The 144,179-nt window shown below is 42.5% G+C and overlaps 6 protein-coding genes across 9 annotated transcripts in view; 1 reads left to right on the top strand and 5 right to left on the bottom strand.

Annotated features, from left to right (window-relative positions):
* The window catches only part of LOC128762648 (UDP-glucuronosyltransferase 2A2-like), a 6,605-nt gene extending 2,177 nt beyond the window's left edge, over positions 1-4,428 (bottom strand). The window contains exons 1-5 of the mRNA XM_053871057.1: positions 3,702-4,428; positions 3,489-3,637; positions 1,942-2,073; positions 1,625-1,712; positions 550-769 (exon numbers count right to left, since the gene is read on the bottom strand). Of these exons, the coding sequence (XP_053727032.1) occupies positions 550-769; positions 1,625-1,712; positions 1,942-2,073; positions 3,489-3,637; positions 3,702-4,422 (1,310 nt within the window). The 5' untranslated portion in view covers positions 4,423-4,428. The remainder of the gene's footprint in view (positions 1-549; positions 770-1,624; positions 1,713-1,941; positions 2,074-3,488; positions 3,638-3,701) is intronic.
* An 8,634-nt stretch (positions 4,429-13,062) lies between these two features.
* On the bottom strand, positions 13,063-16,385 carry tal2 (T-cell acute lymphocytic leukemia 2). The gene is made up of 2 exons (XM_053871086.1): positions 16,079-16,385; positions 13,063-14,301 (listed from the first exon to the last, which is right to left on the bottom strand). The coding sequence occupies exons 1-2, from the start codon at positions 16,230-16,232 to the stop codon at positions 13,961-13,963; spliced, it is 495 nt and encodes a 164-aa protein (XP_053727061.1). The 5' UTR covers positions 16,233-16,385; the 3' UTR covers positions 13,063-13,960.
* A 1,077-nt stretch (positions 16,386-17,462) lies between these two features.
* LOC128762639 (protein shortage in chiasmata 1 ortholog) lies at positions 17,463-34,950 on the bottom strand. The gene is made up of 28 exons (XM_053871018.1): positions 34,817-34,950; positions 34,515-34,587; positions 34,317-34,440; positions 32,778-32,859; positions 32,529-32,699; positions 32,272-32,430; positions 32,099-32,192; positions 31,469-31,610; positions 31,318-31,407; positions 30,913-31,030; positions 30,333-30,427; positions 28,558-28,770; positions 28,154-28,477; positions 27,172-27,375; positions 26,908-27,090; positions 26,748-26,840; positions 25,540-25,709; positions 25,389-25,461; positions 25,230-25,293; positions 22,655-22,830; positions 22,494-22,596; positions 22,303-22,414; positions 20,915-21,036; positions 20,752-20,839; positions 20,437-20,568; positions 20,217-20,366; positions 19,180-19,702; positions 17,463-17,851 (listed from the first exon to the last, which is right to left on the bottom strand). The coding sequence occupies exons 1-28, from the start codon at positions 34,819-34,821 to the stop codon at positions 17,766-17,768; spliced, it is 3,969 nt and encodes a 1,322-aa protein (XP_053726993.1). The 5' UTR covers positions 34,822-34,950; the 3' UTR covers positions 17,463-17,765.
* Positions 34,951-44,845: 9,895 nt separating this feature from the next.
* LOC128762655 (keratin, type I cytoskeletal 18-like) lies at positions 44,846-53,696 on the bottom strand. Of its 3 annotated transcripts, none has more exons than XM_053871066.1 (9): positions 53,654-53,696; positions 52,934-53,328; positions 51,948-52,030; positions 50,664-50,820; positions 47,751-47,915; positions 47,543-47,668; positions 45,606-45,823; positions 45,511-45,536; positions 44,846-45,150 (listed from the first exon to the last, which is right to left on the bottom strand). In XM_053871066.1, exons 2-9 carry the CDS (start codon positions 53,318-53,320, stop codon positions 45,035-45,037), a joined length of 1,278 nt encoding a protein of 425 aa, XP_053727041.1. In that variant the 5' UTR covers positions 53,321-53,328; positions 53,654-53,696; the 3' UTR covers positions 44,846-45,034. The 3 variants fall into 3 exon arrangements, with proteins under 3 accessions (XP_053727041.1, XP_053727042.1, XP_053727043.1); XM_053871067.1 differs by having other exon boundaries at positions 53,603-53,683; XM_053871068.1 differs by having other exon boundaries at positions 52,934-53,325; positions 53,603-53,683.
* A 22,136-nt stretch (positions 53,697-75,832) lies between these two features.
* LOC128762304 (lipoxygenase homology domain-containing protein 1-like) lies at positions 75,833-110,129 on the top strand. The gene is made up of 42 exons (XM_053870469.1): positions 75,833-75,841; positions 82,920-83,037; positions 84,673-84,787; positions 84,944-85,024; positions 85,098-85,282; positions 86,333-86,431; positions 86,506-86,654; positions 87,662-87,785; positions 88,215-88,324; positions 89,948-90,088; positions 90,163-90,298; positions 90,510-90,670; positions 92,828-92,914; positions 93,998-94,133; positions 95,841-95,995; positions 96,175-96,335; positions 96,402-96,478; positions 96,542-96,738; positions 97,180-97,372; positions 97,517-97,677; positions 99,457-99,772; positions 100,258-100,409; positions 100,906-101,039; positions 101,341-101,486; positions 101,555-101,659; positions 101,721-101,849; positions 101,906-102,070; positions 102,968-103,149; positions 103,216-103,332; positions 103,389-103,551; positions 103,659-103,813; positions 103,882-104,091; positions 104,151-104,277; positions 104,727-104,935; positions 105,286-105,413; positions 105,472-105,589; positions 105,736-105,913; positions 105,974-106,159; positions 106,228-106,398; positions 106,464-106,596; positions 106,923-107,078; positions 109,649-110,129. The coding sequence occupies exons 1-42, from the start codon at positions 75,833-75,835 to the stop codon at positions 110,127-110,129; spliced, it is 6,456 nt and encodes a 2,151-aa protein (XP_053726444.1).
* Positions 110,130-117,345: 7,216 nt separating this feature from the next.
* Positions 117,346-138,848, bottom strand: LOC128762661 (E3 ubiquitin-protein ligase RNF165-like). Of its 2 annotated transcripts, none has more exons than XM_053871075.1 (8): positions 138,643-138,848; positions 127,943-128,258; positions 127,743-127,874; positions 126,209-126,338; positions 125,999-126,103; positions 124,633-124,728; positions 123,919-124,022; positions 117,346-122,902 (listed from the first exon to the last, which is right to left on the bottom strand). In XM_053871075.1, exons 1-8 carry the CDS (start codon positions 138,701-138,703, stop codon positions 122,785-122,787), a joined length of 1,062 nt encoding a protein of 353 aa, XP_053727050.1. In that variant the 5' UTR covers positions 138,704-138,848; the 3' UTR covers positions 117,346-122,784. The 2 variants fall into 2 exon arrangements, with proteins under 2 accessions (XP_053727050.1, XP_053727051.1); XM_053871076.1 differs by having other exon boundaries at positions 127,943-137,946; positions 138,643-138,792.
* Positions 138,849-144,179: the final 5,331 nt, after the last annotated feature.

The raw sequence follows: 144,179 nt of genomic DNA, 5'->3' as shown, positions 1-144,179 counted from the left end.
CCTGGATCCATCCCATCCTCACTCCCACGGAGTAATATATCAACTCTGGGAACGTGGACTTTTGCGCCCTATAATGGCGGCAAAGGCAGCCTACCACATTGCATAGACATTTCAATGCCGTAAAATTGCTTTCTGCACCATTCCATGGGGTGTGGACCTTGGTTCGTGTGCAGGTGAGGCACAAGGTGCAAGGGAGACCATAGGACACAAAAGTCCACTTTCCCAGGATCACACTTGACAGTTGTTGCCCACTACATGTATTTAAAGACAAGAAGAAGCGTGGTGATGACAAATAAATTCTTGGAAATGAGGAGCAATGGCTGAGAGTAACATGTATCTGAAATCATCAAACAATTGGACAGTGTAATAACATGGTCAAAAACATTCACTCGTAAATTTCAAGTAATAAGCATTTGTGCTCTAACTGCTTCTAGCAATCTGCACTTACGTGACGTTTGATTGAAATAAAATTCTTCTTTCTTGGTCGACCTAAGCCTTTTCTTTGGTGGTGCTGTTTGGTTCCACTCTGCTTGGTGAGCTAATACTTACGATTTGTCATTGATGACCATGTCGATGGTGTTTTTGAGGTCCTCTGCCTTCATGAAGTTCAGGTCCACGGTGAGTGCCACTCCCTTGGCCTTCATGTGCACCATGTTTTCAGGCTGGTCAGCGAACATGGGAATGCCCACCATGGGGACGCCGTGGTAGATGGCTTCATAAATCCCGTTAGTTCCGCCGTGGGTGACAAACACTCTGGTCTTTGGGTGTCCTGTGAGTGAGGTAAGAAGAGGAGTGAAGCGGTGGGAGTAGCTGTTGCACATTGTTGTCTCTGAGAGCTCGACATGTTCTAGGAGCCTTGAACATTGAGTTGGGCATGACGCGGGGGTGAGGGGGTGAATGGGAGACATCCCAGGGCATAATAGAGATGATTTGGGTTCAGGGAGGTGGTCCACCGATCTGTTTGTGACAGAAGCGAATGCAAACTGCACCCTTTGGTTCACTTGAAAGCCTTTCCACACCGGCACGTTTCTGCTCCTGAAACTGGTGTCGTTCAGGATTGTCAGAACCTTGGCGCTTTCAAGTGAACCAGTTGCCGTTATTAATAAAAGATTAAGTGGAACTAACGTGGAAGCACAAAAAACATTTCTCAGGTGGAAGTAAACTTGAATCTGGTATGAAGTGTGTGTTTATAGGCTGCTGTGTTTTCCAGATGGCACTGTTGTCCAAGAAATAGAAATCACAGTCACCTGAATGCAACTCCATCAGTATATGCAAAGCCCTCTGTTTACCCAGCAGGCCCTATCTTCTGCTGCTTCAAAGGTCAGGAGACAAGCCATGTTATCGAGGGTGCAGCCTGTGCGGACAGCAAGCCAATGAAATCAGAGCTCAGGCAAGAGGCAGGGGCTTAGAGTGGGTCAGCACTCGAGGTAACCTGTCAGCCGGACAGGTACCTTCTGTTTTACTACTACATTCAGCCACACATTCTGACAATGTGTTGGTATGGCACAGCGGTGTGGGGTGACAGAAAGTAATCATTACATGGGACGAAAAAGTGAGTGGAATGGGAAATGACCATTGATGATTTTCTTTTTTTCTGATTTCTTGATGTTTCAGTGAAACTTACCAAGCAAGTCATTCTGGGGAATCCAGTCGTAGATTCTGGTATTAGCACCCAGAGTCAGCGGTTTGTTGCCGCTGTACCGCCACAGAACCTAAGATTTCCACAGATGAAAGGGAATAATGGACAAGAAAGTTCAAGTGTTATTAAAGTGGTTGGTCTCTGGTCCAAACCATTCCCACTCCCAAGTGACTTTGGCGTCCTATATTGACGTTCTGCTTTGCACCTGCCTCTTTTGAGGTAGCTGGCTCTTAGAGTCAGTGCTGCAGTAGTGGAGAATGACTTGACTAATTTTCCCTGATGCCATCCCAGTGCAGTCTCACCTTTTGCGGCAGCTGAGCCAAAGCTGAGGCAATTATGTTGGCCTTTTCATCTGTGAGGTTTTTTATCATCGAACCAAGAGTGAACACAACAACGCCGTTGTCTCCAGAGGTTTGCACGAACTCTTCCATGTGCTGTGGAAACAACACACTGGACATTTTAAAGACTTCAATCATTTCTGCATTCACGTCATAGTTGAGGTTCAAAGAATGTGAAGTTCTGTCTTGATGGCTTCACAATGCTCCTTATTCTCTTGTGAGGACCACTGTTTCTCATTTCCTGTTGGACAAATCGTACATGCTCTGTCTCTTTAAGCCCAGTGTATCACATGCCCAATAGTAGAGGGTCGTTCTTAGCGTCTGCATGTGTGAAGTAAGGGCTTAAACATTTCCAGGTTGTGGTGAGCATCACATGTATCCTCAATGTTGACCTTGAGTGGGAAGAAAGGAACAGCAGCAAGTTAAATCAAACTTCTAGCGTTGAGTACTGCATATACTCTCGGGCTTGAATGGGCGCATGATCTCGAAACGCATTGTGTGGCCATGACTGAGACTGAACGTGGCCATGACTGAGGTTCAGTCTATAATTCCCTCCAAGGTGTCCAGTTCCGGTTACCCTGACCGCAGCCGTTGTAGTTAGCGATAGTCAAAAATGACTAAAATCACCCATGGGCAAAATGAATACCAGAATAAATGCAAGTGTTTTGTCCACTTATCAGAGCCAAGTGTCTGTGCAGACCTGAAGATCTGAAAAGGAAACATCTCATGGGATATGACGCGTGTGTGGCTGGATGATGCAGCTCCATTTTATATATCTATTAATAAATACAAACTTCAAATGTCTTTTGTGTCAGTTGGAACTCAAAATACATGAATGAAGATGGAGCTTTGCGCTGACACAGGATAAGTGACCTTGAAATTGCAGCGGAAGTTCCAGCTCCTCAAATACAGAATTGGCATCATTCATTCAGCCAACTTTCTCTGTTGATCAGCGTTTAATAAAAAACAGCGTGTCAAGATTAACCTTAACCAGTAACACATGTGAACTTGTTTTCGTCCCCGGTGAGTTACTTTGCACACATTACATAATCAGATCACAAATGAAACGTTCTGTTCTGGACTCATCCTGTCTCACTAGAGAGAGATCAGAAAAAACTCGCTGTTCTTGGTTGTTAGTGCAATGTCATCCCTCGCCACCGAAAAGAGTACTGAAGTGATGCAGGGAGCGGTATTGATCTGAACGGATCTGTACTGACTTGGTGGAAACGCAGTATAAGAGAGCATACAGACGCCCTGCAGAGGAAACTCTTTTCTATAATCATGTTCTTTCAGTCAACACAAAGCTGGAAGGAATCCACCTTTGTCTTTGGGCTCAGCTCTTTCTTCACCGAGGCAGACCAATACAGAGTCCTATTGACTGGATACGGCACTCTTTTATCGGTCTGGCCCATCTCCAGTCTCTCTTCACTCATGAAGAAGACCTGAGGATGTTTCCCCACGTGGAAGGACACACATACAGGACAAATACATTCAAGATAAGTGTGCCTTACCTCCGGTAAAGGTTTAGCCGGTCTGCAGTGGATCCCGCCAATGAATTTGAAGTTGGGGAGAGATGGGCGAGGGAAATCAAAATCCCAGTAGGTCCGCATCAACCACATGTCTGCTTTACCAACTACCTCACAGGCTCTTGTTGGTTTCCCTGCCAAAGAGAACTTTAGTCAAACACCATTCTGATCAGTAGAATGAACGTGCTGGTGTTTCACCTTTGAACTCTGAGTAAAATTGATCAATATCGCGCCACAGTACGTGGGTTATCACAAGATCTTGCAGAGCGTAGAAGAGGAAGTTCCACATTCTCTCAAAGAAGTCCATCTTGTCTGTGAGTTTGCTCATGGACGCAGGGACAAAGGAAGGGGGTGCAGGAACCTGAGCACAGTACCTTTCCCAGTGATGGCCCAAAGTAAAGCGCAAGGAGTACACCAACGGCAGGTCCAGGTAATCGGCCACTAAGTCACTGCCGATGTAGATGGGGTCAGAAAACATCAGGTCATAGTTTCCATCTCTCAGCTTTTTCAGAATGTCTGGTTTCATAATGGCATCCAGATGCTGTAAGTTGTACTTAATGTCAACTTCCATGAGCTCAATGAGGCGCATGTATATCTGGAAGACATTCATGCGATCCATCTCATACATGGAGAATATGAGGAAGTCCTCAAGGAACTGCTCCATGGTCTCAGAGGAGACGGGGACATCGAAGGGCTCATATTGAAAGCGTGCAGTCTGGCTGCTGTTCATGAAGATAGAAGAACTTGGAACCAGCACTGTCACCTCGTGTCCTCTGTCCACAAGCGTCTCCAGAACAGGCTTCATGTTGATCCAGTGGCTGCCCTCAGTGTACCAGACCAAAATCCGTCCTCCGCTGACACTTGCAGCTGTAAGGAGTGACAGCAGGAGCCACACATGCAGTTGGCGTACTCGCACCATGGTGGCTGTGTGTGGAAGGGAGCAACTGTGAGGTCTGCCCACTTTTAAAAGCTCCTGCAGCCAAAACAATGATTAACTCAACAAAGATGACCTCTGCTTTACTGCTCTTGGAGCTGCATGATACGTTTGATGGATACACCTCACTGACTGATTGGGCAACAGTGCACAGTGGTCAATGTTGCATAAAATATGAGGTTGTTCTGCCATGTCCCTCTCATGAATTCTCATTACACTATGGCCCAATAATCTACTGTGCTAGTTTATACCTCATGTGCCCCTATAGCCTTCCTTGAAGTTGTTTCATATCCAGGTTGACTGATCTGTTTCAGTTTGGCTCTTGCATTAAGAAAAATACATTATGGTAGAGTAGTAGTACTAAAAATTGGTCTTGAGACCGGTCTCAAGTTTTTATGGTCTTGGTCTTGTCTCGCTCTTGAATGCACTTTTACTCGGTCTTGTCTTGGTCTCGCACAGGCCCAGTTTCTATTTGAGACTGGTCAAGACTGCCAGAGAAAACTGTCATAATTGGTTAGCCTTCTGCAAGGATTCTGGCTTTTTGTTGAGTTTTGTTGTGTTTTTTCATTGATATTTCTCATTTTTATCCAGAAGCCACAGTAGGAGACATTTTTTGTAGTAACCTATCAGGACAATACTGAAACACTAATAAGGTTTCTGAAGACTGTTGTTTGTCAGATGGATGCTGCTTGTTTCAGCCAACCAATGTGTGTCTGTCCCCACTGCAGCTCTTGTCGGATCAGTTTGAGACTCCTGATACAGTATATACTGTCTTGGTTAGCGCTTGGTCTCGCCCGCCAAATGTTTTGGTCGTGTCTTGGTCTTGCTCTCCAAATATCTTGATCTTGCCTCGGTCTCGATATGCTCCAGTTTTGATCAGAGTTTTGATTTCGACGATTATGAGAACGTGACGAATCGCAGGAATGAAAGAAAAAACAAGTAACGTAGTCTATTGTTGGAAAATAAATTACATAACCCCACATACTGTCACCAACCTTTTAGCAACCGCGCTCTATTCCAAGGGCACTGTGTGACCCATCTGTCTGTTCACTACATACTGAAATCACGATATATGTTGGATGACATTCCTCCGTGTCTCATTGCTGAGGTTTCACAATAATTACCAACTGTGTAACAAAAGAAGGAATCACAAAATCAAACATAATAAGACGGTTATCACATGAAAATGTCAATTATTATACACACATACATTGTCAGTTCACCACTGCTCAGTCCACTTCAGCATTGCAGGGAGTGCGGGGGTCTATCCCAGCGGTCATTGAGCGAGGGGCAGGAATACACTCTGGACAGGTCACCAATCCATCACAGGCCCATTGAAGGGCACACACCACTTTCAGAGTGTCCCATTAACCCAATGAGCAATGACCATGCACCCGGAGAAAACCCGCATGAACATTGGGAGAACATGCAGAATGGCCACTGGTCTGACCCTGGAATTGAAGATGCAACCTTCTTGCTGCAAGGCGAGAGTCGAGCACTAGGTCGCCAAGTGGACCATTTAAATTGTAACTACTTTGGTCTACTCTCTTGGTCTCTTTAGGCTGCCTGGTGCCCCTGAGCACCATGTTGGTGACCTCTAACCATACATGAGGAAAATACTACGCGTATGGAATCTGTCCTTCTGCGTCTGAAATGTGACAGACTTGATGAAATTCAATGGTCAACTCTTTCACTGGTCGTAATGAACAGTAAAAGATGCACGAGGAGAAGAGGGTTTGATGGCAACGTGCAGAAAAGTGAGTGATTCGGATGATGAGGATTTCACTTACATGAGCATGGAAGAGCAGTGACCATTGAAGACAGAGTCGATCCGTGTCAGGAAACGTGGGCAACTTCAAGATGTCTGAAATCTCTTGTCATACCAGATATTTACATGAATGTATATGGCAACCCCTCAAGGGGCGGCTATCATATGTAACAGGCCAAACTTGGAAAACCAGTGGCTCTCTCATCACCACCTGCAAGTGCTGATGGAAGTGCTCGACAGCCGACGGCAGCTTTTTCAAATGATGAATTGATGATGTTGTGAGTTTGCTGTGTCAAGGAACCTGGTAAATACCAACCAACGAGGTGTTGCTTGCGCTTCCTATAAAATAAGGACATGGTGAACAGCATCGCAATCTTTGCTCAGAAATATCAGGCCTAACACCATAATGGAGGCGACGCCTGCAGATACAGTCAGTCCCTTGATCAATGGAAACCAGTCAGTGACAGGGTCAGTGGTTCCTGCCTCCCGAGTGGTTTTCTCAGCCCAAATCTCCATAGCCACTTAGCTTGTCCTCAGCAGACTTCCTGCCTGTACTCCACCCTAGTTTGATGCAATGGGTGCTGGGTCACTGCTCAAAAGATTGCTTGTATAGCTAGTAAAGAGGCTAGCTAGTGTTGATGAAAGAAACCAGATTTTAGGGCGTGGAAAAGAAAGTGAATATTGTGATTTGTCCACATAAATTTCCACCCTTGTAATGTCCAACTGTTTGACAACACTGTACCTTTATGCGTGCTGACAGGCAAGTTACATTGACATGAGCAGGCCGTGGTTGTTCCGCTCCTCGACAGAGATGGCTTAAGCTGGATTTGAACCATTTGTGGCTGTACTTCCCTCACTTGCTGATTTCTCCGGCTGATGCCAGAAACCAGCTCATGTGACAAAGGTCAGTCTGGAGTTAGGGGAGGTGGGGGTGGTTCTTGCTGCCTCAGTTATGCCAGTTGTAAAAGCAGTTTTGAGTCTTTTTCCTCATTTGTACTATTAACGCCCCCCACACTGACTGCTGCTCCACTCCTCCCCCCACCCTACACCCATTCCTTCTTTTTCTTTAATGTGAAGTATGAGTCAGAATGACTCCAAAACATGACAACAGTCTCATTTAAGCTCTCTGATCATGTTGTGCATTAAGTAGCCAGCGACAGGAGACAGCCACAAGTACGCGCTGAAGATCCGGCTCAGACAGAGATGGTCCGGCCCTGCTGGTTCGTTCAGATGGTAAGTAACGGCTGACATCTCAACATGACTGCTGTCGGAGATGTCAGCGATAACACTGTGGCTGTTTCAAATCTCCCCCTGGCTACTTAGTCCCTTCATTAACATTGTAAATTCCCATTGATGCTTGGATTCAAGAGAGTCAGGAAAAACAAAAGCATTTGAATATTGGACTCAGAATTGTCACAGGCCTTTAAAAGCCGTTGTGTTTCAACATTGGCAGAGTTTTTTTGTTTTTGTAAACAGGACACACTGGATCGTAAACGTGTTGCTTGCTTCCAAGGTTGTCCGTCTTTGCCTTCCAACATTCCTTCCATCTCATTTGCTCTCTCTCTCTACCGCAGGAAGAGGGTTACAGCGTGTTGCGTTTTGAAGTAGATATTTGCATAATCAGATTAGGTTGGGTGATTGTCAGTGGGCTCCCCCATCAGAGGGTGCTCCAGAGAGGAGAGGATGCTGTCCAGCGCAACAATAGAGGGCTCCCCTCCTCTCCCACTGTCCCAGCAGCCTGCACCTGCATCCCACAAACCCCGGCTGCAGGTCGGCCCACCATTGCAGCCCGGGAGAGTGAGAGGGGGGCATGGACGAGAGCTAGGGGGAGGGGGTGACCTGAGATATTTAAACATGCAGTGTGAATTGGCTTTAAGGGGATAAAGAGCTCAGGGCCTATCGGTTGGCACCCAATTCCAGAAATTCTTTTTCAGCTGCGCATCAGCTGGGAGAGCGAGGGGCTGCCTGCACTCATCTGGCCCATTGTGATAACAGCTTCAGACAGAGTGTGAGATGCTGATAAGGAAATGTGCTCTCAATAGACTAATACCCACATATTGGGGAGAGATCCCAGTCTGTATGTGTGTATCATTAACCAAGCACACGCTAGAGGAAAAGAGATTTAGTTTCAGTTCACTCCGAGTAGTGTGGTGTTGCAGTGCTCTAACTTTCATTCTGTGAACAAGCTGTATCAGCAGAAAACTGCTGTTTGAAGCTGAGTGGTGCCTCAACACATGACGGAGACTGTAACGTCGCCCTCAAACATGGGCAGTGTGTTTCATGGTACATTCAGTGTGGAGAAGGTCCTTTCTTGAGGAGGAGTTACTGTGCAGTATATACACTTAAAAAAAAACACAAGACTGGGTTGGACATAGCTGAAAATAAGTGTGTTGGATAAGAGCCAAAGAGTCAAAATGTGTTTTAAGCTTTTTAAAATGGACAGTGATGGTTGTGCTACTGCTCAGCATCTCTGCTTATTACTGCACCCATCAAGCTCAGTGAGTGAAGTTGAGCTTGCTGACAGCACTCTCAACTCCATAATGAGAGACACCTGAACCTGTCTGGGAAAAGAAAATAGAAAAAAGGGACAGTAGACCTGTTCTTCTCTATGCTCCTTTTCAATCCCTCAGATCAAGTGGGTGATTTGTGGGTGACATTTGCATTGTTGCTTGTTTCAGATCTCTGATTTCCCTCTGTGGGTTGGAACAATGACTATAATATTACATTATTACAGCTGAACGCGTTTCCATTGTTGTCTTAAGGAAGGCAACAGACAACGGAATTTTAGAGAGGAACTCTCTTTACGAAAGGTTGTTGTTGATCCAGTATGACGCGCAGATATCGGCCCTACAGCAAGATGATTTCAGGACATCATCTGTCGCTGCGGTGTTTTCCTGAGCAGAATAAAAAGCAAAGACCATCAGTCACTGTTGCACGGTATCTTGTAGGCAAAGAAACTGGACAACATTAATGTAAGGATCATGATTCAGAGGGACATCAGAAAGAGTAACATTCTTTGTTTCACCGAATGACGGCTGCCATACCAGACACGCAGTGACAACCACAGACTTTTTTTCTCTGCCACTTGGACAGGACAGTGGACTCAAAGTTGGAGCTGTCTGTTTAATAACAAATCAGAAGTGGCTTAGCAAGGCAGTAGGAACTCAGACTTAGAATCAAATGGGACGTGATACTGCAACTTAAGTGAGTGAGAACACCACCATCGGGCAGTGGGCTGCTGCCTGTTGAACTGGCACCAGAGAACAAACATCAAGTGCAGTCAGAATCTTCAAACCTCAGTACTAATTTGGAACGTTAAAGAAATAACAAATGAATGATAAAGAAATAAACATTAAAGATTGACCGCTCAACTGTGACCTAGATGACTGATGAATCGTCCTGAGCCAAACCCAATCGTAGCTGGAACTGAGATGCACCTAGGGACAGTGAGGGAGAGCCACACTGCTACCTCCACCACAAACTGCATTGTAAGACAAACCATTCCGTCGGGCCTGATGTGGAGGAAAGACTAAGAAGAACATGTCAGAAACTAAAAAAATGGTGGCCAGAGCAGCAGCTGTGCTTTGGTGGAGTCAAACAAAGACTACCGGCTTTGCACCAACAAAAATACAGGAAGCATAGCAGCCAAAATGCTCTTCAGGGTGCTTGGTACCTGAGGTACCGGGTGGGTGGTACCGACTTTCCTTTCAATGTCTGCTGATCAGACCCAACAGCACACTGTGCAAACACTGGCAAATGGGGTGGCTACAGTATGGGGTAGCTGACGATGGGTGGATAACTGAACTGAAGCCATAGCAGACAGAAGAGCCTCAGACACTGAACTTCGGGATTTAGTTTGGTCTGTAACCCTAACTAGGTTGAGTCAGCGATGAATGTTGGATGACTTCCCTACTGATCTGAATTTGTGCCTAAGTGCAACGGCTCTCTCACGGACGCTGCAGAACCGGTTGACACACTGGTCGCGACAGCTCCCAGGTCTGATTCAACACTTGGGAAGACGTGGAGATCTGCGTGATCTCCACCCCCAACTGAGTCAGTGGTAACAACAAATGGGTCATTGTCACTCGAGTAGCTGTCATGTCTTACTGTTGCCAGTGATGCATAAGGGGGTTCAACATGGACTGCCACCTTCAACATATTTCTGTGAACAATCTTCCCTCCCCTGCAACGGTGCGTACAACTTACAACAAGCCCCACAAATCTTAAATCCTATGGTGCAGAAACAATGACAAGTAGTCTGACAGCACAACTTTCACTGAGATCTATTCAGGCCTTACCAGCAATTTCCATATGTGCCATGGCAATCTTCAATGTTTTTGACCTAGTTTTTGACTTAGAGAGAAAAAAGGTTCATCTTTCAGCAGCTGTACTTGTTCTGAATGTGCTTTATAATAGTAATCATTTAAATAAGTATAAAAATGCACTTAAATTCACTGTGTGTCTTCATGAGAGAACATGTTTAATTTTACAATCTTGGTCCAGTCAGTTAGAACCCTGTATATCATTGGTGAAGGGGGTAAAGTTTGGGTAGAATCAGTCATTCAATTTTTTAATATACGACTAGTTACTAGTTAGTGATTGCAGTGCATTCAGTTAAGCACACAGTTATAGCCAGAGACCGCATACTAAGTACTAAGATCTCTGGTGATGTGATTTTTCCTTACTGTCATAACATTTATACCATGGTTATTATCTGACATTGAGGCTTACAGGTCCCACAGCATGCTGAGTGGACATTTGCATGTTGTCTTCAACACCATTTTCTGCATGTGTAGCAGGGCCTGCGTCCGTCTTGTCATATGCACTTCATAATTTACAGATCAAGCTCTGCCTGCACAGAGTTGGAACACCTCTACACATCCCAAAATCAGGCTTGACTCCAGCAAGTATTCCAACCCCTCAGGTCAGGACGACACCTCTGCGGTTACCCAGTGGGAAATATGGCCATGTGACCTGCCATTACAAAGAGAACAGGCCAAGACAGATTTGTTTCAGTCATTTTTATTGTCCGCTTTATGGATAGCACCTGTAAAAAAAAGTGTTTCTTGTGTATCCTTCCCATTTATGGGTCGTATCACTGTTTCATGCAGCTGGAGAGACTTTTGTTTCCCTTCACAGTCTTGTTTGTACAAAGATGAAACAGCTGCATTCAGACACACAATATGCTGTGTTTAGTGTTGTCTACAAAGAGTCACCTGTCTCTTCCCACAGGCTGGTCTGGTTAGGGTTTAGTCCAGAGCGCGCCCATCTGCCCTCTGCTACGTTTACACACCATTAGGAGTTCAATTGCTGTTGCTGCCTTGCTGTTTGCTCTTCTGCTCAGGAGCAGCGCGGCACTACAATAGATGATTATCCTGGTGGGTGACCGCATCGTAAACGTAACAAACAAGTTGAACATTTGTCCTTCTGACCCATGATCGTAGCAGTTAACCAATCAATAATGCAATAAAACACAATATTATTAACAGCCTACGCTCCTCAGACACCAAATGTCATACATTATACACCATACACCATAACTGCTTGAAGGGGTCGCAAGTATTTTTTGTGGGACTAACATAATGCCAGTGGCCTAGCGTGAAGAACGTGCTCTTAGTGAACAAATGTGTTTGAGCCTTCATTCATGAGGTGGATGTTACAGGCGTGCTTCAGCAGGTGCCTTCTGTGATGTACAGAGTCCATTGAAGTGTGATAGGGGTTAGTGTTGTGTCAGTCCAGATTACACAACACATAACATAATCTATGTGTTGTCTATATATATATATATATATATATATATATATATATATATATATATATATATATATATATATATATATATATATATATACATATATATAAAACATACGTTCATATATGTTTTGAATGTACGTCCCATATATATATATATATATATATATATATATATATATAGAGAGAGAGAGAGAGAGAGAGAGAGAGAGAGAGAGAGAGAGAGAGAGAGAGAGAGAGAGAGAGAGAGAGGGAGAGAGAGGTTGCTCTCTTTTGTGAGACCAAGTGGACAGTGTTTGACACCGGGGCAACCTCTGGGTCAGAAGTTAAGCTGCCTCTTTTTGCACTCGCTGCTCTGTCCGCAGAGGTCAGACCCAGCTCCACATGGTCATCACATGAATGCTAGTTGAATGTCCGCTGGCTTCTTGACCACGAACAAAGAGAAGTGGCAGGTCCTCTTAACTCCTGCTCAGCTCAGTCCTTGTCCTTGCCCTAAGCGTAAGTCTTCTTCTCTGATAGTGTAGCACACAAACTGCCAATGTCTGCTCTAGTACATGAGGACCTGCCAGTGACACTCACATATGGAGAAACTGCCAGTGTTGTTCTTCCCTAAGTTTCACAAGCTAATCTCTGACATTTGCATGAGTTACTGGCCTACTGACAGGTTACTTTCTGCAAACAATACTTTTGGTCATCTAATGGTCTGGGTGGCACTGGAGCCACACCATTGTAAGTCCACCTAGGTTCCAACCATTTCCATCTCTATATGATCAAACTTCATTTGGCCTAATTCAAGATGCCACAGAACTGGATTCATCTGAAAATTCGCTGCCCGTCTCCTCATCAGGAGTTGCCGTAGTGAATTATCCAAACTTGTCTTGATGTTCTTCTTGTGCTCACTGGGTTTTGGTTCAAGACTGTTCTGATGTCATGTCCCTAACCGATCCTCATGTTGGCTGTCACACGTGAAGCATGGAGGCGGGAGGAAGGTCTGATGTGGTTTTATCTGATGTCACCAGTCGACAGACGACACAAGAAAAGCCAGAGTAGTAGTTTTAACCATCCCTTTATTAAATAAATAGTTTAAATAAATAACTGTTTTATTCACAAGCAAAATAACTTAGAGAGGTACCAGGAGAATCTCGCCATAGGGAACAACCACCTTCTTTGGCTCTGATGTGACAATTCCAGGGAGACGACTGAATGAGGTCATGATCTGTCATTGACTTTTGAGCTTTCATATGGTGAGCTGAACCAACATTCACCCAAACTTCAATTTAGACTCTCACGAGCATCCCAAGCCAATAGTGTACTCATCTTACTGGCAGTCATTCTGATATGCACAGGGTTAGTTTCCGACAAGTCAAATGAATGTTGATGGACATCCATGTCCGACTTGGAGGAAGGACATGAAAGTCACACTGAATCAAACCTGGATTGATGACGGTTCATTGTGGAGGTTTGAGCCAGTCTCAGGATGGGCAAACCATTTTCTGTGGCAAATTTGGGAAGTGGCTCTACACAGTCTTCCGTCATGAGGACTATGGTGAAGCCAGAGCAGAGCCAGCAGAGACTGAGCGTTCTTCGAGATATAAGCTGAGCCAGCCAAGAGAGACTCCTCCAGAAGACGCTCGGAATGTTACCTTCAGATCAATAAATTAATCTTGTTTTAGTGAGAAGACTAGAACCAAGGCCAATTGACTTGGTGATTTATAAACACTGATGAACAAGTCATCTCTCACCTCGAGCAAACACAAAAGTGCTGACAGCTACCCAGCGAGGCCTTGTCACATCACTTATTCCCTCAGCACTTGTCCGCAGAGAGCATCTTACTGCCAAAACTTATAGATCTCTCCAAACAAGGATTACGAACATGGCGGTACATCCATGCAGAACACAACTGCTGGCAATGTCAACATCAGGACTCCAGGTTTCTTCCGCAAGCATCCCAATGTTCTCTGTGAAGATGCCATGAGAGACAATTGAAGACCAAAATGGTTGCATCTACCAGGCCTCCGAGCTCTCGCAGCTGGAGCCTGGCGAAGTGGCCTCTGTGTCACTGTTCCAGAGGTGCGTTGTTGGGTTGAGTTGCTCCATGTTGCCTCGCAGGAGGTTCAGCAGCGCTGTTTGGGAGTGGCCAACCGGCTGTCTGGTCTGAGTCTCTAGCAGCTGCACCAGGAAGTTGATATAACGCATGGCCTGACGTAGGATCTCGTTCTTGCTCAGCTTCTTATCTGGAGGATGAGTCGGGATCAGCTTACGCAGCTCGGCAAAGGCGTTGTTGACGTTGTGCTGCCGCCAGCGCTCCCTGGTGTTGGTAAACACCTTCCTGGTCATGATGGGAACTGTAGGAAGGGAGAAAGTTTTGTTTATCACATCAAGAAGAACTGACGTGAACTGTAGAGAGCATTGCAACGGTCAGTCCACAGTTGTCCTCAGCAATGGAATGAGACCGCTAAAACCAAATTTCCAATAAGGTGGGAGACTGAGCTTGTCAAATAACCTGGGGCTCACCCAAAACACTATGACAAAGTTGACAATGAATCACAGGATAAAACGTTTATTTCATCTCCTCCCTTCCCTTGACATGTATTTCCATGAACATTTCCATCACATACTTTACATCACTGATGGTACCTCACATGTATCATTTGTCTCATTCCCTCTGAAGAACAGCTCCGACCATTTGGAGCCCTTATGCCCACTTTTCCCTATTTTCTTGGACAGTGGTTATGTGTTACCAAGTGCAATGCTCTTTTTCTTGTCCAGCACAGATTAGATGTCACTACATATAGTTTCCTCTGGCGTCTGTGTCATGTTCTTTATATTATTATACTACTATATTTGCTGCTGATTTTGAAGTCTCTTCTCGAGAGTAGTCTTGGGGTTTTTGTGTCAGAAAACCTTCACAGTACTTTGTTTTTCATTTTCTTTGTCAGTGAGTTCCACATTTTCACTCCGACTACTGGAGTGTACATTTGCCTCAGTGTGGTTCTAGCATACGGTTCCTCTCCTTCTCTGCTCCTCTCCATCAGGAGTCAAATTTGACACATTTCTGACTCCAAACTGTGAACTAGCAGTGCTTGTTGCTCTACTAGCTCCGGTAATTTCAGTACTTTGTAAATTAGTATTACACTTCAGTGGTCTTGTGTTACTTTGTTATTTTGTAGTACAGTGTTCTCAACAGTCTCTCATTCAAGTTGTGCTTGCGTTATTATTAATATTGTCATTCTGCTGTTTTGCGCTGCTTCCATATGAGTTTTGTACCCAGTCTAAACTATTTCAATTAAGTATTAAGCACATTGTATTGTCTGCATTATGATTTGAAGAAGAAGAAGATAAAAACAAAACATTATTTTTTCAACATTCAGGGAGAGTCAGATTGTGTCAAGCCATTCGTTTTAAGCATTTCAAGACTGTGAATGTTTTTAGAACCCCTCCCTCTAAATGCGGTAATTTCGAGGGCTGATTCAGTTCTCTGGTCCAATGTTACATCTTTGTTTTGAACATACGTCCCAATCCTTTCCCTAACTACTTGAAGCACAAACATACATAGGTTTTCTAATCCTTCTTTGAATTCCTCTCCATCTGCACTGCAAGTATTTTGGTTTTGGTACACTAAATTTGTATTTGAATACATTGTCAGCCAACTACAGATTTTAAGCGGGTCATTTCCAGGCTGACTTCAGCCACCAGACATGAAGTTAGACACACACATTTAACAATTACGATTTTACAGCTCTCTGCCTCGACACTGCAAACTTGCAATCTCCTCAATCTTGAAATGTTCTCAAGAGCCCTGAAGCCACCTTCTGATCTACCAGAGGTGTTGAAATGAAGCTATCAGAATGGCATCCACCCTCAGGAGCCCCAGCTCTGTTTTCTTACTTATGAGTTGTCATATGAACCCCTTCTCTGATTTCATCTAACAATTTGTCATGGAATGCATTCAATATGCATATATGTATGAATTATAGCAATTGTGATCAGTAGTGATATGATCAATATTCATCATGTTACATTACTCTAGAGAATGTGGAGGACAGCAGAAAGGTCCAAAAGATGTAAGACACACAGGCGTAAACATGTCACAAGAACATCAATAAATGGTTAGTTTCTCACCAGATTCTTCTGTGAGTGTTGGGAAACGGTCCTTGTCGTCAGTAATGTGCGCAGAGCTGCGGCAGGCTGAGACCAGTCCACATCCTTGCTGAGCTCCTGAGTGAGAGAGAGCTAGAGAAAGGGCGAGATGGGGGGGCGACGGATCACAGCCCATATTTTATAGCAGGTTCAGCCCTTTTGTGTGACGTGGAGTCATTGTTGCGATACAGACACAGCCACCTGCACGCAAACACACACGCACACTTCAGTTTCCATGTGTGTTTAAAATGACCTCCGCTGGACGTTTCAGGACTCCACAGTGCAGGAAGTGACTTTAGCATCTGTTAAACTGACCTCCCTCTGATACAGATACGGACAACATCCTATGTATGACATGGTGTGGAACCGGACCTGAATGGACCACAGAAAGTGATTGTAGTATAACCAGATTGACAGATGAACAAAGTGTATTTTGTGGCGATGACGGTAATCTTGTTGAGGAGCCACACATAAATTACAGGGGCGTTGTCAAGACCCCCACCTCCCCAAATGTTCACCAAAAGTCTAGTTTGGCCGATTCTCACTGTTTCTCTTTCACACCCTTCAAGTGTCGATTCAAAGACGCAGCATTCCATAAAAAACTCTGTGTGGAGAAAGAATTTACATAATCCGATTAGGATTAACCCCCAGGGTTGAAGGATGAAGGGTGGGGACTCCAGCTGGAGGACGAGCGCCAAGGCCCGAATGGTCAGTGGACACCAAACGTGGGGTTGAACCAGACATGAGAATTACTTCATGATTTCAACAAACAAGGCAGACAATAAAAATGTCTGGTGTCTCCTCAAAGTGGAAGTTAGCTGAAGTTCTGAGCCACTAGCCGTTTACAAATGTATGTTTATGAAAAAAAGATGCAGCAGATTACTTTAATTTGTGAATGTATAGACTTTTAAATATTCTTTACGTTGATATATTTAAAACCTGAAAAGCTAATGTGTGCAGAGGTTGACATGCCATGCTTAAGGCGATGTACAGTATAAAGTGAAAGTTATCAGATTACATTTTGAGATGAGAGACACCTGAGTGTGTGTGTGTGTGTGTGTGTGTATGTGTGTGGCTGTTTCTCTACAGACTAGCAGGCAACTGTCTGTGATCATCACAGGTCATAAATGCTGGCTGCCTCTGGTTCACACATTGACCACAGCTCACTACTGCTGTGGACCCGACATCCATTCCAACTAGCGCTTTTGTTCAACTGAAGCTCTTTGTCTTCCATGTTTGCCCTCAGTTGTTCACTGAGGTGTCCGGCGGGCTGGAGAAGAGAGGAGAGGAGAAGAGACGGGAGGAGAGGAGAGGGAAAGACAGTCCCCACACCCCCACCCCTGCCCAGGGTTGTCTTTGTCTGAAGATCGTTCACCAAGGAGGAGGGCTTTGCTCTGCTGGCTCGTGGAGATAAGAACCCTCAGCCTACTGGGAGGACCGGATAAGGGGATTGAATCACTAACTGTGGAAATCAGTGAAGCTGTGGAAGGGGGTGAGAACAACTCCAAAATGTTTTATTGACTAATGCGTGGTGATTGATCCACCTGGAGGCCAAGACACAGGTGCAGGTTTATAACAGTTGGAACAGCAACAGAATCTCAGACACGCACAGCTCCAGTTGTTTTCTTCTTCAGAACTAGAACACAGAACCAGGACGCCCAGCTGAAGTCTAATACAGTCGCAGTCTCGTCTGTCCGTCACTGCGGCCGGGAACTTGCTCGCAACTCCATCTGGGGATCTTGACTGGAGACAACCCTGAGAGACACATGCACACAGACTTTCATGATTTCATGGCTTCCTGGGGTCACACTGGGGCCATTTCACCCTATCATGCCACGCTACCATGTCGGAAGCACGATTGCTCCCATAGGCCCTGCAGGTTTCTAGTCACACACTCCCAGACACAGAGTTGTTGTGTCTGCACAACTGTCCAGTGGTGCCATGGACTGACCGCCACAACATGGCTGCAACGGTGTTCTTCTTCTTCTTCCTTCTCCACGTTTTTCTAAAAAGTCAGTCCTCATCAGTGGCAGGATTTATGGACTATGTGAGGCATAGACTTGATGAATGGGGAACAGGAGTCATTCAACAGTGGGACTCACTATGTGTCTGTCTGCTTGATCATTTACATGTTTTGCTTTAAATTGGCTGATAAACAGCAGATTTTATTGATAGACAGGTCTGTTTTCATTAGTATTGCTGATGATTACTGATTTTATTGACATTGAAGTTTATCATTTTGACAACATCGTCGTAGACAAAACTCTGTTCTTGAGCGTCAGTCATCTCTGGCACTTTCGTCAACTTGTGACAGTAGCATGGATAAATGACAATTGTCTGTATTCTCTCCAGTTCTCTTATGGCTGTGAAACGTGAGTAACACCACATTTTTGTAAAAGCAGTGGCAGAGGTCCGCCATGACTTCATGTCTGATGATGACTGTTAGGTACGAAGAAATAAGCCGCCCAAGAAGAAAACTTTGGCGTTCTTATGCGTCTTGCCCAGCTGCTCCGGGCTGCTGTTTTCCACCCAAATCTCCAGCAAACCCCTCATCGGACCAATGTGAACCAGTGTTGCTGTTTTTGTGAATGGGTTGCACTGGTCTTTAAAATCAGATGAGTAACACTGAGTACTGTCTCTGTTATGGAGATTTAGTGATCTATGACAAGCTTATTGATTGTCTTCTCTAAATCCATGGGATATAACTAAACCTAATAGGCAAGGGAATGGAGGTAATTGGAATTAAGAAGGATAAGACAATTCAAAGTCACTTATACTGGAACAAAACAAAATGAAACAAGCAACTCTGTGCCTCATGGAAGCAAAAATGTGGCCTGGGCCACAAAAGAAACCAGCCAAGAATCTTTATGAAACTGGTTCAATGAGCCCACGGGGACCTCAGGCAGGACCCCAACAAACAAAAAAAAATCTGTCACTTCTGTGACGTGCACATCTTCTGTCATGTCTGACATGGTGCCAAGCGACAAATTAAATACAGAGATCATTTGTTTCAAATTTTAAAAGTTGGAATTGGCTGATTTCTTGCAGCACGCACAAGTTGACACTAGTGTTGAAGGACTCACCAGTGTCCGGCAGACTGCTGACATCTCCACTTCTCTTCCTCTCTTCTCCGATCCAGCATTTGTAGCTATAGTTAGTGTCACTCTCCTGCCTTGTGTTTTTGCCTCTGTGACCCCAGTGTGGTGGTTGAGCAGCTGGAGTGAGGTCCAGGATGCAGGTGGGATCTCCTGAGCAAAGAGTCTGGATCAAATCATCTGCTGCTTGGCTCTTGCGATTCCAACCATCTTCCATTCTGTTCTGCTCTTTCCACAGATCTAAGATGCTCTGGCAGAAAACACCAGGGCTGTCAGAGGAACTACTGGAGTCAAATAAACCAACGTGATTCTTCTGCTGTGATGAGAACATGGTGCCATCTTCTGGACCGTCGAGGAAAGTGGTGCGGTCAAAAAGTTCTGAGCCTTGACTTTCTGTATTGGGAATCCAGAAGCTGCAGTGATGACTGGTGGGTTCTGGGCTCTCAGTGCAAGTTAGTCCCTGTTCTGGCCACACAGGAGCACGGTAGAGGGAGGTAGTATCACAGAAGAGCTGAAGAAGAAAGATGCAACCTTCGTGAACTCTCAGTCACTTATGGGATGAGGATCAGCACTCCAGAATGAAAGACATCTCAAATGAAAATGAAAATGAGGACAGCCCATCCTACTTTCACCAGTCAATGTACTTGATGTCTGTGGAGTTACACGTGCCTCTTGTGTTTCTGAATTTGTCACACAAACTGATTCCGTTTTTAACAAACTGAGTCGTGCATCTGTCCGTCTGTCCTCCAACTTTCGGGTCCACCCAAAGTGCTTGGAGAGCACAGCTGCACACATCATCACTTGGGGCAAACTGCACTGGTGACACCCTATAAGTGGACTGAAGACTCCATGAACGGGCAGAGAGCATTCTTAGGCATGGAAGGCAGCTTGACAACTTTTAACCTTGTTATCCAGGTATTATCATTTGAATTTCTCTCCCATAGGTGTAGTAATATGCATTTCAGAAGTCCAATCTCAGGTGGATTAATATTTCAGAGCCGTCACAAAACCGTGGTCACGGTTACCTTCAAGACTTTCTCTGGCACTTCAGGCAGCAGTTTCCTCATCTGAGGCAGAGAAGCTTCCAGTAGCCACGGCAATGACGGTGCCCTCTTGAGCATCAACTGAGCCACCAGAGAGGTCACGCAGGGGAACTGACACAGACTCTGCTCATCCTGGAAACAATACCAGACCGTCTAGAAAAGGTGCCAGGCTGTTGTGAGCAGGTGTGTCACGGGAGGTCACTTTTGAGGGTGTCACGGTCAGCCAAGCTCTATCCAGGAAACCGATGGGATCATGGTCATTGGACATCATGCTGAGGAAGCAGATGCGGCAGATCCAGCGAGCCACATCGAGAACTTCACCAACGATGAGCACCTGAATTAAGCACAAGGCAAGATGCGACAAATTGACATGAAAATCCAAGTCTGAGTGTGAGGGGGGAGCAGTTATGGTCAAGGTGGCCACCTTAACTAGTTACCATGTGGGAATCCCAGAAAGTAGATAAGGAGCATAATATAGGAAAACGAGACTGAAGAGTCACCTCTGTAGTGTTCTTACCTTCACGTTGAGATGTTCAGGTTTCAGGCTGAACAAAAGCAGGGAGGAGTAAAGAAGCAGCAGGTTACTGAAGACCTCACCGGAAAACCTGATGTAATGACAAAGATGAGTAAAGGCTTGAAGCAATCTTGTGAGAGAACAAGTCTGCGGCTGTGACACAGACCCTCCTTCCGGGCTGTTGCGCTGGTACAGGATGATCCAGCAGTAGCTATACTGCAGAGACAGCGCGCTCAGCCTCATCACCACATGCTCACTGGCCCTATCATGATGCAGCTCGTCCAGTTCCTTCAAAAGAGCACAGGTAAGACTGCCCACACACTAACAGTAACAACGCATTTTCTAGGAAAACTAGTCGAGGGAGACATCAAGTTGGCTCATTATTGTAGTTGGTCACATCAGAAAATCATATTTTGTATTAGAATTGTGATCAGTAACAATAAATTCATTAACTCAAAACAATACTGAGTAAATACCAAACTTTTAATATCATATCCCCAAAGAACGTTATGCAGGTTTCAGATCCTTTCCCACCTCCATCTCATGCACTTTGCACATTGCTCCTGATAAATTGGAATACCAAATAGGGGCAGAGCTAAGATGTGGCAGGGCAGTCCTTCAGTTCAACAGTCTATATTGAAAAACCTAATAATACAAACCAATCAATAATTTCATTTAAAAGTCAAATAACCGTTTCAAACTTTTAACTCCGCTCAACCCAGCTCAAGCTTTGAGATCAATTTCTTCAATCTGTAAACTTTGTGATCTGTGAACTCCGATTTGTGTTTATTATTGAGGTGAATTTAGATGATCGATAAAGCAGTTGTCATAGTGCTCCATCCTTTAATGGACCCTTAGGGCTGCTAAGTGGACTCGGCAGCGGCCATTCATTCACTGAAGGATCCTGAAAAAGAAAACAGGAACCCAACCAAGCCCTGACCAGAGTATTTGTCTAAATAAATAGATTGTAGGAATCGAAATATGAGTAATTCAAGAGTTTTCTAGGAACACTGACGTCTGATGCAGGAGGGAGGAGATGGAGGCTGGGCTGCATATAGACGCTGCAGCCAGACTGGAGCTTCTAGCCCCTGAAAATGCTGTGTACGACAACATATATGTTGTTTGGGCAACTGCCAATTAGACACATTCACAACATGATTCAAGTGTTTGAATGAGAAGATTCTCATGTCATCGATGTTTTCAAGTTCCAAGCATTTGGCTCACTGATGTCACAACATGGTGAGTTGTTTTCCAGCAGCTGCCCCACAGACACACCTATTTTAAAATATTGCACCATTGCAATATTACATATTGCAAAATTACCACGAGCCAAAAAGATTATTTCAGAGATTTGATTGTGAGTCAAAGTCAGATTATGTGGCTTGCCCACATAAAAACAATAACAATTAATTTGCAACAGGTGCCATAATTTCCTGACTTGAACACCAGACCCCAAAACGTCCGTGCACATGCCCGCGCTCCCTTATGTTTGCAACATGCTTTGTTTGTGCCAGTGATGCTAGTTACAGTGTAGATTTGCAGAGCAGTTCTGACCTGAACGATGATGGTGGTTGCTTCATCCACAGTAATGACAGAGAAGTACTGACTATGACCAGACATTTGCAGAGGCTGACAGGCGCTTCTCTCCAGCACTGTCAGGTTGAACCTGCAGCATCACGCAAGTGTATCATTGCTGCCGACAAAGAAAAGAAAACCTATAGTGGGACTAAACAGACAGCTCTCACCGTGACTCCAGTGACTGCAGTAACAGAGGACTGTTGACTAGACCATCTGTTACGATGAGCACATAGGGAAGTTCTTCTTCCAGACACCAGAAACTCGTCTCAACTTGACAGAGAGAAGCTTTAGTCAGAGCCACCAAACACACAACCAATGCGTTTCTCACGATCATCAGGCAATGATGTGCTGAGTCTCAGGTGACTGACGCTTCTGTCTCTGCATATGCTGGTCCACGGTGAGAGGCCCAGGGAATTGAACTCCACCACCAGAGAGAAGGCATCCCAGGGGAAGTCTGGTCCGATGTGCTGCCCGTACACTAGCACGCACTTACTGTCACTCATGCTGGAGGAGTTCAAAGATTCATTCATCATTTTAATGACTCATCACAAGTATAAATACTTGTACAAATATAAATTAATATGACTCTTTACTTGTTATTATTCAGAAGACTGGATTTACAACCAACCACTGTTAAATTATAATTTTCCTCTGTTTAGCAGCTTCTTAATCTCAACTGTTTTTATCTAATTTCTCATCTTCAGCTGCTACTCTGACTCCACTCCCATGTTCTTTAGTTCGCATAAACATCGTAACACAACCATGATTCGTCAAATAAGGTACTGAAGAAAAGAAACAGCTGATCTATGAATTGCAGGACACTGCAATTTGGACTTTTTTAACTTGGCCAAAAAAGTCCAAAAAACAGCGGGATTCCTGCTGGACACAGAAGTAGGTCCATCATAAGTAGCCATTGGGATAAGGCGGGAAGCCTACGATGCTGCTGTCCGTGAGCCAAGTAGTGGGGAAAACAGGGAGTTTGGAGAAGCTGCAAGATGCAAAGAAAGAAAGAAATGGGAACAAAAATTGGCTATGATGGAAAATAAGGGAAATCTGTGGGAGGAATCTCAGCATCAACAAAAGAAAATGACTAAAAAATTGTATGTACTGTAATTAAAGCAGGGAATTAATAAAAAAAATGCTGATCAGAAATAAATGTTTATAGAATGAAGAGTGTACTTGTATTAGTTTAACATATTATCATTACATTAGTGGTTAATGAGGTCTCAAAATAAAAAATAAAAAAACTGACAATAATATTGTTAATTTTGGACAATATACTGACAATATACTGACCAGGAAAACTTATTGTGAAAACAAAATTTGTAGTTTGGCAGAGAATACAGGTTTCAGACGCGACAGAAATGTATTTATTTCAGGCAGTGATCAATAGTCTTCAGCTGACTTTAGTGAAAAATATGTCAAAATGTATTGGCACAAGTGGTGTGATGCTGTCTCAACGGAAAGAAAGAAGACACACAAGACAAGGTACACAGGCTGAACATGCACACGCAGGTCCACATTTATATCCTTGTTCAGTTACTCATAAATCTGTCATTGTTTTGCTTTTCATTTTGTTTTGTTAAACTTACTTGTGTGCCCTTTCCTTCTGAGTGTCTGAGCTTGACTGGGTAATGGCGCAGCTGGGACTAATCTTCAAACAGTGCTAGCTACCCAAGTTCCACAACAGTGCGCCAGAATGTTAAAGCTCTTGCATTGGTAAATCGGCCTCTATTAAGTTCTATCGATCTGATCTCTGTTACTTCCTTGTGCTGGAATTTGTTTAATGAATTGCGTGCACCAGTGTTGACTGCCTCGCCGCTTATGTTTTCTCTTTCCCCTGCCAAAGCATTCTGATCACCGCATTACTTTCTGTTTATTTATTTTACTGAGTAATTCTCCAGAAGCTTGTTCTGACAGCTTTGTGAGTGAGTTTTAGTTCTTTGTATGTAATCTGTTATTTGTTTTCATTTTTCCGGCTCGATTCTGTTTGTGTTCCTCACCTGGTTCGCTGACGGCCTTGGTTCTCCTTGCGGTGTGTCTTTGTAAAGTATGTGTAATGTGTTTATTAATACATTTTATTTTGTACCCTCACAGTTGTTGTCTGTCACACTGGATCACTATTCATCACTACAAGTCTATAAAGGCAAACACAAGTGGCAATGAGAAATTCCTGGAAATAAAGGGAGACAGCATTTCCTTCCCAGCGAATCTGTGAGTTCAGTACCAAGATGTTTGAGTGGAAACTTGCCAAATCCCAAAAGAGGCATATGTGTAATAAGAGAACGAGGAGTAATGACAGAGTTACCTGTTTAAAAATTGAAGTAGTCAAATAATGGACTGAGAAGTGCAATGAAATGAAATATCTTTTAGTTATTTAGTCCACATGCTCATAACTGTACCTAATTTATTGTAAAACAGAAAGGAATTCCATGAGAACAATGTGAAGTTAATCATTACTAAGGACAGAAAAAGAAAACAAATTTTAAGGGCAAATATAAGATTTATTTTTTTTTCTGCTAATTTTTGATCCCTTATACCACGGACAAATTTTGTTGTCAGCATGCTGCGAAGTGGGGTTGAAGCAAACTCCATTCTTACAAATTTTAGATCAGGGAGTGCAGGATTTAAACTGGTGTATCAGTGTGTAAAGCTGTAGTGTAATAAGAGCAGTTGCCTGCTCCATTTTGTCTTATTTCCAAATAGATGCCTATATTTATCAATGGTATTAGGACGACAAAAGTTAGAGCAACAGGGTCATTTGGACATGTGGCGAGACAGTGTTGGACCAAGAATGTTGGATATAGAAGAAAATTAAATCCAGCAATGGATGCAAGAAGATAAAGTTGTAGTAAGTGTTAGCAGAGGATGATGAAGGTGAAGTTGCAGGTCTATCTCCTCACCTACTCACTAAACTGGCACCGAACAGTTTGGTCTGGTTCTCCTCTGGATGAGCAGACATTACAGCTGTGTTGGGGGGGAAATGTGTTCAGCACAAAAAGCCATGGAGTTAAAATGTAAACACACCCTGCCATCATTAACAATTGAATAAAGCTGGAGACCTGTATATTGGCTCAAACTCTGGATGATTGCTGACATGCTGTCGTCACAGTCCACTGACACAATGATGAGAATCTTCAGATGAAAGCAGAGAATAAATGAAGTTAAAAAAATAATAATAAAATAAAAGCAAGCGGTGTACTCAGCACCAACTTTATCAGAAGTCTGTGCGTCGGCCGTATTTGATGTAGAGATCAGGTGCTGCAGCTGCTGAAGTTTGTGGTTGGACTCCTTGTGGCAGATGTGCCGAATGATCTTGAGCTTCTTTATCAGCAGCTCTAGGTTCTGCTGTGGGCACTTTTCTGCTGCCTGGACCAGGTAGTCTACATGTGGAATAAGTTGTGAGCTGTTATTCAAGTCTTTTTAGAGTTCAGCTAGTGCAAACAGACAACTTCATTGTAACTTCAGTGTAACTTAATTAACAGTCCCAACACATGTCACTGATGCAACATAATTACTGATAATTGCTGGAAATAACAGTTTAGATTTTTTGTCCAGCTTAAAGAGTTATAAGTGACATTTGAATTTATCACACCAGGTCCTCAACAGGTGCCCAGCTGATTGTTTGTGGGCCCTGAACTGAACTTAACCCCAGTTGTGTCCCTGCCGTCATGATTTGATATGCACATTTTAAATGACTGTACCCTCTCGATGCTTTAGTCTATGTGGACAAGTGGTTAAAGTAGAGAACTGAGGCTTTGTCATCACACAACTGCCATTATGGTTATCCCCCAGTATTCCTGCAATAGGACCACGCAAAAAGAGAATGGATTTACCATGTCGCCCTGCTTCACAGTTCAACAGTAGTGAAGGCTTCTCATTACTCTTGAACTTTATATTTTAGTTTCAGGGTTAGTTTGGGAGTGCTGAGTTGACTGTCACTGAGAGTGAGAAGACCATCAAGCTGCTTGCCTTAGCAGACTGGTTAAAAACACCTCAATGTTTCTAAAGTAACGGTCTAGAGTGGAAGTTTGCCATAGTAAAGCAGTCGTGAAAAAAAAGAAAAAAACTCTTTTCATTTTAAGTTATCAAACAGTCAAATGTTGAATAACATGTAAGCCAGGAGACTAGAGCAGAGATTAATATATAAGGGGAAAGGGCTGAGGTCGTGCAGCTTTTGCTCCAGCCAATCAGGCCCACATAGCGAAACCAAACAGTCGCTGTTTTGTTAAACAATGCGTGCTTGATTGGTCAGAACGAAACCTGAACCACACTGGTCCTCAGAGGATTAACTTGAGGATCCTTCATGTACAGATTTGATGAACTGAAAATGAATGTTGCCAAGAAAGGAAAGGCATAAAACAGTTTCATGAGAGTTTTCATGACATTCTCAAAACAAGAGAGGAATTAAAAACTCACACCTAAAGCAGTGCTGAGGTCACACTGGAGCAGCAGTTCTTTGACGGTCACCAAAGTGTGAATCACTTGGACACTGTTGAACAACAGCAGCTGATCTGCACAGCAGAGAAGGTCTTGATTAGATTGTCTCCTGCTCTGGTGGATTCTAGAAACAATGTTTACCTGGGGACAAATCCTGATTGTGGCACAGAGCCACTTCCACCTGCTTCTGCAAATAGTGAGTTTGGTCTGGAGACAGGCGTCTGAAGTCGCAGCACGCAGGATGATTCATTCCAAACTCTTTAGTGGCTGATAGTTGAGGCTGAACAAAGGTCAGAAGCTCCAGGTAGGCTCGCTGCTGACTGTCTGCAAGTCATATAAAAAAAAATGTAGGATTAAGCTTAAAATAAAGTCATTTCAAAGCATCTACTTGAACAACTCTTTTACCAGAGGCTTGAACTTGAACCACATGACTACTTGGTTTTTCCTGGCCGACTGATGGATGGGCTAAAGGGAGGTCAGCAGCTGTGGATTCCCTGCCGGCGTATCCGGTCAGGACGGAGTTTTTGAAAGATGGCACCTCCTCCACATGTTGTTTTGGCTCTGTGGACTGAAGCTCTGAGTGTTTCATTTTTCTCACCAAGGTTGAGGCTGAGAATGGAAAAGAATATTGCAGTTAATAATTCTAGCTACCTGTAAGGCTCTTTTTCTTACTTGGTTACCATTAATATTGATCAATATGTGCATAAAACAGTGTAAGCAATATGCTAAGGATGTGCTGCATTAAAAACTCATTTTGTCACTGTGAGGGATGCTTACGAGGACAGCCCTAAGGCCTGCCATGATGTATGGTTTAGAGACTGTAGCTCTGGTACAGAGATGAGAAGCAGAGTCAGAAGTGTCAGAGTTGAAGATGGTCAAGTCAGTAACTTGGAAGGTTGTGATTAGAAACCAGTACATCAGAGGGATAGCTCATGTGGAAAGTGTAGAGACAAAGTTAGGAAGGCCAGACATGTACAGGTGGTTTGGACACACAGAGAGGAGAGACCAGCAACATGTTGAACATTGAGGACCATGGATGTGATAAAGGAGAGCATGAAAGGGCAAGGTGAGAGTAGGGAGGATACAAAGGTGAAGGAGACTGATTTGTCATGTTAGAACAGCTTATAACACCTACCTCACCCACATTACTTCTAGTTTAGGAACCATCCTTACAGATCATAGCAGTAAGCCACTGTTTTGACTAATCATAAATCACAATTGGAAACAATTTCATGAAGGGGATTTTGTTGACTCAAGATCGCAGCAAATCACAACAGGTTTTTTGTCCCACATAAACCATATATTCTATTGAATGCATGCAACTAAACTATTATTTACAATTTTACAATTTATACTATTCAAATTCAGGCAAAGAAATTTTCTCTACTCGGTGTGAGGGTGTTGGAGATCTTGGTCTCTGAAGACTTGTGTTCCGATCTCAGCATCATGAAGTTGGACAAAGGGTCTGACAGCTTCTGGATCCTCTTCATTTTCAGACTGGATGAGGTGGATGGCTGCACTGGCCTGGTTTGAAGGACTACAGTGTTGTGCTGTGAGGAAGTCCCAGTGTCAACAAGCGACGACTCTCGACTGACTGAAGCAGAGGAAGGAGATAATGCCTCATGTGTGAATGACTCCTGTCTGGTTGAAGGAGAAGTTCTAGTTCTGCATTTGACCATGTGAAAAGACTTCAACGAAAGACTGGATGAGTCTGAAAAATCAAACAGAGAAGAGTTTGCATTAATTGGCGAACCTTCAATTGACAAGGATGAGGAGCCTGACAACACTCACAATCTTCAGAGTGAAGCAGCACTTGCAGGAAAATCTCTTCCATCAGCTCAGTTTCAGCGGACTGACACAGAGAGTCGAGCTTCTCAATGGATTCGACAGATGGACACAAATGCACCACCATCTGAGACTCATTAATAATTTCTCTCTCCAAGTTTAGCTTCAAAGCTTCAGAAAGAGGATGGAATTCAAATGTTTCAATGATGACATCAGGTTCTGTTGGAGATTTGAAGTTAAAAAGGAAGATTAGAAGTCCTCTTCTTGCTCTGCTCTGTTTTAATTAAGTTACTGAACAATACGTGTGCTGTCTGTGACAAGCAACATTGTGGAATTTGAACAACCAAAGCTGCAACTGTAAAGCCTGATCTAGTTTCTACTTTACACAAGCAGATAGTGGACACCTGAAACGTTTCCATCAAAGTTAAGGAGTATATAGAAATTGAAAACACGCCACAAATGAGGATGAGAGGGAGATTTTAGTTTCATAGCAGGAGCATAGCAGAGAACAAGAGAGCACATTGTACTGACTCTGATTCTGAAGAGGAACAGTCACAGCCTGATAAAGTCACACTGTAACAGAGCATCTGTTCGCGGTGACAATCCATAAGCAGTGCATACTGTAGACTATTCAACACAGCTTAACAGAAGTAGCAGGGATGTGAGAAAAAAACTTACGGAAAAAGCAACAGATGTGGTGAAGCCACATGAAAAAAATACAGTGTGAATAGCAAAACTAATAATGAATACCTTTTCATTCTATAACACATTTGACATACTATAGTCTCTCTTGAAAGCCTAACTGTTTGATGATGAAAGTTATTACTGCAGTTATTGCATAATTTGTTTATGCTTAAACACAATAGTTAACTGAGTGCAGAGATGAGCGATTCAATGTTTCACGTCTCTTGTAGAACCCTGTCATGTTTGTAACCTCACAGACTGAGCTGTCTGACAGCTGTCCCCAATATCTCACGTCTCTTCACAGTGTACCTTAACTACAGACCCATCTGGACACATTTCCCGGACGCTGCAGTCATATTACATTCTCAAAATTAATGTACAAACTTTCAGTCTTTGGTCTAGTGTGATATTTACACAATTCACTTGAATGGCACGAATGATGATTTCACAAAAACTTTGAATCAGAATTTCTTTTCTTGATGGTCCTGAAATGATGTCGGGTTTTGCTGAGGTGGCAGTGGCAGATCCTGCATGTGTGGGTGTGAACCAAGTGAGACAACTGCATCAGAAAACCTATTGGGACCCTTCAAGCTAACAAAACCAACACAGATCCAGACACTCGGAGTCTACACACGCTCAAAAAAGTCTTCCATGCTCTCCATTACTGTCACACAACAGTGTCAGCTGTCAAATGTCATGGAGCTGGAGAGCACGGCAGGCCATCATGGTCTCGTCATATTCGTGTATGCATGTCCAATGCAGTGCGTTCGTTGTGTGCTAGTGTTTAAGAAATTCATTGTGACATGTAAAAAACTCATCGTGGGGATTGTTTTCCGTGATAAATTGTGTACAATAAGTATCGGCCATACCTACCATTGGGTCAAATAAACATCTGTAAACGTTACGTCTTTCACTTTACAAATTTGATGAACAAATATACTTTTTGTCTTTAACAGCATGCCTTCATCTTCAATCTTTTAAATAGCAGTATCAAACTTATTTCATTGGAAAAAAAATCAGAAATTATTTAGATATACTTGCAATAATCGAAGCTACAGATGGATGAACCTGATACAGACAAATGTTATCTATTTTACCTGCAAACAGGAAATGAAGCACAAACTTCAAGTGTTTCTCGGAATTCCACACACCCCTCTCCTTTCCTTGTTTCGCTCTTGCTGACAACAGATATCTGACATATAATTAAAAAAAAAGCAGACATTAAAACACACCTTGCCCTGAATATTTCAAATGGGCTAAAACTAAAAACGTCTAATAGCCAATTCAGGGTTTCCACTACAGTTCATGTAAACTTAAATGAGAGCTGCGAGATTATCAGAAAAATTGTCTTTGTAAAGACAAAATCTCACAAAGTTGGTAACAAACAACGCATAATGGAGGTTCACGTGATTATGGTGGTTTTCGGCCCGTTTTTGACTGAAAAATCCAGAAAGAAAGTCTGTTGTTCACAGAACTAAATTTGCATTTAAACATTTATGCTTTTACTTGTATTTACGCGTATAAACGGATAAACTTTTACCGACATTTACCATTTTCATCCTTTCTAGTTCAATGCAGGTCTTCAGAATATACTGTTTAAGGAGTATTTAACAATGGTCAGGTGATGCTCTTTAACAAAAACCTGATTGTGATTTATTCTGTCAAATTCTCACTCACGGCTGGCTTAATGGAGACACATGCTCTGTCAGTAGGTTGGAGGTAGACATATGAGTCCGAGCTGCCGTTGGTGTCAGAGTCACATCTAGCTCCAGATCATTGGGAAGAAACATACGTCCTGAAAGAGAGAAATAAGACCGTGAGAAGAAAGATGTTATTTTCCGATGCCCTATACCGCCACCTCGTGGACTGCCAGTTCTTTACACCCTGTCAACGCCAATTTCTCGTTTATTTTTATTTTTTATTATTTAATTTTTGAAGTTCTGCTCCATTTTTATTCAGTAACTTACGTAAGTTACATTTTTGGAGGCCAGCAAGTGCACCAAGGATGTGTTTGCAGACAATTTCTCCCTACTATCCTTAAATGTTCCAAAACAAAAAAATGGCTTCTCATTGGGCATGCACCTTTAACTTCTGCATCCATGCATTGATCTGTCCATGACTCTTCATCGCATAATTCTGGTGGAGCACGCTCGAAAATCTCTGGTGGCTCAACTACAAAATGAAAAATATCAGACATAACTGCATCAAGTCAGCACTTGTGTGAGCTGGTTACCTGAGTGAAGCAGTTCCAGTATAGGAGGATGCTCCTGCTGCTGTTCAGAAGCAGATTTCAAGGCAGCACAAACCTCCAAGAACTGGGTGCCGCTTTCTAAGGCCAGTTGCAAGTTATTTATGACACCAGGTAACACCAGCTTCTGCAGGAGATACAGAACACGTTAATTATACACACACAACTCAACAGTATCGCATCGTTACCAAATAATTTTCTAAAAAATCTATTTCAAATCAATGACGAAAAGTGAACTAATTTATTTCTGTTTGTTTTTCAACCGTATCTTTGTGCCTGTGTACAGATGCAACATTGGAAGTAAGGCATTATAATAGTGGCGCTTCACCAATTTTAGCGGTTTCAGAACAGCAGAGGGGGCTGGCACTCTGTCTATCTGCAAGCAGCTTTCTTCAGTTGGGTAACAAAAAAGCTGCATAACGCTACTACCAGGACAGTTCAAATCTATTCTACTTGTATATAATCTTTATTAATTAATATCACAACTATTTATATATATGTATGAATAACTTGATACATTACAGGCTTCACTTTGTCCACTTATATGGTTATTTAAATGCATAGAAATCCATATTGTCATAGGAAAGAAGCATAAAAACAGGGTTCTTTAGTGACCTCAAAATCATTCAGGGGTTCTTTAGAAAACTCTTCCAACTTGGGAGACGTCTGGTAGTCGACACTTGGAGATGGTATGTAAGCCTCACAGTGCCTGAGAAAGGATTTGGAAAAAACAAAACAAAAACAAAGCAGGATTATGCAAAAACCACCTTCACTTGGCTCGCTATCACCTGAGTGTTAGTTCTTCAGTATCACTGGTCCTACTCAGGAGTGGGTCAAGCACATAGAGAGTCTTCAGTCTGGACAACAAGGTTTTTAAACTGGGCAAGTGTTTCCTGAAGTGTGGTATGGGATCCACAACCACAATGTCTACTGGAAGATGAAGATCTGTGGACACAGTGAGCACAGTTACATGACGGCCCACAAAAACTTAAAAATGTGACCAGCGACCATTAATAATAGAATTTCCATTTGAAAATACTCATCTCTGCACTTCCAATCACCAACAAGGTCATTGGTCAACACTGTAAACAACTCGTCACATTGAACTTCAGACAATGAGATGCTATGGACGTGCTGAAGCTCTTCCTGGTTTGGGAGGCCTGGTGAGTTGGGATTGGAGCTGGGTATGACCTCAACATCTTCATGCACATAAAACCTGAAACGTGATAACACCATAGAGGTTGCAATAGCTCATGACACACAAACAGACAAGACAGTTGTGAACTTAACAAACCTTTCCAACCAATCCGCCGGTGTGTTTCCTCTGAGGTCATCAACAGCATTACCATCAATTCTGCATTTCGTGTTCCAGTTCCCTAACAGGCAGGGGAGCCAGTGTTTCACTCCATCGCATTTATCAAATTTATTTTGTTGTCAAAATTTCAAGTGACCATATATTTACTTAATGATTGTCAACACCAACTTATCTCAAACAGCTTTTTACTGTATGTATCAATTTTCAATGTTTATTTTAATGTCATCTAAGAACCATCGCCGTCTGATTCAACTCGGAAGAACAAAATTTTACTGGCAGCTTGTCGACAGCTTGCTCGTCAAAGTTTAAGATGTCTGACCTGAGAAAAACTGACACATGAACATTGTCAGATGCCGTTGTTGAATTGTGTGTTTTCTGTTTTTTTCTTAACACCCACCATCACTCAGTGTTAATGACTCTGATTTCAATATTCTGATTTCAAAGTTCAATTTTTTGTGTTTTCTTTATGCTTGTTCATTCGGACCAATCATGAAGTGAGAATAAACTAGAAGAGACATGTTTGTCAGAACAAATTTGTTATAAGTGACAATTAAAGCAGTTGTCATCTAGTTTCCATTAAACCTGTTTCTGTCATCAGTTTCAGTGTCAGAATCTTTTGCTTCTCCTTGTCAGACTTCTGTGCACTTCAATCTTTGCAACTGCTTCATGAACATCAGAAAACTACAAGTTGCCTACAGACAAGTGTCATCACTTAGTGACTAAATAAACCCTCTTGATCACCCAAGCTGGAGTGTGCTGGCTCTTCCTCTGTATGTGACGGGCCCTATCATTATCTAGGCATCGCCCCGCACAGTAGCAGCCAGGTCTTGCAAGCTGTGCCCACCTGGCTCTGGCTGAACACAGACAGTGTCTTCAGACTGGAGGCAGGTCAGAAGTCACTGATTGACAGGTCTTGGTCAGATATTGTAATTGAAAAATGCAGCATGAAGTTGTTTAACGTGAAACCCCATATCTTATACTGTAAATGTGGTGGTCAAAATTGCCATCTTGACTAAAATTTGAAAGCATACTGTGCGGGCTGGACATTTAAACGATATGGTTCCTGAGAAAATGTTCTAAGAAATAAAAAGTCTAAAATAATCTACAAATGCACCATTCGAAATTACACCCAGTGAATAAATAACCCATCTATTAGTGCAATTACCTTGGCCTGTGTCTTAAGTCTCAAACGTAATACCTTTCTGTCCTCCTTCAGGAGTTGCACTTTAATGACACATCCTCATCACATGTCATAGATCAATTATAGCTGTAAATACTACGCATCTCAATGAAGCTTCTGAGGCCTCCTTTTTGGTGTTGTAGAAATGACCACCCCAAGAGCGAGTTACTTGGAACGCTAAATATAAAACATTATAAGGCTTAAAAAGCATTTCAAAACCACGTTTAAACAGGCATAAAAATGTGACTTTTCATTATACCCCCTATAACATTTAACAGCTAATGAATGTATGATAGTGCTTGTTTGCCTTGTAATCTGAGGCAACAGTGCGTGTGTACCTCGGGTCCAGGGGTTTCTAAACGAGTCTTCAGCCAGGGTAGCAACAAGTAGGTCACTGGTGCCAGAGAAGTAAGCCGCTGGCAAGCTCCACAAGTTCCTCAACACCTTCATGCCACTGTGGGCCTGCAATAAAAGACGTGTTTTAAGCTGAAGCGTCCGCAAAAACGTGAAATTCCAACGTGAATTTTGTGTCTCACCTCAAAGACATAGTCCATCGCCTTATATCCAACGGCAGGGAAAACGTCCGCCTTCACGTTTTTATCCAACTTGCTGCCAACAACATATTAGCTAACTATATATTCTAGACTTAAATGAGTCTTTATTCATTTCATTTTATGTCCCGCGAACTACCAACATAGAGCAGAACAGGCGGTGGCTGTTGGTGTTAATTTAAAGTTTATCCATTAAGTTGTTTTCCAGCCAAACAGCCACACTTGAAAGAATTAGCCTGAACAAATAGCATCCCTGCATTCACGTCGTGTATGCGAAAAATACTTACTCCATTGTGCAAAAGATTTGTAAACAAAAAGAAAACAAACAACAATAGCTAATTGTGCTTGCCGATATCAGAGCACTGACTTGGGCAAGGCGAGTCTCGCACGCGCGCGGTCACATGACCGGTATTTACTCGAAAATAAAATAAGTCTCGTGAAAGCATTTCATCCGGCAAATATATTATAAGAAAACGTGAATTGAATAAGAAGTCATTCGTCACGAACAACAAATAGATCGTTTGACGTGACCTGGCCGTTACAAAGCTTCGTTATTTGCACTGTTAGTATGACTGCACGTCGCTGTTCCCGAGTTCATTAAACGACAGTGTTTCAGCTTCTTATAAGTTTGCTTTGGATGACAAGTTATCACAGGTTGCAATGTTAAGTACGTTGATTCACCGCTGTTCTCTTGTCGATAAAGTTTCTTTGAATGTCACGTGATCTCGGCACGACGTAAATCCTGGTTACCTAATGTAACCGCAGTTCTATGAATATGTGCGGAGCCCTCTAACTGCCTTTGCTACTGGTTGATCCGAAAAAGTGAAAAGTGACCTAACGCTGCGCACGGCAATGGAGATGGCCAGGCACTGCGAGTTAGTCAAGTCTCAGAACACAGGTGCAAGCAGCAGCATGGAAAGTGTGGACAGCATTAAGAAACAGAAAACCGGCAACTATAAAAAGGCACAGAATAAAACAAAGTTCACATGTACAAGATGTGGTCGGAGTCATGGCAGTGAACAGTGACCTGAAAGAGGAAAGAAATGCCTGAAGTGTGGCAAAGTTGGACACTTCACTGTTGTTTGTCACACAAAGGCTGCAATAAGAGAAATAACAGAGACAATGACGATAGTTTATTCCTAGGATCGGTGGAGAACAGAAGCAAACAAGTAGTGCTGGCTGAGGATGAACCTCCTTGGCATACCACTTTTGTTATCGAGAACACGGCAGTTTCCTTTTGACTGACTTGATTGACTCTGGTGCAGACACCTCGGTGATGTCAGAGGCAACTGTGAGACTTTGAGGGACAAGCCCAAACTTACTCCAGTGGAAAATACACTCAAAAGTCCAGGGGCAGAAGTGGCCACGAGGGGACAATTCCTAGCTAAAGTTAAAGCCAAAGTTGATGGCAAGCTTCGAAACTGTTGTTTTCGTGTAATTGTTGTCAAGACAGGTGGCGAGAACGTTCTGGGCCGAACAGTGTCAACCAAACTGGGTTTGATTAAACGTGTTGATACAGTTAACACAGTTAATAGTGTGTCGAACGTGAGAAGTTTATTCTGCCAACTTTGGATGATATACTTCCCAAGCTAGTAAAGAGTACAGTGTAATTCCAATTCAAGATGGCGCCGACGAAGGCTGGCCTGGAATTACCGTGCATGTTATTTTGTTTATTTTTGTGTTCTGATGGAGCATCTGCGTGTTCTTACACACAACATCAGTTGATGAACGTCAGGGCTATGACTCCGTCTGACTTACTACCAGTATTTTTGGTGTCAGTTGCGGAGTTAGTTCATCTTTTGGCTGGATCGCGCACTCCGCTTCCCACTCGCTCAGCAATAAGATGGATGAACTGCCGCTGATGTTGAGACGGAACAGAGACTTCTCCTCCTCTTGTGTTTTGTGTTTCACGGAGACGTGGAACAGAGACTTCTCCTCCTCTTGTGTTTTGTGTTTCACGGAGACGTGGAACAGAGACTTCTCCTCCTCTTGTGTTTTGTGTTTCACGGAGTCCGTGAAGCTGATCAAGTTTGCGGATGACACCACCATCATCGGGCTCATCTGAGATGGAGATAAGTCGGCTTACAGGAGGGAGGTGGAGCGGCTGGTGTCCTGGTGCAGCCACAACAACCTGGAGCTCAACGCCCAGAAGACAGTGGAGATGGTTATAGACTTCAGGAGAGTCACAGTTTCTCCGTCCCCTCTCATGTTGGCTGGTTTACCCATTCCTATTGTGGACTCCTTCTGCTTCCTGGGAACCACCATCACTGAGGACCTCAAATGGGAGCCAACCATCAGGTCCCTCATCAGGAAGGCCCAGCAGAGAATGTTCTTTCTGAGGCAGCTACGAAAACTACGACTGCCGACGAAGTTGCTGGTGGAGTTCTACACGGCCATCATCCAGTCCATCCTCACCTCCTCTATCACCGTCTGGTACAACAGCGCCACCTCCAGGGACAAGAGCCGACTGCAGCGCATCGTACGTTCTGCTGAGAAGGTGATCGGTTGCAGCCTGCCACCTCTTCAGGACCTGTATGTCTCCAGGACCCAGAGACGTGCAGGTCGGATCAGAGCCGACCCTTCTCACCCTGGTCATGGACTGTTTGTTCCTCTTCCCTCTGGCAGGAGGCTGCGGTCCATCCAGACCAGAACCTCCCGTCACAGGAACAGCTTCTTTCCCTCGGCCGTCAGACTGTTAAATTCGTGAACAGCCTTGTTGTTATATTATTCTATTTATTTTATTTTATTTGTTTTTTGTTGCACTTTATTCCAAGGCACTTTCCTAGTCAGTGGGCTCCCCACTGACCATGGCAATAAATTTGATTCTGATTCTGATTCTGATTCTGAACCTCGATGCAGAAAGTGGGTTCTGGCAGATTCTGCTAGAGCAGGAATCACCAACACGGTGCCCGTGGGCACCAAGTCGCCCTCAAGGACCATATGTGTCGCCTGCAGGCTTGTTCTAAAAATAGTATAACTCCCAAATGAGCTGCGTCTAAAAAATTTTTTTTTCTGCCGGTATTTTTTTTTAAAATCACAGCGACATTTATATAGATTGTAAGTGACAATGTCTTAAAAATAATAAAAAATATGTTTATTTTACGTGACGTTTGTGTGAACGGCAGTTTAAAGATTAGTATTGTGCGCATGACAAAACCTTCGCGCATGTGGAGCGTGAGCTCGCGGCCAGTGAAGATGGTGAACGGAGTGCAGTTTCTTACTCTAAAAACATGGCAGGGAAAAAAGAAAGCAAACTCATTATTTTCAAAGTGAATGGGAGGAAAAGTTCTTTTTTACAACTGTGAAAGGAAGCTGCGTGTGTTTCATTTGGGGGGCAACAGCGATGCGGTTATAATGTGGAGCGACAGTTCACTACGCGTCATGAAAGCTACAACGCTAGCTACCTACCGGGAAGCTCTGTACAGGCAGAAATGGCCTATGAGCTGAAGGCAGCTTTGGATAAGCTGCAGTCTTTTTTATGAAGCTGGCAAAATAATCCCGAAAAGCAACCAAAGCCTTCTTTAGAGCTACACATTTTCTGTTAAAGAAGAAGAAGATGGACTTTTCCGACAGCAAAGTTTTCAAAGAAGCGATGATGATAGTTGCTAACACTGTATTCAAAGACGAGAAAAACTGTGGGGTTGTGCTCCAACCCTGGTTTTATGAGTGAGAATGAGAGTTCGTACTGCCATTTGCTGAGATCCGACAGCATCCACTAAATAAAGCGATAGCCCCTTCCACCCAACCAAGCCTTGCGCTTGGCCTTGACAGGTTGTGATTGGTCACAGCTGACACGTGCGGCTCCGTCTCCAGTGTAAATACCATCACTGCCTGTCATACGTCCTTTATGGATATGTAATTCAGCTCCTGGACAGGTGTCAGCAAGGCCTGCTAGTACGAACTCTCGTTTTCACTCGTAAAACCAGTCCCACTGTTTTACTTCATTTCGAACCGGAGTTCGTACTGCCATTTGCATCCACCCACACCTTGCTGACACATAGGACAGAACCACTGGTGGTAGCAGGATGAATACACCTCGTAAAATTAAAAAAACACTCCACAGCCTCTGGCTGAGATGCTTAACCTATCATCTGGCTACATTTAGCACAGAATGCGCGACACCAGAGTCAGCCTCATCCAAATGATAAAACTTCACAAATGTATGTAGACCATGATGTAGCCTCGCATATATTCTCAAAAGCAACTCCCTGCAATAATGCCCAGGATGCTGCTGTGCCCTGAGTGGAATGAGCTCTGAGCCCTTCTGGAGGCACCTGACCTGCACTTGAATTGGCCAGGGAGTTGGCTTCCACTATCCATCCAGATACACGTTCCTTAGACACCGGTTTTCCCAGTGTCTGGGAGCCATAACTAACAAAGAGCTGATTAGATTGTCCTGGTGTGCTCCACATAGGTAGAGAGAGCATGAACCGGGCACAGCGCATGTTGCCCCATAGCTGACAATGAGCTGTGTCTCGTGAAGCGAACAAGTCCACTGTTGTCCGTCCGAAACAGGTCTAAATTTCTTCCACCACTTTAGGATGGGGATGGCAATATGCATCCTGAGGTTTCCCCCTTGAAAGAAGGCCGGCTGCCAAGTTCCAACTGCCCCGAATGTGATGGGCTGACAGTGAACGCAACTGACTGTGTGACCACAACCAGATTTTCCTTGCTACCTGGTGCATGCTCTGAGACCGCACTGTGCCCTGACGATTGATATAAGCAATCGTTTCAGTGTTGAGTGCTGAAATTGTCAGAACCCTGGAGAGCTCCCTTTTGGGATTGACATGCTGATTTATAAACCAGCGTTGCATAGGTCTCATCTTTAGCAGACTCGTAGCTTATCCCCTACACAGCAAACCTCAGGTATTTTCTGTGCCTCTCCACCATCTGGATGTGGAAGTAAGCATCCATTAGGTCCACTGAAGTGAATCAATCCCCTTTCCGTACAGACCTGAACAGTCGACAGTGAGTTAACATCCGGAGAGGATGATTGATTGCTCTCACAGGGACCACAGGGAAAGTGTGCACGTGCTCTTCGGGGGTCGAGACTCAAAGACAGGCAGGGTGCACTCTCGTGCTTGACCCCGACAGCAGTGGCTGTTGGGTGCCAGACACAATTTTTGACGAACATTGTCCTGGCCTATTTGGAGGCTTCAGGCTCATATGATCGTTTTTGGGCCCAGTGGTGACAAGTGTGACTGGCCAGGTGTGTGTGCGTCCCGCCTCCACTTGGAGGTTCGGGCTCATATATGAACAGTGGGGATTCACATGTAGTGCTTATCCATTTTGGACTTCAGGGTTCGCATGTTGGCTCCGAGATGAGCTCTGGTTTCGTACACAGGAGGAAGACTCCCTGCGATGAGTCCTGGCGGGGTTCTTAGGCATAAGGTTGTGGAGAGCCACAGACTCCTTCTGTTGTCTCTCAAACTTGTGGGTGATAGAGTGCACCACAGGCCCGAACAACCCTGATGTTGTGACCAGAGCGTCGAGTAGCCTGTTCTACTCCTTCTCTGACATCGGCGTCAGATTCAGCCACAGATGACGCAGAGGCAGAAATCTGTCACCTTCCGAAGCTCCACGTAGGTCTCCGTAGTGGCGTTACCTTCCAACTCGCGGAGGAGGAAAGCCTAGTATGCTTGGAGTAAGCAAATATTGTTCAACAATGCGGCCAATTGACCTGCCGCCTTGCATGAACGTTCGGCTAAGCTAGCCGTTAGCCTACAGGCCTTCGAAGGGAGCCTTGGTTTCTCCAAGGAGAGGGAGGGACATAGGTGCGCAGCCACCGACTCCTCCAGAGGAGGTATAGCGAGATAGCCCAACTGTGGCTCAGTGAGCAGAGTCGACCAGGCACTGTATGCCTGGATGGGAGAGTGGGACTTCTGAGGAGCCCCCCAGGAAGATTTTACCTCCCTCGCTAAGTCGTCCAGAACCGGCTGCGGGCGAGGTGGCTCCGGGGTGGACATGGACTCTGTGAAATGAACAAAAAAATGGGTCCGACAGTGCAGCTTCTGCGTGTCCTCGGCCTAGGCAGCGAACACAACTGGAGTGAGAATCCCTCTTCGTTGTGCAGGCACCGCTATCCACACATTGCTTGAATCCATCCATGATGACCCAAAGAGGTCGGGCTGCTAATACAGTGATGAGCTGAATAAGCAAGAAGGACGTATGACAGTAAGTGATGGTATTTATACCATCGGACGGAGCCGCACGTGCCAGCTCTGACCAATCACAGCCTGTCAAGGTCAAGCTCAAGGCTTGGTTGGGTGGAAGGGGCTATCGCTTTATTCAGTGGATGCTGTCTGACGTCAGCAAATGGTACGAACGAGTACAAACTCAAGTTCGAAATGAAGTAAAACGGAACCATTCTAACCTCCAGTCTCTCTGTCAGCTATGTCCGGTAACTTGGCCGATCAGCTGGACCGGGATCTGGATAAATGCAGGTGGTTCAGCGTCCAGTGCGACGAGTCTGTGGACAACAGTAGTACAGCACAGCTGTTGGTCTTCATCCAGATTATCAGTGCACAACTGCTCGTTCAAGAGCGATACACCTATTTGAACAGAGCAAAGGTCTTGAATATATTAATTTATCTCTGCAATAAAAGTGTTCATCATTCAGCCATTTTTCACAATAACAAATGCTCAATGTCAAACCGTTTATTAGCAAAAATAAAATCATTACCTCATTCATTTATACTCATTCAAAACACCCAGAATCATAACTAGACCAGAAGTGAACTACGTAGGTGACAATATGTGTCACCCACAACAGGAAGGCGGGAGGTCAACAGCAGGAGCGATAAGCTTCTCCTCCTCCTGCACACCGCACTCGGGGATCTGGTCTCTGATTGGTCAATGCACTGCGACTGGCCGCAGTAGTTCAAAAAATCAGAAGTTTGATGGGTGCTACTTTCCGTGGAGGAATATTATCCACAGACAAGCTTGTTTTCATCATTTCATGAGTACGTCTTCACTCAGTCAGGTATTCCAACAACAGTCAGTACAACAACAGTCCCATTGTGATGTCATTCACTACATTCACTACCGGTACCTGAAAAGTTCAAAACCCTATTACATTACATTCCCCTCTTTTTTTCTTTTTTTTTCAGTAGATCGGTGTAAATAAGGATTCCCCATTTCCTTAAACAAAAGTCTGAGTTTTACTGGGTGACAAAGTAACAGCTCTCTCGGATTATTGTGCCTATTCTCACTGCATATTGCACAACAAACCATCTCCTCAATGTGTGTGGCCAATATAGAACATCTCTGCCTCTTTCCTTACACTTGACTGATGGGTTTTGTTTAACATTTCCTGTCTCAGCTGTTGTGGGACAATAAGCTTCGCCGCTTTGAACATCAGCCCGGATGAGTGCATTAGTTCATCCCTAAATGTCCAGTGGGATTGTATGTCTTTTGGCACTGCACTCTTTTGATCTGGCCATCCTCTCTGTGTGATGTTCTTCAGTAGCTGCATTTCAGGATCCTCTGTAGTCACTGTTCTGAACTTTTGCAGCATTTCCTCAACATCCTCTGAAGTCTCAACGGAGTTTGGTGTAACGACTTCTTAAAGATGCTTGCCTGCTGCTTGTGGTCACTCTCAACTTGAATTCTTTTCCATACAGGTACTGATGGAATTTCTCACATCCGTACACGATGTCAGTGAGTGCCCATGATCCATAGGCTACTGGTTGTCCATCCTGAAGGATAACTGCTCCAATACCTTCTGAGCTGGTATCTACTGACAGTGTGATGGGCTTGTTGACATCATAGTATTTCAGAGTGCGAGCATTGGTGACCAGTTTTTTAAGATGTTCAAAACTCCTCTTCTTTGTTTCCGCCCAGTGCCACTCTGTGCCACCTTCAAGCAGCTTCCTCAAGGGGGCACTAATGTCTGACAAGTTGGGTATAAATTTTCTGAGCTACTGAATCATCCCCATGAATCCCAAGAGCTCCTGCTTGTTCTGTGGCTACAAGGCTGTGTCATTGGTCTCACTATTTCCTCATCAGGCCTGAGTCCAGTGTCGCTGAGCGTGTGTCCAATATACTTGATTTTGGGTGTTGAATGTGCATAACCTTCAGCTCTCCTCATCAAGTTTGATCTGCCAAAAACCTTGATTAGCGTCAAGCACAGAAATGTATTTGGCATTTGGCATGCGGGGCACCACTTCCTCTACTGTGAGTAATGCGTAGTGTTCTCGTTTTATAGCTTGGTTCAGGTCCTTTGGGTCCCTGCATATACGCATTTTCTTGGGCGTGACTACAGTTACCATACTATTGACCCATTCTGTTGGCTCAGTCTGTCTTGCTTTTACACCCAGTTTTTCCATGCATTGTAACTCTGCAACTACTCTGTCCCTGAGTGCAACAGGTATCCTCCTGGGAGACAGTGCCATCTAGCTGTATATGGTGCTGACCTGGAAAGCAACCCAGTCCGTTAAAGAGCTCCTCGTAGTCTTTGAGGATATCCTGCACCTTTCCAACTTCATGCAGTCTTTGTACTAGGCCAAGTTTTAAACAAGTGTCTCATCCTACAGCTAACCTAACAGCTGGGACATCATGGTGTATGATTTCAAACTCAATTTGGTGCTTCTGCCCATTGTGCTCACATGTGCCCTGCGGCGTTATCTTTTGTCCAAAAAATGCAACTAGTTTAGTCTTTCTCCTGTTCAGTCTCTGCTGACTCCATTATGCCGATGTGTTTTTCATGCTCCACACTGGCTGTGCCAATAAACATGTCAGTTTCAGTAACCACCTTTGCTATTAGTATAACCAGCCTGAGAATTATCACCACATTTGGGAGGCCCCTGGCAAAAGTGCTGATTAATATCGTCGATTGTATTAAAACTCGAAACAACCTTCTCACTGATACCTCGAGATTCCGCACCTACTAAATGGTTACTTTCAAGGCGTTGCTCTGGTCATGCATCATCACGACCAATGCACCTTAGGATGCAAGGTGTCATGATCCTGCTTTTATTTTGTCCCTTGAGTTATGTTTGGTTTCTCCCGCCTCCCTTCCTGTTTGTGTGGCACATGGCTGGAGCCAATTTTTCCCTGATCACCCAAGAACAAAAACACCTGGACTCCAGCAACGTGTGCCAGATCGTGTCTTCTAGTTCCTTGGTCTCTCTCATTGCTCCCTGTGGTCGTCTCTCCTTTTGCTCCCTGTGTTGGACTCCTCTAGTTTCCCTGTATTTGCTCCTCTGGTTCCCTGTGATTATTCTTATAGTTCCCTGTGATTTGGACTCTTGTTCCCTACGGTAAATTGCCTCTCTGTTTCGGTCTCTCGTTCTGTGCGCTAGCTCATTTAACTCCTCGTCCTCTTGGCTCTCCTTGTTTCGGTCTCTTGTTCTGTCAGCTAGCTTATTTTGGATTACATTGTGTTAAACCCTGGTGCCTGAGTTAGTGTTTTGTTTCTTCTTGTCTATTCGTGTTTCCTGGTTTCTTTTGTGCTTGACTCTGGGTCCATTGTGTTTTCGTCTCTCCTAGTTCCCTGTGGTTTAAGTTAGTTTTCTCCCGGTTCGGTGACGCTTTCTGTTGTGTTTTTGTTTGTTTAATTATTAAATATTATTTCTAACTCGCTCCTGCCTCACTGTAACCTTCACCACTTGCACTTGGGTCCAGTTCCACGTCCTCAACACGTGGCATTCGCTCCTCGTTTCCTCGAATCGTAACACAAGGCCTGACATTCCCAAGATGGCTGCCGCTCTCACCTGACTCGCTATCTTGTTCAGTAGTGCACGTCGTTGCTCCCTCCATTGTGCTGGCCCAACTGCCTCACTACATTTATACAATATGACAAACCATAAGCACTGTACATGTGCAAAAACAAAAAACCCAAAACACAAGATAAGATAAATGTTAATCCGAGGGAGAACAAGGAAACCAGAGACAGGTTTAAAGTTCATCTCTTTGCTCAACTTACACATCCTGTCATTTCCCAAAGGTTGGGCTGCCTTTGTTTAATGGCTTTCAGAATTTAGGCTTCATGGCGCATGAACACATGGAAGACAAACAAAGACTGGCTATTTGATATGAGTCTGAGCATTTTGTTACTGCAGCGTGCAGCAGAATTGAGAACAACCTTCTTCCCCCTCTAATATCAAGTTTCCTGAGTTTCAGTCAAGTTTTGCTAAAGCTCCGATGTCTTTAGAATGACAAAACTACACTTTCAAAAATTCACTTTATTGAAACTAAAGAGCCAGGAGTTTAGCCAGCACAACGACACTTGTATTCTTAAATCAATCCACATTGGCATTGTTCTTTAGACAATGATTATAATTACATGCATATTTTAACAAAAAAAAACCCATGAATTAAAGATAACTAAAAATGAAGATTGATTATTTAAACACTTATACAACCACTTCAGCAATAGGATATCAAACCATCATCCCTTTCTTCAACCACTGACATTACCAATTTGACATTTCTTAGTCACGTATTCAGCATGACCAGGAACAAAAGACATGATCATGATCATAGTGATAACTGCTTTCATGTTGTCATTTTTTCCGCTCTTCAATCTGCTCCACCTCACTGGACTCGTCCACCACCTTCCCGTTGACCATCGTCTGAGTGACAACTTTGACTATTTTCCTGGTTCTCACATCGGGGTCTTCTGCAACAACACAAGAGACTTTACAACATTTTCGAGCCTTACCGTCACATCGCACACAAAGTTGGATGGAAGTCTGTTTTCACAATCCTACAAGGGACTTTCTGAAAATGTCAGTCAACTAAAAGACACTTGTGGTTGATCCACCGAATGACTGTAGCTAGTTGCGGTGTGTTGGACAATTTGTAGGCCGGATGATCTTAGATTAGATGTCCTTTATTTGTCCCACTTTAGGGAAATTGAACCTGTTACAGCAGCAACAGTCAATGAGTAACAATGATTTTGTACATGCATTTTGAGGCGAGTGTGACTTGTAATGAATACTTATGGACCACCCACACAAACATTGAGAGATTAACTTACTTTTGGGGGCAGGAGTTTCTTTGACCCTGTGGTGGAGGAAAAAATCACAGTGATCATAAATGAATATAGAATCAAGCAGATGATTGATCTCCTACATCTCTTCTCCTTCCAGCAGCCTCCTATAGGTAGCAATCTCCATCTCCAGATTCTGTTTGATGCGCAGCAGTTGTTCATAGTCTGTCTTGTTGCGCTGCATGTCCAGGCGCAGCTGAGACAGTTCGTCCTCGAGCTGGGTCAGCAAGGCCTGAAGATGGTCCATCTCCACAGTGTACTTTTGTCCTGTTTCTGCCAAGTTTCCTTCCAGCACAGCAACCTGACAAGTACGACACCAAGGTCAGCAATGTGAGCATTATGAACAATTTCCCTACACACACATCTATCACTACTATTGTTCTGCCTTGTGTCTTAAGCAGCACTTTTCTGTCCTTGTTTTTGGAGTTGCACTTGAGCAAAATGCAGATGTGTGTCAAGACATTCTAAACAAGAATATAGTGGAGTTAATTTAACATGATCTGGATACATTTCCCCATTCAAACAATCTTTGCTTTGTAAACATTCCCAGTGCTTCGTTTATTTGTCTAGTCCAGCACACTGGTTAGCAAACAGCAACTATCAGCTCGACAATGTGACTACACAGATTACACAGTGTGTCATCAGGGAGGGCAATCTCTCGCTGGCTATTTTATTACTTGCTGAACATCACCACGTTGTTTGATGTTTGCTCACATCAAGTGTCACCATGACGACAGAAAAAGTTGCGAACATAGTCTGGCCAGTGGTGACATGGAGAAAGCTGCTGATGAGTGTCAAGGACAGTGAGAGATGCTCAAGGATTCTTCCTCTTGATGAGGAGCTCCATAACTCCACAGAGGGGCCCAAGGCCTTTCATTCTAAATATTGCACAAGATCTCATCAGATCTGAACTCTTTTACTTGTTTTTGTTTTAAAACCACTCAAAAAACTTCTTATTTATCCAGTTTACACATCACAGTCAGCCATTTCTCTCTGAACAACACTTCATTGGTACATTAGAGTTGAAACGGAATAACCAGACTCATTTCCAGACTCAAAGCAGCTACTTTTTTTCTTGTGGTCAGATCCTGCGGCTAATACATGGATTTTTACAGGCTAAAGCGCATTGTGCTGCCAAAATATTGAACCCCGTCACATCAAACCAATGAAATCACAGATTTTTTATTTACCTTAAAGCACTCCAACTGTGCTGTTTTTGCCTGCCTGTCTGCAGCTCTGCCAAGGACCAGAGACAAAAAGCAGCAGCCAATACCGGCTGTGGTGTCGGAACTTCGGACACGTGGGCTAAATCAGCACATTTTGTACACTTTAATGTAGAAGAAAGCTATGACGAGTTTGTGATTCAAGTTCAGAACATTGCAGAGTTTGTTTCATGAGCCAGTCTCCGTGCTGGATCCTGTTTTCAAAACTAGTTGAGAAGCGATCCTAGTGCATTTTTAATCCGGGTGCACCACCAACCTTTCTACAGCGGAGACAGCAGCACTGCACCCCGGGATTTTAAACGGTGTGGCTTATGTATAGCTGGTCAAGTGGACTCTGAATGAAAGTGGTCACGACTTGCACACAACAGCCTAGGCAAATTCCACACGCAAGATGAAGCTTTGCAAAATTAAGTGAAATACACTTTAACTTCAGAATCTGCCAGGAAGAGACTGCAATGTATGGCGATGTGCTCAGCGTGTTTTTTTGTAGTTGGTCACAAGGGCGGGGGTTCACCGACCTGTGGATGAGCAGGGTCATAGATATCTTTTTCTCATTTATCTATGAGGTTTTAATTTAAACTCAGTGGTGATTACAGCTGAACACTTTCTCTCATTAACGGTGGTGGCAGGCAGAAAACGTAGTAGGGAGTAGTAGTGACACAGGACTGTTATATGCACAGCTGCTATGCAAACATTGCTGACTGACAACATGACGGCTATGTGTTACTGAGGTCACACCCACTCCTTGTGTACTGACACATGGAGATGGCCTTTGCACGAAAAATGAAGTCCCTCACCTGTTTGCGGAGACTATGCAGCTCGACCTCCAGGGCCTGCAGGAAGCGCTTTCTCTCATTGAGCTCACTCTGAGCACAACGCAAGGCCTCGTTGCTCTCCTTGACCTCTGACTGCACGGCATCCAGCTACAGTCAAATATTACACCAAACAGCGGCTGTTAATAAAACTCCAGTGGAGTCGAATCCAATGCATTGAATAAGACCTCACCTTCTTCTGGTACCAGGCTTCAGCTTCCTCTTTGTTCTTACGAGCGATGCCTTCATACTGAACTCTTAGCTCAGCCATGATGGCCCCCAAGTCTGGACCCTGAGCTGCATCCACCTCCACGTTCACTTGCTCATTGGCTAGACGCATCTTCAGTGATCCCATATCCTGCAGAGATATCATCAAAAAATGTTAAATCAAAAAATCAAAATCTATACTGCAGCAGGTCACAACATTCCCTGCTTAAAAATATTTAGCTGACCATTTTTTCCACAGTAACTGCATTCAATTTGTTCAGATTGTTTATTTCCTGTTTCGACCCAAGGTCAGTCACACCCACTTGTAGTATTTAACCTTGTCATCGCTCAGCCTGTCAGTTTACTTCCTACACAAGGTGTTCTGCCTTGTTTTCCATGCTTTACTTGTCCCTTTACTGGATTTGTCAGTCCAGAGTGCTTCACTTTTCCTGTCACAAAGACATAACTTTCGCCACCCATCTGCAAGAAATATTGATGAAATATGGACCAATTTCACCTCTTGCACAGCATTGTAAAGAATTTTTTTGTCTGCCACAATAACCTTTTACTTGGTTGTTACGAAGCCAACAGCTCTGTGGCACAAGAGGTTTGGTAACCAAAAAATGGAATTGTAACAGCGGAACCACGAGCAAAAATGCTAGCTATGTACTTGCAAGTATATTAGTGGGGTATCTGTACCTTGAATTGAAGTACAGGATTTCAAGTTAAAGCCTAAATGCCATCCAATGGGATTCACTGTGTTTTCAATACATCTCACTTTAGAATATGAGTGGGTGCCCAGCGGGGGGTGGAGCCATGTTAAAACTATGCACCTAGGGCGGGTCGCAGAACTGCATCCTGAGGGCCACAGATCGCCCATGGGCCACAAGTTTGACACCCCGCCAAGGGCATTCAGTGGTTTATGCGCTACATACGCTCTGTGAATGTCTTAGAATCGTTCTAAAGTCACACATTTTCACACAATACATTTAACACACTAGTTAGTTCAACTTTTCCACTCTCAGAACTTTTTCAGAAAACTGCACTATCCTCTGTACCTGCTGGAGCTCAATTTGACAGCTGATTCCTGAAAAGGATGAAATTAAAGAATGTGCCAGTTCCAATGAAATCACCAACTCTCATTCAGGTGCCCTGTCTTTTCACAACGTCTCCCTCAGATGAGAGGAAACATGCTACTGTGACTTCAAGTTGCTCCTGGCTCTCGCCCTGACAGCCATCAATCTGGCTTTGTTTCCTGCCAAGTCTGTTCCCAGAACATCAAGAATGTGCTCAATTGTACATTTCCAAGGGCACAGTTTACAGCTGCCGCCTTGACAAGAGCCTCAAAGGTTCACAGATTAGAGGAGTGCCAACCATCATTTTTGGCCAACTGACAGCTATCACTGGGACAACAAGTGGCTCTGTACACGAGATCTTGCATACAAATGTTTTGATTCTCCCAACCTGTTTTTCTTTATTTATTACGGACCAATAATTTGCTTTGAAGGCTTGTGGTCTGTGAGGGAGGTCAAGGAATTGAGTCTTGACTGGGAGGTAAACCAGTCAAATATCAGTGGTATTCTGTTTCTCTGGCTTCAGTAACAAAGCTTGATGGAACAGCTGTCAACCTCAATGTAAGTGCTGAGAGCCAGTAAGCACAAAGCAAGTCATAACTCAATCACCATTCTACTAATTTTTCTAGCTTCATTTAAATGCCATCACTGCAGTGGTTCAGTGTGTTTTGAACAACTTATGAAGAGCGTATTGGCCTTTGGCTACACAGTGTTGTGTAACCACCTTTGTTAATTCCAAATACTAAACCGGTTCATCAGCAATGACAAGCCGACCAAAACTTGACCAATATCACAGGATATGACTTACTTTTCTGTATCTGATTCAATAGCTCTCTTTAGCCACGACAAATGAACCCGGATTCTCCCGCTGCTCATTAGTTGCAGTTTAAAAAACACAATGTGAGAAAGAGAGTCAGAAGGAGAACCATACAGATGCCAACTTCCTCCCTTCCAATCATCTGTTTTTCCTGACAGGTGCAGTTGGGGCGATGTAGCCTGAAGGTGTGTGACATTGGTTGACACTCAGCAACTTTTCTTTAGATATTTAAACATAGACTAGAAGTTCCCTTGTTGGTGAACCCCACGAGGGTTCATTTCCGAAAGGTGGTTAAGTGAGTTGGTATTCCTGCCAGTCGGCATAAACTCTTTTTTTCCCGTTTCATGAAGCAGGATCAGCAAACCTCTGGGTCACAGGCTTCCGGGAACCGGCTTCTTGAAATGAGCCCCAGGTCACACTGACCAGATAAGACATCCTCACTCTGAGGTCACATTTCAGCAGCTGCAATGCAATGTGATTTTTCACGACAAACTTTATATTGCTTTTCTTTGGCTTATACTTTTTGGGGTATGAAGGTCTAAACACAAATATAACAAACTACTCCAAAAACTGACTTTATTGCTTATTTGTAGAATGTTCTGCACTTGAAATTAAATGCGCTTGTTATTTTTCTTAAAAGCATGTAGAAAAGTTATCAGTACCTCGTACATGATTAAATGACAAGGTTGAATTAATTGTGTTTTTTTGTCAGTTAAATGACTGAAGGACTGACAACAGAGTGTCTGAGCAGGTTCACCCTACATCCTGGAGACCACGCCTGACTGTAAACACTCGATACCTGGTGCAGGTCTGTTTCTGTTGTATGCATGGGCGTTACCTACGAAGCTCCATAGTGACAAAGACGAGTGGGTGTGACTGTAAACATCTTGCTATCACATTTCAGAGTCTAAATACTGCTATCATCTGAATGAAAAATGGCGCATCACTATACATACAAACCCACACAGGAATTCATCATGTATACTCAGGCTTTGATCAGCAGTCCCACCTCATCATGGTTCTTTTTTAGGAAGTAAAGCTCCTCTTTCAGGCTGTCCAGGTCTCCCCGCAGGGTGGCAATGATCTGGTCGTGATCAGACTTTGCTCTCTTCAGAGCCTGGCAGTCTCTTTCCACCGATTGGCACAGAGCCGCCTCAGCCTCCCATCTAGAAAGCAAACAAAACAGAGGGTCACAAGTGCAACCTGCACACTACTGAATGGTACTGAATACCATAAACCAATGACAAACATGAAATACAACAATGAGAAATGCAACCCTTACATCGTTTACAAAGTCCAGATTCAGTGCCATGTAATAATTTTCATTCCACAATTAGATCTTGATATAACAATCGAAAATACAGACAGTGATGGCTCATCCATTTGTCTGACAAGGGATTATACACTTTGGGTATATATTATGGTAGTATATATATATATTATGGGTTGGAGGCACCCGACTTCTGACTGTCCTTTATTTTATTCTGTACAAAAACAGGTAACATTTTCAGAAGTGTAATATAATGTAGTCATATTTCCACATTGTGAGACTAATAATGGTTATGATAATGATAATGATAATGTAAAAAAACAACTATATAATAACCAGCTGATATGTGTAAGTTTACTGTGCAATTTTTATCAGGAAAAAAGGTTTATGAATAAACTCTGGGCTTTCAGTGGAGCCACACTAAAATAAGATGTTAAGGGAAAAATAATAATAATCAATTTCTTTGTTTATTTGTAACAATAACAATACATTTGAGGTAGAAGAAACAATAAAAATATCAATGTTGTTGAAAGCAAAACACAACATAAACCGGTTCATGAAATAAACAATTTTCATGAAAAAGAAATGATAGGGGAGGAAAGGATAATGAAATTAAAATGACTGAAAGTAATGTATGAGATGACCTTGAGTACTTTTCTGTTCCATAATGAAATGAAAGCTATAACTCAGAAATCACTCACAGTCGGAGTTTAAATGTCAACATAGAAACTTTCAAAACCTGGGCACATTTCTGTCCTCAGTTATTTTTGTCATCAAAGTTGTTCATCCGTGCAAATGCTTTCTTTACCACACATTCTTTCTGGTACATTTAGGTGATGGAGAGACGTGTTAAATCTTTCACCTCCACAGACTCATGCCTGCTCCAAACTGCATGCAGCATCTAAGTCAATAAACCCCAGATCTGTGTGGCTCCAGCTACATTCACTCGTAGCTGACCTGTGTCTATCACTATCAGCGCGGCAGTGTGAACATTTGAAGGTATGCCTTGCATTTGATACTCACTTAAGCCTGAAGTCATCAGCGGCCAGTTTGGCGTTGTCGATCTCTAGCATGATGCGAGCATTCTCCAGAGTCTTCTTTCGCACCTGTGGAGGAAAGAGTATTAACTAGGTCCATGACAGAATTAAACCATCATCCAAACAGTTCCATGACTGGGCTCCTTTAAACTCCTCTCTGACCACATACTTTACTTTAGAGTCTCAGAAGAAGCTGTGTTTTGGTTCTCGGTGGTTAGTCAAACGTGAGCAGGACATCGTGATCCAGTAAATGAAGTTCTAGTGTGAAGATGATCTTGGTCAAAACAAGAACACCAGGCTTACACCATACTTGGGTCACATATTTAACAACTGACGGTGCTTCTTTGTTGCTTCATGAGTCAGACAAGTGGATATCCTTGTAAGCTGCTTACACTTGTTGCAGTATCTCAGATGTGTGCCTTGGGCAAAGGGTGGCTCATGAATTTGACTGACAATCAACTATGAAAGAGGTCTCAAACAAATAGGTCACAGGATGCAACTCTATCTCGCCAGGGCTTCTAACTGGCTCTAACAGACGCCATCACATCACTCCAGTGTCAAAGATTCTCTTCACTGGCTCCCTGTCCACTTCAGAATCGACTTAGAGCCAACCAGGAGGCTCAGGTGGGTCTATACTCGTTGTCCCTAAGTCTAAATCTGGAGGTGACCCAGCGTTTTCTGTCAGGGCTCCTCAGCTCTGGGACAGTCTGCCGGAGGAGATCCCAAACACAACGTGAGCCGCTGCCTTTAAATCTCTGCTGCAAACTCACTTTTACAAGCTTACATATATGGAATATCCTCTTAGCATTTCTTCAGTTCTAGCTCACTGAAGGCGTCCACTTTCGTGGTCAAGCAAACATTCTATGCTGTTATGCCTGTAAAGCACTTTCTGAACAGTGTTCTAAAAAGCGCTATATAAGTACATCTTTTTTTTATAAAGCATTATTATTATTATTATTGTATTCCACTGACCTCTTGTCCGATAGCATGCGCCTGAGCCATCATGCCTTCGATGTCATGACTTTTAGGAGCCTTTTCCAACATCAGCTGCTTGATCTTCACCTCCAGCTCAGTGTTTGACCTCTCCAGTGACCGCACCTTGTCCAGGTAGTTAGCAAGTCGATCGTTCAGGCCTTGCATAGTCTCCTTCTCACTGGCAGTCACGGGCAGACCGTTGAATGACAGACTTGATGCCAGCATGTTGAGGCCGTTGCCCACGGAAAGTGAGCGGGACAGGTTGCTGACAGTGGAAGGCGACGAGATGGGAGCTTTGGAGTGGAGGCTGCGTCGACTGTCCCGCATCGAGGTGCTTGAGAAGGATGGGTGGCGGACTGAGTAGCTGCGCACAGAGGAGGCCATGGTGTCTTCTGCCAAAATGGAATTCTCATTAACTTACATAGCAGGATTGACTGAAGAGACACAAAGCAGGGTTCGTGGAATCCCTCAGCTGCATACAGCATATGTTTGGACAACGTTCTGTTTGACAACAAATAAAACAGGCAGGGCCTGCAAGCTAGCTGCACAGACGTGTGTCAGGGAAAACAATGACTAATACATTTCTTATCTTAGCCTGATTTCTCATTTTAATAGTTGTCATGTAAAGTGCCTAGGTGGGGACCAAAGTTTTTCCGATTAACTTACCAAACGTGCACGCTCTCTTCTCTTCTACTCATAAGTTGTCATGGAACTCACCTTCAGTGTCTTTGGTGCTGGTCAGTCAGGTGCTGGTAGGAAGTGTCCACTCTTGGCATGAACAGATGAGGGTCTAGTGTGTGCCCGTCAGGGTGGAGCCACAAGCGTCCGGCCCAATCCCTCTGTAGCAGGAGAAACGGACGTAATCTGACACTCCAGAGAGAGAAGGGACGGGATGCTTTAAACAAATATGCTCGTTTAAAGGAATACAAGCCTGACTGCAGAAGAGAGAAAAGGAAAGTAAGAAGTCAGAAGTACCACAACATTGGGACCGCAGGACTAAATAGCTGAGTTGTGCGGCGAATTGTAAAGTTTTCTGCTGACCTGATTGTGGCCAGAACCGGTGTGGCAGGCCGGTAATAGAGTCTGAGCTCTCTCCGCAGTAATCCCATTGATGCTGGACACAATACCTTCATGTGAGAAGGCGGTCTGGCCTGAGGATGGCCCTCAGGAATGGAAGGAAACAGTAGGAACAATGAACAACAAGTCTGAAAAGAAAAAAAAAACCCTGAGAAACACATAGACTGAACTGGAAACCTGGTTCGGATCCACGTAAACAGCTGCATGACATCAGAATACAAAGACACATGAGTGTTAGCAAGTGACTATTCATCTAAAAACCAGCCATACTTTTCTTTTTGGGGTTTGATCTCTTGTCTTTTTTTAGAAATCCATATCTAACTTATTCTCTGCTTCTTGGTGACTGTGACTCTGCGTGAATGATCAGATCTCATCAGTTCCACAGAGAAGGGGTCTGTTGCAGAAAGGTGTGGTGAAATGCCTGAGTTGGTTTGGAAGTAAGGGGAAACTTGGGTAAATCGGTTACACAGATCAGATTACCTCTGTGACAGTTACCTGGGCAACATACTCTGTCAAACTAGTTTTTTGACAATTTAATTTTGCTGCAGTGAACCTGACTTGACCTACTGACGCACAGATAATACGCTGAAATACCTTTCCCTTTTTCGCCCCGATTTTATTTTCTTCTTGAAGAGAAGAAAAACTAAATTTAAGATTAAAATCTTGCAGGCAACATGTGACAATTCAGTCAAGAAGGCCCATGAACAACTTTAAATTAGATGTGTCAATACAGTGACACTACATTGTCTGGCTGTGCTCTATGGGTAGGCTAGTGAAATATGCGTCTTAATTGCCATTTCCAAATGGATAAATTTGTTAGAACCCTCATCCATAGCTATCGCACAAGATGGCAACTTTTATTTTTAATAGTTTTATTTTTTAAATGCCTGTTTTGCTACCCAAATATAGAATGTTTCGTTAAGTTTATGTCAATAAAGTATATTATTTTTAAAAAATGATGATGTCATAATTCATGGTTTGATTTCCATACAATACAACAACAGCAGGAAACACCTTAAAACTTTTTAGCTTTAAGGTGTTTCCATTATTTTGTCCAACCCCTGCAAGTCGTCTGGATATTGGCTGCAAATCCGAGCAGGCGCTTTCAATTATAGGACTTGAGATGTGACCTGGAAAACAGACACAGACATTTATGTTTTATTATTAGCCGTCATATATGTATTATTAATAATATAACCATAAATGTACAATATACTGCATTTTCTTACAATAGTAAACATAATATATCTATGATTAACATTTTCTTTGATACTTTTTTTCTCACGACCAGATGATAATGAATAAAGATCAAGAGTGTAAGAGCACCTGATTGGTTTGACACAACAAATATTATCTCCTCAGAAAAATATTAATTATAAATATTGATCATTTCTAATAATATTCCATTAGTGACCAGGGTCATGTGACTAAATGGTAAATGGTCTAATAGCACCACATGAATGAGAGGTAAACACAGCTATTCCAATCATAATGTCGTTGACTTGTTATTCCTATGTTTTGCATGTGATTGCTAGCCCCATAGAAATGTTACGTTATATTGTTTATCTATGTTGAATTGAATTGATCAAACTTACTGAACCCTATAAACGTGTGTTTTTGTTTAGGGCAAAATGGACAATTGATAACTGAACCCCGATATTACAGGGGTTGGACAAAATAATGGAAACACCTTAAAGCAAAAAAAAAAAGGTGTTTCCATTATTTTGTCCAACCCCTGTATATGAATAAATGCTGGGATTGATTTTTGTTCAGTAGAGACCAGAAATCATGAGATCCCGACGTCTCAACATCCCGCAAAGTTCTTATGCTTGCATGAACATTTTTAAGACCAAGTCACAATATCATGTATTATGCAATATTCATATGAAAATAGTCAGTTTGATTTCGTATCCACAATGGAAATGTGTGGCTAAATTTTGATATGACGTCCATCCATTGATCCCTGTGCCAATCCTGCATGAGTGTGATGACAATATGGAAGACACACTTGAGAGGGATAACCAACATCAGCTTATGGCCTTCCACCATTCACCGCTGAGTTCTGTCACAATGAGCCCTGTGTAGATGGGACTACGTCTTTCTTACTAAGAGACATTTTGAATCTAATCTCATTCATTTTGTCGTCAATTGTGTCTGTATTATGGAAGTACTGTGGTGATACTGTCGCCTGCTGTCTGATTGAGATCATTGCACTCTATGTTATGGCACCTCCCGCCATGCTTTTATTTTTGTCAGTTACTTCCTGCTCCTGACCACCTGCGCTGCATCAACCTCCACCTCTGAAGGACAAGTTGGAGGTTGATGGTGGTGATTGTTGAAGGTGGTGATTGTTTCTTCATCGTGATATGCTTTGGATTCCCTCTCTGAACATTTTGAATTCTTTGTGATGGACAAGTCAAGTCCCGTGAAGCACTGACAACTATGCCGAAAAAGGTTCGAAGTTTCAAAGCTTAAGTGGCGGTGACATCTGGTGGACAACTGAAGCCATAGCAGTCTCTCAAGAACACCGGTTCAATCCTATGACAGCAATAATAATAAAGTTCAGAAAAGTCTGTGTGGCCCCCAAAAGTGTTTTGTTCTTTCATACCAAATAGTATTGACGTAATCATTACAATCAAATATGCAGATGCTCTCCCACATACTCTAAAATAGATTCCAGATTAACACAAAGAATAAATGCATTTTATATTGAGAGACAACTGTAAAAACCTATATTTAAAAGACTATTATACATTGTATAGTGTCTGTGATTTTTTTTTTTTTTTTTTTTTTTTTTAATTGTAGAAAACTTTCAGAAATGATGCTCTGTCATTTGGGGAGTTGTACGGCTGATTTGGAATGATTATTCACCGAAGCAGACAGTTTATTTGTTGTCACAGGTTTTTATAGAGAAAAGTAATCTGTCCCAATGTAGTTGGCTTCAGTCGGCTCCTCTTCAGACTGACCCCATCTTATGAAATTCCATGCACTGCTAGTGTGCTGTTGAGACTCAACATAATTGTTGAGTAAACAAAATATATATATATATATATATATATATATATATATATATATATATATATATATATATATATATATATATATATATATATATATATATAGCCTTGGCAGATATGAAGCAGGTTAGTCTGACTGCTGACATGTGGACATCAGTAAATATGGATGCCTACCTTGGTGTCACTTGCCATTATATATCACACAGCCAAGATCTATGTCAACTGTGCTTTTAGATGGCCAGTATTTTCCTTTGGCCCACACAGCAGCTAACATTTCAAATGCAATAGCAAACCTGATGACTGGGAGGGGAATCAATGAAAAGGTTTGTGGAGTAGTTAAACCAGTTAAAAGTCAGACATATTTATTGCTTTGCCCGTATGTTAAATCATTCTGTCAGACCGCTGAACTGGAAAACATGCGCAATAGGGCGCGCAAAAACAAACAAACAAAAAAAAAAAGGTAGACATCCATATTTACTGATGTCCACATGTCAGCAGTCAGACTAACCTGCTTCATATCTGCCAAGGCTTTCTCTTTGGTTTCAGTGTACCTTGCTTCCACCATTGTCTTCACAGTCTTCCAGCTTGGTATGGAGTATGATGGGTCCAGGAGTTTAATACAATTTTGGAAGCCTTCATTCTCAAAGGAAAACGGCTGACAGTCTTTTACAATTATATCTACCAAGGCATCAACAACAAATAGGCACACATACAGTACATACATACATGGTGTATTGACATGTTATCCCTATGTTTTGCATGTGATTACTAGCCCCACATAAATGTTGTGTTATATTGTTTATCTATGTTGGATTTAATTGAGCAAACTTATTGAACCCTATAAACATGTGTTTTTTGTTTATAAACACACGTTATACAATTATGTATTATTATGTATTACAAAGTAATATATTGATTTGTTTACTTTGTAATAAAAAGGGTCTGATTGTGATAAGTTGTTATTGTTCAGACTAATGGAAAGTTAGTGGTGAAGACTGCCTCATTGTTTTTGGTTGCACCATTTATCCAGGCTGAGTTCCTCACAAATGCTCAAATTGTGGCACTCCTGGAATACCAGCTAACAAAGAACATTCCCACAACAGTAGCAAATGTTCTTTTCATTAATCTTGTTTTACAATTATATTACTTCCATAGTTAGTGCTTTGATTTACTTATTGTCCTTCAGCCTATTTTACCTACATTAGGTTTACTTTATGACTTCCTTTTCTTTGGTTTATTCTCTTATGTGAATGTTAATTTTAAGAAAAAGGATGTTGCAATGGCTGAAATGTTTTGTTTTGTTCCCTTGTTCTAACATTCAAAAAATGGGTAAACAGGTGCAGGGGTGGTTGAGCTGGTATAGGAAGGGTGCAAAGAGAAAAGTGGTCTACAGGTCTACACTCCACAGGTTGCTATATGGGTTGGCGTTGGGGAGGAGGGAATGAGCTGTCGGATCTATGTGGGAAATAATAATTTCCCCAGTAAATCACTCCAAAGTTTTAAAATACATAAGTTGTAATAAAGCAGATGTAATGTTTCTCCAAGAAACACAGCTTAGAGATTGAGATCAGGGAAAACTTAAGAGATCATGGCTTGGACAAATCTACCATTCCAAATTCAATTTAAGAACAAAGTGAGCTGCAATTTTAATCAGAATTAATGTACACTTTACAGCTAATGGTCTTATTTGAGACCGAAAAGGCCAGTATGTGATCGTGACTGGAACTCTGTATCATAAACAACTAGTTATGGTGTCGGTCTACGACCAAGACTTTATGAAGTTGTTAATTTCCTGTCTGCCAAATCTAGACTGACATGAACTAAAATGGCAGGTGACATGAACTTTGTGTTACCACCCACTCTTGACAAATCAAATGCCAAACACAACAGACCTTTCAAAACTGCCCCAACTCTATATTTCTGGAACAACATGGCTACATTGACAATTTTCCTTTATCACACATGTGCATAATAATTTCTCAAGCATTGACTATTTCATTGTTAATTTTTTTTGCTTCTTCAATTGTGTCAACTTGCTACTCATCTATCACTGCCTCAGATCATGCAGCTGTGATCGTAGATCTCAGATCTCAAATGAAACCTAAACAATTTAGACACAGGTGCCTAGACTTTGTTAATGGACACTGGATTTTGCAAACATATTTCAGATTCCATTAAGTTCCTTGGTGATACAAATATGAACGATGAAACCTCACCTTCCTTATTGTGGGAAACTATGAAAGCTGTTCGCTTGTGTGTCTCATCAGAAGAAAACACAAATGACAAGACAAAAAGAACTGATTTACTTTTAGCATCTGATAAGTGACCAAAGTTATTAAATGATAGGATCAACCTTCGGCCTGAGGTTGGCCGCCTGACCAGTGAAGCTGAACAATGTATATGGAGAGTATGGAGACAAAGCAGGCCGCCTTCTAACTCGCCGGCTTAAGGCCTGGATTTCATCAAATCAAATTACACAAATTCAAAATAGAACAGGCGAAATCATTCTGGACCAAAATGAAATAAACGTTTTAAAAACTTTTTATTCTGAATGATATTCGTGTGAAATTGGTAATGAGCAACTAAAATTAAGTGAGTTTTTCAGCAAATTGTCAGTACCAGCAATTGATAATGTGGACTTGGAGGCATCAGAAGCTCCGACAGAACTACTCAGATAAAACTGGCGAGTCAATCCATGCTCAACGGTAAACCCTGACGGGTTCCCTGTGTAATTTTGTTTAAAAAATATACTATTAAATTATCAACCAATGAGCTCTATTATTATGAGAGATGTTTAATCATGCACTTTCACTGGGTTCATTACCTTCTACATTAACACAGGCCTCAACTTTGTTCATTCTTTAGAAAAAAGCAAAAACCCTGTTTACTGTTCATCCTACAGACCCATAGCTTTACTTTAAGTGGACCTAAAAATAAAGTCCAAAAATACTCGCTCGTCATTTGGAATCTATAATCCCCACCATAATATCTCATGATCAAACAGGGTTCATTAAAGACAGAAGCAGTGAATCACTCACAGAGTGGAATGGAGAGACCTCTTTTCTTTTCTCCATCAATTTGGGTTTGGTACACATCTGCTCAGGTAAAACTATTGTACTCTTCCCCCTTTGCATCAGTCTGCACGAACACACAAAGATCTAAACCATTTTCCTTACACAGAGGAACATGTCAGGGATGCTCACTTTCGCCAGTTTCATTTGCCACAGCCATCGAGCTATTGTCTATTGCTTTAAAAACTAGCCTGAAAATAGCCTGAAAGGGGTCCGAAGGCAGGGATCAGAACACAGAGTCTTGTTGTACGTGGATGATCTTATATATGTTCGTGATCCTCAGTCTAACATTCCCCGCATTTTGCAGATTCTGAACTTTGGTTCAATTTCAGGATATAAACATAATACTCGAAAGAGCATATTTTCCCTGTCAATGAACTTATGGGAAATGTACCATCATCATTATTACCGTTTCAGTTCTGAAATACAAAATTTGCATACGTGGGCATAATCCTTTCCCACTCTTTTGGTGACCTGAAGGAGAGGAACTTAACAGTTTAAGGTAAAATCAGATTTACAGACAGGTGGGGCAACCTTCCACTTTCCTTGGCTGAGGGATACAAACTGTTAAGAGGAACATTTTTGCCTCGATCTATGTCTTACAATGCCTGCCAATATTTCTGCCAAAATCTTTCTTTACATCTTTACACAGATGAATCTCCTCCTTCATTTGGGCAGGGAAGCATGCAAGAACCAACATGTCTTTATTACAGAGAAGCAAAGAAATAGAATTATTTTGTGGTTCTCATCATCCCAAAGTAGTTGGCTTAGTTAGTGGTTGGTACTTAAAGCACTATCTTGTAGTCCCTTACCATTAAACCCGTCATTATATTCATCTAACCCAGTAGTAATTAGCACTCTAAAAATCTGGACACAAATGGGAAGACATTTGGGACCATTCCTCAAGCATCTCCTCCTCATGTTGACCATCTGTTCATAACAACCAAGATTGACTCTCACCTTCGGATTCTTGAGAGCGAGGCCTTGTCCTCAATAAGCGACTTGTACATTGATGAAAGCTTTGCGTCATTTGATCAACTATGTACTACCCTCAATTTTAGGGCGTCTGATTTTTTTTTCGCTATTTGCAACTACGGGACTTTGCTAAAACTTATACTCATTCATTCCCTGGGATTCCACCTCCCTCTGGGGTGGATCTGTTATTGAGGGCCAAGTCTCTCACCAAAGGCCATATCTCCTTTCTTTACAGCGTTCTGTCTCCTCCGATCAATGAATGGTGACTAAAATCAGAAGTATGTGGGAGGATGAACTCCAAATGAAATTCTCTGATAACTTCAGGGAGCAAGCTTTTATTTCAGTAAACACCTCCCCCAGCTGCCCCAGTCTTATTCACTTCACCAGTGCTTCGCAGACCTCTACAGCAAATCCAAATGATCTAAATTGTACCCAAACACTGTTGAGGACGGATGTGAAAGATGCCCACAGAGCTCTTGTACTCTTTCCCACATGTATTGGTCATGGCCTCATCCAAACAACTTCTGGAAGCCTTTTTGATGTCCTGTCCGTAATTGTGTCCATTAAAATCAACCCATCCATCCATCCATCCATTATTATTGTTGCTCCTGTGCATTGGTTACCATGGATTTACAAAGCTCTGGGTGTAATTTATGTATGTGTGTAGGTATGTGTATGTAGGTATACGTATATAGATCTGGTATGGCATTCAAAAAAATGTTTTTTGACTTTTCAGGCTGCTGTTCACGAAGTATGTTATATGCAAACCAGTGAGTTTTTACTTTGTCAACCAAGAAGATGAACAGCTGAACTACGGTGGTCTTGACCTTCCACATCTGTTCCAGCTGTCCTTTCAACCCCGGGTACTTCTCAACCTTACCGTGTTCCTTCTTCCTGATGTTAGTGTCGGCTGGTATTGCCATACCGATAACCATCGCTCTCTGTCCACCACCATTGTGTCCGGTTGGTTAGTCAGCAGTTTGTCAGTCTGGGAGCTGAAGTCCTAGAGTTCTTAGCTTTGTTGTTGTCAACCACTCTTGGTGGTCTCATTGGGATTTGGGTACTTCTGGTTCGTACTGTGTGCAGATGTTTCTGTACACTATCCCATCCACTTGGTTCTGCCTTTCCATGAATGCTGGACCTACAACCATCATCTCTTGTGGGGAGTTGCTTTCTGTGATGTATCTGTGTGGTTGAAACATTCACTTGTGCTGAACATTGCACAAAGTAAAGAACTGGAATATGCAACTGAGGCACAGTAAATGGTCTTGTTATTTACTTTATTTACTGATATCACAGATAAAAATAAAATACTAAAATAAACGCGCAAGAGACATACGCTGGACCAGGATAACATTCGACCACGATTACCCACAAAAGGTTTAGAATTTACAGTAAGAAACACATCCTGGACGACAATGCTGTAACACATATGTGCATTTTATGTTCGGTCACAACGCTCGTGCCACAGATATGTGGAACTTCCGCACCCGTTTTACATTAAAATGTACCTACTGAGCCCATGGTAAAGTACAATACTGGACCAAATAATAAAAACATATCCTTGGCTTAAAAAGAAATGCATTTGACAACAGTGAAAAAATAAGTAAACATACTCAGTAAATCACCATGAGACAATAATAATTAAAAAAAAAAAGTTTTAAAACAAATGTAATGAGCTTCACTTGAAAACAGGAAATCTGAGTAATGTTTGGGGTAATTGCATCCAGGTTGTTACATGATGATGTCATACCATCACCATTCTGGTTCATTAAACTACAGCAAGTTTTGACAAAGATGATGACTATCACTATTATGATCAAAAACAACAACAACAACAACAATAATAATAATAACAATAAATTATGGACTGTGAGAGGTTAGAATGTTTTTTTAATTTAAGGATGTTTGTTTACTCTTAATGATGATGTTTTTTGCTACAAATTATAATTAGGAACCTGGCTGCTTGTCTTCCTGACAGAGAGAAGAGGGAGGACTTAACTGTGGGGGCTCCACTGAGCCAGGACAGGACCCACAGTTGGGCTGAGTGCAGGAACATAGAACTCTGGAGGAGGATGCTTTTCTGTGAAAATGCACATCCACCGCCACAGTCGTGAGCCCCACGGAAACTTGGTGGGTTAAGAAAAGAGGTGGAGCGGCATGAGAGAGGCTGAGGTGATGGTGGACTGGGCCCACAGACAGTTCAGAGTTGTGGAGGGTGAGCGAAGAGCTGAAGTCTTCACATCTCGGTGTTACAGAAGAGGAGACTGAGGGTAAAGAGCAGGGAGGTGGCAGGGTGTCTTGATACATGCAGTCACTGATCCAATCGTCCTCACACTGGAGCTGCACACTGGGCGAAGATGCAGAGCAGCACTTCTCATCCAGACATAGATCAACCTGGAGAATACACGTGATTAAGTTAATCCAAGTCATGCAAAATGGTTATTTGAAACTCAGATTTGTTGAGGAGCTAAACCCGGTGAAACTGTGCTGAAGTCACATATACACAGTCCGGTAAGACATCAGATCAAGAAAGAGAGCGATAGACTGTGGATTACCTCAAGTTCTCAAGATTACCTCAGTTCTGGGACCCAAACTGCTCATACAATATATTAATGATGTCTGTAAGATGTTGGAATAAATGAACCAACACTGATTGTATCAACAGTGGACAGAATCTGAAAACGCTGTAGTAGTGATGGGTGGATCAACACCACAGTATCAATTTATCAATACCACATGTCACATGGAGGGAATTTGCTACTTCTACTACCTCACAATTCGATACGATCCGTTTTTGTTTTTTTTGTTTTTTTTGGCACAATTCGATTCAAAATCGATGTTTCGATTTGAAAGAATTTTATTCACAATAATTTCGAATCAGACATGACCAGTTGGATGGCTCAAAGTTTTCAATGAAACAGCAGAAAATCTGACATCATGGTCTTCCATCAAAATTCCACCCCCCTTCACTTATCTATTCTCTGGTATTTCCCACATCTCCCGCCTCCAACTGGTCCAAAACTCACCATCAAGGCTTTCCACTGGTTTTAACAGACATCATCACATCACCCCAGTCTGCACTGGCCCGGAGTAGTGACTCGTCGCGTGGACCTAATAGATGAATATATCACTAGTGCAGGGGTGGCCAACCAGTCAGAGGCTAAGCCACATTGTTTTACTTTGTTGCTGAAAAGAGCCACATCCTACAAATATGTAAGGTTGTAACGCTCAACCTGAACAGCTGGTCACGTGACTGAGCGTCAGTAGAGCGGTTAAAGCACATCCCTGTGTGTCACAAGGTTGATGGTTCACGTCCAGCGTATGTCTCTTGTGCATGTATTTTTAAAATTCATAATTTTTACCGTGATCCTACTTGAAATATCAAGCGACGTAGATAGAAATGTGTGCACAATTTATTTTACTTGTATATTTTCTTACGTGGCTCATACCACCAATAACATGACGCCCCAGTCTGTGGGTGTGAGTGACGCTGCAGACTGGAGAGTCTCATCTTCACTTCACTGAATTACACAACAATGAATAACAGGTGAAACACATGCCATACGTTTAGTTTAGGGAATGACAAAGTTTGGTGAAGAGCCGCATGAAACTGAGAAAAGAGCCACATGTGGCTCGGGAACCACGGGTTGGCCAGGCCTGCTCTAGTGACTTAAATAAAAAGGTGGAGTTGTTCACCTTATATTTGTTAGCACTGGATGAAAGCAACAATGTCAAAGACACTGCTCTGCTTAGCATGTCTAGCTCACAAGCTCAACGTGAAACTACAGGGGAAAGCTCAGTTTGTGCACGACATGTACAAACACTTGAAATCCCTCAAATCCAAGCTGGCTTTATTCTCCAGGCAAATTTTATATAAGTCATTCATTCAGTTTCCCACACTAGCCACACTGAAAGACACCGGAGCAAAAGTAAAGAATACGAGTGACTGGAAACGCTGCATGCATTCTGACTTAGAAAAAAATTGTCTCGTCACTTCAGTTGGTGGCCTGTCCTCTATCACAAGACCCCGAAAAGTTCCAGAGGAACGGCGGCTCAAATTGATCGACCCTGTCTTAAAAGAGAACTTGAACTCTCTGAAAGTGAATGACCTTTATGCTTCACTCAATGAAGCCATGTTTGCAAGTCTCACAGTACAGAAGATGCTGGCATTATTCGGCTCTACCTGCATGTGAGAACAGACCTTCAGCGCCATGAACATCAACAAAGCCAGCCACAGGGAGACCAGCAACACTGTTACCATTGAAAATAAATAGGTTTCTCCATTGTGTTGTGTTGTAAAAAATGCATTGGAAAATAATGAGTTCAGTAAGCCTTATATATTACACATTAATTCTGTTAAGGAGCGCCCATAAGTGATGCGCAGGTGAGCGCAAGTTCTCAAAATAAACCAGACCGAACATTTTCCGCTGGAAGAGCAAAACTTTTGAATTGTCAGTTTGTCCGAGGAGATAAGACTGATTAAGACTGTGCATTTTTAAAAATCTCTTTAAATCTTTAAATCTCATCTGACTACATGAAGTACAGTGGAACCTCGGTTCTCGACCACAATCCGTTCCAGACGGCCGTTCGAGAATCGATTTTTCCCATTACAATGAATGGAAAAAGAAATAATGCGTTCCAAGCCTTAAAATAGTCTTTTGTAGGAGTGAATGTAGAGTGTCTGCTGCAGGTGCGCTGTTCGTCTATGTGTGTGGCCGCTGCATGTGGGAGGGGTTGCCGAGTGAGTGACGTCTCTCCAGAAGTGAAGAGGTGCCCGGTGCGTGTCCAGCTCTGAATGTGCGCTTCTGTGCAGTTTGGCTGTGACACAGTAATAAACCAAGTAACGCTCTGTCCGAGACTCGCCTCATCCCTGTCCGAGCTCCAGCCAACAACAGGATATAAAAACCTGGAGTGTGCGCTCCAGCCTTGGAGGTGTCGAGGAGCACCTCCCCTGTGACACTGGACCACGGTCCAGTGCATCATGGGTCAGCTGATCGGTTCGCACACGTCATGTTTTTTCATGCTTTTTTCGTGGGCGTTCGAGTTCTGGATTTTCGTATGAAATCAGAAGCAAAAAAATCTCTATATTTTTGTTCGAACTCCAATTTACTCCGAGATACCTTTATTGTATTGTATTCTATTTATTTGTGTTACAGATAAAGTTTGAGAGAGGAGGCATGGGACTATTGTGTTCAATGGTAGATCAACTATCAGGGGTTACATCATTGAAATATTTTTGTTGATAAGCACTTAAGATAGTTGTCTTGTAGCCTGTTTTAATTTAATGACTGGACTTGTGAGTTGCTTGGGACTAGTAGTTGTAACCCCTCAACTGGTGGAGTGAGATTGTCAACTTTGTTTCTGTGGCTTCATTGATCACATGGTGTTGATGTTTCAGAGTAAAATAAAATTAATCTTAATTTAATCTACATATTAGCATTTAAGCAGAATCTTACAATTATGTTTTTTTAAATATTAAATTGTATTAAATATTTTCATTTTATTGAAAAAAGTAAAAGTGCTGTGTTGTGTTTTGAGGCTCCCACATATTCTTTTCCTGCAAAGAAAAGAGCGAGACAAAATCTCTAAGATCATGTTTGATGTGGTCCACCTTGGTATCAGCATCAGGCTCAGGGTAAGTCTCCACTGTAACCGAATGGTCGCCAGATGCCAAACTCAGACCTGGCAGTCTGGCTCGAGTGTCCGAGGTGTTGGGGGTCTGCTCAATGACTGCCATGCACCTATCGTCTTCAAAAGCCCTTCAAAGAACACAACATTGTTACGACTGCACTTTGTAAGAATTGAATTGTACTACAGCCACCTGTTTTCATAGGTTTGCCCAATAGTTTGGTCTTCAGCCTTCCTCATGGGGACACAGAGATTCCTTTGAGCTATAAGACAAAAAAAAAACTGAGTTGGAACATTACACCGACAGCTTATGGACATGAGGGAAAAATGCCATTGTGTGAAACAGAAATGTCAAAAGAAGTTCAATGCACTATAGGACTGGGCAATAAATAGTCAATAAATCAATAAATAGGAATTGAATGTTGTCAAGACTGACCTGCTCGGTTCGTCTGTGTGGGCTCGTTCTTCTGCGCCACTGAGTAAAACGCGACAGTGATGAAGATAAAAGCCAGAGACAGACCCACTCCAACCACAATGGGGATGTCGTGCCTCTCCAGGGTCAGTAACCAAGAGTCAGGCTGTTGTTTTGGTCTAGGACAAAGAAACTGAATCACTCTTGATGACTCTTGATCTCGGAATTCTCCATCAACTTACCTGGTCTTACTGTTGCTGGTCATCTGTGACTGGGAGGTGTTCCACTTCGACCTATCACTCAGGTCAGGGTCAAGGGTGCTGTTGTATGAGTGGAATCGGTGGCTCAGGTGAGTGATTGACTCTGTTGTTTGTAGAGGAAAGTTCTGTAAGGGTAATAGTGAGTCTGTTGGTTGATGTGGGGAAGCAGTTCTTTGGAAAGGTTGACCAGTAATTTGGGCTTGTGGTGGATTTGAGACTGAGGATACTGACTCTTGTGTGGAGGGGAAGTGTACTTCAGAGTCACGAGCAAAAGCATGTGAATGTGTGTATGCTGAGTCAGTTGGGCTGGCTGTCATCACTGGAGAACTTAGCAATGGTATTGGATTTTCAGTTGTAAGTGATTCCCAAGTTTGGTCAGCCAGACTTAGTACGGTTGCAGTGTCACTGACTGAGGTCGCTGGCGACATGATGACAGACTGGGCATTTGCGTTTGGAGGAGAGGTCACTATCGGAGGCTGCATCTGGGTGACAAACGTTGGGCTGGTTGTCATCAGATGAGAGTCATGTGGCTCTGGTAGGATCTTCAGCTGGGCCACCAGTCCCCTTGAGAACTGTACTGCTGTACTTTGACACTCTTCTTCAGAGCCTGTCACAGAAAGAGCAAGTTTCTTTGATTTCAATCCTCACAAACTTTTTTTTTCCCAAATGTACGTGACTTACATTTGTGAACTGTCTTTGTCTTTGCCTCCACAAAAAAACCATTTGAAGTGGTAATTGGTTGTTGGCTATTTGTCTTGGTGAGAACAGAACATTACAACATAACAGGAACATAAGTGGCTAATCAGACGACAAAAGCAGACAAATGTGCACAAACTAAGAAGCTGAGAATATACAGTAAGATTGAGGGAATTTCACCCAAATTCTAACACTTATTGCATTTTTTCTATATCCAATACTGAAAAGCTAGAGACAAAATTATAGAATTTTGTCATACTAAAGTGGTACTACCAACTAAAAACATAGTGTACAAATACTAGTCAGATGATCGACAAACAAACAAAAAACATTTCAACTGTAATGTAGCATAATGTATTGATGTTGGGAAAATTTACTGATGTCAAACGCAGCCTTCAGTGTTGCAAGATAGTACCCAACATCAATATATTATGCCTTTGGAGTGAGGATGGATTAGTATTTGGGGTCTAATGGTACACAAATATTTCGGTTTGGTGTTCCTGTTTTCAAACTTCAGTTTGGTAGATTTTTGCCACAACAATGGACAATGAACGCAACATTAGGAACATTTGGAATGTCTTTCTTTTCCTCTAAGAAGCAGCATCAGCTACTTTCTTTTTAAACAATCTCAATCAGAAATAGTAAGTGGTGAATGAAAAAGAATAATGCTACTACCCTCAACCAGAGGTGTCAGCAATAAACCAAACGGAGCTAAGGCATTTAGGAAAAGGTTTATGTTGAAGAGGAAAAAATGTGGTTATTTATTTTCTCTATCTCCTGTTGTAATCAAAATCACAAATTACCAAAAGCTTAACAGTTCTATATTTTGGTTCCAATATTTGGCCCCAAAAACAAAGATTCTTACAATGCTAGAGCAGTGTTCTGTTGCTGCTTGAATCTGGAAATGAACTGTGCGATCCAGTTCCTGAAATCATCTGCTGGGTTACTCGCTGCACGCATCTGCACGTTTTGACACAGAGAACACACCTTCAGGGTTCTCCACTCTTTACCTCTGATTTGATGTTGCGATGTCGCTTGTGGTCTGTTATGTGCCTCTGCTTTGCAGACTGTGTGGGAACACACTTGATTCATGCACTCAGATCCATCCGCATGCCAACTGGACTGAAGGCACTGAGCCGGGACAGTTTATGAGTATGTATTCTGATACAACGCCTCTATGAATACAAAAGACCACTTTCTTGCACTACCTTCACTATGTAAGTACTAAAAACAACTCACGGCTGACAAATCCTCCTGGGTGTGCTTCTCTTCAGCTGTGAATGAAAGCGTTCAAACAAAAACCCTGACTTAATCGTGAACAGATTAGAGTTACTTCACAGACAAGTTTGATACCTTTGACAATGAGTATGCTTTCCCTCCGCTGTCGTCCTGCGCTGTTCTCAGCTGTGCAGAAGTAATGGCCTGCGTCCGACCTCTGAACCCTGAAGATATGCAGCGAGCCATCGTCTAGCTCACGAACAGAATGGCACCATTGAGTGAGCTAACACCTGAGCATGAACTGTCTTGATCATGGTTTGAGCATTCATTCAAGGTGGTTGGGTGTCACAGTCAGATCAGCTGCAGGGCACCATTCACCTACTTCCCAGCCTATCAGTCATACTCTCTTCATTTTGAGCCTTTGTAAAAGCTCAAGCCACACTCTCGAGACCATCTTCGCCTACATTCTAATCGATTTCACCCCCATCCCCTTTGCACTCTTACTCTTCCTGCAGCAACTGCTCTTCCTGCAGCAACTGCTTTATCACCTTCTGCTCCTCTAATTCCTGGCATATGGCATTCTTGCCTGCCTCAACACAGAGCCTGCTTCCTGTGTGTATCCATAGTTAGTCGTTGGTCACACTGGGTCCTTATTTGTCCCACATTGTCATACAATGTTGACTTACGATCGACATGTGTCTCTGCATTGTTTCCAAGGGGTGTAACCGGGTCCGTGCTGCTCCTGCTCCATGTGTATGTGATGGCCTGGATTCCTACAGCTCCACATGGGAGGATGACGGAGTCGCCAATCTTTCTGGTCACTTGAGGTGTGAACTTCACAATGATGGGGCTCACTGACAGAAGGGAAGAACGTGTGACTATCAAGAAGCCTTGCATTGAAAAGCAACTCTTGATTTTGCATCACCAGCAACAGTCAGCACCGCAGAATTTTGGCTACTGCCGAGTGTGTTGGAGGCCTCACACACATAGATGCCGTCATCGTAGCTCTGTGCAGACTGAATACTCAGTGTTGCATTTCTCAAGCTGGATAAAAGAAGAACTCAATAAATGAAGTGAATAGCCAGAATAACACAAGACGAGCCTCTGTTTACCCCATTTTGATCTTGCCCCCGGTTCGCTTGGATTTGCCCCTTTTGACCCAGCGGATGGACGGTAAAGGGTTACCAGAGACTTCACAGTGCATCACCACTTTCTCTCCCTGCGTGATCATCAGTAGCTGCGGCCGTAGAGTAACTGACGGATGAGCTGAGAAGAAGACAATAACAGTCTTCAGCCTTCGTCATTAAATTATTCATTCCCATTCATTCTCTTTTGAGGAGATACTCTGGTATTTCCAGGTCAAATCAAAGACATACTCGCTCCATGGCCTCCTTCAAGAAGTGAAGTTTCCGTTTGTTTGCTTCCTTCATATTCACCCTGAAAAAAATGACATGTGGAACAGATGACAGTAAATGTTATGGCAACTCTGGAGGGACAAACTGACTGTTACATCAGTCTGCCATTATGTTATCACCTTTCTCCAGATTTATGAAACTTATAAATAGATATAAATTTGAATTTATGTTTACTTTTTTGCACATTTCCTTTGGACTTTGAGCATTCTTACAACTATGTCCAATAAATACAAGAGTTGAGTTTCTTTTGAAGTTTAGATTCTGCTTCATGTTTTCTGACTCCAGATTCTTTTTCTTAGGCAGGAAAAAGAATAAAAGGGCTCTCTTGATTGTAGAGGTTGTCGACCCCTGACATAGGTGCAATATTTTTAGGACTGAATTATATAAATGAAACTATAGGAACAGTGTTGTCTTTGAAGTTTGATGTTTGATGAGGTTTTCACACGTGGGTTGTTTGAGAGGCTATTATAGTGGGACGGTGAGGTTATGAGTGTCTCCAGTTTGGACTCCGTCTCTCAAAATACGTTTAGATTATGTTGTTAAAACTATCTAAATTATTTAGTGTATGCTCACCTGAATCTGTGTACTTCTCATCAGCTGTTGCCCATCTTTTAGCATGGTGATGCCAGCACCAGGTGAGCGCTTCCCTGAGATGCACTGGAGCAAATCTTCATCTCGTTCTCTGACAGTCTTATCCTGAGGTCTGAAGAAAAACTCCTCCAAACCTGTGGGTCATGGATGACCATTGTCATCATTACTAACACAAAGGTTCACATGCCTCTATTACAATTACATTTCCATTATACCACAAATCCTAAACATCTCCAGTCAAGACATCTGAAATAGAAAATCACAAACACCTGAATGGCAAATGTTCTTGGGAATACTACTATTCACATTGTATTTCATGATATACACTGAGGCAGCATGCCATATGACATAGGATGGAAAACATTGCAAAGAAAACCAACTAACTAACACAGACCAACAAATCCAAAGCCTGTGGTTTCCTCACCAACTTGTGATGAGACTGTCAGGAAGGACAGAAGAAGCAAACTCAGAGGAGACGTCATCTGTGTTAGCGTCCAGTTGGAATTGCATCAATGGGGTGCTCAAGGCCACATCAGGAAACACAGGAACGCCTAAAAAAGATTGTTTTAGAATTACATGTTTTTCCATGTCAGCATATTACTGTACCACTGCACCTGTCTGTTGAATCAGAATCAGAATCAGAATCAGAATCAAATTTATTGCCATGGTCAGTGGGGAGCCCACTAACTAGGAAAGTGTTTTGGAATAACGTGCAGGAAATAGTGACATATGATTCAATTGAAAACCTATGGGTCAACATGTGATCCAGACGACTGGATTCTGTGTCACCCAGGGCTGCAAAAGTTGTCTTGATGATTCCAATGTGTGACGCCATAGCAGGTAAATTTTATTGGATTTTCAAATAAAAGTATTCTCTTGGAAACGAAAGGCATGAAACTAACAAACTGGAGTGATCTTGATCAGCCTCTCGTCACACCGTGTTGTCACATCCACAGACCTCATCCATTCTATTTCTCTTCTCCACTATCTGGCCTCCAAACTTCCCCACATGACCTCTCGTTCTGACAAATTTACCAGATTTTGTTCTTTGTTGTCAGTTGCCATGAGAACCTGAGTATCTTCATCTGTCTCCAAACCATTCATCAGTAACCATGACTGTCAGACACAGGCGGGGTATGTTCTTCTAACCTGGACGTGGATGACAGGTGCTGTTTTGAGAGTCTCGACCGGTTCTTGTGTGCTTCCTGCTCCCAGCTGAGTTTGGACAGAGGATTCCTCTCTATATAGAGGTGTGTGAAATCCTAGCGCTGGACGGCCATGACAGCCACTATTAGTGTCAGACTGGCTTTTCACTGGGCAGAGCTCAGAGGGAGGTTATCAGAGAAGCTACCAGACCTGAACGCAGGTAGCCGAGGGCGGAGCAGCAAAGCACTGCTACAGAGAGACAGCACTCACACCGTCTTCACTCCACGTCGTGGTCCTCCTTCTCTCATCAGACCTTGTCACGGTTCACTATATCTGTGCTTCGCTGAAGCAGGCATGAACTGCCCAGGCAGTAAAACAATGTGGCTCTTGCCCACTGACTGGTCGGGCACCCCTGCTCCAGCAGATGTAATCTGTGCCAGGATCCCTGCTGCTCACAACATGGCCAATTTGGGGCAGGTGTCTCAAAACAGGTGTTTTCATGGGGTTGTTTGCCAGCTTGCACCTTGTATGGTGCGAGAACTGCACCCACCATTAATGCGTATGATTCTTGAATGCAATCTTTCTTGCAGTGGGTGAGGAGCAGTCGTTCAGACCCCATACTGCTTCAGTAGCAAACTTTGTGTCCGTCCTGCCAAACAGGAGCGGCCCTCTTGCTGACCTTGGCTGTTACTTCGGGGGTTTTCACACCGCGCACCCTGCCTCGAAACAAAGTGCCTTACTGTTACAGACATTGCGGAGGTAAGTTGTCACTTAAAATAGAACTCAGTCCTCGGCTTGGCTCGTTTGGTGTGAGTTTGGTGATCATCATCCATCAAAGTGTTTGTAATTACCATAAAAACTGAATCAAGAGGAATGTATATTGAGCTTGTGGTTATTTTGTTATAAACTTGTACGTCAGTATCCCCTCTTACAAATAGTACTGTAATAATACCACAAATTTGTACGAAAAAAACCCAACTTTTATGAATAAATATATATATTTGAAGTGTTAAGCACCATGCCAAATTCAAGAAATAGCTTCTGTTCCCTGAACTGCACTATGTCACCACAAAACTAAAATGCAATGTTATATAAAACAGTACACGTTGTTTGTATTTATTTTTATAGTAGTGCTTGTAGGTTTCTCTGTTGTATATCCTATATTGTATTGAATGTGGCGATTATGTTCGCTCTATGTGTTTTCCTTTTAGTTTAGGTAAAATTTAAATAGCACAGAAAGTGATTTACCAACATTGGACTTTCTCAGAAATTCCTCCACAGTGCATGTTGGCTTTAGATGGGCGCGTGCACTTGCCACAGTTTTACTCATGACATCACAACACCCAGTTTCGGCAGTGTATTTTGGTGATAAAAGTCTTTTGCCTGAAAACTCGAAAATGCAATTTTGAACCAGTTTCACCTCATCGCTGTATAATATTCAAAGAGATTGCTCCTTTTTGAGTTTGAATATTATTATGGAAGCATAGAAGTGCCAGCGTCACCGAAACATTTTTGACTGGTCTGTCTTCTTACACTGTGCAAAACACGTTCCAACGTATTGCAAACTCATTTTAATATCAAACGTATTGTAAACTTGTTTTAACGTACTGCAAAACATGTGGATGCATAAGACTCACCTGCCGTGTTAATAAAGCAGTTAAAGTTTTCATTCATTGATATTGCTGTTATTTATTGATTTTGAACATTCTCGTGATCATTCATTCCATCATTCATTCGAGTATTTCATTTTATTCGTGCAGTTGGGGAGTTGAGTTGTCTTCCAAACCTGTAAAAGGGAAAGCAAGAGGTATAGCCACCAGACTATTCCAAAAAAGAAAAATAAATAAAACGTCATATTTCGCACAGAATGTTGAGATCGTCTTTATTTTCTAATGGGGACAAACATTGATGTGACAGAAAAGGTTGTCACTTATTATTTATTTGGACTAAATTTGCACATAGTAATGGATCCAGGCAAGTCATATATAAACATAGCAAAAGTAGCAACCCTAAAAAAACATTTACTTACTTTGATATCATTGTTGGTACGCTGCTATCACTTTGGTCTCCATCACACGTCTTTGCCCCTTACTGAAGCATTACGGGAAAAGGTGTCATTTATAGCATTTAACACAGGTTTGCATTTCGTTAAAATGAGTTTGCAATACTTTTAATCGACCCAGCCCAGTCAAAAACGTTTCAGTCACACTGGCAGTTCTGAGCTTCCACACATTATAACTTTGTATTCATTTATTTTAATTTGTATTTTTATTTATTTAACATGAGAAGATCCCACCTGTAGCAGCTCATCTTATGTATTATTCAGTGTCTAAATTTGAAATTTGCTGATTTTGTTTCCTTTTGTTTCGTTCCTATTTTGGTTTTGAGCAGAGCAGCAGGCGCCAGCTTTGTCCTCTTGAATGGCCACTTCACAGAGCTCACACTGTGGCCCTCCACAGTGACATGAAAAGAGGTTGTCCAGCTTTGTACTGTGAAGATCAGTTATTGCTTCCTGCAAGAAAAGAAGCCTTCTGATCATATGGTCTTTAATGGGCCGCAATATGTCCATGGAGGGTCTCCATCGCCTGAAAGGGAAATTCAGCTCATGAATGAGAACATTAGCATGTCGTTACAAACTCACAGAAGTGGGGTTTCTGTGTATGTTATGCAAAAATGTATTATATTATAGATTATTATAGATAACATAAACTGCTCCAAATGTTTTGCCAGTCATGCAGATTTTATGCAAGAGTATGATATCTTTAAAAATTTTAAGTCAGGTTTTAGATCCGCTCACAGCACACAGACTCATGACTTGTTTGTCGCGGCGGTTGTAGGGGCAAGTGTGATTTTAGTTGTTTATGAGCTGAGTGCAGACACAACAATCATTTTAACAGGATTCAAGCACACCAAAACACTAAATACCTCATTGAAAAAGGTGGAGTGGATACATTGACTTAAGTTACTCAGGTTATCTCTTCTAGTACAACGATTTTGAACAAAAACATCAAAGCGCAATACCTAGTTGATTATTAATGCTCCACCAACCTAACAACATACTGTGTTACTTTTTAGCTATGTTCTTTGTGTTTTCATCGCCTTCTAATAAGTTTATAAAAACGATACAATTATAAAAGAGTAGACATTGTAAAAGCATGAACTGAAACCATGGTAAAAGGTTCCATTCTTGCCATAATCAGCCGCACCTCACCCACAGTCTGCTCAGGGTTTGGTTCAGTCTGCTGAGAGTGTAGACTCTCAGTTATGGCAGACTGTTTAAAGATCTGGGGGTATGATGCAGGAATGTCGTCAACATTGTTTTGACTCTTTGTTTTGAAGATTGATTATTATTACAAATATGATTTTATGTGGTGATCTCCTACATAAATGATGCCAGTATGATTCTACTACAATATTTTCTGCAAACATAACTGCCATTTCACTACTACTGTACATTATTCACCACAATCAAGGCTTAAGTTATGGCTCCACTACATTTAGAGTGTGATCAATGCTAATGTTTTAACCATACCCTCCCTTTGCAACAATGGTCCATGTGTGCCATATGTGTTCAGGTAATTCATTGACACCAAACATTGCTAGTGACATCACTGTGGCCTGATGCAGTAGCAGTCTGCATCAGCTCAACGGTTGTCAAGTATGTTTTCACATGTAACATAATCCAGATGTGGGATTTTTATGGGGGGCCTGGATCAATGCACCTGTGAAGGACCTTCCAGGGGAAGTGTCATCAGCCAAAGGAGAATATACCAGTTACACAAGAATACACCTAGGTCAACCGTTTGTGCTCTTCTGTGCAAAGAGGTAAATTAGTAGTTAGATAATTAAATTACATCATTTTTCTTCCCCACACCCAGTCAACCCTGTTAACAAGTTCATGAATCCTTGCGTGAAAACAAAACCATCTTCCGTCTCCTGTTTATTTTGTAAAAGAAGAAAAGCATTGAACAGCAGCAAAAACAAATCAAGAGATATGAATAAAATGTACATAGAACAAGAGTAAACCTTCCATAAAATAGTCTGTTTATCAGCACATTAAAAGTACATTGTTTTACAAACACACGGAAGATTTTACAGATGCAGTTGCAGAATAAACACTGCGTATTTAGAACCTATTTCTCATCACTAGTGGCAAATAATGAGTTGAGAGTAGTCAAACTAATACATACTGTACAACATAGCATCAGCACACGTGAATTAATGCATGTTTGATTGTTGCCGGATACACAGGCTGCCATAGTGGGTATAACAGCAGCACCACTTTGGTGTTGAAATTCACCGTTCACAAAACCACAGATTCTAGAAAGGAATGAAAACAGGGTCATGTATTTGCCAGCAAATAAAGACCACAAAAGATGAATTTGATTTTCAGATTGTTTTGTGATGGCTTGCTAAACAGATCTTTTCTCACTCATGGACAAAAACATAGACGATCTGAAATGGAATAATTCACAATCAGCACTCACCGTCATCTCTGAAAATTGTCTGAGCTCATGCCTCTTTTTTCGGGGATCAGCTGGTCCAAGACAGTTGGTTGGAACCGGTGTTAGTTTAGGGTCGCCCCGTCCATTTGACATTGGAAAACATCATCTGCCAGTATGCTTATAAATATCTGCATCTCATTGATGGTGAATAGTAGAAAAACTTCCTCTGCTCGTCTAATGCAGACATGTCTCTATCACATGGCTCGATACAATAGGGAGGTGGGCTGGTTCATGGCTGCAAGTGTGACAGTGTGACATCACATTGTGCTTGACTCTTGTAGCCTCGGCAAGAAATTAATAGATTTAATAGAATTTAATCTTGATGAGGAACATACCGCATTTTAAAGAGTACCACTACAACATTTGAAACATATGCATTAGTCTGATAGTTTTTCCATGACCCGTGGCCTCATGTAGATGCATTTGCCACGGTAAAGTCATTATGTGCGATGAGCGCAATGTGCGTGGAAGTGTGCGTTAATCCATACAGACATGGATGAGTACAAGGATGTGCAAGCAAGTTGGAAGAAGCAACAAGAGTCCACAACTAACCAACCCCAGACAGCGGCTCATATTGGCGGCATTTGCAGGGGTGACATCATATGAAGGTACATCCTAGAGAGGATAGAATACCACATAGATAAGGATATGGCTCCCAGTGGAATGCATGGGGTTTATACTCCTCATGTGGGTAGCTGACAAGCGGTACACCATACCATCATGAAAATATTTTTCACAAACCGCACTTCTGAATATATCCTCCACAGAGAGGGAGAAGCTAGCTGGCAAGCTCAGATACATCAAACATTTTGCAACCACATGTGTTCAAGTCAGACCATGGAGCTGTATAAGAGGTTGACCATTCATTACATTGACGTCTAGTGGCAACTGTGCAACAAATTGCTCGATACAATATCTTTTCCCGATGATCACATGGGAGAGATGATCACAGAGTGCCTGAGACTGATGCCCTCTGGGGGGTACCTCAAAGAACAGAACCTTGTTGCCATCACAACAGGCAAGGGTGCAAATGTTGTGAAAGCTGCAGAGCTCAAACAGTGGATGCGGAAGCAGTGCTTTGGACCCAGGCTGCACCTGGCAGTGCAATGTGCACTAATACAATGGTGATATGTTTTGGTAGTGACTCGACTGAAGCCTGCAGTGTTATTGGCACCTATGAGCTACAACTGTGTGTGTATGTTTGTCTGTGACTATGACTGTACAATCTAGGGCAAATACGAAAATATGTCTCCCAGTATAAAGTGTAATTCGACAGTGTATATATAGTGTCCTATAGTCTGTGTGTATGTATCATTGTACAATGTAGGCCTTATATTGATGAAAATATTGAAAAATTATGTTTACACACAAGAGTTACAGCAGTATACTGTTAACGTAACTGTGTGCGTGTGTGTGTGTGTGTGTGTGTGTGTGTGAGTGTGTGTGTGTGTGTGTGTGTGTGTGTGTGTGTGTGTGCGTGCCTGCAGCATGTCTGTTTCAATAAACGCTCTGAAAAATGAAGCTGCTGGAGATTTTCAGCTCCTTTTCCCTCAACAGGAAGAAGAAGAAGAAGCACAGATTGAGTTGAGCCTGCCACAACACAAGGTCAAAATGTCATGCCTCACCAGGGATCAATTCTTGACCAAAAGAAAGCCATCACACAAGTAGGCTATGATCCTTGGTTTTTATTTTTTTGTCTGTGTGTGTTACTGGCTGGACTCAGGTACTGACTTACTGTAATTGATCTGATTGTCTTTTAAAGGGGGTGGTCTGCTTTTGTCTCTATTTGTCTCTAATTTCTCTGTATGACTGAGTGCTGGGATTTTAGTTTTTGTAATTGCACCTATAGGATGTGATCTTGTCCAAAATGGTCTGACTTGGATGTGTTGGAGGCTTTCGCTCCTCTGACAGAATTCAAATGCCCACAGTATGTGACATTTTTGTTTGTGGAGCTTGTCTTACAGATCCTCCATTCACTTGTGCTGGCTGAGTAAACCAAAGCCATCAAATCCGACATCCTTGCACAACTTGATGGGAAGCTTTTGGAGGCAGCCATACATTTCTGCAGACGTTACTCTCTCCATTCAGGAGAAACACAGATGCAGAACACACAGACGTACTGGAGGGAGTACTGCCACCAAGCCTCAGCCTTCCACATCTACATCAGAAGAAAAAAAGCCAAAAAGATCATGGGAAAGCTTTTTCAAAGGGAGTCTAGCAAACCCTTCAACTGCAGTCACTGTGTCACATCAGCGCACAGTGGAAGCAGAGCTGAGCAGCTACTTGGCGTCCCTTGTGCAGGATAGGGACGGAAAACAACTAGATTGATGAGGAGAGCATCATGCGCACTTTCCTACGCTGCGCAAAGTGGCAAAAAAGTACCTTTGGGTACTGTACCAGCCACTAGCCAATCCAAGTGGATTTTCAGCTCTGGTGGAAATGTAACCTCCCTCAGATGCAGCCTGAAGCCAGAAATGCTACACTTTCTGGTGCTTCACTGTAAGAACCTATAGTGAACAGTAGAGTGTAGAGTTTGAATTTTACAAATAGGTGAAACATAGTCCACCTTTCACATGGCAGTGTTTATTTACAATTATTTGTTTCATTGATATTTTTTTACTTTACTTATCGTTTACCAATCACACTACCTCCTTTGCACACCACATTATTTATATTGTTTACAAGAAACATGACCTCCACAACACAAAATAAGCCTTTGCAGTAGGAAAAAGCAATGTCCATGTTGTGCTGAATGAATGTGCTATGAAACATGTGTAAGCATTTGATTCACCAGTAACTGCAGTAAACATCGCTGCCTGTTTTGCCCACATATCATATCACACCAGATATTTCAAGTGAACATACAGCAGTAGCTTTTCAACCTTTGCTTTAACATTTGAAAATCTTTGAGAGCCTTCAAAAAACTTGAATTAAAGTGTTCAATCAGTAGCTTAAGAAATCATTGCACTTGACTCAAAATATCTATGCTGTTGAAGTCTTTTAACACTGTTCAGGTTGAACACCCTCATATGCAGTATAGTGAAATTCAATACCCGATGGTTCACTCAAATATTAATTGATCTTTGCTAAAAGACAAAAAGACAAAACGGCACATTACATAACATACTTGCAAGCTCACAGCTCAATTTGCATCCCATTGAATGTGGTTCACCTGTAAAGCTTCAATCCCACTAAAACATTTAATGTACTGTAACATGCCTCCCCTTACATAATCCATGCTAGTTTTTCTTCAAATATATACACAATAACAATTTCCAGTCGATGGTTTATTGCATATCAATTGGCGATACTCACTTTGAATTCATCCCATCCGCTTTTGTGTCGTGTCCTGTCTCCTGATCTGATCGGGTCTCCTGATGTGCAGAGGGACAATGAGCCGCAACTGCTCATACATACAGTAACACACACACACACACACACACATTCTGGTTACCATCACTACACACTAGCATTCACTAATTGCACTGGACATCTGCAGTAATTCAAGATCAAAGCAGACTGAACAGTGGAACAACTTAACAAGATTAACAAGGCACTGTTTTTCATTGATATGCTACATTTTTGAGTAGAATGTACAGTTTGTCATCACCGACTCCAGTTCCAGTCCCAGACAAATTCTACAAACCACATTTAACCAAGAGCTAAAGAGAAGTCAGACATCAGGCGTCTGCCTTTGATCCTCGATCCTAATGCTGCAGGACTAGATGTGTATACTGTAGCGCACAGTAGCTTGGGGACTATTGTTAATGCCAAAGGATGACTAGTTTACGAAGTCAAGACTTTGGTGAAGAAGAATGAGGAAAATTAATTCTGTGACTGCTCTCCTATTGTACCATTGGTTTTCAATAAATTGCTTTCTTTGCTTGAATTCATCCAGGTTTCAGTTACTGTAGTTTTGCTAGCACACTATTATCTTATTTCAGACCTTGTGTAGACAATGTGGCTCATGGACCGAGGGTCTCATGTACAAAGTGCTGCTGCGTTGCAAGAATTCTGAACACGTGTAGTGCTGCTGAATAGTAAGTAGTAATAAGTAAAGTACAGAGATCCAATTTGTCTGAGCAACAACTGATGTTCAAATGCTTTTTGAGTGAAAAATGACACTGCCAACAGAAATAGGGTTGTCAGTGTACTACAAGTTTGCTGATTTACAAGTGTTGGTTGTATGTAGCGCTGTCCTCACAAAGTACAAGGGACCGTATGGGACAAAATTGATTCTTGACCTCACTTTCTTATCAAAACAGGTTTTCCACTACATGTGAATGATTATGGTGCACCACCAAGGCTTGAATGAGAGCTGCCTTGCCTTCAGAATAATGATCTTTTAAAACATTTAAAGAAGAAATCTCTGATGATCAAATTATTTATCAAAATGAAGTGGAAGAATCCAAACAAGCAGAAAGCAAACAATACATCATCAAGATGGGCATGCATTATGGTGATGTTTGGCACGTTTTAATGGAAGAATTCAGAAAAAAACATCGTAACTGAAGTCTGTTGCTGGCGGATCTCAAGAATAAGACAGATTTATCACTCATGATTAAAAACTAGTGTTTTTATTGTCACCAATCTGGCAATGCTGCTAACTGCATAACTGTGTTATTGCTAAAGTGTTTCACACTTATTGACCTCAGAAAATGTAACAAATGTCAGTTGGATAAAGAATAAAACATGAATCGACGTAGTGTTGCTGTTATATTTAATAACATACTCAAGTTAAAGTAAATACTACATGGACTTTAATAATATGTGACGAAGAGTAGTTGTATCTTGACTGAAATATTTTTATAATAGTAGCGTATTTCTCGATGTGGAGTAGAATACAATATAGGGACATGTAGACTATGAATCCATGCTGTGTTGAACATTATTCGTTTTCAGTGAAATGTGCGTACAATACATCAACAATACAAACAGAGCAAAAGCATTTAGCTCTGTGGGATGGTGGTGTCTGACATGGTGAAAGTATTTTAGATAATTTTTGCATTGCAATTGTATTTTATGCAAAGGAGAATAAATTTTAATAACTTAAACCAGACGTGGGAATAACAGGAAGCTTGTTCCGTCACATCTTATGTTATCCCTGCTGGATGATTCTCTCCAGGCTTGAAAGAGGTGGTGGGAGGTGTAGTTCAGCTTTGTTGCTGTACATGTGTGACACATACTTGTCTCATGTTTGCCTGTGGCTCTTAATCCTTCAGAGGTTCCCCTGGTGTGGACAGACATCGAGAAGCAGCTTATCATTTTTAATGAGGCCAGACTACCTGATGCTGTGGGTGAGTGTGAGCAGCTCAGAGGGGCTTCCCCAAACATATGCCAAACATTAACCAGTGACACAGAGCTGTCCTTCCAGCAGGTCAGCCCTGTGCCGTCACAGGCCATTTTAATCAAGTTACACCGGAACACGGAGGAATCAGTTACAAGGTAGTACATCAATTAAAGATGCCCCTGAAAGGAGAAAAACAGGACACAGGGAGAAAAGAGAAACCAAATGTGCAAATGATGAGTATTCTGAGGACCGGGAACGGAAGCCCATGAAGAAGAATTCGAGCGATGCCTGAGGGTGGAAAAAGAAGAAGGTCAAAGAGAGTGAGGGAGATTGCAACTCATCGTCCCGCCCCCTGAGGTGAAGTGTCGCAAGGCAAAACAGCTAAATGATAAGAAGAAAGAAGAGAACAATGGCAAGGTGAGTGGTCTTTCCCAAAATACAGAGGACAACAACAATAGAAAGCAAGGAGGCAAACTTTATGTGATCGGAGCCACCAGGACGCCTGCTGTTGAAAGACAAAATGGGGTCAAAGGACAAAAAATCGAAAGGCGGGGATAAAAAATCCAAGCACTCTGATAAAGAAGAACAAACGGACCGGAATGGAGAAGAAGAGGGAGAAGGGAAAAAGAAAAAGAAGGAGAAGAGGAAGGATAAAGGAGACAGCGATGAAGACAACAAGAAGACAAAAGGCAAGAAGAAGAAGGTGGAGAATTATGTGGAGATTTACGAGAGCGAGCTCAGGAACTACGAGCCGGAAAAAGTGGAAAACTACGAAGACGAGTATCACAAGAAGAAAGGTGGGAGCCAACATTTTGTAGATTAAAATGTCTTCAGTGTGTGCATGATGAAATATTCATAAAAATAATAAACACTTGTCAAACTGTAGACACCAAACCAATCAAAGCACAAGAACAAAGACACAAATATATAAACTAATTCGACAATCTTTGAAGATGACGGCAAGTCAGAAATAACAAGCTATAACTTTTGACTTCTTCTTCACAAATGTTTGAGGAGAGGGAAATGTTGGAAAACAATTTGTTAGACACAATTGTAGATGCCTGTATTCAAATTTTGACAAGAGAGAAGACACAACAACAACAATTAGTTGAAGTTAATGCACTGGTAGAAACATGGATGACACATAAAAAAGGAACACTATTCAATCTGGAAGGATATGAACTGTGCCCGTACAACCAAAAAAAGGGGCGGTAGAGTGGCTTCATTTGTCAGCAAGGAACTAAAATATATAGACAGCATGACAGACTACAGATATGAGGTACAGATGACTAGGTATGACCATTTTAAGGAACCAACAGCAAAGTAACAGTTAGCAGTGTACAGAACTCCAAGGTCAGATATACCAGCTTTTCCAGAATAAATACTGGAAGACCTGACAAACCACTTGTATAACATCACAAAAAGCCAGAGATCACTGGAGGCCCACAGAATACAAGTAGAAATAAAATAATAATAAAAAAAAAGCTCTATAGGGCCAACTTGATCGAGGTTGAATAGAAATAGAAACTGATATAGCAGATATAATGAAAAGGGCAAAGCAGTACCACAGTCATAAGCCGGAGCAAAATAAGAGCAACATTAAGATCTGGAAGATACTAGACCGAGCATTTGCAAAGAAAAAAGATCAGATACAACTACCCAAATTCTTCAATACTGGAGGCCCTAAGATAGAAGGGAAGCAGGACATCACGCAGGAATTTAATGTTTACTTATTTTTGAGAACATTAGAGGCAACAGTACATTATGTTAAAGAAGAGAAAGAGAGCGATGGAATGTGGAGAGCCTCTAGGCTCAGTTCTGGGACCCAAATTGTTCATACGATATATTAACAATATATGCGAGGGGTCAGAACAAATCAATCATCTGTTTGCTAAAAAGGCAAATTTTATCAACAGTAAAAACACGGAAATGAGGAAGATTTTTTTTTTAAATGCCTCGATATAAATAGACTCTCTTTAATGTGGAAAAAACAAATTCAATTTTCTAATGGAGATGTGGACAGTAACTTGTCTTTGATTAAGAGATTCAATGGAGTATCAGAGGTGAAATTTCTGGTTTCCTCACATGGAAACAGCACATAACAAACAGCAGAATGAAAATATCAGGACAGCTGTATGTAATGAACAAATGCAAAAATACTACTTGAATGAGAGACGTTGAGAACACTGTACCGTATTCTGTATATATTCTGTACACTCTGATAGGTCTAAAATGATTGACTGAATTGTATGCACCGCAACAACAGAGAATGTGATATAATAGTTTTTAAATTGTTGTGCAAGGCATTTATAATGTATTGAATTAAGATGTCAACAGATTAAAACTGAAGGGGACCATAAGAAGACTGAGGACTAATTCATTTGTAGAGGATGGGTAAGTCGATTAAGTCGCAATTGTTTTGTCCTCGACAGTGTATGAGGTGGTGACGGTCACAGGCGATGAGAGAGGTGCAGGTACTGACGCCAATGTGTTTGTCACTCTGTTTGGAGAGTACGGCATCACGCCCAAATTTCATCTGGCAAGCAAGTGAGTGTCTGAAAGAATTTTTAAACACGCACACGACAAAGTTTTGTGACTAAACACCTCTTCTCTTTCTTCCCCTACTAGCACAGAGAAAAGGTATTAACATGATGAAGTAGGTGAAGTTTCAATCGTAGATTCTGACCCTTTGTGTGCTGTCAGGAGCCGAACTGCGTTTGAACGTGCTAAGACAGACGTGTTTAGAATCCGAACTCACAATGTTGGTGCCATTAAAAAGATCCGGTGAGCATCAGTTGGGTTAAAAAAATAAAAAATACAGCAACCAATGTGATCATCTTTCCCTTTTTTGATTCAGGATTGAACATGACAACACAGGCTTAAACGCCAGTTGGTTCTTGGACCGAGTGATCGTGACGGATCTCATCAGACCTCATTTGAGGTTCTACTTTGCATGTAACAACTGGCTGAGTAAGGTGGAGGGAGACTGTCTGTACGTCAGGGACCTGCTGGGAAGCATGGACCCAATGGACATACCCAGATGTAAGTGCTATTGATGTAAGGCTATTACTTCTGTCTCCAGAAAATAAACTTCACCTGCTACAGCTGACGTCGTGCTGCGGCGTGCTGCTAATGATGATGATGTGAAGTGATGAAGGGATCATTTTTATTGATCAATATGGAAATCTCATGTGGTGTCAGATCGGGAGTGACCAAACTGTTACAGAAAGGGCGGCAGTGGGCGTAGATTTTTGTAGTGACACCAGTCTGTTTCAGTGCTTTCAACTAACAATATCGACTGTGTGTAATAATGTCGCTCAGCAAAAACAAGTGCTACCTCATCAAGATCGATCCTCGTCACCAATGAAATTTCTTTTATTATCAGACAAAACTGCTTAAGTTTAATTATATTTCATCTGTCTGATATTTTCAATATTTCTCAGCAGTTCGTAGATTCTTTACACATTATGTCTCAGCCACCAAATTGTAGCCTCTTTTTCTGAACCTGTTGCTGAGAATGAAAGAATAATAAACAAGAGCAGTCAAAGTATTTATAAATTCACGTTTGTTTTGCATTTATATGGGAGGCAGATCATTGTGACTTGGTCATTCAGAATTGCTCAGAACTGTCTCGGAGTTGGTGCCATGAAAAACTACCACTCCTGATGGATACCCAGCTCAACGTTCAGGGGTCGTGTAGGGCTTTTTGGAGACAACTGTTCTGGGGTTCTCTTTTAGATGATATCCAACCCATAGACATCCAAACTGTAAGTAGGGGAGAGTGAAATAATCCTTCTACTTACAAACAGCAATAGTACATTCAGTAGCTTTTGGATAATCAATGACTGTTAACATTGATAAAATCCAGTTTGATAACTGACAAGAATGTCAGCCAGTCTCCATCATTTTGACATTAGCCAGTCAGCATCAGTTGTAGACTGTCACAACACCCGAGTACATTCATGAATGTCTGATCAATGCACTGTATTTGGAAATGAGAGGTTTACGAAAACATGATTTACGAAACGTGAGACAAAAAGCATTTGCTCTAATGCTCCAGTCTTAAACTTTTTACTCTGCCTGTTTTCACAGATAATAAATATGTGGTGAGTGTTTTCACTGCAGATATGAAAGGTAGCGGTACAGATGCGGATGTGTTTGTGAATATATTCGGCGAGTTTGGTGACACAGGTAACAAACACCTTTTAAACAATTCCATCACTGCAGAAAAAGAATGTTACTGAATTGTTGATGACTTCTGTCAGGGGAACGGCGACTAGACAACGACAAAGACAACTTTGAGAAAGGTTCAGAGGACAAGTTCACCATTGAAGCACCAAACCTGGGCAAAGTGAGGAAGATCACTATCGGTCACAATAACAAAGGCTCATCAGCTGGCTGGTTTGTGGACAAGGTATATTGATTATATGGGAAAACGCAGCCCGGCTCTGCCTCTGGTGGGTTTGGAAATGTTTGAATGAGAAACCTAATTTCATCAAACCGTTCAAACTTTACCCCTCTGATTTCATCTCTTGAAGATGATCACCGTCTTCACAGTGAGGCCTAGCAACAGGCGTCGCACGTGTCTACGACGGCTAACTTAAGTATAGTACTATAAGTACATGAGTCCTATAAGTCTGACATTGGGTCGGAAAATGAAAAGTCAAATGGCAAGCCAAACCCAGAGTCCTTGTTTGATGGTCTAAACGCTTGTTAGTGTAGTCGCCACTGCCAACACAGTTGTACTTAAGACATATGAGCTGTGTGTTTCTAAGACCCGCAGCTGTTCACTCCTCCGGTCAACAGAGATGTGATCAGTCCAGTCCTGCACAGATGGGGGACATGCATGATGTCACCCTACTCTTGGTGTAAAGAGAAACCATTACTCATTATGGGATTACCTTACCGCAGCTTGTGATGTTGCTCCTCAAGTGAGCAGAGCGCTTCCATTAGCTGGAATAGATTTGTGTTGAGGAAATGTATGTTTATTTTCCTCTGGGTAACAGAAGCTTTGTTTCCAGTATGCAGTGAGCTCTTAGTGTGTAGAACATTACTACATATTTTTAGCCAGAAAATATTTGATCGGCCTCCAGTCAGTGCTTCCACTCCTTATTTAATTCTCTCCTGTTCATGACCAAAAGTTGAATCACAAAAAATGGGCCTGTCAGAGAAAGTCATTGGCCTGAGACTCGGAATAGAACCATGTGCCTTTCTGAGTCAGGGTTTGGCTCAGATTAGAACTAAACCTGGTGACCCAGTTGGCATTGGCCAGAGACTAGACCTAAATAAATGATGATGGATCAGTCAAAGAAGTAGCTGGTCACACATCAGTTTCTAGTCACTGGAGTCTACTCAGTGAACAATCAATATGATCAAATCCAAGCGACTAAAAACGCTATCTTCCTGTTTGTTTGTCCAAAGGTGCTCGTAGACGACTTGGGAAACAAGATGGTGTATGAATTTCCTGTCAGCCGCTGGTTTGCCATTGACGAGGATGATGGGAAAATACAGCGAGACATCTTGGTTGGTGGAACTCAGCCCACAGGTCGGTTTTCAGTTGGCTAAGTGAACTCCAACCACAGGCTCATTGTTGCTTGAATTTGCCAGTGCGACTTTTGTTCTTCATTATTTGAAGCATGAATACTCCTTCACGTGATCGCAATGCACTGACACAAATACCGAAATGTTTGTTTTTTCTGTGCTTTGGCATTTTCAGTTTCCTGTTTCCACCAAGAATTTTATTTGTTTAGTCTTGGTTTGGTTCAATATTTTCACTTTGTTGCTGTATATGCATCTAAAATGACATACAATTGGACAGCCTTTTAAATCATCTCTTTCAAAGTGCTGGAACAAACTGCATGTCTTTTGGTGTAATTAATCTGTACTTAATCTTCTGTGGGAGTATCAGAGCCGTGAAACTAAGTATCCTGTTGGCATGCACCCCAGTTGCCTGATATGTAATTCTACCCCCCAGGAATTGTGTACAACGTCCAGATTGTGACAGGGAACATCCGGGGTGCCGGGACCAACTCCAAAATTCACATGGTGATGCATGGATCCAAAGGCTTCAAAAACAGTGGCCGGGTAAGATATCTAGTGTCATGCTCATCATGGAATGTTCTGATCTTATAACTGGTACTTCTCTCTATTTATTGTTGTAACAGCCACATTTGAAATTTTTCATAAAACCATAATTTATTTCCATCAGGGTTGCCACAGTCAAGCTGGCTTAACTCTTAATCCTTTAAGTACTATAGTCGCAAAATTGCGACAAACAACATTGCTGCAGTTAAACAAGGCAAGCAACAAATATGGAGCCTGATATCATTACTATTATACATGAACAGATGGCGGACAGCTGTAACTTTAATTGAAGAAACAAACATGGGTGTGTTTCTTTTTTTTTTTTTTTTTAGTTTTGCAGTTTTGCAGTAAATAGAGTTGGAAAGTGCATGATATTCCTTCATCTCTTACCATGCTGTATACTTTTGAAGTAGCAGTGACAGGCCATATGTATCACACCTAAGCCCTCAGTAGGCAAAAAGAAAATCCAAGGAAGGGGACATGGAATCTTGGATGAACCGTCAGGGAGTCAGGATGCTTCAGACAAATGGCACAGGCATTGATGATCAGTTCCTCCTCGAAGGACCCCATAGGCCTTGGTCAAGTATATGATGCTCTACCTGGTGGGGAGGTCCTGGTTGGAGACGTAGACCTTTAGAAGTTTGCAATCCCCAATCAGGTTGCAGGTGATTCAGCAGGATTTTGGGTACAGATGGATCTGCAACAGCAAATGTGCGCCTTGACTCAGGCTCCAGCTGCCCAGCAGAGGCCAAAGTACTCACTAGTATAATTCTCTAATGCCTGCCTCTCATGGCATGAGGCGTTGTAGAGACAGCTAGGAGGTAGGGTTCAGCCAGGTATTGCGTCTATAGCATAATCAAATGGTTGATGCAAGGTATGAGAGAAAACACTTCCCTTGCTAAAATCCAAGGTTGCGTTAAGTTGGAGGAACACAGTATAGGAAGGAGGAATAGGTTCCCATGACTGACTCACACCAATCATGTTTTTTTGAGCCATGCCACTTAAAATAGAATTGAGTTCTTTTTCACATGGCGTGGTGCGGGCGGTGTTCATGCAGGAAATCAGTCAATGAAGTGAAAGTACTTGGCATGTGTCACCTGGTTCAGAGTCTCGGCAGAGGCTGGAGATGAATGAAGGCAGACTGAGAAGTCTTGCAGACGTGGCTTACCTGCTGTGTAAACGCAAACCTGTATTTTGACTGTGGTGGAGGTCTCCACACCACGCCAGAACAAAGCCTTAAAAGATGAGAAGTATGAAAATGATCACGACATTTTACAGTGTGGTCTTCAATGAATTTTAAAGTTCACTTATGACAGGGTTGGAGTTTATATATTTTTTTCTGTCCTTTAGTAACTTGAGAGAAAACACTCAACATGAATAAAGTTAAAGATTGATTTGTAAAGGTTCTGGTGCGTGTGATGTGTGTCCTCTGTCAAAAGACTACAATCGTGGGTCATTTCAATCCCTCAGTGCAGCTAATCTGGAAACAATTTGATCCTCATAGACTATTGATGACTTAACGAAAATCTCACTATGTTTGACTTTGTCTTACTTAGCAAAACAAGTTCAGACACGCTCATAGCTATTGCATATGGAAGTACAAATGCTCTTGTTTAAATCCAGGTGTTTCTGGAAGGAGGAAAATTCGAGCGTGGCCTGACCGATATCTTCAGCGTTGAGATCGCTGCACTGCTCAGTCCACTGAGCAGAGTGACCATCGGGCACGACAATGGAGGGGTCAGTGCTGGCTGGTACTGTGAAAAGGTACAAATATCAATCGATCACGTGATGTAAAACAGACATAGACAGGGTTGGCTGTTATCTACTTCATGTCGCAGGTGGTCGTATACTGTCCATTCACTGGGATCGAGCAGACGTTTCCCTGTGGCAAATGGCTGGATGAGAAGGAAGGTGACGGTCTGATTGAGAGGGAACTGTACGAGATGGTCTCGCTGCGGCAGAAGAGACAGAAAAGTAACCCATTGTCTATTATGAATGAATGAATTTCATAGAACGTTTGATATTTACTCACCAGTGCTTCATGCTGTGTACATAAGTGGCCCCCCAACTCACTGCATGTCTTGATTAATCCATTTAACCTAGGTCACAGGTCAGCTCCTGAAACAGAAATGTTAGAGATGCTGAGATCTTCAGTGAATGCATGTCAGATTCATGTCCCCTTCAGAGCATCCCTGGTCCCTGTGGATTTGGACTACAGACATCCCAAATGCTGGAACGGACGCAGACATCTCCTTCCAGGTGTACGGCGAGAAAGGCAAGTCAGACGAGATCAGGCTGGACAACAAAACGGACAACTTTGAACAAGGCCAGGTGGACCGCTTCATGGTAAGTCCATGATCTTTAATTCAAGAGTGTCATCTCTTTTTGCTTTGATTAGATGGGCTTTATCAGTCCCACAGTGTGGAAATTCAACATGTCACAGCAGCCAATGCCAACAAGGACACAGACACATATCAAAGACATGAAAGGTACACAACAAGAAGAATAACAACATAAGTAAAATACATAAAATATAAGTAATAGTACATAAACAGACCATACATCGATAATGATAGATATATAATATATAAATAATTGTATAAATAAATAGATAGATAGATACATAAACAGATCATTGACGGTCAACGATGGTCATCGATCAGTCCATCAGATTTTACTGTTGACAGCACTGGACAGAAAGGAGTATCAAAATCGCTCCTTTGTGCAATGAAGGTGGATCAGCCTGCTACTGAAGGTGCTGCCCAGTGTCGCCAGGGTGTCCTAGGAATCCTGAGGATGCCCATCATAGATGACAGCTTGGCCACTGTCCTCCTGTCACCTCCTCCACCGAGTTTAGAGAGCAGCCCAAGACTGAGCTGGCCCTTTTCACCAGCCTGTCCATAATACTGCCCACCCAGCAGAGCATCCGAACCTGTTGCTTTCTTCGTCTTGATCTTCCAGAGTGGGTTCCTCGCCTGGGTGCACATTGGTAGTGGGGGGAGTGATGTTGAAGGGTGTGGGCTCGGTAACACTCGGAGTGCTTAGTGGTGGCTGCAGCATAACATGTAGGACTGAGTGGGATTGGAGGCAGGCAACTGGTCAAACCGGTTAAAGAGGAGGTTTAAGTCATTTGCCAACCCCACATCCTCCCAGTCATTAAAGCCTGAGATGGTCTTCAGGCTCCATCTGCTGCTCCATCTTCTCCCTGCACACTTCCTTCCTTTCACTAATCGTCCGCCTCATCCATCTCTGCACCTTCTTCAGCTCCTCTCCCCATAAACAAAAACCCTTGAAGAGCCTTGGTGTCCGGTGTTATCCAGGGTTTGTTGTTTGCAAAACACAATGATGTAGTCTGTGATGGAATCAGTGAGACTGTCGATATTTTCTCACTGGAGACTTCCCATACAGACCCACAGCGACAACATGAATTAACTTCCTTAGGATGTAATATGGCCTCATGCTAATTCCTAATAGCTCAATGTCCTATCAAAGTCTATGTCAGCAGAAGCTGCTGGTGACTTTTTTACCTTTCCCCCATTGAGACCATCCTCATGAACTGCATCATCATGTGGTTTTCCAGCGTCAAAGAGGCAAAACATAAGAGCCTAGACAGAGTCACAAGCCAGAGACACAAGACGCCACAGAGGATCATCGGCTGCCCACTCCCATCCCTGTCAGGCATTTATACATCCCACTGTCTCAGGAGAGCAAAGAAAATGCCATGGACAACACCCATCCCACTCACCATCTTCTCCGGCAGGCGGCATCAGGACCAGAACAACCACATTCCAGAGCTCCTTCTTCCCCCAGGCCTTCACTGCCCTCAACTCTAAATGACACACAAGACACTTTACCCACTGATGTTGCACAATTGTTGCTTTGCACATAGTGTTTTTACTGCAGATACTTTTTTATTATTCATAGGTGTTACTGTTTTATTATGTTATTTTAATACAATGACAATAAAAGCAAGCAATCAATAACAGAGAATATAACAATGAATGACATCCTCAATACAGTTTTCCTTTGTGATGACATTTTCAAAAATTTCCACTTCAAAATCCGTCCAATGCAACCGTTGTGTCGGGTGTCAGCGTCGTGAGCCACATCTTCGTAATGCATGCCACACTGCTGTTACTCCAACTGCTACTGGGTTAGCGCTGCTAGCTCATCCACGTTGGTGGAAAGACATTTCCTATGATGATGAATGGTACAGCGGGTCTGTGACCTTTCCTCACGTGGCACTGAGCCCTGCTGCGACTTCCCCGTCCTCCTCCTCTGCGCCAGAGGAGTATGGGGTCGGTTCACCATATTGGACTAAGTGTGGTTATGGTCCACAGGTAGTCCAGTATGTTACAATAAAATAAACAAGACAAATATTTACAAAAGAAAACATTAAAGCACAAAAAACTCAACAGAAGACAGGAGCTGCTGCAACAGGCTGTCACACGTAGGAATTTAATGTGTTTTCAGTGCTGACGTGCATATTGTTTTATTGATAAGGTGGAGCTGCCCGACCTGGGGAAGCCAATCAAACTTCGTATCTGGCATGAGAAGAGAAATGCCTTTGCTGGATGGCATCTGAGTAAGGTCAGTGGATACCTGTATAACGTCTCCTGTGAAACCACTTGATTTGCATTTGTTATGAAACATAATGTAATGTAGTAGCGCTGAAAAGAGAAGTTCTTGGAGGGGGTGGGGATCAAGGGGACAAGGCGGGACATCCAGTTTGATGAGCCCTAGGCAGCAGCACCTCCCCAGGATCCGTCCAGCTAGTGCCTCCACTCCTGCAGCACCACTACTACAAGTTCTTTGTTTGGCACATTGTAATTCCTTTTTTCTGAAGACAACTTCCGGGAGATTAATGCACAGGGATGCACCTTGTTGTCCTGGGCAGATCGTTGGGAGAGGAGAGTGCTGATGTCGATGTCCAATGTGTTGACTTTTATGGTGTACTGCCAAAATTAGTCTGGTGGATGAGGATGATGATTGTGGAAAGCAGTGTCAACTGCTGCAGTTGTTTACATGAGCCTGGTGTCTGACCCTGACCCAGGATGAAACCCAAGAAACAGGCTGTGGAAACACTGCAGTCACGCTTTCCAGCCTTGAGTTTATTTTCACTCATCCGCAGATCGAGAGACGATAAGGATATTATCAAGGCAGACTTAAGTGAACTTATTACTCGTGTCGCAGAGGATGTCATGAATAAGGGCCTGAAAAATAATTGGTCAGGACAATGGATATAACAAGACGCTCAAAATGGAAAAACTAATGGAATGGAAAAAAATGGAAGCTTGACTAATCGACTCAGGTCAGGTCAAGCATATGGAGAGAATATTCGTTCTTGGCTGAAGAGTTTTTGGACTGATGAAATGAGAGTGACACTTGTCAGACCAGAGAGATCACCAAAGGGCACCAAGCTCCACTTCCACCAAGATGCCAGCAAGGTGGAGGTGGGGTTCAGGTATTTGTTAAAGATGAGCTTGTTGGATCTTAACTTCAATTTTTTTAATATTCAGGTTGAAGGTCTATAAACATGTTGAATTGAGCGAGAGCACAGAGCAATGAATCCTCGTAAACTTGCCCAATAATTGTGCACACAGTGTATTTTGTCTGCTGAGATTATTTGACCCCAAGATGATCTTAAATGCCTGTTCTGCTTCTGTCCACTAGGCAACACTGATGAAAACATTGACGAAAGAGAAGTACAGATTTCCGTGTGAGCGTTGGTTAGACACCAATGAAGACGATAATGAGGTTGTGAGGGAACTTCCAGCCTGTGGAGACTTTATCTCTGAGCCACTGCCACGTATGTACATGAAATTACTCTATCACTGTTTGGACTGTTAGTTCTCCAGTTTCTCCGAATGTCCTAACACACTCATTCCTCCATGAACCGCTTTGGTTGTCTTCCTGTTCCTCCAAACCATCTGAACTTTCAAACTTCATCTCCAAAGATCACATGACCTTGCCCTCGTCTACAGTATTTTCTGCTCTTGTCCTATCAATTCACTACCACTGAAAGCCTCATTATCTCTGACTCTTCTAACTCTATCCCAGTCTCTATATCAGCGTTGGCCGAGCAGCCAGAGGCAGTAGCCCCATAGATCGTGGACCTATTTTGAAAGAAGTCGCTCAAACAGCACAGTCGGATGGTCTCATTCGATGATTGCACTTCTGTGCTGCTACAAGTGTTAAGGTCAATTCATGACCTTAACACATGTCGTTTCCTGACTGACACTCAGGAAACTACATGCATTCTACTTGTGTCATAAGAACATAAGGCACAGATACACACACAGTCATATTTGATTTTAAATCTGATTTTTCTCTAACTTTATCACATGGTAAAGTGGTCCTTGTAATGCCCAAATGCAGAGCTAATGAACTGACTGTCAGCCTTGCATTTCATTTTAAACTTATATTATTCTACTTACATTCGTAACACATTGTTTCCCTCATTGTGTAATAGTTGACTTAAACTAAATGCAGTTTCAAATGAATGTATTCCATAAAGGCAGATACACTCGGATCAGAATTTATTACAAACTCCAACCTCCGTCCTCCGCTACACGCTACCCACAGCATCAGGATATGCAGTGGATGGTGGAACAAGTGCGTTATTTGAAAGCGTATGGTGTGAACATGTCAGGCTGAAGGCTGACTTCTGCATCAACACGGTCACATGAAGAAAGTCGCTGTTTGACTTTGCCCTGGGAGTGATAAGTGTGTTGAAAAGATGGGGCACACCTGCTCTGAACCACACATCATGGCAGTGACCACAACTGACTTATTTTTTTTCTTTCTCTCTTGTTGCTACACTGACGTCACGGTTGTTTCCACCCTGCCTGCACTCTATTCTTCAAGGTCAAGCTGATTTGATAACACACTGTTACTCCAAAGGTGTCATATAGTGTGTCAACTGTTTACAAGTGGACTTTCATGCCCATTGTTGACGAAAAATTAAGCTTTTATGTCAACATGCCACGCAGTCAACTGATCCCTTTCCATGTGATTAATGTTCAAAGGATTAGTTGGGGTTTAACCTGATTTGTCACTTAGTGTATATAGCAGCTTTTAGAGCCTTGCACTTTTCTTGCAGTGCATAGCAACATAAGTCTGGCATGTGAGTGACGCACATGATTGTACTATATATACCAAGTGACATGGAATTGAGAATTGAGTGAGAAAGGAGCATCACTTAACACTAACCCAACCACCGTCGTTGTTATGTAACACGCAGCCTACTGCATCAGGAAATGGCACAGAGGGCGAAACTGACATTTACGACACTGATGGACACAAAAGTCCACTTGAAAAAAGTTGCTACTTGACATTTCAGGAGCGATAATGTGTTGGAATCCATGACTCACATTAAATAAACAGTAAATCAATTTCTTATTTAACAGGTGTCTTTTACTGGAAAAAGTCAAGCCCTTTTTAACCTCATGAAATTCTGGGGTCCTTTGTTGGTGTCTGTCACATGAAGTGAATGTAAATGTCTGCCACACCGCAGTGATAAAGTACAGGGTGACAGTCTGCACCGGAACAGTCAGCGGCAGTGGCACGGATGCATCTGTATTCATCAACCTTATCGGCGACCAAGGAGACACAGGAAATAGGGAGCTGGTCGTCTGCAAAAACAATGTCAACAAATTTGAGAAGGGAAATGTGAGTACATCATTTGTTTTAAAGTTAAGTTCTGCTGGCTGAATCAGACCTGCAGAACCACTTGAAGTAGCCAATAAGAGCATGAGGTGAAACACAGCATTGCTGCTCATTTCAATGGTTGTGGGTTCCAGTTCCAGATATGAGCAAGTGGATTTGACCTTTGTGCTTCCATCTTTCAGTTGGATGAGTTCATAATCGAAGCCGTGGCCATTGGTCAGGTGCACAGAGTGAGGATCGGGCATGATGGTAAAGGTGGTGGCAATGGTTGGTACCTGGATAAAGTGATTGTGAGAGAGGAGGGACAGGCAGAAACTCAAGCTGTAGAGTTCCACTGTAATCGGTGAGTTCTGTTCATGCTTTTCTAGTCCACGAGTATGAACCACTGCATTTTACAACTCTTCTCCAGCTGGCTGGATCGTAGCGAAGATGATGGACAGATTGTACGAGAGTTAGTGCCACTCACTGATGGCCAACGTCTGTACAGTGAGTAAGAGAATCATGCTTGCTGAGAGGTTCAACTGTCAATGTGACGTTTTTGCTCACCAGACGTCAACTATCAGATTGCTGTGAAGACAGGGAACATTCCAGGAGGCAGCTCGGACTCTACCGTCTTTGTCAAGCTGTATGGGGAGAACGGGGACACCAGCAAGATGATGCTGGCGGTCTCTGACAACAACTTGGGCAACTACTTCGAGACAGGTCGCATCGACATCTTCACTGTGGAGACGGCTGACATTGGTCAAGTGAGACACAACTAATTCTCACAGCCACCTATTCAACACATAATTCCCTACATGACATCAAATGATAGCACAAAACAAAACAGCGCAACAAAAAGAATGCACAAATTGTAAAAATAATGGGTACCTTTCCAGAGGAGTCAGAGGATGTTTTTTGACAGCGGGAAGTCTGAGTTTTCTTTACCTCCTTACCCCACCATGCAACATGAGAAACCTGTAAGATAATGGACTGATAGAGTCATGAAAATTCAACCACAGATGATCAGAAACAAGTGTGAAACACAACATCAGTCATCAATCACACACAGATCGGGGCCTTCAAATAAAATGTTTTGTGTGTCTGAAAGTGAGTAAAGTGATGAAGACCTAGCTCATAGGGTAGACGTGTCATGAAAGATGTGTGATTATTCCTTTACTTCATTCACTGAAGCTCATCATTCACAGATCAACCGCCTGTTGATAGGCCACAACAACGAAGGCATGCGGGCCGGCTGGTTCTTGGACAGTGTTCAGATTGTGGTTCCACAGTGTGGGAAGCAGTACATGTTCCCCTGTCACCGCTGGCTCAGTAAGGACGAAGCAGACGGGAAAACTGAGGTGGAGATGTACCCCAGTGAGATCCTGGACGTGGAGCAATGTGAGCAGAACCTTTAGATGGTTTACAATGGTAGCTACATCACAACTGTGGTGGGGCTCTCTAATGCTCAAGATTAATGAAGGACCGACATGAACATCTGAGTCCAAATGAGCAGCAACCTAAAATAATGTTCTTATTTTTCAGTCATTAACTACGAGATATCAGTCATCACTGGAGATGTGGCGTTTGCAGGCACCAACGCCCGAGTCTTCATCCAAATCTATGGAGACAAGGGGAAGACAGAGGTCATCAGAATTGAGAGCAGATCCAACAACTTTGAAAGAGACACCACTGAGATATTCAAGGTGGGATGACTGTCATGGTTTTAGACTTCTGCTTTTCAAAAAGGTCACTAAAAATGCAGGTTATTAAGTAAGCAAACCATTAATATATTGTTAATCTCCTCCTCCTTATATCTCAATATAACACATTTCATGCCATTTTAAATGACTGGTTCAGCTTGTTAGTTGCAACACGTTCTCACTCCCAAATAGGAATGTCACAGTATCACGGTATTGTTGCAGTGTGCTGAAGTGCAAAAGGAAAACTACTGAAATACATGTGGTATATGTCACTGTTGAGTGACCTTTGGATGCTTCCAACCAAGAACAGCAGGATGTAGCACATATGATTCTAGAACATAAGAAGTCTCCTTTATGCTCTGATCATGTGATTGTGCGCAAAATAAATCACAGACGGCAGGAGACCATCAGCAGTTCACATATGTTAATGGTACAACGGTTACGAGTGGTCATCTTCATGTGCTGGTTTGTTCAAATGTTAATCAACAGAGGTGACGTTTCTGCTGTTTCAACATCATATATTTTATCTGATTCAATGAGGAAAATGCACAGTCAGATTCCAATAATGAACACAATGTAATCACTACTCCATACTCAGTTATTGCCAAAGTGAGATATTCAAACACGGTTTGACTGCAAATTCTAAAAGACAGGGTTTTACTAACATCAAAAATTTTGTCACGATATACCATACCTGTAACTGTTACATCCCTACTCCCAGGGTGTCAAATAGCAGCTGTCTTCAAGTGACTTCAATGGACTACGTTTAGACAGAGGGCAGCCTTCATCATTACATGTTACATTAGGTTTTCAACTGAAGCACATGTTCTGCGTCTCGTGGCATATCCTGACTGCGTGGGTAGCGGGTCACACAATAGAAAGACAAAGGCTGGGGATAGCCATGGGATGGGTGAAGAGTGGTGGGGTGGAGTGGAGGGATTAGCTGTGGAAACCGAGCAGAGATCATGCTGGTTAATAGGCACAATCTAACCTAGCACTTAGCCCTAACCCTAACCTCACCCTGGATTTAAGATGGATTTTAAAACTGGGAAGCTGGGAAGTGTCAGGAAAAAAATAAAACCATGACAAAAGTGAATCATTACACAACTCTGCTTATGACAGGAACCCAAACAAGAAGGATTTGAGGATTTGCACTTGACAATAATCTCAGCTCCAAGATAATCTGATGAGTTGTAAAGGGATGAGACCATCTTTAGAGAGCCCCAGTGTGCATTTTTGTTTCCTGACAACACCGGCTTCAAAGTACAGATCCAGTTAAGTCAGTGGTTTCCTGCAAAATCTGCAACTTAGGAAATGGGCTTTGTGTGAGATCTTTGCTCCATAGACTGTGCTGCATGGGTTTGTTGCAGCCGCACAGCAGATACTGCCTTGAAAAACAAACAACTGCATGTTCCTCTCATGAGCAAAAGCACAGCTCTTCACTTTTCTAGGCAATAGCTATCCATGGTTGCTCCATGTTGTCAGTGGCACAGTTTACAGTGTGGAGTGTCACCACTCCTACAAATTGTAGGATATGTGAATAAGCTTTCACAATGTCAGTTCAGAGGCGCAGATACTTCCTCTTTGAGCTTAGACACGCTAAGAGTTAGAGAATTTGGATTTCTCCCCATAACTGTAAAAAGCTATTGACATGCATTAAAAAATAAGATCTTAGCCAGACTAAGGTAAGGCAACAAATGTAACGTACAAATATAGTGTCTAGGTCTGTCTCTAGGTGAGCAGTTTTTAAGGTTGTAATTGCTATGTCGCCTCACCTCTTAGATTTTAGCCAAAGATGTGGGCAAGATGTTCAAGATCCGCATCGGCCACGACAACTCCGGGGTTGCCGCGGGCTGGTTCCTGGAATCGGTGGATGTCAAGCATCTTATCACGACCATGGTGCGCAAGGGGAAAACAGAGGACAAGAAAAAGAAAAAAAAGAAGAAGAAGCACGACGAAGTGGAAAATGAAGACGGTGGAGAGGAGATGCAGGAGGTGGTGCTGACCTACCATTTCCCATGTTCACGGTGGCTGGCGCGAGGGGAGGAGGACGACGAGCTGGTGGTGGAGCTTCTGCCTGAGGAGACTGATTTGGAAGGTATCGTCAGGACCTAAAAATTAAATGCCATTTAAAGCTTTGATATTTTTTAAATATTTTTTTCATACAATTGAAAAACATTTTTAACTCACTTATTTTTTCTCCTTTATTTGTCCGTCAATATTCATTTTTATAATTATGATTCAAACTCAAAGCAAGTAGAATCCTCCTCTCAGAGGTGAAAGTATTACTGTTTTGTTTATTTATTCAAATGTCTCATCATGACAGTGACGAGTCAGCTGCTCAATTACAGTTTAGAAAATCTTTGCAAGGTCTGTTTTTCACTGTTAAGCTGTTGTGAAAGGAACATTCCTAGTTCTGCTGACACCCTATCCTCAGAGATAATGTGTTCATCCAGTCTGTTCCTTTAATGTGACTCACTCCTGGAGTTGTGGTGAGATGAGGCATGTGATTTGACTCAGTTTGCCGGCTGACCGAAGGGTCAAGGAGCAGATTAGTCATTCATGCTGTGTATTGTCTTACAGTCAACATCTATGAAGTCAGTGTCTTCACTGGACACATGCTGGGCGCCGGGACAGATGCCAACGTCTTCATCAATATTTATGGAGAAAATGGAGACACTGGGGAGCGCCACCTCAAGAACAGTGACAACCTCAACAAGTTTGAATGCATGCAGGTAAGACTAGTCACATCACCTCAACCGCTGGCTAAAATGTAAGATGCATCTACATATAAATATGGGTGGGACACAACCTGATGCGAACATGTCGGGGAGGTGAGAGATATTTTAGACTTCAGCGCAGGCCTCCTGTGGCCAATCGGGATGAGCGGAACAATTCCCATTGGGTTGGTCTGATGTTTGGTTTCATTCAATTTACTGTCACCAGGTGTTTGTTTATATTGCATTTGTCTCTCACAACTACAGTGGTTGTTTATTTCAATCTCATGTATGAGAACGTAAGATCTGAGTACTGAAGAAAACAAATGCACAATAAGCACTGGCAGAGAAGGGATGTCGGTGCTGTTTGAACCCACGATGCTGTCGTAATGAAAGCTCAAATGACACAGGGTTAGGATTAGGGTTAGCTCAAATGTCACCCCTGTCAGGTATGAACAGTCTTGGTCAAAAGTACATTCAAGACTGATTGTCATTTATGGTTGGTCTCTTGCAGGAAGACATTTTTTCCGTGGCAGCCGTCGACTTGGGACCGTTGAAGAAGCTTCGCATTCGTCATGACAACACACAGTCCAGTTCGTCCTGGTACCTGGATCGAGTGGAGATCGTGGACACAAAAGACGACACGACGTAGGCAAAACTTATATCTTACAAAAACAAATCACCACAGCCTTCCAGGTCTGCCTCTGCATCTCTTCCTATATGGCATTCACAGCACACCGCGTGAGCTTGATGTGTTAAGAGTGTAATTAGTTGTGGGAAGACCTTCTTAACTGTGTTACAAGACAACATATATGTACATTTATATGTCAACCCATCCTCACTCCCATGGCCTAATATACTGGCGTGCTCTTGTTTTGCCTCCTATGCTGACTCCAAAGTCAGCCGTTTATCCATGATTCGCTGCCCCTTCTTGTCCCACATGGTGTAGGTACTACTTCCCCTGTAACCGCTGGCTGGCCGTAGACGAGGACGACGGTCAGATCGCTCGAGAGCTGGTTCCAGTGGATGAGGCGTTCATGAGGAAGGACAACGATGGGGAGGGAACTGGCGCCGCTTTGGGACTTGAGCAAAAATGTAAAATGCTGCATCAGTGTCAATGTGCACAATGTTCACATGCTGACTGGTTACATTTCTTCCTGCAGCCATGTCCACCACCTACAACATCAAAATAAAAACTGGGGAGAAGAAATACGCAGGAACCGATGCTAATGTCTTTGCCATTTTGTTTGGTGGAAAGGATGACACAGGTCGGTGTGTAAATTGGATTTCTCTAAAGAGCAAGAAGCAGCAATGTTTCCCACTCAACAGGAATCATAAACCTGAAGGCCTGTAAGAACTACAAGAACAAGTACGAGCAGGGGATGATCAATGAGTTCACAGTGGAGGCCGTGGATCTGGGCGATCTGGAGAAGCTGCGCATCGGTCATGACAACTCAGGTGAGGAGGACTCCAGTTGCTGTGTCAAACATAACCCTAACACTTGAGTCTGGCAGGGGGATCTCCGGGTTGGTTCCTAGACTGGGTAGAGATTGATGCCCCATCTCAAGGTCAGAGGCTTCAATTTCCATGTGGACGCTGGTTGGACAAAGCAGAAGACGATGGAGCAATCGTCAGGGACCTTTACCCTGCAGAGCTTCAGACCGAGTTCTACATGCCTTGTACGTTGTAAGAGTCTTTGATGTGTATTTTAAGGTATTTGGGAGAGACAGATGACTGAGACTCTCAGATGGAAGTTGTGGAATGAAACCAGTACAGACCAATGACATTGGTCTGAAAGAAGATGAGGCTAAGCACAGGCAGCTATAAAAAGACAAGTTGTATCACCAACGCAAATGCACAACCTTTGAATGAGCCCCCAGAAGAGCCATGGTGCAACACCAAGAGAAAAGTCTAGACAGGTCACAAACAACCAAAAGACTAAAATACTGTGGCAAATCTGTTAATCACGTCACATTTTTGTATTAAAGTTGAATATTTAACTGAAAACACTCTGTCCAATGGGTTCACACAAAGTCATCAGCTCCTTCATAATGCCACAAGCTCAGGTGTGAATTGATTTTAATAACAAGGCGGAGCCTTTGCTGCTTTATATACGAGTTATCAATGTGAAGATTAGGCAAACCTTACATTCATATATTTTCAATGAATTCCCTCATTCAGCCAAACATAAACTTTATTAATGAATCTAAAAATGTAATTAAATTAAGCAGTCTCTCCCAACTTGACTATGTGAATAAACTATATAACTAATCTGCATTTCATACAGTTTTGATAATAAAGTAATTTCAACGTAATTTAATAAAGGAGGCCAACAACACGAGACCTAGGAGGTGAGATTGTGTGCTACAGGAATTCTACTGATGCCACAGGTCCTGATGGGTTTTGGGCAATGGTGGCCAAAAGAACAAGTTCTTGTCGCTGCAGTGGTCCCCAGCCCTGCGCGACAGATGTAGGCAGCATGTACTAGACAAAGATGACGGAAGAAAAGACAAATGACTTCAGTGTATTTAAAGTCAGAAACTTGCTAATGTACTCACCTCTTCCTAACTTCCCAGTTGTCCCTTATGAGATCAAAATATTCACCAGTGACGTGTTCGCTGCCGGAACCAACGCTAGCGTCTTTATCGTTTTGTATGGGAGGAAAGGAGTATGTACGCAGCTGAAGCATCTCTGCGTCAACAAGAGAGAGAGACGACTCTACTTTGAGAGGGGAGCTGAGGACATGTTCATCGTGGAGGTCAGCGCTGTTGCCATCTGCAGCCATGGCAATCCCTCAGTGAACTCACTGTGTTGTTCATGACAGCTTGAGGATATCGGTGATGTCATCGAGAAGATCAGGGTGGGACACGACAACAGGGGAACCAACCCAGGGTGGCATCTGGATAGGGTGGAAATCAGACGTCAGCTCAGGAAAGGAAAAGTAAGAACGAATGTTGACTTTGTGTGGCACATTTAAGACGGACACGTCTCTCTCAGGGGTCTGAGACCACCATCTTCCCGTGCGAGTGCTGGTTGGCCAAATCTGAGGATGATGGGGAGACTGTACGGGAGCTCGTTCCCTCAGATATCATCACAGAGAAGCTGTTGAGAGACGGCAAGCTGAAAACTACAGAGACGGAAGTGGAAGATGCTTTGGAGAGTAAGTTAAAATTTCACACTTGGGGTGTTTTTAGGTCTATACAATCAGTCTCTCCCTGTCTACTATGAGATCATAAACTGCACTACTACTCATTTCACCGACCACAGCTCACACGTATGAGGTGTCTGTGAGGACAGGCGAAATGTACGGAGCAGGAACTGACGCCAACGTCTTCCTCACCATCTACGGCGACCTGGGAGACACAGGGGAGCGGAAACTCTCCAAGTCTAAGAACAATAAGAACAAGTTTGAGAGAGGACAGGTAGCATCGGCGTGCTCCACAATAGTCATGTGTAAAATGTCTCAGGTTTTATTCTTGCCGACTCGCAGGTGGACAAATTCACCATGGAAGCAGTTGACCTGGGCCAAGTCTTCAAGATCCGAATTCGCCATGATAACTTTATGGTGGCAGCTGACTGGTACCTGGACCAGGTGGAGGTGGTAGACCTGGACACAGAAGAGTCCTACATGTTCCTGTGTGAGCGCTGGCTGTCTACCAAAAGGGAGGACAAACGGGTGGAGAGGACCTTCTACATCAAGGTTTGTTCTAACATTAAGATTGTTGGGTTTCAGGATTTGTTTTGACCGATCTGATGCAGGACTACGAGGGTGATCGAAACATGGATCCCTACTCCAAGATGCTCGCTCAGGCCAAAGCGGGTCTGGACTGGAACGCAAACAAGAAGAAGAAGAAGAAAAAAGTAGCCATGGTGTCAGAAGGACCTAGTAAGGCCTCACAGATTTTCTTTTTTGTTTTGTTCTGTGTGTTAACGTCACACGGCAACCACTCACATAGGGCTTGTGATTATGGCAAAAATGAAAATCACAATTCATTAAAGAACATTTAATCTCAGTTTCAGTTAAAGAGTAATCTGAGTGTCTTTCAAAATAATACTTGACCCCTCTGGAACATAGCAGTGTGATTTTCATTGCTTTCTATCATTTGAAATATTTACATTAGAAATTAGAATTCAAAAACGGGCATTGACCCCACCTATCGAAAACGCTTTGTTTTGTTGGAGCTGAAACCTCCCACATGAAGTTCCAATGCCATTTTGTGTTTTGTGTTTATTTCCGTTAAGAGCACTGCCCTACACATACAAGTCATCCATGAACTTCAAGACCGTAGGAGGAAGAAGAAGTCTAACAAACTACGTCTTCTTTCTCTCGCTCAGTCATTCCCTACCACTTCACCCTGTCCACTGGTGTTGAGCGTGATTCCAGCACCACCGCCCGTGTCTATGTCATCATCCTTGGTGCAGGTGATGTGGAGACCGACCGCCTGTGGCTTGACCTGCCTGAAGGAAAGGCGTGCTTTGCCTCAGGCTCCATGGAGCATTTTGTCTGTTATGGGTCTGATGTGGGTGAGATCAAGAGGGTGGAGGTGAGAAAAGACATGAGCCCACGCCTGTGCTGACATCAACAGTCAAAAAAGCTTCCTTCTGTCACTTCAGCTAACACGTCTTCTCATCATAGCTCGGGCACAATGGCGTCACACCAGAGAGCTGCTGGTTGGTAGATGAGCTGACAGTTGCCGTGCCAACCAAGGGTATCAAGTACATCTTTCCATGTAAGTGCTGGCTGGCAAAAGACAGAGGTGACGGTCTGACCGTGAGACTCTTGAATGTGCTAGACTCAAGCACCATCAATATCATCCGCAAGGTGAGTCCCAGCCCCAAAATATGGCAGCACTTTAAATGAATTGATAAATCCTACACCACATGGGTCTTCCAGGTAGTATACTCAATCACAGTTGTGACTGGCGATATACAATACGCTGGCACTGACACCAACATCTTCCTGACTGTATGTGGTGCCAACGGAAGCACAGAGGAGATGCAGCTTCCCAAAAATGGAGATAGGTGTGTTGTGCCCATGCCCGCCAATCCCAGCAGTTGGATAAACATCGCTCTGATGTAGGTTTGAAAGAGGTCAAGAGGACATCTTTACACTGGAGATTGACGACATCAGCCCCCTGAAGAAGATCAGAGTCCGTATAGATGGTACAGGAAGTCGCCCTGACTGGTTTCTGGACCGGGTAACTCTAGATATTTTCTATCTTTGCAAACAAATGTGGTTTGACACTTTGACTATTACCTGACATGGGCGTTAAAAGTCCCCATGAGAATCAATCGTAAATGAAATCATTCTGAATGTCCATGACTTCACTTGTTTGTGTTGAAGATCCTCATGAGGAACTTGACCACGGAGGAGGTTTATTCATTCACCTACGACAACTGGCTGTCAAAGAGCAAGGGGCCGAAGAGGACAAAAATGTGTGAGCTACCTGCTGTGGTGGACGATGAGGAAATGGTGGAGAAGACTACCTACATCATCCAGGTCCAGACCAGTGACATTGGAGGTGGGTCAGCTCACGGACTGCTTGTGTGGGCCATATGAAACTGAAATATTTTGTGCGCAGGTGCTGGTACTGACGCCAACGTGTTCCTGATACTGTTTGGAGAGTTTGGGGACACCGGAATGCTGGCACTGAAGGAGAGCACCAACAGGAACAAGTTTGAGCGTAAGACGAAGGACGTGTTTAGGTTCCCTGACATGCTGAGTCTGGGTGAGCTGTCCAAGGTGCGGGTCTGGCATGATAACAAAGGTGAGAGGGTGAGAGGTGACAGCCCCATGGATGCCAAGCATCCCTAAGGTTATCATCCCACTGATCAGGCCCATCACCTGGTTGGCACTTGGAGTATGTTGAAGTGAAGGACGAAGCCATGGACCAGACGTTTCGCTTCCCCTGTGATCGTTGGCTGTCCAAAACTGGAGGCGACAAACAGACGATGAGGGAGCTGGCCTGTGCCAATAATGATACAGTGGACCTCGCCGACAAAATCAGTGAGTGGAAGAATGGATGTCGTTGTCCAGGCTTGAGAAGAAACCTGAACATCTCTCTGTCTCAGAATATGAAATTGCTGCAACAACTGCAAACACAGATGAAGCTTCTACCAGTGAAAACGTCTGGATCATTCTGGAGGGAAGGAAGGCTCGGTCCAAGGAGTTTGTCTTGGAGAACAAGAAGAAGAAGTTCCAGAGGTTGGCGTTCAAATCCCTCATCTATTCTCGTGAAGACACATCGACTTTTTCAAATCAATGACAATAATAACTCGATAGTGACCCCTAGCCTCACTGATGGCCTTTAAATATCTTGTTAGCTGCGGTTACTAACAAATGATGTTAGCTTGTATTGAGATCATGTGGGATTTGAAACCATCCAGACTCAGATAATCCAGTGTTGCTGGACGCAAATGAGGCTGGCTGCATTATACATTTTCTTCTTCTCACAGAGAGGGTTTATTCAGTGAGGAGGGAGAAATTTGTGGCATAATTTGCTTTGTTTATTTGTTATGACCTGATCACAGTGGAGCCACCGACACCTTTGAGTTCTCTTCCAAACACATTGGCGAGATCGCTGGCATCTGCATCGGCCACATCACTAAAGACGGCAAGAAGCCAAAGAGTGAAGCTACCTGGCATGTTTTGGAGGTGGTAGTGACAGAAAAGGAACTGGGGAACAAGTGAGTAGAACTTAAAATAGATTCAAATGAAAAATGAAAAAATATCCCAATGTCTGTCTTTCAGAATATTTCAATTGCTGAAACTTAGTTTCTAGAGGTTTCTGTGGTTCAACATTTAGCTGTAATTGAATAAAATGAAAATCCTGCTAAGAGCCTTTTGACTTTGCTGCATAGCAGGTTGCATCATTCCAGTTGACTCATGATTTCTATATCTCTCCTCTGTACATGTCCAAACTATCTCAATCTAGCCTCTCTGACTTTGTCTCCTAAACACCTGACATATGATGCCCCCCCAGCGCCACTGTTTCAAAACCATGCAACATTGCCTGACCACCGTTTTGTACACTTTCCCTTTCATCCTTGCCTCCCTTGCATCCCTTTTGTCACACATCACACCTGACACTTCTCCTTACTGCAGCTAACCTTCATTCCTCTCCTTTCTAAGGCAAAGCTCCACCTCTCTAGGTTATCTTCCACTTGCTCCCTGCTCTCACCATAGATCACAATGTCATCTGCAAACATCTTTGTCCAAGGGGAATCTTGTGTAATCTGTCAACCTGTCCATCACCATCGCAAACAAGAAGGGGCTCAGAGCTGAGCCTTGGTGCAGTCCCACCTCCACCTTGAACTCCACTGTCTTACACCTGGCATACATGTCCTGCACCATTCGAACATACTTCTCTGCCACGCCATACGTCTTCATACAATACCACAAGGTCCACAAAGACACAATGGAGCTCCATCTGACCTTCTCTGTACTTCTCCATGAACATCCTCTAAGCAAACACTGCATCTGTGGTGCTCTTTTTCGGCATGAAGCCAAACTGTTGCTCACATATGTTAACTTCTCTCCTTAGTCTACATTCCACTACACTTTCCCACAACTTCATTTTATGTCTCATCAACTTAATCCCCCTATAGTTGCCACAACACTTTACATCTCCCTTCTACATCTCTTGAAAATGGGCACCAGCACACTTCTCCTCCATTCCTCATGGATCTTCTCACTCTCAAAGACCTTGTTAAATGTTCTAGTCAAAAACCTCTCCTAAACACTTCCACAGGTATATCATCAGGAGCCACTGCCTTTCCACACTTCATCCTCTTCAATGCCCTCCTCACTTCAGCCTTACTAATCTTTTCTATGTCGTGATCTACAATGGCTACTGCTTCTACTCAGCTCTTCAAAGTACTCTTTCCATCTTCCCAACACACTTCTGTTGTCAGTCAAAACATCTCCCTCTCTATCCTTCATCACCCTAACCTGCTGCACGTCCTTCCCATCTCTATCTCTCTGACACCACTACCTTTGCCTTATGCTGGGCCTCCCTGTACTCCTGTCTACTCACTTCTGTTCTCTCAAAGTACCACTTTTCCTTACCTAGCCTCTTCCTTTGTACGCACTCCTGTACTTCTTCATTCCACCGCCGAGTGTCCTTATCCACTTTTCTTCGAAACGACACACCAAGAACTCTTCTACCTGTCTCCCTGATCACCTCAGCCGTAGTTGTCCAGTCATCTGGAAGTCCTTCTTGGCCACCCAAAGCCTGCTTCAATCCCTCCCTGAAGGCAACACAAGCCTCTTCCTCTTTCAGCTCCCACCACTTTGTCTTCTTTTCTGCATTTGCCCTCGTCACCTTCCTCACCACCATTGTCATCCTGCACAAACCACCCTAAGTTGTCTGGCCACACTCTCACCCACTATTACTTTACAATCACTCATCTCCTTCAAGTGATATGGTCTACACCAGGTGTAATCCACCTGTGTGTTCCTACCTCCACTACTGTAAGTCACCTTGGTCCTCTCTCTTCTGGATGAAAATATTGACCACAGACATTTCCATTCTTTTTGCAAAGTCTACAACCATCTGACCTTCAATGTTCCTATCTTGGATACCAAAGTTCCCATCACTTCCTCATCACCTCTGTTTCCTGCACCAACATGTCCAGTGAAGTCTGCCCAATGACCACTCGCTCACCTCTCAGAATACTCTCCTGCAGTTCATCTAATTTGTCCAAGAAGGTCTCCTTCTCCTCAAGGTCAAACCCCACCTGTGGGGCATAGGCACTAACTATATTGAAGATGACCCCTTCAATTTCTAACTTGAGGCCGATAACTCGTGTGATACTCTCACTTCTAGAACATTCCTGACAAACTCCTCCTTCAAAATGACTCCCACTCCATTCCTCTTTCCATCTACACCTTGATAAACCAGTTTAAACCCTGCTCCTAAGCTCCTAGCCTTGCTTCCTCTCCACTTGGTCTCCTGAACACACAGAATATCCACCTTCCTCCTCTGCATCATGTCAGCCAACTCTCTAGCTTTCCCTGTCATAGTTCCCACATTCAGAGTCCCTACTCTCAAACCCATTTGTCTTTCCTCTTCTCCCTCTGTATACTGACACACCTCCCCCCTCTCCGTCTTTGTCTTCGACCTACAGTAGTCCAATTTCCATCAGCACCCTGCTGGTTAACAGCACTGATGGTGGTCGTATGAGATAAATTTGTCTGATACGCTTTTCACTTCACTAGTCATTATCTTCGAACTAACTTATGTCTTCTGTCTCAGATATTTCTTCCAGTGTGACGCGCAAATCCCTCTGTCAGCCAAAAAGGACCTCTTCCAGACATTTGAGTGCTACAAGACTGTCGAGAGTTTCGCCAGCAAAGTCCGGAACCTTGTGCCTGTCAAGTATGAGATTATCGTCATCACCGGCGATGTTAAGTCAGCAGGGACAGATTCTTACGTCTTCATCACCATCTACGGCGTCAATGGAGACTCAGGTAAGCGGCAATTGAGGAAGAAGTGGCGGAATCTTTTCGAACGAGGGCAGACGGACAGATTCGTGCTGGAGATGTTGGACCTTGGGGAGTTGCTGAGGGTCAAAGTGGAGCATGACGACAGTGGCTCCAGCGCTGGCTGGTATCTGGAATGCCTTGAGGTGACAAACACAGCCAACTCAGTGACCACCATCTTCCAGTGTGGGAAATGGATGGACAGGAAAAAGGCTGATGGACAGATCCATAGAGTTCTTTATCCGAGATACTAGCGGGACACTGTCAGCTTTTTTTTTTTTTTTATTGTGGAGCCATCGATAGTCCTTTTTTAATTTGCACCACTGCCAACAGTCAGCATCCTCTGTTGCTTCAGAAAAAAAGCAATTTGACTTTTTAGCCTTTTTTTTTTTAAACCTTTGCATCCATCTCTCTAATACCTGGCATTCCTGGCCAGTTTCTAATTTATGTTCATAGGGCACTGTTGAAAACGCATAATACGCAATTCAAGGCATAGGCCTTCAGGAGAGAACCAAAGGGTGATGAAATCAGGGTCTTTTAGTTATGTCGGTTTTATATTATTTTTTATTTATTTAACAGGACCCTATTGTACGTGTGTTTTTGGGGGGTTTTTTTTCAGTAATAAAATCTGTAACAAGGCATAATTAATTACTGCCATACTTTTACTTCACCTCTACTCTTCTACATATCTACATACAGAACATACTTCTATATGAACAGATTAGATTAGAAGTCCTTTATTGTTCCCTCCACTCCAAAGGACATCAGCATCCTGAACAGAAAGAGCCTGCTCTGCCCTTTTTTTGTAAGAGCATCTGTGCTTTTATTCCAGTCCATTTCGTTGTTCAGGTGAACACCCAGGTACTCTTGATACCAGTACCCAGGATGTTCACCGGTGCAGGTGGAGTGGAGTGTTGGTGCCTGCAGAAGTCCACCACCAGTATCTTGCTTTTACCTGCGTTGATCTGGAAGTGGTTTCTCAAGCCTGGTCGCCAACAGCTTCCTCTGCCAGACCCCGACAGTCACCGGCAGCCAAACACGGGGAGTTTGCTATAGCAGCACGCACCGAAGCAGGTAAATGGCGAAGCAGGTAACAGATGTGGAAAAAGAAACCCAATGTTATCGGATCCAAACCATGATACCATTAAATACACAGCGGATCTGTCGACCAATCCCGTCCTGGAAAGCAGTCTTTGCTGTCCTCTCTGCAGCAGACAATAAATATCTCTAGAGTATAGAGAGGTAGAATCTGGACTCATCTTCGCAACTCCCTGCGGGTGGAACAGCGCTTGGAACCAGACAGAGTGTCACTTTGCCAGTACTCTGGAAGCTTGACAGCCGGTGCCACAACAACTGGCTGTGAGAGCTGAGACGACATGGCTGAAGCGCAGACATCTCTCCAAACATGCTCAAAACAGGGTCACTTGTGTGGTAAAACGCCACAGTTTGGGTATCCATCACAGGAGGCGTACAAGTCGCGTTCAACATGAGGCCAGCGAGAAGGCCTTGCTGTCACCAACTCATGAGCTGATTGGCTATCACAACTATAACATCAATGTGATTATTGTATATATTATTCATAATATATTTGGGGGAAATATATTAAAAATGAAATGTTATCATTTTTATCATCAGTTCTGTATTACTGCACTACTCCCACTGTATACTGTACTGTATGCTCATGATGGAAGGCCTTGCTGGCCCCGACAGACTGCCACTGATAAACTACAAGGAAATATTGGAAACCTTAAGTGGTGTGTGTATAACTCCGACTTTTATCCAAATAAACTTGACACAAGGTTTAAAGGATTTGCATCTAAAATGATGATGAGGAAATGAAGGGGTGATTGACAGAACGCATACCACTGGACGATGGGACTAAACTATCTCAAATGTATATCAGGGTATGATAAACCTAAAAGCACAGTCAACATCTTATACAAAAGTAAAGTTGGAAAAAGAGGGACACATTACTATCTTGGAGGATGAATGGAGAACACTATGGAAGTATCATTGGAAGTGCTCTAGTTCGCAGAAATGCAGGGAATACGGTTGGAACAACCACCACAGGTATTTTATTAGGCCTTTACAGGCAACTCACGACAATAAACACTCTCCACTTTGTTGGAGACATTCTGGAATTAACAATGTGCGCCATTAACACAGGTTTGGAGGACATTATAAAATGTGCTCAACAGTTTGTACTGCTCGTTCTACAGCCCCATTTGCTTGTGGATAATGAGGTCTGGTGTTGGTGTGAGCAAACCCACTCACTCGAGGTGAATAGTATTGCGTTGTCGCTCACTAGTTGCAGGTGAGCAATCTCTTGAGTAGTGGTCAGATAATGAAAGGCACTGTTACGGTTAACATCATAATATGCAAGTGCTGGGGCTGATACAAGCATTGTTTTTATCTTCTGAAACTCAGCAATGGTCTGATAGGATGACGCTCTGAGGAGAGAGACCAGGCAGGAACTTTCCAACGTTGTTGTCATGACCCAGGACCTGTTTAATTTACGTAAGTTAGTTGGACTTGCCTCTTAAGCTCCCTATTGGGCTTCTAAGTCTTCAGCTTTTGGCCTGCAGCATCCTAGTGGATCTGTCAAAATCCACTGGAAGCGAGGGTTGAAAGCACTGAGCAATATCCTTCAACGTTGGCAAGATGTATCTCTCACGCTTTACAGTCTTGTTTAAACGTTTTAGGTCTACACACGCACAGCCCTGCTCCTTGTTCCTTTTCTGAACCTGAACCATTGAGGCACACCAATCTGATGGCCCAGTAAGCTCCTCAATAATGTCCAGCGCTAACATGCATCTGAGTTCCGTCTCAACCCAAGGCAGGAGGGGAAGCGATGCAGCGTGGTGTAGTCAGTGAGTAGGACTCGCAACATCACTGTGTCCATGCCATCAACCCTCAGGACCAGTCCCATCCTCGTGGCAACACTCCATCCCAGGAGGATGTGAGTGTATGGCCCTTTCATTACAGTGACCCAGAATCTGTATTTCTTCTCCATGTACTCACCTGTGGGCTGAAACTTGTCCCCACTCCTAACTTAAAACCAACACTCACAGTATTCCACTGACTCACTGGGTGTTTGTGCTGTCTTGTGGAAACGTGCTCTGTCAAGGATCACATTCGCCGTGGGCGTAAAATTGTGGGAGAATTTGGGTATCAGCGTGTCGTAATCAAACTCTGGTCTGGCTCTTGCAGTATCACCGGGTTCATCCTCCTTATCGTCATTGTACAATAAAGATTCATAAATCGCCTCCGCTTGTCTCCCCAAGACTTTGAGAGGCGTGTTTACTTAAAGTTCCCCGCAATCTCTGTCCAACTTTGACGCCACCCGAAAGCAGTTAAAGCACTGGCATCACAATGGCCACTCACATCTGCCAGGCGAGTGAAGTCAAAAGTGAGTCAAGTTCCAGTGGTGCGAGTTTCGCCATGTTTACACCATGTCATTTGTCAATGTTCGCCATAGGGTGAACTACAACCATCATCTTCATAACAAGATGATTCTTTATTGTTTGTTGAGTCGCAAGTCCCCCAGCCTTGCTGGCCCATAAATACGTGACCTTTTTCTCCAGTAACCGGGAGATACCTATCGTGATGGTATTTTATACCTGTTAAAAATCTTGTCCTCATCTGGACTGCAGCCTTTTCCCTATTTAGTCATTAGTAAGTTCAGCATCTCTTGGTTTGCATTCAGTGTAAAGTAATGTCAGCAAATATGAAATTATCAACACATGCGATCTTACGATACTTTGCATAGAATTCAGTCAATATTTCTGATTACATGATCGAGATTGAAAAGGAGCGGAGTGAAAACAGGTCTTATAATGTCTGTCCATTATTCCCACTTTCCCCATTTTTTTTATTTTTTTGTTGGTTGTGTGTGCATTTGCTCTAAACATCAGGTTGTTTTCTCCTCTACTTTGTACGATTAGTTAAAATATAATGCAGTTATTGGCTGAAAGAGTCGCACGCACCCATTGTGTTGTTGGGGATTAAAGTGTAATGGTGAAGCTGTGTGTGTCGGTCGGGCTGGATCAAAAACCTACACCAATGCGGCCCTTGAGGACTGGTTTGGACTCCCCTGGTGTAATTGCACATCCACTCTTTGTTTTTTTTATTTATTTTATTTTTTAAGTCTTTTCTATTACGGACAAAAACAATCTTAATAAAGTTGTGATATTTTGGAAGTTGATCTATATTACTTTTTCAAGTATACAATGTTATGCAGAGGTGTACTTGTAGTAATTTTATAAACAAGTGATACTGTTAACAGAGGCAGCGGAGAGTTGTGGGACGCGAAACGTTTACTTCTTCCTGCAGAAGTAGAGAAAGAAAGAAAGGTCCAACAGGGACATCTAGTGGTGTTTACATACTTTGTGTACATTCACTTACAAATCTCAATAAGTACACTTGCTTGAAACATGTCACAATAAGGTTGTTTTACTCACAATATCACATTCTCCACCATGTTTCTAAGAGTGTTGTAATTTATAGGAAATAATATTGGGACAGATTCAAATAAGACAAATAATCGTCTGATATTAATAACATTGATAAATATGGCCAGATAATTATTCATTCATCTACGTTGTTTTCACATGAACTTGAATACACAGTATAATTTACACAGTTGTCAGTAGTACCTGCCCTGAAATTGTCTGAGATCAGTTCAAGGTGTCCTCTCAATTGGTTTGAAAAAAAATGTACCCACTACCTCCCTCTACATATTATATTTTAATTAATTAATTTTATTTTTTAATGCCACAATTGCATCTTGCCAGTCCGTAGTCAGATCCAATGTTTGGATTGTGTGTCAGGCACCTCCCAATGTTGGTAGATTGTGTTTGTGTCTCACATTTGATCTGTAGTAACACCTATCTTTATATGTTACACGTTTCATCAATGGTGACTGCTGTTTGATGTGTGCAGCTGTGCCGTTACAGTTCCGGGGATGTGCATATGCAGTGTTGTAGAAACATGGACAGGTGTTTTGATCTGGATGAGCGGCGTGTGTTGCTTCAATTTGATATAATACAAAGTCATCTTGATGTGGAATATAAACGCTTGGCTCTTGAATTATTCTTCGTCAGTGTTCATGAGTCTCTGATGTGCACATCCCGGGATTGACTCTAAGTGTTGCCAATGGACCAACACCAGTAGAAGCCTGTAGAAACTTGAGTGTGCCAGCTCAGAAGTTTGCATGGAATGCTTCACATTTCCATGCCCTTTTCCCTTTTTGTACATGCAGAGTTTGTTGTGGGTAAGTGCACATGCACTCTTTGTACATCAGGCCTCAGGACATTTTTGTAGTGATTCATCGGTGTGGAATTCTCCAGCACATGTTCAACCTGAAGGAAGGGTTACTTCCTGCCCAATGCTATGAGGTTGTTCAACAGTAAAAGCTGACGGGACTCATTGTTGATGTTGTGGAACAGTTATTTATTCATTCTATAATATGTTTAATATGCAATGTTTTTAGTTGTCTTTGATGTTTGGCGTGTCTTTGATGTTTCCCCACCGTGGGACCAATTAATAACTATCAATCTATTCAGAGATGAAATCCCCAGTGCATGTAACAAAATCTAAAATACAATTCATGTTTTTTATGTTTACATTTACTGTAGAATTTGTACATTTATCTGTTGACTATCCCATATTGTATTTAATGTTGCATAGTTTTTCCCCTTTGAGGTTGTCACACCTTTGAAGCATTTTAGTTGCAACAGATTTACATTTACATTACACCATATTTACCACAGCTTCCCCTGAGGGCAGTTGCCGCCTCCCCGTGTAATTCGACTCATAGCGTTCCGTATATTTCAAATGTGAGACTTTCACGGAAAGTATCTATGCCACCTTAAATGTGACAGGGGGTCTTGAGGCTTTTCTGGAAAGATTCTTGCTCACACAAGATTGGATTTCACCAATGGTGACGCACGTGTGATGGAAATACAGCGTCATAAGTGACATCCAATTCCTAACCTATAGGGTTCAACATGATGTCGGTCCACTTTTGCACTTTTGTGCACTGGTGCACAGTCATGTTGGAAGAGGAAGGCGCCCGCTCCAAACTGTTCCCACAAGGTTGGGAGCATGGAACTGTCCAAAATGTTTTGGTATTGGAACCAAGTCCTGATTAACAACCCCACACCAATGCAAGACCAGAGAGTGGCTGGAATACAGCATCACGGTGGATGCAGCATTTTGTTTTTTGATGTTGCAGTAGTACTTTGAGATCTGACAAGAAAATGCCAAAATAAGATGAGATTAAATGACATTTCCACACCAGCAGCTGTCGTCTCAACCAAACTATATACAGTGGTACCTCGGTTTTTGAACGTCTCGGAATTCGAACAAAAATTTCTAGATTTTTTTTGTTTCTGATTTAGAACGAAAATCCAGAACTCGAACACCCCCGAAAAAAGCCGGAAAATCTGACCCATGATGCACTTTGTTATTGTGTATAACGGAGCCTCTGTATGCAGACGTGTCCCGTTAGCTATTTACTGGCTGTTTTTTCTTCATATTGAGGTGTAAAACCTTTTCTGTCTCCGCACTGGACTGTGGTGTCACAGGGGGGTGCTCCTCGACACCTCCGAGGCTGGAGCGCGCACTCCAGGGTTTGATGTCCTGTTGTCGGCTGTAGCTGGGACAGGGATGAGGTGAGTCTCGGACAGAGCGTTACTTGGTTTATGACTTTGTCACAGCCAAACTGCACAGAAGTGCACATTCAGAGCTGGACACGCACCGGGCACCTCTTCACTTCTGGAGAGACGTCACTCACTCAGCAACCCCTCCCACATGCAGCGGCCACACACACAGACGAACAGAGCACCTGCAGCAGACACTCTACATTCACTCCTACAAAAGTCTATTTTAAGGCTTGGAACGCATTATTTCTTTTTCCATTAATTGTCATGGGAAAAATCGATTCAGATTTCAAACAAATCGCTTCTCGAATGGCCTTCTGGAACGGATTGTGGTTGAGAACCGAGGTACCACTGCACATATATTCAGCTTTCTGCCTGTGATGCCAGCCAAGGGTATTCTTTGATGTAATTTGCATACAAATATATATTTGGTTTGTCTTTGAATGGTGAGATATGAAATGGACAATATATTTACAGTTGTCGTCACTCTATAAATGTGTGTTATGTTGGCCTTTAAAAAGAGCAAAATAATTCTTGAAACAAGTTAAGCCTTATGTAAATCATATTGCACTTTTTTTTTTTATGCTGTGCCCCTCTTGGTTGACCGAATGACCCCCTACTAAACTTGATCCAGAGCCGCCCCTGTGGAAATAGCAGGTACCTGGATGAAACGCTTGGATGAAAAAAAAATCTTAGTTTATTTATTTCTCATTCACTTCTTTCATTTTCTTTTTTTTTTAAGTCATAAACTGCGGCCTAGCCCTAACCTAACCGGCCTCTTCTTCAAAGAAACACAAACCCTGCAAGCTCATCGTCAGCATTTCAGCAATTTAATAGAAAAACACGTACAAAAAGATCATATACAAGACAATAAATAAAAAAGAGACCGAACAGTTTGGGTTAAGCTATGCAATTTTTTTGCATCATTAGTATTAAATACAGTACAAAAATCCACCCAGAGTGAATCTAAAGATTTTCCACAACATCCACAGATTATGTTATTCTTCATATGATTTCGCTATTGCTTTTCATATTATTGATACAGACTTCTACTTCCCTAGAAAATACTCAAGATACTTGCAAGGTTACAGCAAAACAGCAGTGTGTTGTACAAAGATGGCCACTTCCCTTTTTCACTGGCAGGTTAATAATTTTTTTCTTCTCAGCAGCAAAGAAACATCAGAGAATATTGAAGAAGTACGGCATCATATTAAACACTTCTACAGAGCAACTCCCACAAACACATAGGAAAACCTGAGAAGGACATGCATTAAGAAGCTTGTGCTTTAAGTTCTAAATTTCATTGTGGTTCACCAGCTTGAGTTAATACTATGGCTACTGTCCAGGTCAGTCTGGAGAGGGGGGGACACGGGTGGGGCCAGTGACATGAAACCAATTAGACCAGCCAGCTTCATTAAGATCAGGGGTGTCCAAACCGGTCCTCGTAGGGCCGGGTGGTGCAGGTTTTTGTTCCCAACAAAGTAGCACGCAAGGCTTCAATAGTCAGGTGCTACTTGCTTCAGCTGACACCTGATTGGTTGAGCAGTGTGCTTGTTTGGTTGGAACAAAAACCTGCAGCGACTGAGACCCATTCTGCAACAGTGTGGACAACCCTGTTCTTGATCCAATACTTGTTCGTATTAGTAGAGTATTAATAAGAAATGCACACCAATGTTAGCTTATTGTATCCAGGTGTGGAATGCACAATCACCACAGTACATCAGGAAATTGCTCGAAAAGATCAATGGCTCAAGTTAGTATGCTAGACACCAAACGTTAGCAGCGAAACACACGCTGTAGGTGCTGGAAAGCATCATATTCATATTGTAAAGCTGAGTAAATAAAAACGTACAAAATAAAAACAGAAGGTCATCTCCGCACCGTGCTGGCTGGAGTTTTGGGTACACTTTTTTCAAGGGAAAAAAAAAAAAACGGACTGCATGCAGAAGCATCACCACCCACCGATGCATAATGAGGTATTTTTTTTATATATCTTTTGTCTTATTTAAATAAATATATTGATTAAATTGCAAAGTTATGAGACATTAAATATTCCACCATGATAGCTAGCTAGCTACAGTTAGTCATAAATAATGATTGTTAAATACTTAAGGCATCTTTAATCACAGCATTCTACGTGAACTATAGCAAAGAAACATCCACACTCACCCGCCACTAGTTTTTTTTGGATGGAGACTTTCCCGAAATAAAAACGGAAACACATAAACAGTGAAGTCACACTCCAATAATCGTAATACACAAGGAAGCATGAAACGGAAACAAAAACAGGAGTAACCCAAAAAATAAATTAAATGAGGCAACGTCATTATAGTGCATTGATAGATACAAGCTACATCATCACAACAAGAAATGTGTCTCTGCAACTCCTCCTCCGCTGGTATTTTCCTGCCACCTTCAAAAGAACAGCCACATGCATGACACCAGAAACATTGCAGAGAAGAAAAAAGAGGGCGGGGCAAACAAATCAAGCGTTACAGGCCGACAGTTTCCTCCGACACAAATAAAGAGAGCCGAGACGCGGCAGAGGTGATTTGCTCGGAAATCACGTGTGCTTGTTCGATAGGCAATAAGGTAAAATACGAATGGCAGCATCCTCAAGCCCATGCCATCATCATCTCATCATCATCATCATCATCATCATCATGCTACGGGTGAACTGTGAGACACGATGCTGCAGCTGGAGTCTGACAGGATGACACATTTGTGGGCAGCTACGTTCACATTACGAATCGTGTTTGGTGAGCAGAGATTCACTACTCCCATATATGGTCACATGCAGATCACCTTGTTTAAGAACAGAAATTCCAGTTTTATCGTTTTCATCTTTAAAGAGAGAAAAATGTTTAATCCCGAGCCACTGAGCCATTTCATTGGGCTGGACTTGTGTTTTACGGCAAAATAATCCCAGCATGAAATGAATACTGTGGAGTCTGATTTGTGCCTCACTGAAGTTAGGTGGTGGCGGCAGTGTGTCTGAGATCTGCCCCCCCTGTTGACTACCTCACTAGTCCAGAAGACATCCTGACAAGAGCCACCTTTACTGTCCCCTGTTGGAGGAGCAGTGTTTCAACTCAGAGGGGCTCCTGGCTGACTGAACTATCTGTCAGACAGAGTGATTTGTCTTTTTGACACAGGTCTTTCTTCACCACAGACAATGAATCCTCTGCCTTATTTCCCTCACTTATGAACAAGACCTACGTCCCTGACGTAATTGGGACCTGGTGGGCCCTGGCCGGCAGCACCACAGATTTACTGGACAACTGAAATGTGTGAGAAACGTGGAAAAAGAGGAAAAAATGTTAAGATGAAAATTCCTCAAAGTTGAAACTTTGCGCCATTTTTTTATCAGGACCTATTAAGCTCCTCGATGTCTTAAGAGTTATTTAGAGAGTTAGCAAGATGGACGTGTGGAGGAACGATCCACAAGAAATTAAGACTTAAAATACGGCAGTTACACAAATATACCCTTTCACACATTCCTTTGGTCCAGGGGTCACCGACCTTTTAGCAACCACGTGCTACTTTAAGGGCACTGTGTGACTCGAAGGGCTACCATCGGTTCAGTACACACATCTGACATCATGATAAACAATGGTTGATAAATAATATTCCTCTCAAATACTTGTCTCATTGCTGAGTTTTCACAATTATTGCCAATGGTGTAACAAAAAAGGAATCATAAAATCAAACATAATAAGATGGTTATTACATGAAAAAAAAATTTAATGGCCCGAGGTCTCCACGGGCGCTCGTGGGCACCATGTTGCTGACCTTGGCTTCAGCCTATAGTTCTGATGATGTAATTAGAAGTGATGTAACGGAAGCGCATCCACATAGCGGATCAATGACGCATCACACTGGATAAGTGAATGCCTCTGACTAACTATATGGCATGACTTTTTAACCATGGCTGACCTGCATTTATCTGTCCTAAAGACCATGTGTTGCAAGTCCCTTTGGTATTAGTTTATCTCAGAGTCACCCTCCATAGTCGCATTTGCAGTCTATACAGCCAACATTACGCTGCAGACAGTTTCACAGACAAGATTCGATACACTCCAGTTTTTGTGCAGAACCTCTCACGCTCACTGTAGGAGCTTTTTCAAAGTCATGAATCTGAACTATGAGGTCAGTCAGAATTTGTGAATCCATATACACTGGAGCTGCTGATGTAAGTGAAAATCATACTTATGCCAAATGCTAAAACACCACTTTCTAAAATCAGTGTCTCATTGGTTGGGAGTTTGTGTGAGGTCACATGGTTTCAATATTACACTAAAGCCACTTTAGCCAAATTAGCAGGATAAGTAGGTCAGCCCTGTAATTTTGTTCAGTACGATCAGGACGGTTGGTATTTGGACCTGCGTCCAACAAGCCTGCAATAGACATGGGCATTTATCAGCCTTGGCCCCGCGAGGCATGACAGCTGATCACACTGCCACCAGTAACGTCTGTGTTGTTGTACGTGCCAGTCCTGTGAACAATTTGCCATACAAATGGATCCAGAGGTTATTAGATCGAGTCATCATCTAGTAAGATGTGTCCTCTCACTTCAGATCAATCATAGCTGACAGATAGGATAGGATAATAATCCTGCATAGACCTACCTGGCAGTTCAAAGTCAAAAATACATGTAAAATGTTTTCACATTGCATGTGAAGGCAGCACAGACTAGTAATAATAGTAGAATATTATGTTGCTAAAAAGCAGAACTGGGATAAATTTGTGTTTTATTGAAATACTGCACAGTATAATTAAGGGTTTTCATGACCATTCATATTTGAACCGATGCGGTACGAAAAATACCCAGTACTAGTGAATCGTGTCAGTATTAAAGACTACTAATTTTCTGTACTTTTGGGTGTGTATATGTGATAAAAAATATAAATTTGTAACATTTTATTTGGATGTGAAGATAGATGTGAGACTTTAGAACAGCAGAAAATCGGGCCTCTGTGAGTGCTTCAAAGCTTGAATGCTTTGCGTGTAAAGGAAGGATTTTCAAGTTTTGGGAAATCGATCAAGTCAAAGAGAAACAAGTTCTGTTAGAAAACAGATAATAAAATTCCATGTAGAAGTTTTGAACCCAGTTATTCATTGAGTCCACATTTTTAGGGGGTTCTGTAATGACTCAGCTGAACACAGAAACAGAGAGATGAAATGGAGGGCATTTTTCTTGTCCAACCTGGTGGACGAATAAAAAAAAAAAAAAGAAGAAATGCTCCGACTAAACATCATTGAGCCACCTAAATCTCACACTTCATTTCCTGAGGGCAAAACGAGAAACACCTCTCTGACTCGTCCTGTAATGCGAACGTAGCCCTTTGGTTATTCCCTCAAATGAATGAGTGAGTTTGTCACAGTTCACATGCACAGACACACAGTCCCTGTTTTCTACTGCTCCACAACGACGACACAGGCCAAACCCGCCACACAGCATGCACACCTCGGCTCTAGAGCCCGTAGGCCAACTATGACACTACACACATCACTGGAAGCCATGCCAGCAGTTAGCATTCCACCTGATTGCATTAAGTGACCAGAAATTCCGACTGCATCAGATGAGACAGATTTGTTTTTGGTCTTTTTTTCTTTTCAGCATTTCCTGTCCGCTCTCTGCATTGGACACGCGCGCCTCACAGTCTCCACACAGATTTCTGGAAAAAGGTTTTTTGCTTTCGCTACACAACATTGTTACTCTATGAATACTTAAGTCAGTACTATAATTCCATGACACCACAAGCGTTTCAGCTACAAGGGTTCACACCAAACAACCTCATGCTTATTGTTCTGTACAGTTGTGCCGTGGGCAGAGTGCAGCTGAGCGGGGTGTTTCACAGACCTGGGACCAGGCAAGTCAGATGTAGTGGCAGAGTAATGGCTTTAATACACTGCACCAGCTGGGGAGGTCGGGCATCAAAGTGCCTCCTGCTGGTAGCTGTTCTCGGGGTGTACAGAAGCACATCCGTCTACGGGCTCCGTATATCTATCGAGTTCAACCAGCAAACCTTCGATCCAGCCAGGGAGCGACGCTTCCACACCATCCCGGGTTGTGTTTTGGGTGACTGTGCTTTGTTAACCCATCTGCTGCATGGCTCAGGAGCAAGGCTCGTCGAGTGAGGCAGAAGGGGAGAGGACTGTACGGCAGAGTGCCCCCTGTCGCTGAGGAGAGGCAATGGAGAATCAATGAGACCAGACCCAAGGAGGAAGGAGTCAGCCGGCACTATCAGCTGTCTGTGGTTAGCTGGGTCTCAATGTCCACCCTGCATATGGGGCACTTCCTACTGGTGGCCAACCACTGGTCCACACACCCCTGGTGGAAGAGGTGCATGCATGGTAATCTTCTGGAAAACAGACAAGTCGAGAAGAAGAGAATGAGTGCCAGGCAGGGTCCACATCACTAAATTTGAGATTCTAAAAATGTGTTTGGGGCCTTTCACACTGTGCACTTAACCTCAGTGTTTTAACAGGCAACACTTGGCAAAACACGCAGAAGACGTTCCACTCGCACCACCAAGTGTTTGGTGGTGTTATCAAACAGCGAAGCAATCTGGGACTTGCTCATGTGGTCGGGTGCTCGATAATTGCCGGTTTTAGCTTTTATTGCAATTAAATATATGAATTCAATGAAAAACATGAATTAATTGATGGTGAGGAGGAAAGACCGAACTTGATTTCCAGACCATTAAATGATCATTATTGGCTTGGCTGTGTATTTGACTGAGAAAAATCTGGTTAAGTGAAACTGTATAGTTTCGGAGCATTGTTATTGCTTTTCTTCTTATGCGCTCTACTGTCAATAATCACCATTCATTTCCATCAACTGTGTCCACTGTTTTCTTGTTGGTGAAAATAAACAGGAAAATGCATTCTCTAATTTTATCTTGGGCAGTGAAATGTGTATAAAATGTATTATTGTGCTAAAGCAAAGCTGCAGGTCCATCATAACTTGCCTACAGTAACAGTGTCTTTCCCTATAAACTGATGGCCTTTAGATGCCCATATGAAAGATGTCTTTTGCGTCCAGAGGCTCATGAGGACTGGCCGTCTTTGGTGACAGAGAAATCAGGTGATCAAATGCATTTGGGATCAGAGCCGCAGTGTTGGCTGGCTGATGATGCGTTCATTGAGATGCTTCTACCACAGTTGAAAAACCAGCTATTCTGCACATCCTGCCCCCAACTGGGCAGCCAAAATGGAAAACAGTCATCTTACAAAGATGGAAACAGACTCTCAATTCAATATCCTGGATTCGCAAAGGTTGAGCCACCACAAGCAGGTCAATGAAAATCAAGTGGTACAGTTGACACAACGCTACTATATGATCACAGTTTTTGTTTTGAGTGTGTGCGGTGTGCACCTGACATCCTCTCCGTCCTCCAGCATCGATAGACAGATGGTGCACTTCTCATCAGTGTCCAGCTCTTCATCATCCAGACTCATCTTCAGGTCAAGTGGTATTCTCTGCAGAACACACACCTCATCATCACATCAGCATAACAGAGCAGTCATAACACTTTGTCTTCAAGATAATCTATCAACCGATACTAGTATGTGACTCACACATACAGACACTTTGGGCATCCTCTATTGCATTTCGACAAGGAGTTTGCCCGACCAGTTCGCACGTGTTCTGTGGTTGCACAATGACCACCTTGAAAGGCCTGACTTTGACTGGTCTAATTTGCATTCTTGTTGAAAACAAGAAGGCAAAAGTCATTAATGTGAGACTAATAAAGGATAACTAATCTAATGCAATTATGCTAAATCCAGCTGCTCCCACAATAAACTCAAATCCCTCACTTCATCAGTCCTCCTCCAGACGACTCGCATCATCATCTTGCAACAACATCAGACGGAGTAAATGAATTATGCCCTCCATTTACTTCACTCTCGATGATCCCCCAGTCTTCCCCAAGTATCTGGGTCACACATGCATCATAAAAATTCATGCCACCCAGGCACGCACACAAACTTCAGAACAGGTGCATGAGTCACAGTCCGCCTCTGCACACAGCAGACTCTCTCCAAGATCATCTCAAGAGTCTGCAGCAGTAAACAGAACACTAAATACCTTCTTGTATTTGTGAGGGAATGTGAATCTCTCGATGGTGGTCTGGACGGCTCCACGGTTCACACTCCCTAACCTGTCCTCCAGCTGCAGCAGCTCCTGCCAATACAGACATGAAATATCAAGACAGGAAAATGACCTTCTGAAAACATTAGCGAAATAAAAAGGAGAAGTACAATGACTGTCCATAGTTGAACTGTCAATACACGACACTATGCACACAGCTTGGCAGGAGATGTCCTGAGACAGCTGTAACAGACATGATCGTGCAAGATGATCAAGAGGATGTGAAATAATCACAGTCAGTGCAATGCTTTCAGCTGGGGATGTCCCTATACCACATCTGCACTTCAATAATAAAAAATAATTCCGTTAATATATATTTTACTGTTTATACATTTATAATTGTATTTATGTATGCATTTATTTTATTCATTTATTAAATGACAGATTAGCTCATTTAATATTTTAAAACATAATTGGAAAAACACTGTAAAACTCTGTAAAACAAAAGATATTGTGTATCAATATCATCAATCATGAATTACATTTTACTCTGAAACTGATCACGTGAACAATGAAGGGAAAAAAACCCAGCTGACGAACTCACTGACTCTCAACTCGACTCAACGGGGAAAGGTGATCAAATAAAGAGAACCACGTGCTAGACGTGTTTCCTGCAGGCCAAGGAACTATTTGCAGGTGTATTGTACTGAATAAAAAGACAGTGGCATAACATAGAGTAGGAATAAAAGATGGAAAATAGTGTCCATCTTTAAGAATTACAATGTCATGTCAAAAAAATGCAGAACTCGGAACCTATATCATACAGCCACATAAATTCTGCAATAGCTTTGGTGGCATTTATACATGAAAAATACTGTTTAATACAATGTTCTGGCCTACGAAACATGCAAAATACATATTTGAAAAGCAACTCTTACAGCTGGACAAGTAGTATTTTCTGTCCCTGAACTGCCATGGAGAAAGGTGGTTTACAGACATGGGTCCCAAAAATAATTTGAGTAATTCCAAACTTTGGGATTAGTTATAATTTGAGTCAAATTTTATAATGAGACGATGAAACACACTTTGCAAACCAAACAGAGCAACTACTGAGGAGTTGCTTTTGGAGCAGGGTGCCACCCTGCGCCTCAAGGATTGATTGAAAAGTAAATCAAACTATTAAAGAACAGCTGGCAAAAATAAAAACAGACATCAAACTATGCTAGGTTGATGCGTTACTAAGCTGACAGACTACGGCTAGAATGATGGAGAATTCATCTCCCATTGTCAGACTAAGGTGTTAACATGCATGTTAAGTCTAAGTGAGGACTCATGAGTAGGGGGAACGTGGAGGGATACAAACCTCATAGCTCTCCCGTACTGCAGCCGCATGGCGGGAGGGGTTGAGGCTCTGCAGCGCGAGCAAGTGCAACTGGGGATACGGGTAGTTTCTGATCTCGTGAACGACCTGGAAGATGATGAGAGAGTTTGAAACAGGAAGTGGGGCAGTGGGTCAAGCTAAGATGCCGTGTAGAATAAACCGAAATCAGACAAACACTGCAGAGCGACTCACCACTTGGGTTGAGGCATTATTTCTGGGGAAGTGGTGCATCCGCGGTGATGTTAGGTAGTGCTGATAGTGCTGCGGCAGCGGGTGGATGTGGAAATGATGCGGGGGAAGTCCAGCATCTACGCTCAGATCCCTGCGAGAGAGAGGCATTAATCAAGACGAGAGAGACCCCACACGATGAGGATGCAGGTGAATGGCGGGGAATTCAGATTTGTGGTGTGAGCTGTTTGGATTCAACACTAAATCCACCATGGTGCGGCCAACCAATTGAACCATGGAACAGCAAAGGGAGAACTGGGAACAGATCTGTAGTTTGTTGCTGGGGCACTGCAGTGTTGTGGATTGAGTATCTTCATAAAATAGAACCCATTTCCTACTTTGGCAATTTAAACACATGTCCTTTGAACTAGAAATGAAGATTGGAATTTTTTATATACAAGTTCACACTGCTTAAATTGGTAATCCCAGTGGCAGTTTGTGTGACCCCTCTGAGATAAGGAACGGTGGTGACATGAGAGGTCAGTCTGCTCTGACTTCACGTCTGAGATGACCACACAGAGGACTCTGTGTTGGACTGTGAACACCCCCCTAAACATACCTCAGGAGAGTGGAAATGGGAAAAAGTAATGCAGACAGGAAATGGACATAGAATGGCCAGGATAACTGATCTGGTACCCAATATTAGCCACATTTTCAGAGGATACGACTATCGTTGAATCCAACTGCTAATGGTGAGTGGGCCCCACTCCTCTCCACATAGGAATCCCATGGGCTTGAGGAGCTTCTCAGAGATTTCATTCACCCATCTGACAATTACTGAAGCAACAGACAGCAGAGCCTCCGTGATCCTGATAAAGCCACTTGACATCTCCCGGCGAGAGAGGGTGATTATACAGTTCCTGACTAAAATCTTGCCGCTTGGGTACAAGTTGATTTTAAGTGCCCCTCAAAAAAATTCTTTTTTTCTGGCAAACAAAAATACTGAAAAGTTATCAGCTTGGCAAAGTCCACAAAGTGAGTTTTTGGAGAGACTGAAGTCTTGTCACCTTGTCTTATGATTCAACCAATCCCACATTACAGTACAGCCTCACCTGTGACCAATATTTAATCAGTCAGTTAGTGGGTGTGTGTATATAAAGAACCCCAACACATCAACTGCAACTTGACCTCTGACAACATGCCTCACCAGTGGACCAAGCTGCTCCAGGACTGGCCAGCTCAGTCACCGGACATGAACATCATTGAGCAAGTATGGAAGACTAAACCAAAGAATTCTCTGTAGTCGACAAAACTTTTGTCTTGCCAAAACCGGACATTTTTGTGTGCATTAAATGATCAATACGTATACAGTGAAGCAAACTTATTTTGGGACATATAACCTAAGGCACCGTTTTAGCTTTCCTATGAACCATTTCTAAAATCAATGGAATAATTCAATGCCAAGTTATAAGCAGTTGTTTCTACAAGATGGATAAGCGACAAGACTTTTGTCACACTGATATTTGTGTTTCATATGCAGAAAAATAGAGAATGTTACCAATCAGTTCCCTCAGCCAGGTATCTTGGCTGCTGCACCACTGGCTGGGGTGGCACATGAAGAGGAGGTGCAAAATCATAGCCAGGCCTCAGTCTGTGTGGCTGGTGAGGAACTCTTTCTGGAGTACGTCGACTGAAACAGACACAAGAGTTTGTACCCCCATCCAAAGATGACAATGTCAAATGCAAAGTAGTCAGCACCTGGTCGGTGGTAGGATGTGTCTGTGCTGGGCTTCCAGGATCTGCTGCTGGAGGAGGTATTGTTGGTGTAATGCCTGAGGTAGGAAGGGGGGGGGCGGGATGTCCTGGAACTGTGGTGTGGGCATGGGGTTAAGGGTTGGGGGTAACGGCGGGCCGTGCTGGTGGCCAGGGGGGGCCAAGTGGGGGTTAATGCCTGATTGTGGTTGCCCTGGGTGGGGCAGTGGGAAGTCCATGGGTAGAGGGGCCTGAGGACCTAACTGGAAGTGCCGGCAAGAGGTTGCATGACTATGCTGCTGCTGCCGGTTGAAATGGGATCCTGTGAAGGAGAAGCAGACAATTTAGCTCCCTGAGGTGAGAGAGGGTTTGGAATTAATTGTAGGTGAAATGTGGTGTCACTGTGTGTGGTGATGTATGTTAATGATGCCCCTACCTCTTACCTATGGTGACAAACGCTTCAGAGGGGGTGGGAATGATGGGTACCACAGGTACCATGACAATGAAAACTTCTTGATAGATCAGGATCTGCACCGATGAAGTCGCAAACATTTCATTTCATTGTTTTTTTTTTTAGTTATTTTTAAATTATTTTAGTTTTACACCTGAATGTTCTGAAACCATTTCCTGGATCTTAAGAAAAGCACCATAAACCTTTTAGAAGATTCTCCCTGCAACTTCAGGCAACATTGAGAGTCAACTTCAGGAACAGGCCAGAGCTGAGAGAGATACTGCTTGTTCTGGTGTAGAGCAGGACTTAGGGGGATAGGTATTTTAGAAACATCAGACACTGTCCCAGAATGCTGTCACTTTGTATGTATAGCAAGGCAGCCCTCATTTCCTTTGTGCAAGCCTGTTTAGGCAATAATGTCAATTCAGCTCCATTGTAGTGGCGTTTTGTGAGACTCACAGGAATAGTGTGACGCATCTAGTTTGAAACAATATGGATATCAGTGGTGGAATTTAGCAGACCAAGTCTTTGCCTGAAAAGGCGCATCCTCTACATCCCCATGACTAAGAACACTGGACTGAGTCCTTCACTGATACCTCCAGATAAATGAGATCTCCATCTTCTGATCAACTGATAACCAGAGCTATTCGTTTTCTAAATTCTCTCTGTAATCCTCCCGAAAAAAAAAAAAGAAAAATTGGTGATCAAGTCCTGAACCGGTAGAACTAGTGATGCATTAGTTTACATACTGTACACACTGCTATATGATAGTTACATACACTACTGACTACTCTTAGCAGAAAGCATGTACACCTATTAAGTGCCACAGCCAAATACTGCATTTTAGTAGCTAATTAATAAATAAGGCATAATAATTTGTTGAAAAATGCCATTGAGAAAGCTGAGCATACTTTTCCTTCTTTCTATCTGTAATAACCTCTAGGAGTTTTTTGCTGATTTGCTGAGCTTGTCTGTGTTACTGCTGGTGATGGTGAGGAGCTCAGTCATCTGAGTGAAGAGTTACAATCACATGCTCTCTCCACACACGAGTCGGTAAGAACTTACGGAAGGGCCATCCTCTTCTGTAGGTATTCCAAACATGGCGGACACCACAGACAAGACCCAGAAGGAGTCTTCTGTTCTACATAGCAACACTGTTCCCCTACCACTGAGCCCCCTCTGTAAGTGACATCACCCTGATTCTGCTTTCTTTGAAAGGCCAACATTTTGGTAACTTTCCAAACTTTCACGTTTCATTAAGGTCGAGCAACATTATAAATAACTTTGCGTCCAAAAAAAAGCACTCTGACACCCTTGACCAAGATCCTGTCGACAGTGACAGCATATTCTGTGATCTGTTCTCAGAGATACAGCTAGATTTAATTCTATTACTTCAGTGTGGTTATCTAGAAAGAGTGCTAGTGAGGTGAACATAGTATTGTGGATGTAAAAGCAATAGTTGATAACAGTGAACACATTGAAATGGGTTGTCTGAACACTAAGAACACAATTACAGCCTTTCTGACTATATTTTGTGAGTCATCAGGCAGACAACCTTGAAGTTACTTTGACTCTGTACAGTTGACTGAAACCATGAGGAACATCAATGGACTCATTCAGGTCTGCAGTAAAGGAAAGTATTGAAATTAGCCGCTTTCGCACAGTCAGAACATTTTGGCTACCTGGAACCATTTCGTTCGAAGGACCATTCTACCCACAGAGTACAAATTTACACGGACAGAAAACTGGGATAGCTAGTGCCACCGCTGCATTACAGGATCGCTGTAACACACACAACAAACTATCAGTAGTAGTGAGAGATGAGGCAGCAGTGTTTATGAAGAATGATTTTGTGCTTAAGTAGGAGTTGTACGTGACGTCAGGAGACTGATCACGCATGAGTATACATTTAATCTACATGTGTTTTGAAATACAATGGACTCGCAATGAATTTATCAGTCGTGAATCAGAGATCAACATGAGACTGTTGAGGCAATTCTGCAGACTGGAGTGTCTCAGATTAACTGAGGTTCGCTGAATAAGAATGACTTCACGTCGTGAAGTTCACAGCAATGAATGATGACTGAATGACACACAGGCTAGATTGGATTAGAAACCATTTATTCACAAATTTGGTTTAGAGCATGGTAAAGTGAAACTCTGAACTAACTTTAAATCATGTACACAGCTCCATCTGTCAAACCAACTCTGGCTCAGAGTTGTAAGCCAGTAACTGCAATGACTGTCTGTTTCATGTATTAAAAATAAGTTTGAAAATTATGGTCATGAACGAAAGTCCTTCCTACACTCACCACTCATTAGAACTGAAAAGGTTCCTACAGTGTGAAAGCGGCTATTGTCTATCTTTATCTCAGCAGGAGAAGAGGAAGAGGTGGGAGTGAGGGGGGGGGTTGGGTGGAACGGGTCACTGCAGTGGTAGGACAATAAATGGGAATCAGCAAGAAGCACACTGAAGGTTAGGAAAAACACTATCATCTTTATTGAAAAAAATATTAGTACTGTGTAATTTGTGTTTTTTCTCATAATATCTTTGCTGGTTCTTATAAATAGCATAAAATCCATGCAACAAAAATAAACAGACTGAAGGCAAGGCCCACCATGCTCCACATAAGGTTAAAAAAGAACAAAAGCAGCATCCAATGAGCAGACATGTTTGCTACAGCACATGATTTCAGTACAGCAGGGAACATCTTTACTACAGAAAGATTACATTGGATTCTCTATCATCAATGTCGAAAAGAACAAAAATTATGAATCATAAATGTGACCATGCACTGAGAGTACTATTTCTAGAACAGAAGGTAGAGACCAAACCAAACAATAAAAAAAAGATGTGTTACTTCTGTAGTAGTGCAGGAGAAAAGGCATCCCTGTGAAATGGATATCATTTTGGCATCGGATTAGTTGGAAAGTGTTTGGCAAGTGATGAACCACCAGTGAACTTTTGATTGTTCAGCCTCACCTGGCACATTAACTGGCCACGATAATTCAGTGTGATTCTGAGCTTTTCATTTTTGCAAAAGGCAATAAAGGACTACACAATGGAAACAATTATGAAAGGTTGTTTTGTTCAGGTGCAGTGTACATTCACTTGTTTAGCAGTAGTGGCTGGCATTCAGGGTTGAGAAAGCATTGTGGAGTCTGGATTCATATTACTTTAAGATCGAAGTGACTCAGATTTTAATAAAACTGCCTTAGCTTCAGGTTTGGTGCAACTCCATGTCAAAGATAAAACAGATTAGGAAGATAAGATGAACATATAGGATTGAGATTGAATCACCACACTTTCTTTCACTTCTGATCAGCCACAATACGTTAATTTGGATATCTGCCGACACCATTGTTTTTTCAGATACGTGAGCAGCGCTGTTTGGCTTTTTTATTCATGCTATCATGGTTGATTGAAAACAGAAAAAGGAAGTGCAATTCTGAAGGTTTCAAACTGACAATCTCGATATGATTGACCACCAATCATGATCAGCCAAATGTGATCGGAATATATCGATCACTGCCTTTCAATGACAATCACAAAAACTATCACCTCTGACAGCCTGCAGTCAGCTAAGGCTCCAAACTTTTCACAATCTGTGATGTGAAGTTTGCCAGGGGGTTTATTCTAAGATGGTAAAGCGGACATCTACCAAACCCTGGAAGAGGCAGAACCACTGGCACATGACCAACAGAATACGACTAAGGAGTAATGACCAAGAAACGGCAAATCATGGAGAAAGAGTCTAATAGTACAGTCAAAAACACACTCCAAATTTCATGAGTGATTCAAAGAACAAGCACTTGGTAGATTATGGTGAGTTTTTAGGCTCATGTCAGAAAATGAAAAGAAGCCCACTGGTTAAGATGCCTGGCAGCTAGTGACACAACGGATCGCCACTGATCTGTGATCTGTATGGACTGCTCTCAACGATTAGGCATGCAAGTGGTCCCCAGACTGGTGGATGAGAAAAAATAAATAAAAAATTTGAAATTGTGTCTGTTCGCATTGTAGCCAGGCATGAAAACTGTCATGGGTGAGAGGGTTTTGCAAGGGGCAACGTGGCCTTTGGTATGTGGTAGGGATGCTCCGATCAGGATTTCTGCTGCTGATCTCTGATACGGATCACTTGGATTGACAATGAATTCGTAATCAAAATGATGAGACCTTCTGTGCACATGATGTGAAAAAATGAACTTTAAATCATTTTCATTCAGACAAACTTTTATATACCTCTTCAAGGTGAAGAGCTGAATGCAGCAATTATTCTGTCGAAAGGACAATTGAAAAACAATTAATTTGATGTGAGACGTCGCAGGTGAATCTCTGGAGACTGTGCAAGTCCGAGAAATAGAAAAAAAAAAAAAAAAAGAATGGCGTGTCACTCTCGGACCGTCGGGTGTTGCTAAGCGTTGGCTGCGCTAAAAGCCTGCCCAGAAAACTCTCCATGCTCCGTCAAGTGCTGGTGCTTTAAATGGCGTGTTTAATTTGAAGGCGCTTCCCTGCACAGCATTTTCTCGTGCATGTGCTGCAAGATGCAAACTTTACATGACAGATAAAAAGAATCTCCACAGCAGACATGCCGCTACTTAGTGAGCAGGGCGGAGCGGACTCATCACGGCTTCATAAGAGCGCCGAATGTCACACAAGATCACTTGTTGTGACCGGCAATGACAGGTGGCGATTGGCATTTACCAATCACGCTGAAATCAGCCGATCATGATCGGTCACCGATCGATCGGAGCATCCCTAGTATGTGGTTTTGTTGTTTTAGACACAGCAACCTGAGAAATGTTTTCCACCATTATCAAAACATACCACCAACTACAAAGGAAATATGCAATTTTCGACTGAGCATGCCAGAATAAAAAACATGTTTGATTTAGAAACATATAACATAAACATTTAAAGTCCCTCAAAGAACCATCTGTTTTAGTCACGGTGACATGACGTCAGACATGAGGGGTTATCAAAACCCCCACATGAATGGGTGCTGGGTGCCTTTAAAGTTCTAAGTTATTAAATATTTACATAGTGCACATTTGCACTGGCTGCAAAAATGTGCCTTACAAACATGGGTGGGCAGTGTTTTCAGTGTGTGTGTCTCAGTTGGCACCAGAACTGTACGTAAATTAAGTGCTTGCACAGAGTGCAGTGGTCCACAAAAGTAACATACAGGTGAGCTAAATGGATACGCAAGGCTACGCAGCATATATTCAGTGCAGTTAACACATTATTGGTGTCATTTTAAATAGTCCAAAACATGTTGGGCTTCCACGCCAAATTACATTCCATTAATCTAATAAGAAATAAATAAATGTGTTCCAAGTATGTAAATACACTACAAAAAAAGAATGTATTGCATACTTTTACTAGTAGTACTTATTGTCAGATTCGCATCACTTTTGCTGTCTGAACGGGCGCTTGGAGACCCATCAAAAAAGAGGTGCCGGTGAATTTAAGCAGAGTGGAGGTCATCTATCCTCACGCCGTGCACCAGTGTGGCACGGGAGCCTGAGATCACCCTCATTTGCGTGAGAGCTGGCAGTCCTGTAAAAACCGGCGATGCATTGAATCGACGGAAATTCTTGTTCTGGTCCAGAAATTCAAATTTACCGCAATAATAAGTGATCAAACTCAACAAAGGAACATATAAACTGGCATTCAAATGCACCAGGAGGGGTCAAAGTGACACCCCAAAGTTTAAACAATCTACTTCAAACAAACTAACTCATAGGTTTAAAATCAGAGGAGTATTTTGGAGTTTCTTTTGGCACAAAGCTTGCTCTCCCTGCTCCCCAATGCCGTGCTGAGAGCTGCGCTGGGGAGAGGTGCAGTTACCAGTGCTTCGTATAGATTACATTAGATTAGATTAGATTAGATTAGAGATCACTCTTTGATTATTGTATCTGATCATGAAATAATTAGGGCTGGGTAATGATTCAACTGATTTAAAATCGATTCAGAAACACTACTAACATCAGAATCTACTTCGGTATAACAAAGAATATCACAATACAAGCGTTAGCATTTGCTTCCAAAGACGTCAGGGGCAAAACAAAAAAATGAAACTGAGGGAACCACTGACTTTACCTGCCAATTCTCCACAGCCCATCAAGATAACACAAGGAACTTCACTTGGTAGTAGAAAATGAAGGCGTCAAACAGCTTGTACTGATACTTCAATAAACCACATGTTACTCCCAGAATGCATTGATGATTGATATATGGTGTTTTAATGAAATGCAGTCAGTAGAGCGTCACTATAACCTGTGGCACCTGGACATCACTATTTTCACATTCATTTCAACATATAACATTCATATTGGCGCATCACTACTTTGAACTCATTGCTGTGCTCATCACGCAGCATCAGAACACTACAAAAAGGTGATAATGCTCTGCAGTGACACACACATCACATCTCTGGTGTGCTTTAGCTATTATCTTTCAGCACTGGCCTACGAATCTCTGTTGTATCGGCGAAAATAGGTTTCACCATTCACCACACTTTTCTTATCGGCCCAAAAACTGCAATCATGTGTCCCTAACTTTACCACGGTAAATTTAATGTGCCAGAAAATAAAAAGAAGGCCGCTAGTTCAGCAACAGTCAGACAGTAGATATCGCAGCCTAAGCTGAGCAAAATTCACCCATATGATCAGGACAGCCAGAAAGATAACATAATAAGATGATAACCATAAAATAATTGATTTTCGTGCTAGATTATCAGCTTTTTACAGCTCATTTCTTCCACATCAAGTACTAGGTAACACTCATCAAAGCACTAGATTTTTTTGAACAAATTAACAGGGCAAGTGATTCCAACAGTCTAATACAAGATAACAGGCAAACTACTGAAAGATTGGGCTGTGAAAACAACAATCATTGAAGTCAAAGTCTGTCAGCTCAACTTCGTGCATACATCAGTGCGCAAACTATCTAGAGCGTTCTGTTTATGTTACTAGCCTATTACTTGATGAAAAATGTTTTTTTTATTATTGAAAAGTCTGAATTCATTATTTTTTATGTCCAAAACACGTTATCTTCACATTTACTGTCTTTGGAAATGTATAAATATGTGTTCTCGACTATTTATGCAATCTTTGAAAAAATAGTATAAAATGTAACCACATTGGATATTCAGTCTTCAGCAAAGCATTTTAAATTCATTCAGCTTCAGCCACAAATGTTTCCTTTCGGTGCATTAGGAACTTAGGAATGAAGGACTTTGCTCTTGTATATTATCTACCTTCTGAATAAATATTGCCACAGATAATTATTGACCCATTGGGGTTACTGGCAAAATTTAAAAAAAATTGCAGATAACAAGATCGTGTACCTTTCATTTAATTTAATTTAATTTTCATTTAGACACAAAATTCAAAAAACAAAATAAAATAATGAATTCAATAAATAAAAAAATAGAACTTTGATTAGAGACTGATGTGAACTGGAAGTGAAGCAGACAGTAAACAGAAACGAGGAGAAACATGGGGAACTGTGTGTTGTTCAAAGACAGCGAACACATTAGTCTTTCTTGTGAAGTGCACATGCAACTTTAACCATGGTCTCCAAGGGCAGCCATTCTCGTGCTGCATTCGTCATGTGTCAAAAAGCGGCAGTAAAAACACTCAAGCATTCGTACTTGCATTTACCTACTGCATGTGATGTGTTCGGTCAGTAACTTTAGCAATCATTGTTATTGTCCTAAATTTGAAAGGCGCAAATTCTTTGTTGGAGTAAGGCTCTGAAAACGTATTGTACAGACACGTTGAATGCACCATACAGAGCAGTAAGTTCTTCCTCTTCAAATCAGTCAGTAAATCTGTAGCCTAGTTCTGTTTTTCATTTTTGTCTCTTTTTTCTGTACAAAATGTACTGCTTAAAAAAAATAACTTGTTTTATGGAATCCTTTCTGAAAACAAAAAACAAAGAAAAGTACTTTTTTCTTTTCATTTTTCTTTCAAAACGAAAACTGAATGAATGAACACTACGTCCCATCTAGCTTAGCAGTGTCCAAATACTAATATTAATGATCAAAATTATAACAGGATTATTTCGACTATGATGCAGCATCTGTCTTGGCTTCGGTCTACATTCACTCTGAAGTACGAGCATGGCACATTACACCAGCGCTCCACATCAGAAACTTTATCAAGCACACCAGCATCGGCAGGTGAAGAGGACTCTCTGAATTACAGTCGTAAGAAGAGGGCGCACTGTCGTAACGGCATTATTAGACTCCACATGACAAAGCGAAGTTCAACACTAGGGTTGTCACAACAACCGACACTTCGGAACAAATTTGGTACCCACACGCAAAAAAAGGAAAAAATATACCAGCCACTTATGACACCGTCAGTTCTCAACATCCATTGTGACTCATCACTGTACAGACGGCAACAGTATACATGTATGTACAGTATACTGCGGTTACTTCAGCTTATCATAAAAAACTTGTAAGCACAGAATCACTACACACTTTGTCCTTCTTACTGTTCAGTTAATGTGGTTATTCAAACAACAAGATTGTGTCCAACTAAATTCTCTGTTCAAACTCGATCATTGGTGATTTTTTTGATGCTATTTTTAATCACTGATATTTATGTGGTCTACTGAAACTACAGCCCTATTCAGCACAGTGAAAAATCAATCTATGCGGAATAGACAGTAACATTTTTATAATGAGTCAGTCAGGGAGTTGTTTTGGGGGTGACCGTTCATTGTTTGTGCCTTATGAAGCTGCTTGAAAGGCCGGGGGATGAGCAGAGTCTGGGACGTAAAGGTGGAGAATGTTTGTGTGTCGGAGACAAGAGTTACTCAGTTGCTTTTTGAAGCAGTAAATTAGAACTAGAATTGCGTCCTTTTTCATACATTCCAGCAAATTAATTTAAGAAGATTTGAAAACCAAGAAATTGTTTTTGTGTGCTAGTTGGCAAAAAAAAACTGCAAGCAAAACAAAAAATGTAAATAAATATTGGCATGGAATCGGAATAATATCGTAATCGGCAGATATCCAAATACAGGAATCAGATGAAGTGAAAAAATGTGGATCAGCGCTTTACGATGCTCAGAATCATTTCTTCGGTCGTGTACATTGCACCTTAGGTGAAGAGGAGGATGAGCCAAATTCTGATGTTCAACAATGCAGTGCAGGATTGGAGATCATGCAAAATGTATCCACTTTACAGGAATTTACAGCATGTTGTCTATCAAGTCTGGATGGAGGTACACAATGACATTAAAATGTTTTCTCACTGCCACAGCAGTTTGACAGAAAATAAGACTGTTCTAGATGTTAGCATTTGTTTTTAGTCTGCTTACACAGGGAAAGTCTGAATACATCTCGGGAGACACAGGGTGCATTTTAATACCAATGTCGTCTTCTGATGGAAAGAGGAAATGGAGAAGGGGTTCACAATACAGGCTAAATGCAGAGAACAGGCAGAGGCCACGGCACACCACACAGCAGCAGATGATCATTAGCTACACAATGGGGGGACGACAAAGATCTGATAAATGCAGAATGTAGAGCCAGCCTCCATACTATGAAACAGGGAAATAAGAACAGAAATAAACGCACAATGAATTTACAGATGCCACTGTTGTAGCATTCATTTTACACTGGAGCTTCAACCTGAGTCATCTTGCGATGCACCAGCTTCAAACCGTCACGTAATGAATTTCAAATGAGCGTCAAAGTGACTGACTGTCAATTTTAGAAGTCAATTCTCGCCAGGTGCGATATCTGTTTGTTGAGTTAGCGATGATCTTTAGATGACATCACCAGGAGCGGAAAGCTGACGGGCTCCGTCTATGTTGCGGTAAATAACAGCGCAAACAGACGAGCGCTTTGGATCACAGGATTGAAATTGACTCGGAATTGAACCAGTTATTGTGAAACCAACTGTTTGCTCCTGGGTGTGCTTCCAATCCGCATTGTGACGCGCACAGCCGGAGCTGGCGGTACTGTATCCTTTGTGACTAATGTTTCCGCTCCAGGTCATAGCCGAAGCCAGTTAGCTTATCTTCAGCTCTTCCCTTCCCAAATGCTTAACAGTCCGTCTCATTATGGTTACTCGAAATTAATACACAGCCAGTCACTTGTAACCCTGATTGAGTTGTCAATTTTTCGCGGACAATTTGGACTGCAACTTGAAGCCAGCTAACGCAAGCTAGCCGAACGGCTAAGCTGCAGTGCACATTTTGATAAACAGGGCACATGTTTGGATCGAGTCGTACCTCTGTTTCTCACTGAGCCGAACACAGGAAGAACCAGGTATCCGACATGCACTAACACCATCCTGGGATCCCTAATTCTGACTCCGCTAGGTGACTCGAAGAGATGGCGTGGTAGAAGCCCATGCGGATCCACATTCAGGCTGGCTAGCGCCACAGGAGAACCGAACCAGAACAGACTGACTCGCTTGACAAAAGCAGACAGGCCGTTGCTCCGTCTGAACAGACGAGAGCGCTGTTGCGTCACAGAGACGTGGTAATCTCCCCGGCTGACTGCTGTTACCTTGAGTGACCGCAAGAGGTCGAATGCAGCAGTCAGAAAAGTCCAGAATATGTTTGACAGACAGACGAAACATATGATTAGTATTTATTATACATTTAATTTAAAAAATTGCAAACGAAATGTTAACTTTATAGATATTTATGCTGTATGTGTGTACACACACAGGAGTCAAGTCCCTTCTCCCATTTTTAAACGCTTGAATAATAATATTCACATGAATAAAATGAATGAGTGTGGAACTAATGAGTTAATCCCGATTAATTAAAGAATCGTAATGTATGCGTTAAAATTATTTAACCGTTTCAATTTTATTTCACAGTTTGCTCTCCAGACAACACAGAACCTTTGTAAGCGTTTGTAAGTTCCTGGTCCACTGATCACACTGATGCAGAAGACACATTGCATCTAGGATGATAACAACAACAACAAACATGGAGGAATCACTGAACAAAAGCATATACAGTGGTACCTTGGTTCTCGACCACAATCCGTTCCAGACGGCCGTTCGAGAAGCGATTTGTTCGAAACCTGAATTGATTTTTCCCATTAGAATGAATGGAAAAAGAACTAATGCGTTCCAAGCCTTAAAATAGGCATGTGAATGTAGAGTGTCTGCTGCAGGTGCGCTGTTCCTCTATGTGTGTGGCCGCTGCATGTGGGAGGGGTTGCTGGGTGAGTGACGTCTCTCCAGAAGTGAAGAGGTGCCCGGTGCGTGTCCAGCTCTGAATGTGCGCATCTGTGCAGTTTGGCTGTGACAAAGTCATAAACCAAGTAACGCTCTGTCCGAGACTCACCTCATCCCAGCTCCAGCCCACAACAGGACATCAAACCCTGGAGTGCGCGCTCCAGCCAGGGAGGTGTGGAGAGCGAGCAGCTCCCCTGTGACACTCTACCATGGTCCAGGAAAGGTTTTACACCTCAATATGAAGAAAAAAACAGTCAGTAAATGTAGCCAACAGGACACGTCTGCATACAGAGGCTGCGTTATACACAATAACAAAGCGCGTCGTGAGTCAGCTGATTGGTCCACGCACGTTATGTTTTTTCCCCACTTTTTTCGGGGGTGTTCGAATTCTGGATTTCCGAAGCAAAAAAATCTAGCCATTTTTGTTCGGTGATGCAGGTGCAGAGGACACTCTCCACAGCACAGTGGTAGAAGCTCCTCAGGACTGAGCTGCCCAGTCCGGCTCGTTGCAGCTTCCTTGGGAGTTAGAGGCATTGGTGGGCCTTCTGGATGAGGTGTTGGTTCTCCAGGTCAGGTCCTCAGATATGTGCACACCCAGGTACCTGAAACTCAGTACCACCTCCACGGCTGCTCCGCCAATGTGCAGGGGGGTAGGGGGCTCCTGCTCCTCCGAAAGTCCACCACCATCTCCTTAACATGACTCAAAAATATACAGTCATTTTTGCTCTGAGTTTCTCATGTTCCCAATCAGCAATTGTTGTTTTCTTTCATCAGTTTTTAATTGCTGACAAGTTGAGGCAAGGTTCAAGGAGTCTTTATTGTCCCCGTGGGGCAAATTGCTCTACAGCCAGCAGTAACAAAAAACAGTCAACAGCACTCACAGTAACAACAACATATTTACAATCACTTGTTGAGAAGACCTATGGCAGCAGGGACGAAAGAATACTTGAGTCTATTAGTCCTGCATCTTGGCAGGGTGTCTGATGGGAGCAGCACAAACTCACCCACCAAAGGGTGAATCTGGTCGGTGAGAAGTGAGCGGGCCTTACTTAGGGTCCTGAGCTTGTAAACGTTCGAAAGGTTTCTGAGGTCAATGCCTGCAATTTTGCTGCACACTCTGACTATAGCCTGCAGTCTATTTTTGTTTTTGAGGGAAAGTAGGCAGTACCAACAAATGAAATAAAAGCTCAGAACGGACTCAACAAAACAGGAATAAAACATTTTCATGAATGTGCTGTCAACATTAAAACTCCGCAATTTCCTAAGGAAATACATTCGTTGATGTGCCTTCTTACAAACAGCATCGACATGGAATTCAAAAGACAGCCTGTCATCAATGTTGGTGCTAAGATATTTATGTTATGGACCAGCTCGACGGTTTGATCCTCAATGACAAGAGGAGGAGCGGCTGACAGTTGTTTCTGAAGGTCTCTTACCATTTCTTTGGTCTTTGACACATTGATGCACATCAAAGATGAGGAACAACAGTTTGTGAGTTCCCTCACTACAGGGCCATGGTCAGGGTCGTGACTGCTCAGCAAGGACACGATAACCGAGTCATCTGCAAATTTCAGAATGTGACGGCAGAATGTGATTGGCTATGGCACTCGTTCGTGTACAAAACAAACAAAGATGAGAGAACGCAGCGCTGAGGTGATCCATTGGAGAAGACCAGAGTGTCGGACAGAACACCATTGACCCTGGCTGACCTGTAAACTGCAGTGGATCTTGAACACAGGTCAGAAGTGTTTCCTTGACAATGTTCTCAAATGATTTCATAACTAGAGAAGTTAATGCCACAGGTCTAAAATCATTTTCTCATTCTATACATACATGCATACATACATACATACATACATACATACATACATACATACATAACCAGTGCATGGTCCTGGTCAGGGTTGCGGGGAGTGCTGGAGCCTATCCCAGTGGAATACACTCGCAATCGCAGTTCACTCTCACCATTCACACATAGGCGTAATTTTAGAGGGTCCAATTAACCGAGCGAGCCTATTAACCTATGGGATGTGGGAGGAAACCAATCCAGCCTTTAAAATACTGGTGGTCCTTTAATATGAAATTGCTAAATCTACACTTGGTTTAAGTCTAGTTAAAAGGTTTTGGACTCCTACCCTAGAGTTTGGCTCTAACAAGGTATTGTGTTTGTCCATTTGGCTGGTATAGCACTTCAACCTACTTTGTTTTGTCCTTAAGTATTAATCTTTTATAATTTCTTTAAATACAAGAGGGCTCAGAAACGCAGTCTAAAGTATAGCTCTTGTGATTTTTGCTTCTTACAGGAGACACATTCAAAAGAGGAGCGTAAATGGTTTTCGAGGTGATTTGTGCATGGCTCACCAGTTAGAACTTTCAGCTGGTGTATGTATTCTTAAACAATATAATGGGAACATCTTAAAGTCTGAAGCTGATGTAGACGGTTATATTGTTCTACACATGGAAATTGCCTCCTCAGTTTTGCCTTTGCTAATGTTTATGGATGTCAGTCAGAAAATAAGAATGTTTTAAATAAACTTGAAAATATACTTCAGCACTGGCTTTCCAAATTCCTGTTATAATTGTGGTCATTTCAAGTTTTTTTTTTGTTTTGTTTTGTTTTTAGTTTTAACTATTGTGAGGTAGAGGATGAAGTGGATAAAAAACCTCTCACGTTTTTTAATAAAGCACAAACTGAAAGGAAATATAGTACCAGTTTGGTACAAGAAAAACGAGACAGCAGGAAAATGGCATAATTGTGAAAATTATAAATTTAACCACAATACCAGTAGATGCCCCTAGTGAGTGTGAAAAACTGGAGCTGACTGAGTTGCAGTATAAATTGGATGAAATTATACATACAAAGCAAAGGGAGCCTTTGTTAGGCTGCGTAGAAATGCGGAAGGAGAACAAAATTCAGATTCCTTTTTTTAGAATTTAAAAGGGCCCCGTTAATAGCAACACTGTGCAACAATTAAAAATTAACACTGTGATTACCACTGATCAGAGGAAAATAGCAAGACTTTCTGCTGAATTTTGTAAAATGCTTAATATATCTGTCAACTATTGTAGTAAAATCAACTCCTCATTCTTCAATACACTTAACAATGGTAAACAAATCAATGAAACTGACAAAGGATTTTGTGATGGAACGCTGTCTTTGAGTGAAATCACTCTCGCTATGAACAGTTTACAAATTGGTATCTGTTCATGATGGTTTATCATGAGAGTTTTACAATGTAAACAATTGTAAACATTTATTTTGGCACATTACCGCCACCATTAACACAGGGCCTTGTTACACATATTCACAAGCAAGGAAGCAAGGAAATTTCACGTTTCACTGTGCTTCTGAGAACAGCCCATTCTTTCACAAATGTTTGTCAAAACAGTCTGCATGCTTAGGTGCTTGATTTGATACACCTGTGGCCAGGCCAAGTGATTAGGACACCTGATTCTGATCTTTTCAATAGGAGAGCAAATACTTTGGGTCATACGGTGTATCTCAAACTGCTGCTGCAATTGATGTGATTGACCCCTTTTCTCTAGCTTCAGGTCTTACTCTCAATATAAATATAAAATCAGTGTGAACTATTACCATAAAAAAGTGCTCTTAGCTATATTTGCGATATTGCAGTCCAAAGCTCCGTGACGTATCTACTGTTGGTGTAGTGATTAGGAAAGACCAGTAAGAAAGGAACACATGACTAAATGTTTTTGTCCATGAATACTTAATTTTGAAAAAATATTCATTTATTTTTTTGTCCCAGACAAGCTCTATTCAATGGACCTGTTTGCATATGAGAAACCACAGCTGGAGAAACCAGAGAGCTCCATTGAACTGCCCGAGAGCTCAATGGGAATGTAAAAATGTAAGACTAGTGCACGTTGTACGCTTGTATGCAATTAAATGAATTTGTATTTTATAAATTAAACATTACCTTTCCCACTTCCTTATTAGCGTGGCATCCAACAGCTGTTGATGCCAATGAAGATGATAAGGACAATGACGACGACCTAACACAGTTGTCCTGTGAGTTTTTCAGTGTGGTGTTGCTCTCCTGTGTTATGGGTTGTAAGTTGCAATAGCGATTTGTGAAATGTATTTCTCTACCCTCTTCATAGAGATCTGAATCAGTAAAATAATAATATATAAATAATAATATATAGTATTATTTTTCAGCTGTCTGCTGCCAGCTTTCCAAAATAACTATGGCTATTTCAAAAAACAAAATAAGTTCAAATAAGTGTTGATGACAACATCAAGAGATTTTCAGGTATAGCAAATATTAACCGACCCAAAACCCCAAGTATTCCCGGTACATTTTGGGGATGACTGCCACTTTACTGTTAGTCAATAGTATAAAACAAAGACCACATTAAAGCATAACATATCCCAAAGCACTTAGCATATTGCAATATGCGTTTTCAAACAGATATTTATTGTGATGGACTATATGCACTGGGGTGTTTCCTGCAAAACATACAAGCGCCTACAAGCTTCCGGGTGAGCCCTCCCTGGCTTGACAGCTGCAGATGATCAGCGACATCACATGACAGCTGTCTTGCCGTCAA

Source organism: Synchiropus splendidus, chromosome 7 (assembly GCF_027744825.2).
Source record: "Synchiropus splendidus isolate RoL2022-P1 chromosome 7, RoL_Sspl_1.0, whole genome shotgun sequence".
NCBI classification, from domain to species: Eukaryota; Metazoa; Chordata; class Actinopteri; order Syngnathiformes; family Callionymidae; genus Synchiropus; species Synchiropus splendidus.
Note: the sequence above shows the minus strand (reverse complement) of the source record. Positions and strands in the feature narration are given on the sequence as shown.

What these genes read in the sequence shown, in the direction of transcription:
- tal2 (XM_053871086.1), bottom strand. Translation starts at nt 16,232, where the DNA reads ATGGGCTGTGATCCGTCGCCCCCCCATCTCGCCCTTTCTCTAGCTCTC. An exon ending in AACACTCACAGAAGAATCTG is followed by an intron (nt 14,302 to 16,078) that starts GTGAGAAACTAA and finishes CCCTTCCTACAG; the next exon opens with TTCCCATCATGACCAGGAAG.
- LOC128762639 (XM_053871018.1), bottom strand. An exon ending in ACTGGAACTGCTTCACTCAG is followed by an intron (nt 31,408 to 31,468) that starts GTAACCAGCTCA and finishes TTCATTTTGTAG; the next exon opens with TTGAGCCACCAGAGATTTTC. An exon ending in CGCAACAGCCCGGAAGGAGG is followed by an intron (nt 20,840 to 20,914) that starts GTCTGTGTCACA and finishes TCATTACATCAG; the next exon opens with GTTTTCCGGTGAGGTCTTCA.
- LOC128762655 (XM_053871066.1), bottom strand. Translation starts at nt 53,320, where the DNA reads ATGGCCTCCTCTGTGCGCAGCTACTCAGTCCGCCACCCATCCTTCTCA. An exon ending in TAAAAAAGAACCATGATGAG is followed by an intron (nt 47,916 to 50,663) that starts GTGGGACTGCTG and finishes ATATCTCTGCAG; the next exon opens with GATATGGGATCACTGAAGAT. An exon ending in CTGCTGGAAGGAGAAGAGAT is followed by an intron (nt 45,537 to 45,605) that starts GTAGGAGATCAA and finishes CCTCCACCACAG; the next exon opens with GGTCAAAGAAACTCCTGCCC.
- LOC128762304 (XM_053870469.1), top strand. An exon ending in TGATGGCCAACGTCTGTACA is followed by an intron (nt 96,479 to 96,541) that starts GTGAGTAAGAGA and finishes TTTGCTCACCAG; the next exon opens with ACGTCAACTATCAGATTGCT. An exon ending in GGACCTCGCCGACAAAATCA is followed by an intron (nt 106,399 to 106,463) that starts GTGAGTGGAAGA and finishes TCTCTGTCTCAG; the next exon opens with AATATGAAATTGCTGCAACA.
- LOC128762661 (XM_053871075.1), bottom strand. Translation starts at nt 138,703, where the DNA reads ATGGTGTTAGTGCATGTCGGATACCTGGTTCTTCCTGTGTTCGGCTCA. An exon ending in CACATCCTACCACCGACCAG is followed by an intron (nt 127,875 to 127,942) that starts GTGCTGACTACT and finishes TGTCTGTTTCAG; the next exon opens with TCGACGTACTCCAGAAAGAG. An exon ending in ATAATGCCTCAACCCAAGTG is followed by an intron (nt 126,104 to 126,208) that starts GTGAGTCGCTCT and finishes ATCATCTTCCAG; the next exon opens with GTCGTTCACGAGATCAGAAA.